We start from the raw sequence: 144179 nt of genomic DNA, 5'->3' as shown, positions 1-144179 counted from the left end.
GAATACTAGAGAATGTTTCCTAGGAGTATTATGGATGGCTCAAGATTGAATTGGTGAGACAAGCATCTCTCCTGAATTATATAATAAAAGTGATCCTGGTTTTGCCGCAGCAAGACAGACTAAATAGTTTGACATAGTGATCCAGACTTATTTTCCATAATCCAATGAAAAGCAAATGCTTTTAATGGTGCCGGGGCTTTGTTACTTTCTTTACTGTTCTACTGCATTTGATGTATGATAACATTTCATTAGGAAGGCAATTTGTAGAAAGATTTTTTTAAATGAATGATGCTGGAGAAGGTAGATGTAGACTAACATATTTCGGAAAATCATTGAACACATATAGGGCAACAAATGAACTACTGTTAGTGATGACTCACCACTGCAACCAAAGCAGAGATCTGCAAAACTTGTTTGCTTAGACTAACATTTTAATATAACTGTTTTATTTTTGTGCAATTTTGTGATGTTATATCTGAAATATATAATTAAATAAATATTTATGTACTGGAAAATTGCCTGCAGTTATTGAATCTGTATAAAAATAATTATTTTCTTGAATACATTATCACATAGAATAAGGCAAGCTGATTAATATCTCAAAAAGGAAAAAAATAAACCAGGATGAAATTCAGGAATGTCTCACTTTTCACAGACTCCTGAATCAAACACTTTAATTTCTATTCAAAACAGCCAAAATATATACTTTTCTGCAAATTTTGTGGAAATACTTGTGATAAACAAGAAACATTAGCATCTCTTTATTGCAAAATGTGTGAAAAATCTTAAATCTAGTGTGGTTTTGACATTTCTCTGCTAAAGACTTGTAATCTAAGCCCTGAAAACTTCTAAGATCACATCCTTCATATACTAAAAAGGAAAATAAAAAAAAAGAAGCTTAAAGAGCTTAAAATCCTTAGTAACTATATCAGAACAGAAATTCAGAGCATAATTGCTGCTAAATTTAATTATGTGGAGTATGCAGAGTGAAGAGGATCAGTGCAAGCAAAGAATGAGTATGGGAGATTAAGCTAAGGTCACCAGGGAAGCTGCAAGGGCAATGAGGAAAAAAATGACAGAAAAATGTGTCTGAAGAATATAAATGGTGGAGTGGTTGTGTTTGTCTCCACAAAATCTCCAAGACATGTAAAAAGGCAAAGGTATTTGCTGAAGCTGGTATATCAATATGATATCAGCATCTTATATTTGAATTAATCAGAAGTGATCACAGGTCTAACTGATCCTGGTGTTTACAATTTCAAACAGAGTCTGAAAAGAGCTAACACAGTTTCCCAACAGTGCAGCTGGGTGAAGGTAGGTTTAACAAGTCAGAAGTCCCAAATCTAATAACTACCAGCACTTTAAGTTTCCATTGGCAAAATAGATAAATGGTAGAAAAATGCCTTATTATCAGTTATGTTAATAAACTACAGAAAAATGTTATATTCATTATGCAGGTTTCCCATTTAAATCAGTTCACTTGTATTTCTTGGAGGAGAAGAGAGTTTTACATACTCTGGCAGTTTTCAGGAAATTGGGGAACATTAGAATAGATGAATATCACAAGATAAACTTTTAATAGAGTATAGTGGTGGAAAACTGCAGCAAAAGAACCAGTGTTGAAGATAAATGCACTAAACTGTGAAGAAAGCTCCTTGAATATCTGAGAAGGGCTGAGACAGAGCCAGATATGCAAAGGACAGACAATAGAATTACATTTAGAATTTAATTTAGGACCCAAATAATAGCCTGAACTGATGAGTCTTGATGAAGTCCATGAGGTAACGGCTTGTAGTTTACAGAGTTGAATGCATGTTACTTCATTTCTGCAAAGGGCTCCATCCAAATACAACTGCTGCAGTCCAGCTGACATGAGGTGGAAACACTGACACAGCAATGCACTGCACCACCTTCATTACAAATACCTTCTCCAGGTGTTATGCTTAAAGACTTCTTAGTTGCCTTTGCAACTAATTAATGTTATTTTTTGTTTCCGTATTGTGAGATCTCTCCCATGTTGCATATGTGGAAATTCAGGTAATATTTCAGTATTGGTGCTAAAGTACCCTCAAAGTATGTAGCAAAAAGTTATTTAAGGAAACCCTTTTCAGCCTTGAAAACAAGAGTGTTTCAGTATTTCTGAAAAACAGAATGGTGTAACTACTTTGAAAGCAAACAAGGTGCTGTTGGTACAAAACCAAAGCACAACGTGGGAACTAAAGCTAGGACTGAAGGTCAGGAAATTTCATCCCTTGTTTTTGTTATGGCAGAGCCCTACTGGTGAACAGCTGCCTTTCTCCCGCTATTTCCCATTCATCAGTCATTCACATCCTGAAGACCTGTGAGGTTAGTTCCACCAGACTTTCAAATTTCCAAGGAGTCCATTAGCTAGGGTGAACACCATACAATCATACCTAAAACATTGTCTCATATAATCTTACTACTCTGGTACTGAAAACAGAGCATGAAGTAATGCTGCAAAGCAAAATTTATGAAAAGAATAATCATTAGAGATTTTTGGCACAGCTTGCCCATGTAAATAAGCAAATCTCATTCCACTGGTATTGCAGAAGTGGCCTACACATATACAAACACTAGAGCAGAGTCTAGCTTTTCATTTAAGCCAAGAGTTTTTACTATGCTACTAGGAATGCTGTAGAACAGCCAAGGTTTACAATTCAGGGAAAGAGCAGAGGATGCCTGCATCACCTGAAGGGCTGAAGGAAACAGGATTAATTTCTTCTCTCACACACACATGCACATGCTCAGTTTAGTCTGTAACAAAATCATCTTGGGTTAGAAAATGGGTCAAAATAGATGCTCTTAAAGGTTATCTACATAATGCTTCTGTTCCTGGTTCTTAGGGTTTCTGGCAGGAATCAAAATCAGGAATTATCTTCCTGCTGCTCAGGTGGAGCCAATGTTCAAACCCAGTGTGGAGAACTAATCCCTCCTGCTGACCTGGTGACCAAAGACAGTGGCTATACTTGTTTCATTACTTAATATTACTTTCCTTCTTGGCAACAAGTATTCTTAATGAGCTGCTTCTCTAAATGACCTCCCTTTGTTTCTTCTGAATCTGAATGTTGTTATTACAGTTATAAACGCCAGTTTACATTAAGGTACATGAGTTCTAGCATGAAGATGCATGAAAAGCACCTTCCTAGTGCTCTCTGGGATAATTTTCAAGGGTTTGATTCAAATGTACTTCAATGAAAATACTGAATATATTTTCTTAAAATTTTTTCTCTGCTTTTAAAAAGAGAAAGTGTGAAAGAAGCGACACGATACCTCTTTCATTGTCACAGAGCTTGCACACTATGCAGGATCAATTGTTCAACATAACATCACAAAGCCATTAATATGTGTCTGCCCAAACGGACTTTGAAGCACAACCATCAACTCTGAAAGGCAAAAAAAAGCCCACATACAGTGTTATGAAAGCCTCATCTGTGTAAAAATCTCTTAATAGAGGCTAATCAATTGACAGCCTCCCCAGATCTAGAGATATTTTCATCTTTGTAGTCTTTTACATTTGTATGGATGAAACAAACTTGTTTACAGTGTAAACATTAAAACAGGAGAGCATCTATACTTCTATCATGCACTCTGAGTAGACCATTCCAGTCAATAGGTGCTTATAAGGTGCCAAAATGAACCTTTGCAGTAGAGGTGCATGAACTAATCAGACTTTAGTTGCAACTCTTTACAATGCTTTACTGATTTCAGTGTATATTGGCTAGGATAAAAAGCTCAACTCACCTCTTAAAAAATAATAAATAAATCGCCGTTTGGGCTTTGGAGAAATAAAAGGCAACTAAACTGTTGTTTCTCAAGTTTCTTAATGAATGTTAATGAAACATTACACATTTGACACTTCTATGTCATGAACTGGGAGGACTGAAGGAAGCATAAGAAATTATAATATTCTGCATGTTCCTTTTTTACCCTGCTACCAACATGTTGTGTCCTGTGATCATTTTAAAAGTGATCTGTGCAATCCTTATCTGTCATGGAAACAAATTAATTCGCTGGGTAGCTGAACAATGTGAGGTGAAATAAATTTCTTAGAAGCCTATCCCCGGAAGGCTGCTATCCATTACTGTTACAACTTTGAAAAGGAAATGGTTTTACTGCCACACAGAGAGCATGATAAAATTTAAAGCCCTGTGAAAGATACATTAGAACAATAAATATAATTCAAATAATATATTAGTGACAAAATATTGCTGGATGTGATATGTTTATTTATTCTGACTTTTTTTGATTTTATACAAGAAATATAGAACTACTTAAATCTGAAAGTTAACCCAAGGAGTAATAAAAGTGAAAAATGATGCACAAATTGATGTATTCACATAGCATGGGGATTAGCACTCTCTCATTTTACCTATATAATGTACCTAGGTTTGCAGACTCTCTGGCAGACGTGATCATCAAAAATCAAAAGATTCATCATAGTCAGCTACCTGTTTCCATCTTAACTCTTCTAGATGGTCACTGTCTATTCTTTAAAAGCACACTATGTATCATCATCCTCTTTTCGACCAGGAGTATCAAAGCCTGTATGTCTGGTGCAATTATAATTAAAGCCTTACCTCACAAAGCCCTGAGTAGCCTCAGCACATAGGTTTGTTTAAAACAAAGCACTTCATTATATACCTGACTTTGAAGATGTGTGATAAATACTGTTGCTTTAAGTGAGACTTAAGTCCAAGCTTAAACACAGGCATTGGCTTTTAAACCTGTAATGAGTTGTGGGTTGGTGGCAGTTATATTTCAAGTCTGTGGTTATTCTCCTCCTAGGTAATTCCAGCTTTATAATATTTGTCACTGACATATTACTTTCAAACAGAGTGATTGAAAACCAAATATATGATACAATATATTCTCCATTGAAACAATTTTCTCTTTTAAAATTTTGCCAGAATATTTAAAATTCAGTTCATCATCGATTTCTAAATAGGAAATAAGGAAAAATGTCACTTGTCTGAATAAGTAAAGATATTAATATTTCATCCATAAAAAAGTCTTTGATCTTTCACATTTTCAGCAAAAAAGATATGAGAAGGTATTTAGATAAAGATTTAATGTTAAATAAAATTTCTCCTTAAGAAACAGGTTCTTGCAAGGTAACTGTTGTGGATATCAGTCTGTGTCTGAACAGTGGATTGCAATCCATCACACATCCTCAGGCTTTCTACTTTGCATTGTTTTATTCCTACTTGGCAAAGATCCTCACTGCATGATCCACCTCCACCTGGCAAGAAAGCCAGATATTAGAGAAAAGATGTTGCTAGCATAATGAGGTCCACATGGTGTATTTCTGTGCTCTTGGGTGTGTTCCTGAGGTTCAGCCCAGCTGGGGAGTACTCGGTATATGCATGCTGCCATCCAGCGGCTCTGCCTCAATGAGATCAATATCTGAAACTGACTGACACAGTCACTTCCACATTACACGCCAGACAAACCTGTCAAGTAATTGATCCTCCAGTTTAAAATTTCTAGTGACTATGTTCTGGGGAAAAGATGTAAAACCTAGCAAAGAACTTTCTCACAATCATCATTTTGTGGGTTTAAGTCCTCAGAAATTGACATCACTACCAAATATCATACTTACAATGTTGCATTCCTTGCCCATTTTCATCTCACCTTTTGTGAGTTTGAGGACCCTCAACACAGACTGGAGAGCTCATCTTGCCTTCATCCCTTTTGCATGATTGTCTTCTATGTTTGCTCCCATTTCTCAGGCTAATAACATCCATTCAAAACTGATTCCCACCTTCTCATCCACTTCTTTTCTATAGCAGGTTTTCTCCTTTCTCTACAAAGTCTCCTTGAACCAAAGTATTCCATGGAAATATGCCAGTAGCTAAAAGACAAACACTCAGTCCTTGACTGTAGCATTGACCATTTCTCAACAACAATCTTCACTGAAGTTTTAAACGCTTTTCTTGATCAGAGTAGCTGTCTGAAGTGCAATTCAATAAAGTATCCAGTGCAAGTTAGATAGGTGTTAGCAAATAATATGAATTGGTGTTCCTACTATAGATACATCTTACAGTTTTAAAAAATGGCCTGTAGTCCTGTTTAACATTATAGGACACCAGCAGCATTTATTGTGAATGAGAGCCATGTCCACAGAGAGTTCTGATTCTTTTTTTAATGCCCTAGTAATGAAATAGTGAAAGAAGATGAGCCTGTACTTGTATCTGTTGCAAAGCTTGTGAAATGCTGTCTCCTTGACTTTATCAAGCTGTGTGTGTATCATATCCTTCAGCTTAACTCTGTGTGAACTTTGGAATAAAATATGTAGTTGCATGAGTGTTTATAAAGATAGGATATTGTTTTCTGACTGGCTTATATTCATGTGTTACTAGAAGAATGGCAGGGAATGACACTTTCACAGGGAAGTATCTAGTTCCAACTCTCCTACTGTGGGCAGGGACACCTCCCACTAGATTAGGCAGCTCAAGGCCCCATCCAGCCTGGCTTTGAACATTTCCAGGGAAGGGACATCCACAACTTCCCTGGTCAACCTGTTCCACTGTCTCACCACTCTCATTGTGAAGAATTTCTTCCGAATGTCTAGTTTAATTTTTCCCACCTCCAATTTAAAACCATCCCCCCTTGTCCTATGACTAGATGCCCTCATAAACAGTCCCTTTCCAGCTTTCTTGTAGACCTTCTTCAGCTACTGGAATAAAGTATTCTTTGTAGCTACTGTTATAAAGTCTTTCTGGAGCCTTCTCTTCTTCAGGCTGAACAACAGCTATCTCAGTCTGTCCTCATGGAAGAGGTGCTTCATTCCTCTGATCATCTTTGTATCCCTCCTCTGGACCTGTTCCAACAGTTCCCTATCCTTCTTCTATTGAGGACTCCAGAACAAGACAGAATTCTCTGGGTTGGGGCCTCACAAGAGTGGAGCAGAGGGAGAAACTCACCTCCTTCAACCTGCTGATCACCCTTCTTTTAACATAGTCCATGTTACAGTCGGCCTTCTGGGCTGCAAGTTCATATTGCCAGTTAATGTTACACTTCTCATCAATCAGCATCCCAAATACTTCACCACAGGGCTACTTTCATTCATGTCATCCCCAACCTGTATTGAAACCATGGATTGCCTCAACCCAGGTGTAAGACCTTGCACTTGGCCTTGTTGAACCTCATGACTTTCACATATGTCCGTGTCTCCAGCTTTTCCAGGTCTCTCTGGATGACATCTCGTCCTTCTGATGTGGCAACTGAAGTACTCGGCTTGTTGTCATCTGTAAACTTCCTGAGCGTGCACTTGATCTTGCTGCCTATATCATTGATGAAGATACTAAACAGCACCAGTCCCAAAATGGACCCCTGAGGGACTCCACTTGTCACAGATAACAGAATATGAAATAATAAATATCAACCTTTTTTTCCTCACATTTATTAGACAAAATTGTCCAAGTTCATGCTTATTAGTTAATTGTGGTTTTACAAGTAGCATTTACTTGTGAAATACTGCATGCAGGAAAAAGAGGAAATGCTGTAAAAATCACTGAGAAATTGATGTAAAAATTAAGTCTGGCAAATACCGCAGAATTACATTGATGCTAGTGAGACAGACTTCTAACACTGAAATAACCCCTCCAATATAATTTCTATGCTCATTTGATATTATAATATTGTCTTATAACTCCCTCAATAATTTTTATTTAGAACTCTGAGTGATAAACTCTGATGCAGTTTGCCAGGTATCTATGAAAACTGAGAAAACCAAAACTTTCATGGATTCTAGATGAAAAGAAGACAAAAAATCCTTTAAAAAACTCTTGCCATATTTGTCTTCTTTCATCTCAGTAATGACTCATCTGTAGAACAAGTACTTCTTACTTTCAAATATCCCCGAAAAACATAATTTTCAACAATGTGATGAAACAAGCAAAATGTAATAAATTCCTATGTGTCACTTGTGCCATGCAAGCTCATTGCAAATTTGAGCTAAAGTATGTTTTTATTAATTTCTGTCACTAATTAGTCCTGTTACCTTTGCTGTGGACTAAAAAATGCCTATCTAGTCAGTCAGAAGGGCACACCTCGTGCTACTTGGACTATTAAACTTGTCTCAGCATTCACACACTGCCCACAAGAAACAGAGTAACTCGTAGATAGGTTAGTAATTGTTATTGCTGATTGTCATTCTGCAGCGCAGTCATCCCCCTTTTTTAAAAAGAAGTATGAGTGTGAGCCTGTTTTTTACTCCATTAAGTCTATTCACTAGCAAAGGAAAAGATGATTTTAAATTAAAAACTCATTAGAAATACCCAGCTAAATATTCATGTAAACCCTACCCAGGTGTCTCCTCCTCTGATTTTATGATTCAGCGCAAGAAGTTTGGTCTAGACATAAAGCCACAGACTATTTCAAACCTCTTATGGCTACTTGGATTAAAGAAGAGTCACGTTTGTATATAAACCTCTCCATTAGCTTGGTACGGCTTAGATACTATCACTTGACCTTACACTTTATCTTTGGTGTCCTAAAGACAGCTGCCTTTCTGCAGGGTGGCATTTAAATATTTTGTAACCCATACAGAGTGCCTGTTGTTTCATTGGCAGTGAGTACACAAGTTCTGGCATAGGTTTGAGATGTTGGTATAAAATATGAAGAAAGGTTATGTTGATATATATCTCAGCTTCAGCCTGCTGGCGCTAATGGATGTTTAAAGATGCTGACATTGCTTGAAGCATCTTTTTCTGCTGCAGAAAGCCATTTGACAAAGCTTGGGTCCTGGCAATTGTGCAACTGTTCACCTCTCCCTAGTAAATTGCCCATCCTAAATCAACCACACAGCTTTAAACACTCTACTACACTCCCTCAGTCATCAGAATCTAATCTGTATCTGCTTTCAGTTGTACTTTCCATTCCTCTCCTAGATTATGAGATGTTTCCAGAAGTGATCACCATTTACTACATATTTCTGCCGAGTTAAGCAGAGTGAGGCACAGAAAGGTCAAGTACTAGCTGACAAAATGTTAAAAAAAACTATTGGTAATTTCAGAATGCTCATTTTGATCAAAACTGTACCGAGGTATAACATAAACATTATTCAGAATAAATACAGAATAAAAAGACCACAGATACCTTTTCACTTTCTCTTCTTGTCTTGATTTTAGATATCTATATTGTGCTCAGAGAGTTCTCCAATAATTTGGATACATTTTCTTGAAATGTAGCTCTCCTAGGTCAGACTGTCAATTGACACACACATATAAATGATTTTAAAAGATTCTTTTTCATCCTGTGTGATCTCTTTTTCCCTCCCCCACGTATGACAAGGGCTGGTAAAGGCCTTCAAAATGCTTTCAAAATATGTCAAATTCAGTACTTCCTCAGCCTACATATGTCTTGCCTAGCTCATCACTCATTCATTCTAGCAGCTACCCTTCTTTTCAAATGAAGTAGGATGCACAAATGTTTGACCTGAGTAAGCTGACTCTCTTGTATTATGAGGTCCTAGGAAAAATTGCCTGGAAAGCTAGAAGTATTTCCTGTAGAAGAACGCTGTAACTCAAGGTCTGACTGAGGTCAAAGAGTCAAAGACCTCTTTCTCATCAGCTACTACTGTTATTCTAGGCCTAGCAGTGAAAGCAGTGGTCACTTACTGTCAGACACCCTCCAGGACTGCACAGCAACAGTTCACTGGTGAATACTAACTTCACAGCTGTCACTGTAACCCATTGCCTTCAAAATTCTCCTTATTCTTTCTTTCCTTTCTACCAGTGTAAAGATGAAGAAGACTTTGGTATCATTTTAAAACTCTTTGTATTTTCCATGCATTACCTTTATATTGGGGCCAGAAGACTTCAACAATCACTGTAGGAACAGGCATTAATGAAGGCATTATTTGAACAGCTTGTCCAGAGGAGTGTTGGAATTTGCTTTCTGGAAATATTCAAGATGTAGCTTGACAGGGCCCCAGAAGACCAAATTTCATACCCTGCTTTCAGCAGAAGATTGGACTATGTGATCTCCAGAGTTCTCTTCCAAACTGGACTGTCCTTTGACTCAAGGATTCAAGGAACTAAACAGGCAAGAAGAATCAATTTTATGCACCTAAGCCCTCTTATATTTCCATGTTTGACTCTACATGTATATAATCACAGATTTCGTCCTGATTCTGACCTTTTTTATAATAAAACAGCTCATCTTTACAATTAATGTCAGATTGTGTACTACTTCACAAGACCTCCCACCTACTCATGTGCAGTGAACACATTTGTTCAGCTCTCAGTTGCTGAAAGAGGCCCTAGGGAGTGCTATCTGTGTCCCAGAAAGAACATCCAATAAAAGGTGACTACAAGACGTTTGTACGTGAAAGGCTCTGTTGAAGAACAAGGCTAATAGTGAGTATTTTTCCTTACCATTTGGTCATGGGTCCAGGTTGTGACACCATTTTAATCTAGCACAGGAAAAAATCATTAGTGTGTATAACCAAAGCAGCAGCCCTTGGGAATGGCCATTCTCCTTCTCTGCCAAAACCAAGGAATTAACTGTTTCCCAGCTGAAACCAGGTCAAAGAGTTGTTAGGTTCTTGATATACCTTTCATGTTCGAATAGCCTCTGCTATTGAGGCAGCAAAAGCAGACAGTTATTGTTGTAGTTTATGTGCTGGTTTGCATTTCTCCCCTCAGATGTCTTGACTCCATATAGGGAAGCTACGAAAATGTATTAGCTGTGTGTGGGTTTTTGCTTTTAAATCAGTTCATGGACTAAAACACAGAGAAAAAAATCATTCTTAGATAAAAAGAAAACCTAAATGTTTCATAATCATTGAAATTTTAATAGAGAATTAAGGAGCACATCTATTTAGTCCATTTCACCTTATTGCTTAAATACTCTTTGGGAAGTGAGAGGACTCTTACTGAAAAAGGCCTTTGACCTTCAAAATTGCTTTCAGGTTTGGTTGAAAATACACAAAGAATGTAAGAATAATGTAGATAGATTAAGAGTTAGAAAAAGACTGATTTTGGGATACCGATTAGTTTTCCTAACTAGCTAAAGGAAAACTTCACATTAATTCAGAAGCTTTTATTTTTTCAGCCTGCTGATTATAAAATAGAGACTCTTTCCAGCATATCCAGTGCACAACCTATAAAGAGACCTGTAGCCAAAACCAAAGGTGTGTGTAGTCCAGTGTTCTGTCTTCAACAGTATTTGACAGTGGATACCTAATGAAGAAGAGAGATACTATAGTATATCCATTGTCCTAGCCTCTAGCAATTTGCAATACAGAGACTTTCTGATTCAGACGTAGTTTCTTTACATTTAATAATCTTCAGTACATCCTTTTGCATTGAACCATCAAAGTTCCTCTTTAATTTATTAGAAGTTTTGTAATCCAGAATATTGTAAGGACCTCCATGGTGTAGCCATGCACCATGTGAACAGTCACTTCTCTTTGCTCTCTTTGAATCCAGGTCTTCCCCTTTCTGGGTGGTTCCTGTTATGCGAAAGAGCTCCTCATTCTCCTCCTCTAAAAGAAAAAGTGGCTGTAGCTGTTGTGTGTTGCTTTGAATGCAGTGTTGCCAGATTTTATCAGGTAAGCCCTTTGATATAGGCTAAACCACAGAAAGGTCCGAGCATCTAGACTGCTGGAGGAAGGTTCAATTTGTCCTAAACTAGGCACAGTTTAGGTGATGCAGAGGCTGTGTAAGGTTATCAACTCTACAGCCTTCTATACCAACAATGGAGCTTTTAATTTAAATCACATGGGATGCTCCATTAGGATATTCTACCCTAAAACTGAGGTGCTGGTGACCAGACAGGTTTCTTCAAACCATGGAGTTTCATTGAAGAATTTTCTTTTCAAAAATAGAAAATCTATCTGCAAGCTGACGGATTCTGACAGTATCTATTTATACAATACACTATGACATGTATGTCAAAGTGATGATAGAATTTGTCAAAAGTTTCTGTGAGGACTGAAACGTTTTGTCATTTATTGTAATCTCCATTTCTAATGGCAAAGGGTTTTGTCTGGCCTTCTGTTCCTCTTGCTGAGGAATTGAGAATGCTTTGATAATAGCATTTAGCTTTTGCAGCATTTTTCCTGTGAAGCTTTAACAGGAGTGGGTACTGTTATCGTGATTTTTATAGGCAGAGGACGGGATTCAGTTACACAGTAAATACGCAGAAAAATTATGAGTAGAGATCTGATTTCTTGATCTTTAGATGAGTGTACTAAATGCCAGCCAAATTTGTCCTCTAGGAAAACAGTGGGAGGTGGGAAGGATCTAATAAAGTGGGGACACAATTTTTGAAGTTATCTTTCCACTGGTAGAAGTCCTCCTGTTGCGATGCAAAGACAAACTATAGGCAAATAATAACTGATCTATTTTTTAGCAAAGATCAGTGCAAATGAAAGTTCAGCATGATGCATTGAATACTTCCTGCTCTAATGAGGAGTTGTACACCACTGTTCCTAATGATGAGCAAGATAGAAGCTTGGCAAATCTTGAAAGGATTGGTTACCCTTTCCAGTTACAGAAGGGAGATAGGCTTCAAAGAGCACAAAGCAGAACTTGAACAAAGCAAGAACAGCACTCGCAAACTCAAATTAGTTCAGCATTTACAGCACTCAATGAAGCAGAAACTTTTTATTGTTAGGTTTAGTCAGAGCAGATACTTATATCTAACAGGTGGAAGAAGAGCAATGAACTGATCAAGTGTATTTGCCTGCATAGGATCAGGAGTGATGAAAAACTACAAGTTCTGCTATATGATGTTCAGTAGCTGCACAAATGAAATTACAGGATGTTATAACCAAATAGTTTATGTTTTGCCCTGAGGAAAACAAACACTATCCATGTTTTTAATAGTAAAATGATACTATGCACATTAATTCTTGATGGCAAATGACAAATGCTATCATTAAATATATTTTCGTTCTTTTTACTACTCATTTTCCATATCTTTTTGCACCTCTGATCTAGTAACTGACTTTCATTTAATGTTTATTTATCTTTCCTTAGAATCACTACTTTTCAATCAAAGGCATTTCCTTTCAAACAAGCAGACAGCATGAAATGGGGTGCATTTTCCATTATATGTATTTTCCTAAAGGAGTCATCAACAGCCACAATAACAAGGAGTAAAATTTGTGTCTTAGAGATTCTGTCTCCACTATGAAATATACAGATTAAAAAGGAATTTGAAAAGACACTACTTGTTTCAAACCCAAGAAGAAGATGCTGTTCTCAGGTTAAAAACATATTAAACCAGAAAGCAAAACATTCTATTTTATCCCCAAGAATACTGAGATCGTATTCAGACTATATTTGTATTATACTATATACATGATCATAAGGGGGATTTGCATGTCAAATTGAGTAAAATAGAAAAGAATGTAAACTGTGGCAAGTTAAATGTAAAATGATTATAAACCAATCAGGAATATTTTCAATATAACTTGCTACAGACATTAAAACCAACAATAAGCCTTTTTGAGTGCGACAGAAGCAGAAGCAAGATGGAGAGTATGCAGGGTTCATAACTGACTTGGATGCTCCTAAAGAAGCATTCAGAAAGCTAAAAATCCATTCACCCCAGAGAATCATCAGAACTTTTCCACTTTAGAGCATTTCTTTTTCTAGGAAATGTTAGAGTAACAGTCTCAAATAAAAGTATCAAAAGCAAACATTTATGAGCAAGTCAATAGAATCATAGAATCATAGAATAACCAGCAGAATAGAAGCAGGTTATAACAATGACTGAAGCCAGGTGGTATTTACACAGGATTTCCAAGAACTCAAATGGGAAATTAATGAAGTATTAACTGAGATATGTAACTTATTGTTTAATTTGCTGAAGGAATAGGAGGCGGTAAGTGTTCCTGTATCTTTTCCCTAACCCTCCACTTCTGGAAGTTTTCAGAGATTAGGTATTGGGCTATGTAGTGCTTTGATATTTCTAGTATTCTTACACAATGCTAGTTATTTAGGAACTAGTGTATGAAACCAAAATGACAGAAATGCTTGTTTTCTGTTCTTTATGCATGACTTTCAAATATTAACGGCAATAAATGAGTTAGTCTTCCTCTTAATAAGGCAGGGAACTCTAGGATCTTGAAGAAAATTCCCAGTGGCAAAATTATTAAATTAAATTAAATATTATTAAATATTAAATATTATTAAATTAAAATAATTGTACTTCTGGTCACTAAACCATGATTGAGATCATCAGTTATTTTCACTTCACTTTCACATTCTCGCAACCACAAATGTTTGTCATTTAAGTCCTTCTGCAATGCTACATTCTTGAGGAATCATGAAGTATTTTTCAAACTAAAGGTAATTTCTTAACAGGGAAATGCAGATTAATATTGTGAATTGGTTTGGTTTGATTTAGGAGAAATGTTTAATGTTAGTTGATTACATATATTTTTGAGTTTTAGAAAATTAAACAAAACAAAAAATGCCTAGCAAGAGCTAGACTTAGTGATTAAAAATTTTCAGCTTTAACAGCAGAAACTAGACAAAACTAGCCAGAAGATAATTAAGTAGAATTGCAGAGCATCTGTTCTTAGGGCAGGCTTGTGAGACTAAAATTTAAATTAATAGCTCTATACTGCAAGAATTTCTTTGCTTGTCTAGATACAGAGGTTGTATGCATCTGACCAGCTGTAGCTCTTTCATTTGGCCAAATGAATCTTGTCCTGTAAACACTAGTTCCTCTCCATTAACAGTAAGCTGTTACTTCCCCCAAGGAGTTATTTTTTAGCACAAGGATCTTTATATCAGAAACATACCATGTAGTTCAAAACATATTCTGTGCCTGGACGCATTTGCTTCTACAACTTAAGGTGAAAACAAGCCTCTAGCAACTTGGCACAGCTAGTATTGAACTGATAAAGCATAGGTTCATATTTTATGTGAAAGTAATGAAAAATTAAGATTAAGTTAGAGATATCCAGGGATTTTCCCTTCTGTTTTCAGTTCAAATAAACAGGTTTGTGGGATTTTATCCAATGATAAGTAATGAATATTTTCATAGGAGTTTTGAAAGTTCGCATCTCGTGGTCCACAGTCATTACACATAGCTCACTTATGGTGTGGTATAGAACACAGGCTTATTCTCCCATCATTTCAAGCACTGAGTAGTCTGATGTCAAGTGGTATAGAAAATGCCAAATAAACAACTGGTTTTGTTTTAGGTTGATTTGCAAGATAACATTAGAAAACACAGAAGTCATCGCATCTGGTGTTTTAAACCTGTTGTTCATAAAGACTCTGTTATTACAGAATAATTAAAGGCTGAAATACACTGAGCTGGCAGTAAAAAAAAGTCTTGTCAGCTGGAAATTACTACATCCAGACTGCAGACTGAATCTGAGAATGGAATGAATTGCAATTGTTAACCTATTCAAGAGGCTCTTGCTAATTTCATTTGTGCCTCGCTTGTTTTTTTTTTTTTTTGGCAGCTAATATAATGTTTGACTATTTAGAAAGTCTAGTTTTTTTGACTGAGGATGTATTACAGAGAAAGCAAAGGGTTAGTTGAGGAAAGTGTAGTGTTAGAGTTAGTGTAGAGGATCTTCAGCGTTGCCCCTAAAATATACAGATCATCAGTAAAGAAAAAAACTGATTGCAATCAGAGATTAAGAAAAACACTCCTTGAGGAAGTACAGTGTTACAATCACAATGTCCTAGTGATCAATGGGTCAGTTCTGTCTAATCCATTCTAAATGGTCCAGGTCTGTCTGTCCAGTGTTTTGAAATTTCAGAGTTAGTGGATCCTGCAGTGAGAACAGGATAAAACTGTGGTAGAGCAAGGGAAGGAAGCATGGCTTTCCGTATTTTCTACTCATGTACACATATCCTCTCCCAGCACACCCTAATATTTTCAAATGACCAAAGATTGTGCCATACCAAATTCTGATACCCGTAATATTTCTACCAGCAATTTTTTAACCATAGTGTTTAGAACATAATAGAGAAAAATACAATAGATTTCAGCTAGTCCAGATACACCACCCCCCCCCCCCCCGAATGAAATAAGTATATGCACAGGAGACAAAAATAAAAATAATAGTGCTCTTTTTTTCTCTTTTCTTGTTCTCTTCAGATATATCCTGATATTTCTCTTACAGTATTCTTCCTGCTCTTTTGAATCGCCAATGTACTTTGGTGGTTTAATACATCTGTATTATTAAAAACTGAATCACTGCACATTTCAGCTTCTGTTTCTCTATAATTTTTTTAGTTCTCATTTTTTATGATAATTTCAGCATATTTTTTCAACATTATGCAATTTATATTTGCATCTCTTATTTCTACCTCTTAGAATACATTGAGTCATTAGGATACACATCAATGTAGTATTAATTTACTTTAAGTAAAACAGGTCACTAAATATTACTCTAAGCAATAATTCGTGTGTTCAGGTTAATATTTCCACATTGCAAAACCATGAAAATATGAAGTCAGATTAGTATTATAAACTAATACAATGAGAATGTAGAGAGCATATTTTCAATTATATGCAGGAATGTCATCTGCATTTATAGAATCATAGAATCATAGAATAACCAAGTTGGAAGAGACCCACCAGATCATCGAGTCCAACCATTCCTATCAAACACTAAACCATGTCTCTTAGCACCTCGTCCACCCGTGCCTTAAACACCTCCAGGGAAGGTGAATCAACCACCTCCCTGGGCAGCCTGTTCCAGTGCCCAATGACCCTTTCTGTAAAGAATTTTTTCCTAAAGTCCAGCCTAAACCTCCCCTGGCGGAGCTTGAGGCCATTCCCTCTTGTCCTGTCCCCTGTCACTTGGGAGAAGAGGCCAGCACCCTCCTCTCTACAACGTCCTTTCAGGTAGTTGTAGACAGCAATGAGGTCTCCCCTCAGCCTCCTCTTCTCCAGGCTAAACAACCCCAGCTCTCTCAGCCGCTCCTCATAAGGCCTGCTCTCCAGCCCCCTCACCAGCTTTGTTGCTCTTCTCTGGACTCTCTCCAGAGCCTCAACATCCTTCTTGTGGTGAGGGGCCCAGAACTGAACACAGTATTCGAGGAGCGGTCTCACCAATGCTGAGTACAGAGGGAGAATAACCTCCCTGGACCTGTTGGTCACGCCGTTTCTCATACAAGCCAAGATGCCATTGGCCTTCTTGGCCACCTGGGCACACTGCTGGCTCATGTTCAGTCGCTGTCAACCAACACCCCCAGGTCCCTCTCCTCCAGGCAGCTTTCTAGACAGACTTCTCCTAGTCTGTAGCACTGCACAGGGTTGTTGTGCCCCAAGTGCAGGACCCGGCATTTGGCCTTGTTAAACCTCATGCCATTGGACTCAGCCCAGCGGTCCAGCCTGTTCAGATCCCTTTGCAGAGCCTCCCTATCCTCCAGCAGATCAACTCTTCCACCCAGCTTAGTGTCGTCTGCAAAGTTGCTAAGGGGTTGTAGAAAACAATAGCTGTTGACTTGATTGGCAATTTGTAGTGATATACAAGCCTAATTTTCTCAAACCACAGTTAGAGGAGCATTACCTTATCTCAAACTGTAACCATGCAAACTTGTGAAATAATATTGGAAACCCAGTAAGACATGATATTAATAGGCCAAGAAAAGTAGATTCATTAATGAGAATTGTTAGTGTCAAAACATGTGAAATATTTCTCTTCACACTGTTGAATTTTTATTAGCTTTTGTCATTGTTCTTGTTGTACCAAGATGACGTAGACATAAAATCTTAAAATTAAGAATTTTATGGATTTTTTAGAAACTAAATTTCTAATCAGTCCAATTTTTTTGCTTTCTGAAACAAGATGACAGTGGACTGAGCGAGTTTTCAACTTTATTTAGCCTTGTTCATTGCAGCTACAATGCTGCAATGAACTGTCTGAGAGGTAAAAAGAAATCCCTGATCCCATTCCCTTTTTGAACTTGGAGGTATGATGTAGAAAGCTTGTTCCATTTGGAAGGGAAAAAAAAATAAAAGAATTCTTACTCCCTTTCTGCTTTTGTATTTGGATCTTCTATAAGAGCCTATACAGTACAATGTCCATGTTTCACAGCTCTTCTGTGACCTCTTTCCTACACTAGGTCTAGCAAAAGGATTATAAACCATGGTGACAAGATGCTGTGCTTTTGTAATTCTCACCTTGCTCTGTAATAGCAGATCTATACTACCAGGTGGAAAGGATTATTCTGAAGCTTTTCCAGGCATGGGAAATATTTTAAATAATTGATTCTGGTTGTATAATAGATAAAGGACTGAAATAATAAGTGTGAAATATTTTGCTATCAGTTCTTGAACATAAGTAGTATTATGACAGAGAGCTGCAAATATACATTTTTTTTTTTAGTATGGGTCTGGGCATATGATTAGGAAAACCTCTCAGACTTAAACTCACCTTCATCAGCCTGATAGCCAACCACGAAAGATTTCTACACACATTATAAAGATGGCATGTGATGGTCTGAATTCACTCATTGCTATAGACAGACAATAGTATGTGTCACCCCATTCTTTTTACAAAGTTAATTCCAGATGGTAATAATCTATCCATATTTAACTGGTATGAGCAAATACCTATAGGTAAATGGCTAAACTGATCTTTTTTCTCATTGGTCAGCTATCCTCCTCTGCTGTTGCCTTCTTTCTGCTGCTCTTGGAGTCTACTGTTTTCAAGAAAATGTTTTTAAGTAAGGTTCCTAGAAGCCAGTCATACTAGGAGACAACTGCACAGTGAGTGAAATCAAATTAATCTTAAAAGATTTGTGCGTCCTTGATCTGGCTATTTCTTATTTGTGTTATTAAGCTCTTCTCTGAGCTGCTCAGCCATGAAGAAAGCAGGAGGTTTGGCCTTGTAGCTCCTTACAGACCTGATTATCCAAACACAGCCTTGATTTGAAGCCTGTTGTGACTTATAAAGGATTGTTTGTATGTAAACAATATCAGTGCTTTGGACCCATGCATTTCTTTTGGTACAAAGTGCAGTTAAAATTGAGTTTCATGACAGAAGGTATATGTTCCATTTGTTTGTTAGTTTGCACATCTCCTTCCTGGATCAGCTGGAGAATGTGGGGGCTTCCTTTACCTGGGAAATGGACCCAGCCTAAAGGAAAGATCCCAGGCATATGAAGTAGAAAAGGCAAGAGGAAAGAGAGAACAAGAGCAATGACATGGGAGCCTACAGAAAAGTCTTTCCCTGTTAGACTGTGAAAAGGGGCAAAAAGTAGAGAACCTGCCCTTCAGTGGCCAAAGAAATCTTTCCAGGAACTGCAAGTCATGTGCATTGTTAGTGGTGACTCAGAAAGCCACTAAACTACCTTGAACAAATCCTGTCATCAAGCATCTTTCTGCAAAGAGAGAAAGCTGAAGAAGAAGTATTAATATATCCTTCTTGTTGTCAATATGTTTTACCTAATTACTTTGAGATTTCTTTATTTAAAATATTTCATTGTGTATGCCTGTGACCTTTTAAGAGATATTCTTAGAAGAAAAAGCCTAGGCATGTTGATGTCAAAGTTCTGGCCACCTGCTGCAGTGTATAGCCCACAATCTAGTTAGAGTGAAAGCCTTTGGTTCATCTCTGAGTGTTCAACATCAGGCTTGAGGAACTTCTGTAGTCTGTGTGTTGGTACAATAGAACAAATGCATGGTTGGCTGTTACCTATGTGCATCCATGCTCTAATTCCTGGGTGACCAAGAAGTTGCCATTCTAGATCTATGGACTAGCTTTCCTGAATACTTACTGGAGAGGCTTTTGTTGCAGATAATGCCCAATTAAATGTTAAAGCTGGCATGAATGTCAGGGCACTGAATGACAGAATGATAAATCAATCACTCTGTCAGAATGACAATACGAACTGTAGAAAGGTTATAAGAGCGGCAGGTGGTGTTGGCATCTAATTTAACAGCAAATCTTCTTGCAAGTTTTCAGAGTCTCCAAAACAAAAATGTAGCCTAAAATCAGGAATGTCCTTGCTCACCTTGACTTACACTTCTTCATGTCTGGATTAGGGACAGATCACTTGGTGCTTGTGAGTATGTAGACAATATAGTGGGAATGAATGACAGAGATTTCTTTGCAAAGAAAATAATATTGTCCTTTAAGCTCTCTCATTCTTATTTGTTATATTTTTGTTATCATTGGTATTAGAAAAACCTTTATAGCTAAGCTTCTCAGAACTTTTAGGCTCATTTAACTGGAAAGGATAATGTTTGTTTGGACAGAATGTTCATCTTCAGAATATGAAATATGTCAATTGAAACATTACAAACAATCTGCGAAAAAATCTCCTATGACATAAGAGGAAAATGCATTACTATTCCAGGAAAATTGTTGCATAAAAGGCCTTTAACACAGGGTCACCTTCATTAATGGAAAAATGTTCAGTACTTAGGGGGAAATGGAGTATGACGTATAGCAAAAATTAATATAGTAGTCGTTTGTCAGCATGAGCCTGAATCGGTGTTCGATCTATATTTAAAATGTGCCTATGTGTGCTATATATATACACATATAACTACCTGTATACATACATATAATGTATAGCTATATAAAATGTGAATTACTTGCCAAAGCTAGCATTATCTGATTGGAAGGAGCTAAACTCAGCGACAGTATTTTTGGTTTCTTAATTCTGAAAAGAAAGTTACTTGCTTCAGTTTAGGTTTTTTTCCCATTAAAATTCTCATCTTCTCAGCTTTTATATCTCATTAATTGTTAAAGGAAATTCTTATATTAATGTCCTATATTATGTGCTTTTTTAGTGTACCCCCACTTCAGAACCTTCTGTTCTGTCTGTAACATGGTTTTGACTGTGATGGAAAATATTAATTTCAGATTTTCACAGTGACAGCTGAGTTACGTCCTTTGCAGAGTTCTCAATTTGAATACAGACTGTATGATTTAAAAGAATAAGCACGAGTCAGATGAGTCTATTTCAGCAATATTATAAGTATCATTCTCTGCTATGTAGTCAATTGCAATTTGTATCACATTCATAGTTCTAGCTTTTTTTATTGCTACATATGTAATGAGTAAGCCTTTGTGTAAAAATATAGGAAATCTATCCTGGACTTCTGTTGAGTGTTGTTTCATTAAGGCAAGCAGAGTGCACTTAAGTTTCATATGGAAATTTGAGTAACTGCAGTTCATATTGACACTAACTCCAACATCTAAGTACAACTAATACTAGTGTTAGCAAAGAAGTAGAGAATTTTAAGTAGCCTGAGTAGTGCTCAACTTCTTGATGTCAAGGGTCGATTATCATAGAATCACAGAATCATAGAATAACCAGGTTGGAAGAGACCCACCAGATCATCGAGTCCAACCATTCCTATCAAACACTAAACCATGCCCCTTAGCACCTCGTCCACCCGCGCCTTAAACACCTCCAGGGAAGGTGAATCAACCACCTCACTGGGCAGCCTGTTCCAGTTCCCAATGACCCTTTCTGTGAAGAATTTTTTCCTAATGTCCAGCCTAAACCTCCCCTGGCGGAGCTTGAGGACATACCCTGTCGTGTCCCCTGTCACTTGGGAGAAGAGGCCAGCTTCCTCCTCTCTACAACCTCCTTTCAGGTAGTTGTAGAGAGCAATGAGGTCTCCCCTCAGCCTCCTCTTCTCCAGGCTAAACAACCCCAGCTCTCTCAGCTGCTCCTCACAAGACCTGTTCTCCAGCCCCTTCACCAGCTTTGTTGCTCTTCTCTGGACTCTTTCCAGAGCCTCAACATCCTTCTTGTGGTGAGGGGCCCAGAACTGAACAGAGTTGAATGAACACATTATCTGGTCAGTAATGCCGTAACTGTTTTCAAAAAATTTCCCAAAAGCATAAGTTGAAACAATTACTTTTATGAGCCTCTTCACTGGTTGTTTCTTCTCTGATCATTAATTTTCATGTTTTCCTAGCAGGTAAAATGTGCCTCAAATTTTGCAGTACCCATTCTCTCTGATTCTCTTCTTGACAGATTTTGTTTGACTAGTCTTCAGGCTGTGATAAGAAAGCTATCCAAAGCCATGATACACAGTAACCTCCAACAGCAGGTTATTTCCCGTATTTTTTAAGAATTTTCTTTAGTATTTCATGAACTCTGAATAAAAATTATATAAAATAATTTAGAGCTGGAAATTTGCTGTGGGATGCAAGAAGGCAAAGTGCAGTTAGTGCAGAGTGGTTCTTTTTCTAAGGTGCTTTTAATTAACTGAAGATGCTGAAGGCATAAATAAATGTGCCATCCTGCAGCACTTGCATATCAATTTTTGAGACGTCGCATCCAACTGACTTGCTGTCCATCTATTCTAATATCCTGTATCTGGTGGTGACCAGTTCTGGACACATTTGACAAAGATGCAAGAAACAGATGAAAGAACACACCAGGATAATTTGGGTACAGGAGTAATACCTAAATATGTACTAGTTAGTTATGAATTGACAGCATTAAAAAAAATTACCTGAAATAGAGATATCATTATAGATATCTAACCTATTTTGGATCTCGTTAGGCTCTAGACATTAAATCTATCAAAAAGTAGAGATGTTTTATGAGCTGCTCTGACAACTACTGAACAGTTTTTCCAGACATGATGTGGTTCTAGATTTATGTTACAGTGTAGTTATGGATTGGTAAATATCTCCATGTGAGTCTCAGAAGTCAAAAGCAGTGTTCCACATGCCTTATCCTTAAAACTCCAGTCAGTAATGCAGGTATTGGCAGGGAGAGTACCCAATGTAAGGTTTATTAAGAAAGAAAAAGCTGAGGAGGGAAAGGAGAGTAGAAGTACGTCTTGGCTAATAAAGGGCAGACAAAATAATAAAGCATACCATTACTAAGACTATAGAATTCATCAAACTGGCATCAGACAAAGTAACTATAGGAGGACTTCTAAAAGATAGTTCTAAGCTGTTTGGGGAACTAGAACATTTTGGAGAAGAAAGACAGTATTACTGGCATATATGAGGTTTGTGGAGCACTCGAAGGAAAACTGCAGGGCCAGCCTACTAAATTGACTTTCTAGTTACTAGCACTACAGTCATGTACACAGTGAAGTACATTCTTCAGCTGCAGGGATTAATTTTTGGTTCTTTTACGCTCTTTCTGAAATACATGGTATATACATTCTGTCACATTTGGTTAAAATTTGACAACAATTTGAGGAAACTGGTATATCAGACACACATTAATAATGCCATCAGTGAAGTAATAGAGAAAATAAAATACACTGTCAAACCAAAACTGATTTTCTGAGATATCTGCTGTGAGGAAAAACAACAGACACAGGAATTAGAAGGAGAATTGGGTCATGGATTGCCAAGAACTTAATTCACAAAAGTCCATAGGCCCAGCTAGTCTGTATCCAAGTGTTTTGAGGGAAAGGATGTCTGTGCAAGGATGCTTTCTCTCATCTTTTAAGTGTCATGGAGATCAGGGGAGATCCCTCATGACTAGTGGAAAACAGATGTTGCATCAGAAGCGTGCAGGAAAGTCCTGAAGAACTAACTAGGGAACTACGGTGTGTTCAGTCTTGCTTCAGTCCCTGAGGAAGTAACGGAACAAGTCCTCTTGCAAAACATTTTTGAGGACATGAGAAGGTGATAGGGATTAGTCAGCATGAACTTATAAAGTGTAAATCATGCATTACAAACATGACTATCTTCTATGATAAAATTAACAGGATTTTAGAAGAAGCAAGAACAGCTGATGTCATCTACCTTGACTTCCAACACTAACTGCCATAATATTACTGCATTGCATTCTGATGTTACAGTCTGAATGTGTAGACAGCCAAATGGATGAAAAAATTTTAGGGTGTTTGGGCTTAGAGGGTAGTAATTAATGGGTTATAGTCTATCTAGAAAACAGTAATATCTTTGTCAGCGACATGGAAGAGAATAAACCATGTGCTCTCATGAGGTTTACAGATGACAGCAAATTGGGAGGAGCCAGTGATATGCTTGACAGCAGGCTGGAGGAATGCATAACATGAATTTAATTAAATTAATCAAGGACAAATACAAAGTCTGGCACCTGGGATGGACTAAACTCTTACATTGTGCAAACTAAAAGCTGTCTGTTGGAGAGCAGGCAAAAGAAAGCAATTGGTTGTAGCAAACCTGGAAACAGGTGTTCTAGAACTGAAGACTGAGTCATGCTTTTCAAAGGGAGCCCATTGTTACAGCTGAATATATGTGTCAGATAGATAGAGATTGCTGCAATGGGAGTGTTTAGAAAACCCATAAACAAGGTCAGTTTTAAATTTCAAAACTAAATTTTACAAAATTAATTCATTAATGACATAGTTCATTCTCCTTTTCAGGTAATCCAACATGATTTCATAATCACTAATTATACAAAACTGTTGGTCTTTAAGAGTTATATCCTGAATTAGCCATGGACGTGATGCATACAGCTAGCACTGATGTTTACTGTCCTTCATGGACTTAGCCAGGGGTGATCAGGAGTGAGGCAGCTTTGCCTGTCTCTTAAAAGAGGTCTCCTGCTCCCAATACTGTTAATCATGTTATTTGTCTTTAGGATTTTCTTTTTGGATTTGCTTTTATTTTTTTTTGTCTTGTCAGTCATCCCTGTGCATCCAGCAGAATGTCTTGGCTGTCTGGAGTTGGTCATGCTTATCTTTCTCTTGGCTTGGCAGCTTTCTCTTTCTTTGCCCTTTTGTTGGTCACACTGCTCAAATACTTAACTAAAATAATATATTACATTTAACAGGCTGCCCAGGGAGGTGGTTGAGTCACCTTCCCTGGAAGTGTTTAAAGGACGGGTGGACGAGGTGCTAAACTAAACTATGTACTAAACTATGTACTAAACTATGGTTTAGTATTTGATAGGAATGGTTGGACTCGATGATCTGATGGATCTTTTCCAACCTGGTGATTCTATGATTCTATGATTTCACAATTTTTTGTGTTCTTATATTTGGATTCAAGACAAGTTAATACTGATTATACTCTGACTAGTGCACTTCTAATTTATGCATGTCATAGGCCTTTACATTGGATATATCAATATATTACAGATTTACTTCTGAATTTAGGCAATATCTGCTTGATTATCATGTACATATATAACTAAAAGTCTACCACAGTAATCAAAATTTTAATGAAATCAGTTTAATCTAACTGCTTTGTCTCATCTACTGCTGACAATGGAAGCATGTGAGGAGTAGGACAGAAGAACCTTATGCGACACCAGCTGCTCTTTAAAGAAACCTTAATGCACTTTTATGGTTCCCTGTGTTCTTGCCAGGGATTTCTTGCACAGAGAGCTTTCTGTGTTTACAGTAGCAGTTGTGGTGTTTGCATCAATCTGGATAGTTTTCTGCGAGTTCTTCTCATATGAAAAACTGGAAATGGGCTGCTCAAATTGGAAAGCTAAAATACCTCTGGCTTTCTTCCTTTCGGCTCCTCTCTTCTTTACAAATTAGAATTACTGAATTTATTCTGGTTTACACATGGCATTGTGGATTGATTTTAGAAATACATGATTGACTTATTATTGAGAGTACAAATATTCTCAAATGGAAATTTTCATGGCAATATTTTCAGCTTTTTTCATCTACCTTACATTCTCATTTCTTGTATCCCCAAAAGTGTCTCCATAAACATATCTTGATGTAAGTGTCCCTGCTATTCCTGCTTCCCCATTCCTCTCTACTTTTTGTTGCATATTTTCTTCCTTTCTTTATCCTTGTCTTTATTCAGTACAATCACAACATGCTGAATTAACTTTCTTCTACAATTTTTCTGCTTCCTCCCCCATGACTTTTCTATTTCTTTCCAAATTAATTTGCCCTGCCACCTGGTCTCCTTGGAATTTAGCAATTATTCAGTATATAAAGCCTGGCTCCTAACAGATGGAGCTTCTAGAATACACACATCAACAGTGTACAACCTAGGGCCAGAAGATTGTGTGTTAGCTGCAGTTTCATTATGACTTCAATTTTCTAATGGTTTTGAACATTGTCAAAGAACATTAACGTCGTTTGTGATACCGTGTCTTCTAAATAGTGGAGTTTAGACCAAGTGCTGTTTCTTTGATTTAGAACATAAGTTTGTTTTCCAATTTCATGCTACTAAAGGCACATTTTTATAGCTACAGGGATGAGAAAACAAAATTTAGTAATTACCTATGTTTACTTTCACCTGTATTTTGCAGAAACCATTTTAGTGTTTGCATCCAATTAACTAGATCAGCATTTGTAGTTTTCTAAAACTTTCTATGTCGTCATAGTTAACCTCTGCACTAGTATTTCTATATTTTAAAATAAAAGAGAGATGGAGGCATGTTTTTTTAGTTATATAAGATGATATAAGGAATTTGTAAAGAAAATTTTTCTGAGATGGAATTTTTTTTAGATGTGTGATCTACATTTGCACTGATCAGAAACTTCTAAGGCAGCTATATAACTTTGGGAGAAGAAAGAAGATGAACCAGGGAGGAGGGGGGAATAACAGTCAGAGAGATAGAGTAGAGAAATTAAAAATATCCAGGATTTTTCAAGTGCTCTTGTTTCAGCTGTTCCATGCTGTTCCTCAGCATCTATTCATAAAAGCTTGTGGTGATAGGACAAGGGGGAATGGGTATAAACTAGAGAAGGGCAGATTTGGCCTAGATGTTAGGAAGAATTTCTTCACTGTGAGAGTGGTGAGACATTGGAACAGGTTGCGAAGGGAAGTTGTGTCTGCCCCATCCCTGGAGGTGTTTAAGGACAGGTTGGATGGGGCCTTGGGTAACTTGATCTAGTGGGATGCATCCCTGCTCATGGCAGGGTGTTGGAACTAGATGATCTTTAAGGTCCCTTCTAACTCTAAATATTCTGTGATTCTATTATTTTTTTATGAATAATTGCTGTCCTGAGACAGAGGCTTGTTCTCTCTTGTCCTAGATGTGGGCAGTATCCACAAGATTTGGTTCAATATTTGTTGCCTTCTTGACTTCTCCTGCTTGAATTTTTCTGGACTGTATCAATAAAAAATAACTCCAAGTAAGCAGGCACTCACTCTGTATCTAGAGGTAGTTTTGTAGAATGTAGGTATGTGAGATACAGCAGGCGTGATTTGACAATGGGCTTTCTATGCGTCGCAGGGCATTATGACAAGTACTATAAAAGACAAACTGTTCTGGGGTCTGGAGATTTGAGCTGGAATTTGAACAGAAATTTGTCCAGAGAAGTCTCTACTCCTATTCTTGGAATAGGGATTTCCTATTCTTGGAATCCTGTCTCTTGCTAACATTCTGTTTCCCAGAGATGATCATAGTTTTAAAAGCCAAAGCACTAACTACAGCAACAGTTATGCAGCCAGCTATTAACTTGCAGAGCACATCAGCTCGTACCAAAACTCTCCCAGCTACCTGTGCAGCTGAGGAGGAGACCTAGACTCCCTTTTTTAGAGCCTCTGTCCAGAGAAATCTGCAGTCCCTCATTGTTTTGTTCCAGGTTTCCCTTTACAGTGCCATTGGTGACCACATGGATGAATAATGTGAAGAAGCACTGTACTGAGTCTGCAAATTCAGATCTGAGGGTAGAGAAGGACTCTTCTTCTTGATTCGGGAAATGTCAACCTTCTAGCATTTTGAGAGCCTCCACACATCACTAGACTGTTATTATCCCTCCTTCATTGCACTGTGTAGCTCTGCAGTGTTGTTATGAAGACCCTATTCTCACTTTTTCACCCTTTCCAGTATTATTCAGTTTGCTTATCTCCTCAAACAGGTCCTGTATCTGGCCACTTACTGACTCAGCATCAGCATAGCTCCTACGGGCCAGGCCACCAGCAGCTCCAGCACCAGGGAGTGGCACTAGGCACTTCCTTTGGCCCAAGTCCTGTTTGGCAGCCTCCCTCCTCTGGAGTGCACCAGGGCCAAGGACTTTGATTTCCAGCCAGTCATGGTAATATAGTCCTGTATCATGTCGCCACTGCAGTTGTCCAGTTCCTAACTGCGTGGAACTGAGTTTCTGGGTCTCTTTCACACTCCTAGCTGAGCTAACTGTCCTTCTAACTACCAAAGTACCTCCTAGCTGCCTCTGCTGTATGCCTCCTTGCCAGGTAAATAGATGTTCACTGCTGCAGGTGAACAGCAGTTTATTCCCTAACTGGCAGATGGTTGCTAAACATTTTCCAGACAGCTTTGGTGATAAATACTTTCTTGGGTCTGTATGTGGTAAGCTGACTTTTGGCATCATGTGTGTGTTGTAAAAGCTTGGTTATATTCCCATGATACCTTTTTAAAAATAACTGTGAGAGAGTGAGCTGTCTGCCAAGACTGCGCTAATTGCCCTACATAACCAAGAAGAGATAAAAATGAACCAATGTTCTTTTTGTGATCAGAAGCTATCCTAAAGGATCAATTTTTAAAAGTGTTATCAAGCATTTAACTAGTCAGGAGGCTTAGAAACAACAAAGAGATTATTCTGGAAAATGGCCTTTTTCAGTGTATGAACGTTATCAGTTTTCAGGGCTTAGAACACTAACATTATTTGGATGTGATCCATGAGGAAGATTGGCTGCTGAAAGCTCTGTTATAAAGGTACCGTAATTTAAGTACTGATTTAAACCCTATTGTAATTCTACCTTTTTCAAATTGTGCATTTTTCTTTGTGCTAGAGAATGAATTGTTAATGGAAGCTGGGGCAGGGGGGGAGTATAGTTTAAATGGTCAAGCCTGTGCACTTATGGTATCAGAAGATTTTGAAATTTTATACTAATGTGAATGGTATGTGAGTTTACAGTATTACAATAGAGCAACTTCAGCTATTGTATTTGCATAGTCATGTGGTAGATAAATGATGAGAGGCAAAGTTCAGTAGCACTGTTAGTTCTTCTGCCTGAATAGGGAGGTCTGTAACCTTTCAGCAGCAGCTGTGGAGAAAAAGAAGGTGAAAATTATTTAAGATAATAGCTGTGCCAAACTAGAATTTTTGTTTCAATTCAGACATCCCAGAGGCATTGATGAGGTCACAGTTGTACACCTGTGACTGTAAAAGATTTTATTCAGTTTCTGATATCTAAAATGATAAATTGCAAACCTCAAAGGATGTAAATGCTGCTGGGGATATGTTCACATTAACAATTCCCTGTGTTTTTCATAAGGCTAAAATTGAATTTGCTGCCTTCGATTTTTGCCTTTACATTGAAAATAAGTAACTACTGTAAGACTGTTCTTCTCCATTTTGTATTATGTTAGTCTAGAGCCTTTCCTTCAACACTTTCCAGTCAGCACCCTTCCTATCCAGTATAAATAAATGTGATGAAGGTTAAGGGATGAGTTAATTGCTATTGAGTGCAAGTGAAAGTTTCCAAATTCTTTGGGGAGGCATGATCACAAGTCTCAGGGACCTGTAGTGCTCATTGTCTTTTGTGAATAAGGTCTTTTATATTCTACATGAATGAGTGGAAGTTCAGTTGAAATCATCCATGCTGTAAGTGTCTGCTCATTCAGTCCATGCCTAGGTGTTTTTTATGCTCCATGCATTCTGTAATGTGGAATCAAGTGAGTGTATTTTTAAAATTGCATTCTACCCTAAACAAAGGTAATTCTTCTTATGGAGTGTGTCATCATGGAAGTCAGTTACAGTTACTTGTTTCTGTCACCATTCTGAGGCATTCACTCTTTATAGGCCTCAGATTGGAATGAAAGTCACACTTTCATGATAATGTTACTGACCTGTAAGTTGCAGACACACTATGTGAATTAGCTGTAAATTCAAAGACTTTAAACAAGATCTTCAAACCTGAGTCTAGCTTTGCTATGTTGATTGTTTTGGCTCTTAAAGGTAGCATGTACAGACAAGCAGCTGCTCCTCAGCACACTCATATAGAAGCTTAACTTTCAGATCCTGTTTTGAAAAGGTTGATCTTTGATGGGTAAGAGTATGTATTTTGCTTTGTTTTTTGTTTCTCTACATGTCATGCCAGTTTAAATGATAACGCTGTCTGGTAATAAGTTTTTCAGTCATGGTAGAAATTAAGCTGGATTACAATTTTTTCAATTTAAGACTGTCCCTAGATTCCTGCTAACATTTTTGTGGTTTTGTAGGAATGAAAGAGAAATATAAACAAATCTTTATTAATTGATTATATTATAAAATATTTATATTAAATAATTCTTAAAAATCTTTAAAATCTATTCCAGATTTGTGTTAATAAAACTACAAATGTAAATCTTTCAGGAGACTTTGAGAAATGTAAAGGCTAAGGTGATAGAATACCTTAAAGTAGTAGTTCAATTATTCCACTCAGGATGGTGTTGTTATTAAATTTTAACTTATACCCAAAGCAAGCAAATTGTGTAACTGAAGTCTGGAAAGGATTATTAAGCATGAATACACCATCTCTTACTTATCAATGAATTTCATATTACTGAAGGCTGGGAGAGTGTTAGGGAATTAATATGTATTGCATGATTGGTTCTTACACAATCTCTAAACATCTGCACAGAGATTTTTCAGAGATTGGACAGAGGCGTAAACGAACCTTTGGTTTAATTTAGTATCAAATATGTTCTTATGAATTATATCAGTCTGGCAGACAGATATTTTCTGACCGAACCTAAGAAAACATTGATATTTGAACACGCATCCACTTGTACTGACTGAAGCAATCAAGTTGAGCTTTTTCTCACTGTGAAAGATTAGAACGCATTCTATAGCCATCTCTTTGTCTCTTTCCTCCCCCTCTTGGTTCCCAGGCTATAAGGTTAGACTCCACTTTTCACAGCAAACCTTGCATTTTTATAAACTGAAGATTGACTTCTGCTGGGATTTCTGTTTGACAATTGAAAATCTAAGTCTAGTGTAAGGTCTATTCAGTGAGAATATTGGGAAGGAATAGACTTTTAGTAATGTAGCCTTTACATATAGTAAAAAGACAGAGTTGGTATTGTTTCCTTTTTGGAGACTTTTAAGTATGCAGTTCACTTCCTTATGTGAGAGTTATTTCCATTGTTTAATGGAGGTATCACCATTGAAAAAAATAAAGTGAAAGCAACCTATAATTGCTGACTATCCTTTGAGGATATTTTTTACTATCTTTTTTTACAGTGACTTATCTTTGAAAATCAATGATATCTGCTAAATAAGAAGGGCAAACTGAGACTGTTTCAAGACAACTCTACATAGTGCTCTGCAGAACCGGAACTTTATTTTTCTTGATGAAAGTATGGAAAAGCAGATTTTTACCTTTTATAGAAAGATGTAATTCTATGAAAGATGTTATGAAGATCTGAAGAATTAAATACCTTGTGCGTGTCACTAAGCCTATCAAATACTAGGTAATCGAATAAGAGCAGAGTTGATCTTAGAAGCTGGTAGAATCCAGAATCTCTGTTGGTAAAAAATACTGTTTTCTTTCTATAGAATATTTTCAGCATCAATCCTCAGAATAATGTGGTAGAAATGAATTAATAAAAGTTTTCAACCGGATTCTGAACTTTGTAGCCATTTTAGGGGAGGTAAACTAAAGTAATAAAACAATTTTGTGATTTTGCCCCCATTTCTGGTTGGATTTTTTTGTTGTTGTTTTTGTTGGTTGAGTTTTGGGGTATTTTTTGTCTTTGTATAATATCCTGTTTTAACTGTCAGCTCTCAGCCTAGAAAGCTCCTGCAAGCTTAACTGTGGTGGGGTTTTTTTCTGTAATGTCTCTAACCATCACACATGTCATCAACACACATCAACACACATAGCCTCATCAAAACAGCATTAAGTAAAACGTTTTTACTTCCAAGGGCAGCTGACAGGCTGTTCTTTGTAGTTTTGGAAAAGTTTCCTGTGGTTTCAGTTATTTCTTCCCAAAAGCAGAATAGTCACAATTCTGCAGGGTGAAAATGGCCGGTATGCCCAGCTTTGGTGGAGTATTATCATTCTGCAGTGTGAAAAAGAAAAGTACAAAACATTTTAAAGTGCTAATACGCATCACTAAACAGTGAAAAGCCTGATTCTATTGAGGAGCAAAAATAGCTTAGGAAATTACAGCTAGAGTTTAATTTATTCAAAGAAATTAGTAGCCCCACATTAAAAGTTTTGATGTAAAATAGTTTTAAGCAAGGGAAGAGTGGGAAGACTGTTACTGTGACTCTGCAAACTGTAATTAGAAATTGCTTTACCAATTCTGCTGGTCTCCTGAAAGCACAGAGAAAAATCTACACTAGCCCAATCCACCTTGCTTATTCTTTTTTTTCTTTTTTCTGAGAGAAATACATGATCCTCTGTATTACTCACTTGTCCATCCTGATTACAAAAACCAGCTGATATATTCTATGTGCATATGACTAATAAATTACCTGTGCTGATCCACTAGACCATCAGTTTCTTTCCGTATAATGAGATTGGGGATCCCATTTGAAAAAAGTCACCTCCAATGCAAACTACTCTGTTATGTCTCCATTGCTCTAAATGCCTTGTAGGTTACATGGCTACATGACTGGAAAAAGGGGTTAGAAATTGAGGTGGAAGATCTTGCCATATATTTTGTTTATGACCTCCAAGTGACTGAATGATTCAGGTTTAACTTTCCAAAAAAGACATTCTAAGATAGGGACCTATGGGATTACACTTACTGATAGAAACAATTTTGTTACTGCTAGATGGTAAGTGTTCTCTTGAATAAAATCTTAAGATCCTTTACTTGTGTTTTAACTCTGAGTCCAAATTAAGGAATGTTATGTTTGGTTTTGGTTTCTGTTTTCTTTTATGATGAAAAAAATTGTATTTGTTTCTTTTGTCCCTCTTTGATTTTGGTATACATAATATCAAACATTGCTCATAGTTTTATTTTCAGGTTACTTAAGCAGCAATCTCATCTCTGGTGCTGTGCTGAGATAATCAGGCTATCGGATTGTCAGTACAAATTTTACTACACGCTTCAATTACTTGAGTGTTCAGATATAAGTAGTGTTTACTGTGATGTGATTCCACTCTGTGAATATGCTACTTCCCTCTTGTACTGTCACCTGCTATTTCATTACTGAAGGCAGCAAAGAAGAATCAAACAGAAACTTTAATAAACTGATGGTTTAAGCTATCTGATATCAACATGAACTTTATTCCCCTCACCAATGATAAGACCAAAGTGTTATATCCAGACAGGTACTTAGAGGTTTCAAAGCAGAGCATTTCTACAGTGCAGTATCAGGTACATGAACAAGGGAGGGACACTGAAAAGCAATGTTATGTGTCTAAGATCCTCACCAGAGCATGGAGAGGCATGATGCAGTGGGTTTCAAAGTGAAACTGAGATGACTTACAGAATTGGTTGGTAGGCAACACAAGGCACAGGACGAATAGTGACCCACTCTGCAACCTCTCCACTGAAGCTATCTTATTACATCTTAAAATTCATTAGTATCTTGGGTGAGATGTAAAAGTAAATGTGAGCAAAATGTTCATATCATTGTTAGGATATCCTGGGTTCATCTCTCCTCTGAGACAGTTGCGACACTTCCGCAGGTAATTGAGAAATGTGTCTGAATTTCCTTGGGCTAAGAAGCTTTCAGGCAGGTTTCATGTACTAAAAGAGAGGCAAGCAGAGTCTGTGCTTACTGGGGTGGGAAATGGAGACTCCATTTGCATTTCAGACTGGAAGCTTGTGAGTTCTGGCAACAGCAGGAAATCTCCTCCTCCTATACCTGCAGATTTGCAAGTACAGAATATAGTCAATGCCCCAGTAGAAGACGAGGGTCTGGGATGTACACTCAGTGAAGGATCAAAGCTGGCTGAATCTGAACTGTGCAGTAGCAACAAGGTGAAGGGGTGAGTGACAGCAGTCGGGCATCTGCTGACATGGGGTATGGAGGCTCCCATCTGCTCACATGAGGATCAAAGACTGCTAGGTAGAGATAGGATCCATCTGACCAAGTGAGACAAACCCCTCATTGCCAGCAGGCTTGCTAAACCGGTTAAGAGTTTTAAACTAGAAACAGTAAGGCAGGAGCAACAAGAAGCAAGGAAATGGTGGACTGGATTGGTAAGAAAAAGGAACATCAAGAGAGGTATTTATTACCTGTATTCAGATATCTACAGACTGAAATTTCTGCAAGCGATGCTCAAACTTTCCTAGAGGAAACATCTCTTAAATATGGTCTTACAGCTGAGAATACCTTTTCATTCCTTAGCAGGGACTTCAGCTCTGGAAATAGTTCACTAGTGGAAGATGACATCTATCACACCAGAAACAGCTTTGGCCTTTAAAGGGCCACTTCAAATAAAATTTATTTGATATTTAAAACACAAATAAATCCCAGAGTACCCCAGTTGTTTTTAAATATACATAGAAGGATTGTAACTATTTGCCAAAGACAGTTTAGTCAGTGACAAAGTACTGTATTCTTCATTCCTGTCCTAATTTTTTATGTACTTTGGAGTGTTTTGGTAATTCTATGAGCAGCAGAAAACTTGGAGTACGACTGAAATACCCTACTAATGAACAGTTAGTAGAATTATTCCTGACCTAGAACTTTTTGGATTGTCTTGGGAGAATTCTAATAAGGCAACAGTGAATTATTGGAATGACGGTTATGGATCACTATTCTATGGTCAATTTTGGAGGTATGGCTGGATAAAGATGATAATTATATGTTCCACTATCATAAGAAACTTAAAAAGCATTGGTTGTCTTGATGATAACTATAGACCATGAGCAGAAGCCACGATTATGATAAGAACTGCTGCACCTGTCTCTGCTTCATGCTCTCTTCCTTGTGAATCAGTTCAGCCTTGTCATTTTGACTCTGAAGATGATTAGCATTCCCAGACATCTGTAAAGAGAGGCAATATTTGCATCTGAGTTTGAGAGAATGAAATGCTGTGTGTCATGATAAAGAGAGGAGTCCTACACTTTGAATATGCATCTGCAGAGATGACTTATACTGCATAAAGACAGGCTGCAACCAGGTCCAGCAGCTTTCTGCCCAGCTTTCAGGGTCACAAGCAGATCTGAGCTTAAGCCTACATGTAATTCCAACTTTCATAATTTTTATTGCAAGCTGAGAAAAGGGATCTGACTGTAACTGGTTATAGTTACTGTGATAATTGTTGTTATCCTGAATCCTGTTGGTATTGACACTGAGCCTAGAAATTAATCACAATCAATGAAGGCATTCAGCACTCTAGCTAAGCATTTTGTGAGGAGGAACCTGCCTGATGAATTTACGTATTTTAAGATGGAGTTTATCTGACTTCTGTTCATCTTCAGCATGGGAAGTCACCCAATACCTGTTGCAGTTCTCCCAGCAATTCTCCCAGGTTTCCTACACCCTGATCTTCTGATAGTACATGCTCTTCGGAACAATGTACACTGATACCTCTGTGATCTGCTGAATTAAATGTATCTAGTTTAAATAATTCTTCTAAAGGGCAAATGAGTCATCACTTGATTTTCAGAGTTAAGCATTTGCCATGAAAAAAAAATTCACAAATTTTAACTTATTAATTATCTGCTACAAAATATTATTCCTACTCTATGTATTGTTCTTTCACAAGGCCATTTCACCTGTCACAAGGCAATGATGCCATCAGTGAAAACACTGCTTTTGGAGGGTTTTTCAACAATCAATATCTTAGCAGCAGGTTCCAAGCCCAAAAGGGAGAGAGTGGTTGGCAAGATTTAGATAATTTGAGGGCAAACCTCAGGATCCAGCCCTTTTTGTCATCTACAACTGCTGATATCTGCTCTACATAACTACTAGAGAGAAGAGTGATTTCTGCTGGAATCAGGAAAGAAGCTATCTGATCCAAACGTGGCTTTAAAGAAGATCAGGCAACTGATGCTTAGAAGGAAGGCAATTATATTTTGTGGTCTCAGGAATAATCACATCACTGCTATTCTTGTAGTGTAAGAAACTGAAGGCCACTTTTTTGCAATTAACAATTCATGACTCATTCTTCATGATGCCTTAATATGCTTCCTCATGCTGTTGGTGTCAAATGATCTGTTTATTCATTCTGTTGAAGTTTTTATCTATGCAAAGATTAAGTGAATGCAAATCAGAATGAACAAACTCAAAACCAGAATTTGAGGCATGTTTTGTTATGGAATGAACATGAAAAATTAGCTCTTCATCACTATGCCATCCTTACCACACCACTGAGCACACACTGCTGACCTAAACATCCAATGCCTGAGAAGTAAATAAAAGACACATTGCCTAATTATTATTAATGACTGTCAGTGGTAAAATTATGACCTGATTGTGAATAGATAAAAGTGTATTAGGAATAGGCTTTAAAAACACAGAAAGTGAGTGCATGTTCAGCAGGGGAAAAAGGTAGGAATATAACGAGAAAATAATCTTCTAACATAACTTGATAAAGGAACTTACATAGTAATTACCTTTAGCTGAAAGAAAACCCACAAGTAATTTGACATGGAAATACCAGATTCCAAATGTTACTGAAGAACCAGTTCTCGATGTTTGACATCTACCTGGAATCAGTTGGAGTTGTGCATGAAGAAATTTTATTGCTGTGTCAGATCCAAAGATTAGTACTTGCTTCATAGGCTGCCTGTACTTATACCACTATGGGTAATGATTAGAGGCAAAATAAAGGAAAAGAGCAGAATTTTCCCTAAAGTGTCAGGATCCTGAGATTATTCAGAGGTGTTTCTAGCTGTGCCTTTCCTGAAGCGATGTTGGCTGCCTCAAATCACTTCCTTGCCCTCCATGTGCCTTCGCAAAGATTCTAGGAGGATCTATTCCATGATCTTCCCAGTCACAGAGGGGAACATGTTACAGAATGTAATCTGGTTTTGGTGTAGACAATGTATTATATGAGTAAAGTGATCACTTATGTAAGATTTCACCTGCCGACTATATTAGCTAGGGAGGTACAAATCACTAAGGTAAAGCAATAGCAACGTCCACAACTCCTTAGAAATATGTAGAATTGGGTAAATTGATTTTCCAAGTACAAGACATCTTTCTTTTTTAATTATGTATATTTCATCACGGTAAGAACAGAATTTCAAGGAATTCTGAGTAACTATGGATGATCTACCCGGAGTCTAAATCAGTTACACACAGAAAGAGAAGTGAGAACATCATTCTTAAGCAGTACTGATTTATTCAGAATTCAAATTAAATAGGTTATGAAGGTCAGAAATACATTAATGAAAATTAACAATAGAACCCTAAGTATCCAGAATAACTGAACTGGAAGTAGGAGAATGATTGTTGCAGCAATAGTTACAAAAGCTCTTCTAAGAAAACAAAACTCCTAGTATTATTATGGAGAATGAGAAGGACAGTGAAACACAAATAAAACCTCAGAGCCTCCAGGTCACTTTTTAGGAAGCTGTTGGAGGCAGCTAATTCTACACAAAGGCAAGAGGCAAGTCTCTTGGCTGACGTTCTGTAATAGTGACTTGGATACAATACCTTTTTTTCAAAAGCTTTCAAGAAATTGATTTTCATAGTTTCAGAATTTTATTTTTCATTAATAACATAAGTTCAAGCAAGTAAAAGCAAAGAATTAACTAAAAAAAGCTCTGTGTTTCCCTTTTGTGCAAAATGGTCATAAACTCTCTTGTTTATAATTTTTATGTTTATAAAAAGCTGGCTTAATCCCTACACTGATGCCTTCCTTTTCTGAAAAGTTAGAAAATGTATATCTGCAGAGTACCACACACTTGATAAGTTGCTTACAACTGCTGTTGAGGTATTCCTATTGAGCTACTAAAGTAAACTAGATTTACACAGCACTTCATTAGCAACATTATGTACAGAAATGATCCCTTTTTTTGTTTGCTTTGAACCACTGTCACAGAACACCTTACATTATGAGACAGCCTGAAGGAGAATGTATTTCTTCTGATTTTAAAGGCCATCAAGGTTTATTCCTTCTCTAGAAGTTATTTCTTTGATTCTATTATGATAGATATTACTATATTCAGAAAGTACTTATGTTTACTGTTTAAAAGGTATTTTAAATCATTTGAATACCTTTGGGAGTGATTGTAGGAGAAACAGCATTTTCTGAATGCTTGAGATATTAAGAAGCACCTCTCATACAAGGACGGGCTGAGAGAGTTGGACTTGTTTAGATATCCTAAAGAAGAGAATTCTCCAGGGATACCTTATAGCAGCCTTCCAGTACTTAAAGGTGGCATAGAGGAAAGATGGGCAGGGCCTCTTTGTCCGACAGTGTAGTGATAGGATGAGGGATAATGGTTTTAAGCTGAAAGAGAGGAGATGTAGATTAGACATCAGGAAGAACATTTTTACTGTGAGGCTGGTGAGGCACTGGAACAGGTTGCCTGGAGAAGCTGTGGATGCCTCATCCCTGGGGGTGTTCAACGCCATGTTGGACAACACTTTGAGCAACCTGATTTAGTGGAAGGGGTTTGGAACTAAATGATCTTTCCAATTCAAGCCATTCTATGGTTCTATGATTTCTAATTACTCTGATGGATATTGAACTCTTCAGACATATGTAACAGAGGCTCATAGGCATAGATGGAGGGGAAATATTAGCTCCAAATAACATTAAATCTGTTAAGCTTACTGTATTTTATTGAAACTGTATGATGTATATGCAACCTACTTAATTTTTCATTTCACACTTGAGCCCACTTTCAAGCATATTGGTATCAGACAAATACCAGGTCAAAAAATAGTTTGAAGCAGCATCAGTATTTTCCCCTTATTTTGAATTTAATTTCCATTTTGTTTTTATTAAATTCTATTATACCATTTATATAAATTATAACAAATATTCTTGTAAAATAATATGTTTCTTCAGCATTTATTATTACAGTAGGTGATGGCCATGCAGCCATGTGGTTCTGTTCGACAAATATTCACTTGATTTACTCTGTGAGTTTATAACTTTTTGTACTACTGTAGAAATGTATAATCACTTCACTGCTTTATGCTACCATGTAGATATCTTATGTTCATCTATCTCACTAACAGTTGTTATTCTGGTTCCTTTATCCTTAGACCTGCCTCATCACTACTGATTTTTTTGTGTCAGAACGTGTCTGTTTTATTTTTGCCTTGCGTATATTTTATAATTTTCTTCACTGGTTTCTACAACTCTTTAGTCGCCTCTTGCAAGGGGACTAGGTTTCACTGTAGAATTTTTCTTTAAAAAAGCAACAACAAAACTCCCAGTTTCCATACTTATCTGACTCTGTGTTCATGATGACTCCTAAATTCTCCCTAAGTAGAGAAACACACACCTCTCACACTCTTTACTGACCGGCAGAGGACTCATGCCACTCTCATTAGAACTCCAGTAAATAATTAAGTATATATTCCTCGTTTGTGAAACAATTCTGTGGTCATCCCCCTTCTCTGTGTACCTGTACACCAGAAAATGTTGTCAGCTACTGGAGTTTCAGCTGCAAGGCTTGTGTTTCTAGTCTTTCTAGTCCTAAAAAAATTGAAGGAAAGGCATGAAAAGGAAATAACCATGAACATGAGCAATGCTTGATGTATGACCTATTCAGGGCAGTTAAGCAGCTGAAGGCAAGGTATGCCAATGGAGAAAGACGGAACAGAAAATTGAGGGGTGTCTGGCTGAACTACAGAGTTTTCAACAGGGAAAAAACTGAAGGCAGTGAAGAAAGTGTGTAACTGAAGCTGATTTTTTCAGCCTGCAAGCTCTGTTTTCATCGCATTAACAAACAAAAATATTAGATCATGATTTAGAAAACTGTACAATGTTACAGAATATGGTGTTGAAACTTGAGTGAGAAAGAGAGGATTCTAAAAAGCTTCTGTTGCTAAGAGGGAATAGTTTGAAGCATAGCTAATATAGATAAATTACTTTATGCACTTTGGGCACCTGCGAAGTGGATCAAGCCCACATTGCTGCGTGACAACTGTTAAGCCCCAGCCACGAAAACAGTCAACAAGAATGAGGAGGACGTTAACATTATGGATACTCTTAATCTTATGGGTGGTAGTTAAAGGATGTCCCTGGGTGATCGATTCTCAAAAGAATGGGTGGATAACAAGATGGGTATGAGAACTGTTGGTCAAAGGAGGAATGTTATTTTTATTGGTATTAATTGTTTTGGCAATTATCCTGTGTGTTACAGTGTATACAACGTCAAGTCAATCATATGTTTCACCTGAACGCTTTAGTCGAAAACCAAAAAGTGAGCTTAAAGAATTTGATGCTTCCTGTGTAGATGAAATACTGTTTTGGTCTACTTCAGCTTTTACTGCTTTAGCTTTGTTTATTCCTGCCCAGTCAACCAAAGACAAGTATCCAACCGCGACTTGTGGCTGTCGGAGAAGTAATCAGAAAGGGACGATCACGAACACTGGCATTAAGTGGGAATGAGCCCGATAGCATCCATATTCCAATGACAGTGGCCGATTGGGAATGGTGCATGCGACATTCTATACCTTTACAGCTTGCGTTACTGGGATACAGTGGACACGTATCCACGGACATGCCGGTGGAAAAGGTTGGGCACCTTCTAAGGAATTATCAATGGATTTCTATTCCTCATTGTAAGGAAAGACCCATACAAGGGGCATTGATTGTCTTTACTGATGCTGGTAAATGATCTCACCAAGCAGCAATCACTTGGGAACATAATGGACATTGGTCTCACCAGATACTCAACGCAGAAACAGGACCCTTATGGGTACCCAGCAAATGGACCCGTGTTAGTACAGCGGAACAGACCAGCTCTACTATGAATCAGGAAGAACAGGAAGAGAATGAGCGTGATTAGAGGAGTTTTGATATTAACTGTTATCTATGGTATAGCTGTGTGGATCCCATCGCACCTGAAGACCAACGTCTGGGTGACATTGGCCAACCTGACCGGACAAGAAGCTATTTGTCTGGCCTTGTCATCTCCCAGAAACCCATTTTCTACTTGTTTGGTGGGTGTTCCGGTGGATACCTGTCCATGTCTGAGCAACATCCCCACTTGCAGTGCAACTAATGTTAATAGCACAGTTGACAGCTGGGACCAATGGGTACTGCATTTTCCAATTGCTTCGACAGAACCTCAGGAAATAGAATTGTTAGGGTCTGTACGAATGGATGCATGCGTGATGTTTAATTGGACAAGCAAAAGCAATACTCAACCACCTATCAATGTAAACTCAACCTTACTGGTTTACAGGAATGCCACCGTTTGGTGTCAGTACATCACCAGCAATCCTTCAATATCGTCTAATTACCCAATACAGTTACCGCCAGGTATCTTCTTGATTTGTGGAGATCGAGCCTGGCCAGGTATTCCAACCCATTTAAGGGGAGGTCCCTGCAGTCTAGGGAGGTTAACTTTATTAACACCAAACACAAGCATGATTTTGAATGTGTCATGACATCATTATAAACAGGCAAGGACAAAAAGAATGACCCATGCGTTTTCTAGTAGCTGCAAAGATACAGTCAAGTTTTGAAACCCAGAAACAATCATAGCAGCCTCATTTTTAGCTCTGAGAGTAGCAGCCGCTGGAGCCTTGGCCCAACTGAATCAACTGGGATGTTGGCTCTCCAAGCAAACAAGTGCTACATCCAAAGCACTGTCTGAATTGTTGCTTGACATGAACTCCATACAACATGCCACATTACAGAACTGGGCAGCTATAGATTTTTTATTGTTAGCGCAAGGTCATGGTTGTGAAGAATTTGAAGGCATGTGTTGTATGAATTTGTCTGATCATTCGAAGTCAATATATCATCAATTAAGCGAATTGCAAGAGCTAGTCGGAAAATTACAAGTTAGTGATAACCTGGGATTGGATAAGTGGCTTAAAGGCCTGGGACTTTTTGGATTGTTAAAAGATACAGTTAAGAGAATAGCTTTGATTGTGATAGTTGCTATCGTAACATTGTTAATTGTACCTTGCTTGTTACAATGTTGTCAAAGGGTAACAGGAAAGTGGTTAAACCAAGTGTTGATAGTGCAGAAACAAAAAGGGGGAATTGTAGAGGATTGGTTAAGAAGGAAAGGGCATCAGGACGCTGGCTCTTTAAGGCTAGACATTGCGGCAGCGCCTCAACCCCGGAACAACTTTGACATTTAGAGGAAGTTGGCTTGTAGCAAGGCGAAGTGGGTAATGTAGTAAGCAGCACAGCTAACCGCAAGGCAGGAACAAGAACAGAGCATGCTTAGCAGCTGCTAACCAATTAGTGCGTGAATAGTGGACACAGACCAATAGGTACCTTACGCGTAGACTGTAACACAGTGTATGAAAATTGGTGAAGCACACGCAATAAACGGAGCAAGATTCTAAACTCATATTGGGTGTGGTCTTGACTCTGGCCGCTTCTCTCGCTACACTTCTTATTTAATTTTTATTCGTAATCTGTGTATTTTGACAACCTGTAAGAGAGCTTATTTCTGCTCTACTGAAGAGAGTTCTGGAGAAACTGAGAACAAAGATGACCTTCATCTTCCCTCTGTATATCCAGCAGTCAGCGGTCTAGAAGGTGAGGCTTTGAGAACCAAGGTAGAGTATGTAGAATTAATTGTCCGAATTAAAATAGCTGCTCTAAGATTAGGTTTAATGATAAAAATAATTAAACCAATACAGTAATTAGGTTAAAATATTAACATAATATCGTTTAGCAATCATAATACATTTAAGAATAAAAAAATATTACCTCTTTTTCCTCCTAACTTACTACCTCATCTCATGCACATAGTCAGAGAACCAAGTGCTTCATAAGATTATGCAGCATCTCTCACCTGGCCATTGGCTGAAAACAAGTGTATTGTACATTCAAGAGTACAAGATTTGGGGGGCATTGACCAAAGAATTTTTGCTGCCCAAAGTGGAGCTCTGGAATTTTTCATAACTTATGAAGTATCCTCTAAAAATGAAGACAAAATACTCTGTCTATTGATAATTTAAAAGTGAAGCCAGAAAACAATACATTTTAGAGCTGCACAATTACCTGCCTTGATCTTATTAGGCTATCCTATGCTAAAAGTGCCATATTTGATCTTAAATCAGAGAAAGTAATTAATATCTTAATTTCATCAGTTGATCATGCGTCTATCCAGTATAAAGACATAATTATACTCCAGAGAGAGAGAGAAATAAAATGAACATGGCCTGTGAAATGATTAATATTGTGTTCTGGAGTCAATTAAGCATAGGATAGCTGCAGTTCTCTGAAATTATGTTTAATGCCATAATGCACTGTAAGAAATGAGCTTGTGGGAGTACAAAAACAGTGTTGAACAAAAAAAATGGTAACAGTTTTACTTCACCATAAAAGAGCTTAAACAGAGCATTGAATAACCTTTGACTTTATAATTAATAACAGTGCCTAGATGGTGCCATTTCTATGCTCATTTCAGAGTAAAATACAAAGTAAAGGTAAATGATTCAAGGTGAAACATGTCAAATACATAATAGAAGTGAGAAACCTGGACTTCTATATTCTCTCTTTAAAGTTCTGTGAACTAAATCACAGGAGTTCCATTGCACAGCAAAGGAATTTGGTGGCACTTCTGATTTGTAACTTCTTACCAAAAATAGATCAAGTGGGTCGAGACATACATAATATCTTCTTCAGTGCCTACACTTGCCTCAAAATATGTTTCTAAAAGGGTAGTATCAAGTCTGACTATGTTAGGCAGGTGCTGAACTGCTGTTGTGGCAGAGTTAATGCCAATGACAATAGTGAGTATATGCTGTATCTAAATATTCACTAGATGTCTCCAGAAGCCTGAGCATACTGACTGTGCTGAGTGCCCTATAATTAATATAATTAATGATCAGCCCTTCCTCCCTCTATAAAACTGTCTCCCAAGGTCTTATTCAACATAACACATTGAATGAACACACAGAGAAATAATTTACTTGAGACAAGTAAGTGGGAGAATAGAAATGGGGAAGAATAAAAATAAGAATAGAAGTATGAGAATAATAATGATGAAAAATTGTATAAACTAGATTGTCACAATGCAGTTTTCCAGTGTGCTTGATTTTGGGCCTCTAATGCAGCTCCAAGTACAGCTAGAATCAATTGAAGAACAGATAAATAACAAGACAGCTCTTACTGCACTCACTTAGAAGTATGGGCTTGGGTTATGGGGTTCTTTTGCCCCAGGATAAAAAACAGTAGAACTGGCAGGAAAAATGCGCATTTAGAGAATGCTTGATTGTCTGTATGAAATTTTCTTGGAAATTTGCCGCTTTGTGATGGAAGAAGTTTTGTGAATTCAACAGACTTTTATCTAGCCTTGGAAAAGCAGGGGCTGGTTAGTGTACTGCCATTGAAATCTTGTATAGAATTTACCTGTCAATATTCATGATGCTCATGGCTAAGATTTGCTGACCACCGAACTCTGACTTTGAACACTATTAATGATGTTACTAACAAGGAGGCTGATTAAAATGAAGTCTCAAGGTTTAGAAAAGACAGCTGATGTTTACTGCCAGTAACTGAACTTTAGTTTGAGAAATAACATTGCAACAATTTGCAGTACATTGAAGAATGCCCAGGGGAAAGCGGAGTGATGCACTAATGAGCTCCCTTTATTGGCCAGGTCACACCTATTGAACTAACCAAAGAAAATCCTGCTAAGACATGTAACTAGAAAGCCAGAGACTTTGAGTGAGGCACCCAGATTTGTAGTACTTTCAAGTAAAGGAGAGAAAACAAGAGAGTTCACAATGGCAGAGGTTTTGGGTTTTTTTTTTAAAGAATCGGGTATAAGCATAGGAAAGGCAAATGTACCATAAATACACTATTTGTTGATTTTGATTTTGAGCTCATTCCAAATTGCCACCTTTAAGTTGATACACAATAATCTAGATACATTCTTAATAGCTAAAACTTTGGAGCAGACACAGTACATACCTATCATTAAAAATCATACAAAGCTTTTATTCTCTGCAGAAAGTCCACCAGGTTATCCATACTTGTTTTATGGAAGCTATATTTTTTAGAACTCATGTGAATAGGCTTGCACATTATGATTTGCTAGCTATACCTAATTTTGTGGTATCATATTCTATAAAATATACTTTTAAAATTTTCAGCTTTCAATATCAATTGCCTACGTTAGATGTATTTGTATAAGCTCAGGATCAGATAACAAATATGTATATACAACATGCAATGAATATTTTAGCTTCTATAAATTCTCCTATTGCTCTTGTTGAAAGATATAACATAAGAAATACAACCTCTCTTTAATAGTAAAAAGAGCTTCTACCAAGGGACCCCAAAATGCCCAAGATTCATAACCACTTCTGCTGACTATTTCCCAGCTGGTGTGATTTATGGCAAGAATTCTACACGAGAAATGGTTCATTGCTTACTTCCTCCCTTCACATGTTACCAGTCAGCAAGATTCTTGCTCATTCTTTATTGGGCCTGATTGAGTTATTTGATGCACATTAGTCAAGTATCAGTTCTTCATAGCTATTCCAGCTTTTTTAAGCCGTTAATGGATTTTATAAAAGAGGGTTTGAGGAAAGTTCCATCACCATGCTAAAAAGCTAGCAAACAAATAAACCTGAGTGGTACCGACTGCAAATCAGTATATAAAAATGTTAAGCAAATTATCATGTACTGTCATGTAAATGAGAGACAGAAAAGGCATAGAGGTATAGTTTGGCTGGTGACCCAGGCACTGAGTGAAAAAATAAATAGAGAAGAATGTTTCATTACAAGTTTTCAGGAACTTCACTTGCTTAAACCTTGGTTTCTTGTCTCCTTAGAAGTGATTACAAATATTGCAACAATATTTATTGCAAATATTAATTGTGATTTTTTTTCCTTTCATTTCTTTGGTTGGGAAATAAAATTGGAGCAATCCAGACTACAATATTATGGAACCAGAAAGCCCTGAATATTTCAGGTAGTTTTACCACCAAATGAAATATTACTACTTTACTAAAATAATTTTTAATCAACTTATATTAAAATAAAACCAGTTCTTGTAACTTATTTAATGGAAAGAATCACTTGTAGAACTGGTAATAATATGAAAATATTTTCTTTATAGTCACATCTGAAACCATTCTTTTTATTACTTTATAAAAGAGAATATTCTGTACCATTTCTCTAGGGATACGTGTTATTTTTGAGACCAAGAGTAGAATATGTAGTCTGGCTAAGACTCTAGCATTCCTACTGATTATTTTTTAGATATTTTTGTGCCTTTGCTCTGCATTTCTTTTTATATGGAGGAATTTTGTATTTCAGTATTCTCAGTAATGTGTGCATTAAGTATGGAGGATCCATCTTGCAGAGTTATGAAAACATGCTTCAAACTGATATGCTATTAGGAGAGGGAAGGTGGGAAGTATTATTGCCCAGAAATTAAGTTTTAGTAGATATTTAGTTGCAAAAAAGTCTTGGGTCACCAGAGTATATAGTTTGAAATTTCAAAAGTGAAGCATACTAGGTCCACCTTCAAGATAAAGTCTGAGTATAAAGTAGATGAAACAGCTTCTGGGTTGTTAGTGTTAAAATCATGTTTAATGTGATGAAGAAGGTTTGTTTAGTCTTTTTCCAGGAATAAAAGGGTTAACTGATATTTCAGTTAAAACATTTTTTTTCTGAGATATCACTGTTCATTACAATTTTGGCTGGTATTTTTTAAAAATTCACAATTGTAAATAAATTAAACAATTCTCACTATGCATAGGACACTACTCCTGCTAGCTTTTTTCATAGTCTTTGTTAATGGAATTATTCCCAAGCCTTTGACAAATTCAGATAAAATGCTGTTCCTGCTGGCAAAGACATAGTTACAAATAAAAGACTACGCATGTTGCCTGTAAACTGGTGGATAGGCCAATTTTCTGACTACTCTAATTAGCTTTGCATAATTTGGCACATTGCTTCATGAAATAATGATTTAATCTAATTAAGATTCTCTAGCAAGATATCTTTTAAATGAATTAATTAAGGACTTTATCTCCAAAGCCCAGAAATTAATATCACCAAGAATAATATTGGCATGTTATGGTAGAGTGTCATTGTAGTTCCCTTATAAACTGACTCCACTTCTAACTTATGCATAGTCAAATGACTACATGAAAAATGTGCATTGATTTCCCACCTTTCTTCCTGGTAATTTCCCCTAGGCAAGGTTTTGCAGTGCGACAACTTGTGTAGCTCTCTGGTGTGAAAATGTGGTGTAGCCTCCCCTGCCTCATAAAGTACCATGAACACTAAGAACATCTATGTGCAAATGAGGTATAAATTATTATTTGATATTGCTGAAGAAATGTAGCTCTTTCTGGGAAACAAAAAAAGAAAAGTTGCTATAGCTGATCTATAGTTATATGGTACTGCCTTGGCTAGATTGTGCATTTTTGTTGTTGCTTTGTTGAATTATTTGTTTCCTAGTAGATCTTTTAGGTGGCTTGCAATGAAAGAATATTTCATAACTTGGATGTATTCTCTATCAATCACAAATTTTTCTGCTTGTTAAAGGGAAGCTCACCAGCAGAATGAAGAATGATACCTTGCTGAAGTTGTTGGACAGAGTGCATTCAGTAATTGCTACTTGTTTTTGAAAAAAACCTTCACTGATGTGTTAAGGTGAAATTTATCTGACTGGATGAAGAACTGAGGAAGAGTTCATGGCTTTTAAAAATGATTATGCTGGGTGCAAAGATTCTCTTACTTACGACTTCAGTCTCAGGTGAGAGTTCAATGTACCTGCCCATATAAAAAGACTCTACTCCAGATTCAGAGGTCAGTGGATTCAATGGAGAAAAAATTAATTTCAACAAACTTTGAAATAATAGAAGGAGAATGATGTTTAGAAGTTCAGACCATATTATTTTAGTAAGGGAATTGTATAGGTTGCCTCCTGAGTAAAATGCCGTGTTCTGCAAATGAAAGAAAATACACTCTGTTTCAAAAATTAGTTTTGAGGTCTAACTGACTATTATGGAATCCTTGAATTGAAGACATTTTACAAAGAAGAAGCATTATGAATGTTACTTATAGAAATGATTATAGTTTCCAACTGTAATGCAGAGGTTCTCTCTCTGGAGGAGACCTAAACCGAGTGATTGTCAAAAAGTGTAGAACTACAGAACACTTACAGGATTTGTAAAGTCAGACTTCCAGTACCTACACTGGTGACACTAAAATGTTTGTATCAGAACAGATGACTGCGGTCTTTGGCATCCCTTGAGATGCAAATGAAATTCAAGGCACCTTTTTTATTTGTGATTTAATTCGTCTTTCCAGTACCTGAAGGAGGCCTACAAGAAAGCCAGGGAGGGACTTTTTACAAGGGCACGTAGCAATAGGATGAGGGGGAATAGCTTTAAATTGGAATGGGGAAGATTTGCACTAGACATAAGGAAGAGATTCTTCCAAATGAGAGTGGTGAGACACTGAAACCTGTTGCTCAGAGAAGGTGTGGATGTCCCATCCCTGGCGGTTTGCAAGCCCAGGTTGGATGTGGCCTTATGTAGCCTGATCTGGTGAGAGGAGTTGCTGCCAATTGCAGGGAGGTAGGAACTAGATGATCTTTAATGTCCCTTCCATCCTAAACCATTCTATAATTCTATGTTTATTCTGTTCATTTTGACCAGAACTGTCAGAAGGACCAATTACAACTGCACAGTCTGCAATACTGTACCATTTTACAAGAATGCCATATTCGATGAAGTAAATATTACACCAAGCTCTAATAATGTCAAAACCTATGATAACTTATTAATTTGAATGGTGGAATAATCTTTGAGTTAGACAATAAGCCTGAATGTATTGTGTCTATGCTGATGTAAGGACTGGGATTTTTGTGGAAAATTATTGTGTAATTGTTTCTTCAAATCATACTCCAAGTTGTATTTTTCAGTGATTTTCAGTCAGCACTCTGAAAAGGATCATCTGCATTTATCTGTCTTCTGAGTATATTTCTAAATATTCACTATAAACATTATTTTTAAAATGGATGTTATTACATATGAGATTACTGACTCTGGACAATTATTAGGCTTATACAAGATGCAAAGATAAAATAATTGAAAAATAACTATATTAATTAACATAACACAGCTATACAAACACAAACAATTTTTCAGATTCTACCCTGATGATAGTAGGACATAATCCACTCACGGCCTATATTAATTAATTTTTTTGGGGGGAGCTAATTTGCACCAACAAATGATGAACTGGTTCCTGCAAAAGTGTTGACACCTAAAGCATCTCGTTAAGTATGGTGGAACAAAACTGAGTGAGAATCTGTAGTAGCTACATTACTCTAATGAATATACAGCTGCACGAGAATAAGACCAGAGAAAAGATTCTTTAATGAAGCAGAAAATTGAAAAGTTGCCTTTACACACTGAATCACACTGCTGGTTCATCCTTGGTGACATGCCGTGCTGAGTGTTCACTCACGGTGTTTTTTTGTTACTGCACTTTGAACTAAAGATGAATTAGTTAGTGACAGCGAACCCCATTCATAACTATAAATTCCTTTACTGTTGTTACTTATTTTATATTGTAATCTTACTTTTCTGGTAAACAAGAGTAACCTTAATGACACATCTGTACAGAAAACAGTATCTGGTATCTAGCTGTCATAAATAAAATAATACACATTGCCCCCCACTGAAAAACATTGCCACTGAAACTGAATTTTCATCAAGCTGAAATTTTCAGCATCAGTCACAGAGCACTTGCTGTGTGAGAAGTACTAACCAGAGGACAGAAAAGACTGAATTTTGCCTCTCATACCTCATGAACTTTAATTTCCTGGGTGTAATTATACATTCACTCCACTACCCTCTATCCGATGTAAGAAAATCTGTAAATTCATGGATCATTCCCAGCAGCATATTTCTTGTCTCAGTCAAATCCATTTTCATGAAAGTATCCAAAGGGAAATTTCATTTCAACCTGGAAGAGTTTCAGAGATGCCACAGTGAGACCAGCCTGATCTAAAGGGTAAGAACTGAGAGCACAGTCTTGTGCCTTTGTAGAACTCCACTAAGACCAGCGCAGTAGAAGGTGCTTGTCTGCTTGCAGTCCTATAGGTCTGACTAGGGACTCAGAGGATTTGGAGGTTTACTTCTGTATATTACACAGTGGTTTTAATTACTGAAAGATAATCTGAAATCTTGCAGCATAATACCTAATAGCTACTTCTGCTAAGAGACAAACAGTAACCAAATTATTCTCACCAAAAATCTACTGTTGAAAAGCTTATATTGATTTTATCCTTTTTATCACAAAATCTGCCCACATATTTGAATAAATTGATCTTTCTAATCTTGGCTCTGCTAAAGATTTATCCTAGTTTCTAGTCAGTGGAAGTAATTGTTTTAAATTAACTTTGTTTTTTTTTTTCAAATCAGTAAACAGAGAAAATTAATCAGCAGAAAACTTATACCTCTGCTATAGATCAGTTAAGTCTGCCTCATTTACGCTCCTTGATTTAAAGATTTAATCCTTTTCATCAGGCAAAATATACCATCATACCAGTCAGTTCTGCCATAGGCTGGAGCTGTCTGAAAACTCATATCTTCCTAACGTGCTAATCAGATCAATAAAACTGAAAGCATTGAATTCTCACTTGAAAAAAGAAAAATAATCCTATTCATTGTATCACAAAGATCAGTAAGCAAAGTGAGAAATTCAAAGCTATAGTCAAGCCAATAAACAGATTTTCCTTTTCTACCTGGGGACTAAGCCTTCAGGAAGTATGCTTCTCTTGCATGTGAGGTTTGGTGTAAGGAGTTTGCTATTCTGGCCACCAGTGTTTGATATCAATGTAAAATGATAGCTAACGGAGGATTGTTGATGCTTTTGCAAATATATCAAAGTTGTTAGAGGAATGTAGACTTAAAGGTCTTTAGGACAGTGGACAAGCCAGAAGAATAAATTTTTAGAGGAACTAATATGTACATAAGAAGTCTGACACAATCTCTCCCCGGCCCAAGACTAACCCTGTTGTTCAGGAAACAAAAGTGGTAGGGGATAGACAAAGAGATAGTTACAGAACATGTTCTAACCTGTCACACTGAGACAAGGCTCAGCTCGATCACTTCACTCAATATGAGTGGACGTGTGCTCAGATCCAGGAGTTTTCTTACCTTCAGTCCAAAAATGTCAGTGTGCAAGAGTGCACAGCAAGTAAAGAATGCTTTGTCTGTGAAGCAGTCTTGAGCTATTAACAACATCACTGTGCTTGAGCACCCACCCTATTTCCCACACCTGGCTCCCTGTGATTTCTACCTCTTCCCAAAGATCAAGTCAGTGCTCAAAGGAATTTATTTTTTTTTTTATGAATAGAAGATATGAAAGCAGAAACAATGGAGGTCCTCAGCAGCCTTCCAGAAAATTATCTGCAGATTTGCTTTGAACATTGACAGCTTCATATGCATCTGTTTGTCAACATAGAAGGGGACTATGTTGAAGGTGATCATAGCTGATATTCCTTAATTTTTTAATAAAAAGAGTTACAGGCACAGCCTCATTTCCTTTTGTGTTGGACCTCACATGCCTATGAGTATACATACGCTTGTATGTATATAATTTTTCAATGAAGTAAAAGCTTGAAATATTTGTGTTTCATTCCACTGTCTTGAAATGCTAAAGAGGCAGGACATTTTCCTTAACATTATACTACTTTGCAATCAGTACTGCACTGTCAGTATCATGTATTTATTCACTGTGTCCACGCATTAATTTTAGGAGCAAAAAAAGATGGTTACAATGTGATTTCAATTTACGCTTGTGAATTAAAATTTTATTGGTGTTAGAAAATAACATCTATGGCAAAACTTTTTTTCATTTATCAGATTTTATTCCACAAGTAACAGAAAACTGAAGCTACTTTTGTCCCTGTATTGCTTTACAGATTTAATGCTTGCCTATAATGAGGATCTATCATGATGTTGTATCAATCAATATATATAAATCACTTTCAGAACCTTTAAATCAAATAAGCTATGTTAGTGCAAAGCGTTATTAATTATTGTGTCTATTCAGAGTCTGTGAGTGATGCAAACAAATCCAACAGCTGTTTTACCAGGCAGTGTCTCCTCCTTCCTCCTAGATGTATTGTTCTGGATAAACTAGTAAGCTGAGATGACCTAAACATTGGCCAGGGTAGAAACCAAACTTCAGTAAAGGGACATTTAGGAAGTAAAAGAAAATTTTCAAACAGTAGAACTGCCTTCACTTGCCAGATGTACCCTTGCCAATGTTGCTAGGGGTGCAGCTGTCTCTGCTGGGATCCAGAGACTATTTCCAGAAGTCCTCATTGCTATAATCAGGCTCTGGAATGAGATCTGTATCTAGAACATAAAGGATTTGTGTCAAATCCCCATCCAGGATTGTTAAAAATATAGCTATATACAGATATATAGTTATATTTTATATTGGTAATGATAGAGTTGCAGTGTTTACCTAGGATATTGTGGTTTTGTAATAATTTCAGGTCTACCCACTTTTTCAAGCAATACTGTTTGTATGTCTCCAGCCTTGTGGTGGGGTCAAGAAACAAGAAGTCACATTAAGCCTTAGGTTCCTTTTTCCTGCATCTGTTCAGGCAATTCATCCTTCATCCTAGGATAATTCTGTTTACATTTTATGTTATAAACTTTCAGATCGTATGCATGGTATTCATAATTTTTACAGGAGTTATAGGAAATAAAGTACAATGGTAGCAATTTTGTTGAATATAATTTCTGTAGAGATAATATAAAATATTTCCAGGGATGATCTAGGTCCTCCTTCAAAGGTGTTATCCAAGCATGTTGAAAGAAATATGTTTCTGCCACAGATAGTTAGAAAATAAATGGTAGTAAGTAAATTTGTACCTTATAATTGTCAAGACTTTTAATGTTTTTCTAATACAAAATAAACACCATATGGAGGTATAACTATAGAACAACTGACAGCCAGCTAACCATTTCACAACTACAGGTAGGTTGTTTTAAAGCTGTCATGGTTTTCAGGACTAGTACTCACAGTCTCCGTGACACTTACATTGAGAAACACTCCTAATTCATGGTTGTGAGGCTTGATCTTCCCTTGAAAAAATCACTCCTCTTGAATAATAATGCCTGCACTGGAAACCATGTAACTACAATGCCCTTTCCCTATTTTATAGTTCGTTAAGTGGTTAGTCTATATAAGTAATCAATCACAACTTCAAGCCACTGTTCACATGGACAATTAAAACTTAAAGAAAATGAAGAGAACTAAAAGTTTAATTTTAAATCACTTATGATAAATCTATTGTAAATTGATTTAAATTCTAGTAGCAGTCTCTGAGGGTGAATTTTTGTGCTTCAATTAATACACCTACTTCCATATAAACCAGAGCAAATTTTTCATATAAAGTGGATAATAGTTAATGGAAATGGATACATAAGTACATGTTCCTTTCCACACACAGACATCTACTTTTCTTTACAAGATGTATGCTATGGGCACAAAAAAAAAAAAGATACATCAGTTAGTATGCATTCATTTGTATTACTGTAAGTATTGATAACTTCAGCCATACAGCTTTCCAAATGACAGATCAATAAAATTATTTATTAAAAAGGAAAATTTTACATACAAGAATAACAGAGTTTAAAGTGTGCACCAAACTGTATTGCAAAATGGATATAGTTCTATTCAACTGAAGAGTACAAAAGCTGGGCTTTATGTAACTTCAGACATTTTAAAGACTTCAGGAAGCTTATATTAAACTTTATAATTTCATCTTACCCTTATTGTCAATAGAAAATGGAGCTTTAGGATTTCATCTCATCCTGATATAGACTTTAGACTAAATCAATAGACTCATTCTTTTGAAGTAATTATGCTTCTTCATCAACTAGAAAGGAAGGCTAAGGATGTTTGCTCTGATGTTGATAGTTATGATGCTGTGATGAATCTCACTTTAGGATTCAATGGTGGAAATGTGGGATGATTAAGGCAAATGACAGTATGCAACAGAACAAACATTGACTCAAAAGACATGTTTTGTTTTTTTAAGTCATTAAATCAAACACCACCTCACTACTCTGCATTTGTTTGTCTGACATCTTGCAGTGTATCATCACTTCTCCCACCCATTTACTTCTCTGTCATCACAAGAATTTGTCTCATACATATTTCTTTTCAGAAATCATCCTGTTCAATAACAAACATGAAACAAAAGAGAAAAAATAAAACCCAAAATAATTAGCTTAAAAGGCTAGTCTTAAAAGTTTGCTTAAAAGGCTATATTCCTTTTCCTTATGTGTGCTATGTCTTTAGGATTGACTCTTCATGCTTTATGTATACTTTTCTTGGTTTCAGATGTTTTTGAATAGCCACATATATTTTTTTAATAAAGAAATAATCTCCAGTGTGCTGCTGTAATGGCAGAGTCATTGTTCTTGTTCCTTTATCCCATGGGTAATATAGCTCCTTTTGAGTGTCTTTCAGCAAGATGTCTCTGTTGCTGTTCTTGCTGAGAAGGATCTGTAGTCTTCATTGTATCTTTAAACTGTAAGATTGTCTATGGCATATATTCTGTCCATTTCCTCGTGATGTCTTTCCTTCAAAGAACAGAGAATAGCCTGTTCTTTGTGATCTACATTGTAGCTTGTTTTATTTGTTCTTATCACTGCTATAACTTTGGCTTAATAACTTGGCCCAATAACAGTCAAAACTATTTTGACAGTTATCAGGATGCTTACAGGAGCATCTTGAAACTGGTGCAATTCACATGCAGTATTGTATATACTAGCTTCTTAACTTTGTGCCTTTATTGACTAAGGAGAGATAAGGAGGATTTTCTAACTGATTTTTCTTTGAAGTACATCTGATATTCAAGACTCACTTCATAGTTTATGCTTGTGTCAGTTTTCAGACCTGGCCCACCTTCTTCCCACTACTGAGTCATCCTTTTCGCAGCCAATCTCTTCCCTGATGGATTTTCATGCTAAGGCTGAGTGCTTTTCACACTTCTGACACACTTGTTTCACATGCTTCAGATGGACTATACTGATATCTTTACACCTTTACTTATGTTTCCTTCCTTCTCTCTAAGCTCTGTGTAAGTTCTCTGCATTTGTTACAGGTTCAGACATGAGGCTGATCACTGCTGAATGGTTTCTCTATTTTATTGTCAATTCCAGCAAAAGTAGTAAGCTTACTCAGGTCCAGCTGTTCTAACAGGATCAGAATGTAACTCCAGGCAAGAGAAGGGTATAGCTTTTCCTACAGATTAGGAAAAAGAAATGTATAGAGAAAGATCTTTTTAAATAACATGGGAGAAGTTGAGTTTGGTATTTAGGATGTTTGGGGCTTTTTTGTTTCCAGAATTAATATTCTGGTGTTGTGTGCTGCAAAATGAGTAAAATTCAGTGCTGAGACAATTCACTCGTGAGTAAATAACGTTAGGATATCTAAATTTAAATGGCATAAGCAGAATAAGAGATGTTTTCCAAAGAGCAGTCTGAGGCAAGGTGGGGTGATGTGAAAACATAAAACGTAACGATTTGAATGGCTTACCTTCCATCACTGAACTTGTGAAAATGTGTCATCAGAGATCTCCTTTGTAACACTGATTATGTATGTTATCAGTTGATGCACAATTATATGTATCTTAATTTATCAAGATTTGGGATTTCTACCAATACTGGAGCTCTTAAAGAAGGAGAATAAAGTGCCCAATTCATTTGAATTTCAGTGGAACTTGTTCTCTTGACTTCCCTTATATATCAATTATTGTTTAAAATTGCAGACTTCTAAAAAAGGCATTAAACCCTGGGGAAGAATGCTTCTTTTGTTTCTGAATATTTCAACACCATTGAAATATTATGGGAGAGGAAGGAATGGAGGAGGGAATAAAGAAGGAAATAATGATCTGAGGAAAAATGGCAGTGGGAATAAGTATGTAAGAACAAACTTAAATAAAAGATATTTGCCCACTATTAATGTTATTCTAATTAAAATAAACACTGTGGAGGTCAATGATCTAGCACTAGAAGTAACCTTGGTAACATCAAATTGTATGTGGGGGAATAGTAATGAACAGTTTCTTTTATTCTAATGTAAAATATGAGCAGAACATCAGGGGCCTGGACCAACTTGAACTTTAACCATGAAGAAGGATATAGAATCACACTAAAATTAACAAGTTAACATGTTTAATAATTGTCTTTTAAAATGTGATTGAATTAGTGAATTCTATTAAGATAGTTACATGCTTTATAAATAAAATGTTCAATTGAACATGAAAGTCTGTTAAAATCTAAAAAATTAGAAATTGCTGAAGTTGCTGAACTGAATTACATATGACACCAGCCATTTTGATGTGGAATGCAGAAAGATTCTGCACAGTTTTCCATCTGACCTTATTTTCAGTTCTTCTGGTACTTCAGCCTCCTAAGAAACCTTCTAGTAAAACTTCTGCTCCTGCAATCTAAATGATTCTTTCTATCTTTTCATCTCTTATTCCTACTTTGACCCTGAAGAGACTGATGGGGTGAAGAAAAAACTTTTATTCCTTAAGGATTGCAGATACTCATGTAAAAACTTAGTTTTGTTCCCAGAACAGTCTCTCAATAACATCCACCCGTGCTCAATCTTAATATTGCCTTCTTTAGCATCTCAGACTTAATCTTAAAATAAAAACAAATGACAATGAAAAAATACTTTTCATAAAGTTGCATTTATAAAATGTTTATAGTTTCAAGAAGCTTAATTCTGGATGAATGTATTCCATTTTTGTGCCAAAATGGAGAATAAGAAAAGAATTTTTTCCAGTAAACATAAAGTACATATTAGTTTGAAGCCATACTGAGATGTTTTATAGAAATAAAATATGCATTTCATGGTTTTAGTAATTTTTAAGAAAATCTCTTTTCCTTTAAATGATAACCGTTAGGAAGTAAAAATCACTGTTCAAAAATTTAAATATTCCAGTAAATGGAACATTAATTTAAAAAATACTAAACCAATTATTTTAAAAATGTTTCTTTAAATTTTTCATAGCCAAACCCGAGTTTAGCAAATGTGATTTGATTAAGTGATTTAGTTCACTATAAAAGACTATTTGGAGGACTTTGCTGTTTGTTGAAGACCTTCACTCATCTTTCTTCGAAGTGTCAGCTACATGAAAATCTGTGTTTACCCAATCATTCAAAGATTCTGTACAATGAAAATCACTTTAATCTCTGCACTTTCTCATTCTCTCTTGTACTATTTTGCCTCTTGATGTGAAGAAAAAATAAAGAAGACATAAATGGTTTAATTTCCTAAATAAAACTTAATTTGGAAAATATTATGAAAGGTGAAGGGAAGGTGTAAGGATGAAGAAGGTTACAAGTGTTCTCACTACAACATTACTAAATCTGCTTCAAAAAATTTCTCATGAAAATTTACCTCTAGCACCTCATTTTCCAGAAAGAAGGAGGAGGTGATGACAGAATGTCATTACTTATATAAGACCTGCATTCATTTATTGTGAGGTATGTTGGTGTTGTGTGTCTGGTCTTGTATACACCATTACTTTATGTTAAGAAATGTCAGACTCATCTCCACGCTTAACATGCACTCACAGAATCATAGAATAGTTTGGGTTTGAAGGGACCTTAAAGATCATCTAGTTCCACCCCCACTGCAATGGGTATAGACATGTATACACACACACAAACAACAAAAATAAACCCCAAACCTCCCAACAAACAAAACAAATTAAACTAAGATTAAAAGAGAAAGAGCGTGAAGGTATTGAGATGAATATGCAGTGTTAGACACTAAAATGTAAGGAAAAAACCCAAATGTTAAGAATACATAGTTGAAGTTTCTGACCTTTCTTAGCTGACAAAGATGATATATTTCAGTTAGGCTTTAAACAGCCAATATTTACTCCTGCTTTCTATGATCGCTTCTTCTTTTATAATAAGAGCTTAAAATGTATAATTGCTATGTGAGATATGCTGCCTTAGATTTCTCTGGTGCAGTTTGTAATATTTTATTAAAATATGCCTAACAGCAATACAGTCAATTTAAAAAATGATATTTTTCATTTTTATCTTTAACAAAATTGCATTTGATATTAAAAAATAAAACTAATGTGAGTAAACCAGAAAAAATCTCATAAAAGGTTTTTTTCTTCTGATGGTTCTCAGATAAGGCATGCATTGGAGAGAGGAGTTCATGGTGTTTGAGGAAAAAAACCCATAATGTCATCAAGACTGCATTTTAATAGATGAGTAGGAACTGTATGAACAACTTGATTCCTCACAAGTCACAGAGATTTGTTTCAGTAATTGCCCATTGTCTTCAAAAGCCTCTCCAGAAATATCCAAAGGTCATTTTTAAATGCATTTGTGTTGTTTTGGAAGGTTGCCAGTACTCAGGCATGCTGAAACTCAGCCTTTTACTGTCCCAGCAACCAGACAGTGGTCTGGTACACAGATGTCATGGCAAAGAGGGAAGCGTTTGAATTTAAATAAACTGGCTTAGATTCTGCAGAGGCAAAGAAGAAAGGAGGAGTACTTGAAAAATGTTCAGGTTAGCAATGTCTTGATGAAATGTTAGTAAAGTTAAGGCGATACTGGTTTGGTGGACACAGGCTAGTACATATGTGGCATCTAGAGACCTTCCTTGAATGCAGAACATAAGGCAGAAGGACTATTAGAATGAAGAAAGGAAAGGATGCGTAACAATATAATAGATGTAAGGAAAAAGATGGGACCAAATGAAAGGATACCATTGCAATATCCAGTTATGTGATCCTTTTGGCATCAAAGATTGCAGCTTTCATTGGTCCCAAAGGCACATGCTTCAGGTCCTAGCCACTGTTAAGTTGTATGTGAAAGGGGAAGACATCTAAAATATTAATCATTATTAGAAACAGTATGATGGGCCATTTTTTTTTTGTTTGACACTGCTACTAATTCCTAGACTTGATAATGGCTTTTTTCCCCCTATGACACAGAATACTTTTAAAATGATTGACGTTAAATGTTATTATACTGTTAGGAGACTCAGAATTAATTTTAATCAAATGCTGTAGTGATGTTTTAGTTGCATTTCTAATATATTGTTACAGATTTCAGTGATATACCAAACTGGCAATTTTTCATTTACTGCACATGCAAATTGACATGTTAATATTCAATATCTTTATAGAAAAGGTACAAATAAATATCAGATCTGAAACAATACTTATTACAAATATTAAAAAGGGATTTAAGGACTAAAAATAGTAGGAAATGCTTTGTAAGTGAAAAAGTTACCTGCCTCAGAGAGTAAAAAAATGATTATTTATTTCTTTTCTGGACTCTCTGGGATGGATTTTGCATTCTAGTTAAATGATGTTCAGTACAGAGTCAGTTGGCAAAAAAAGTTAGTGCTTTGCTTTTTCTTTTGTTTGGAATCAGCTGGTATATGGACCAACCTATCATGAAGCTGTTCCAGTGGTGGAGGATCAGCAGAATGATTTCACAAGTGGCTTATTTTGACTACATTTATTGTACAGATTCAGCAGAGAATACCACAAATTATTTCCGTATGCTATCTTCATACATCAGTTATCCTTACAAGAACCCTGTAGGCAAGGTAATTATTCTCTTCATTAGCAGTTTCTTTCTTTTCCTTTTCTTCTCTATATTTGATTCAGATCTGTGATCTGGGGATTAAAAATTATCTACTCATTCCTTCAATTTAATTTGTCTGCCTTTGCTCTATATGAGGTGTGTTAATGATACAGGGAGAGGCAGTGAGACATTGTTTCGTACATGTGCTTAGTGAAACTACTGAAATATCTGGGAGAAGATCTCTTAACTGATGTAGAATCTCTGTTGTCTAAACAGATGGGAACTTGCCCTACAGCCTTTGTTTATGCTACAGAGGGCTATATTTTACCAAAAATGGTGAAACTTTAGGAAAACAACGTTTTTTGAAACCTCTTTTAAGTGAGACTGAGGCCAGCAAAGTTTCTAAAGAAATCAAGGGGGAAATGCAGGTGGAAAGACAGAACTTGGTCATTTAAACAGCTTGTCCCTGAAGAAATGGGCTGAAAAACAACTACTTGTCACTAATTTCTGGCATGGTTTAGGGCTTACAAATATTAATTAAATTCCTCTCTTACTCTCAAATACTTGCTGCATTTCAAGGGTGTATTTGGGAATTTTCTAAGTTCTCAGGTGGGAGTAGAGTTTCCCGTAGTATGAAAAATCACTCAGGATTTTGAGTATTTGGGACAACCTTGACTTACTTCTGTGTGTCTGTGACATAGTACTGGCTGGAAATATTAGGGATACTTCTGTGAAATTGTTACTAAAATAAATGCCATATAGATAGTTTAAATTATATGATATTATTTTCCTACAGCCTGAATTTTGACTTGCACGATCCTAAAAGCTTTCATGGTGTAGTTAAGAGTCATCCAGAGGGGCACAAGTTGACTTAAATCTTACTATAAAGATATAATAAGTCTCCAAAAGGTGTACACATATTTTCTGTATTTCTGTGTGTACACGTTTGCATCCTACCATGCAAACTCTCAGCAGACTGCCAATAGGCCTTTGGGACTTACTGTGGAATTTGTGGAAGCCATAATTCAAAAGAAAATTTTGGCAACAGAAAGTAGCTCTTAACTACCAGCCTGGGATGGTGTACATTGTGTGCAAAAGGGCTCTGTATTTCAGAACAAGGCCAGATAGAGGCAATTTTCATTCACTACTCATGACTTGTAGATGCTGATCCTTAAAGACAGGCATGTTGTTCCATCTCTCATGGCCTTCTATTTTTAAGATGTTCATTAAGAATTCACTAGAAATCATAGTGAGGGGTAAATTTTGCCTGAAAGGAGGATAAGACTCTCAAAATATTTATCTTTGGCCATTGAGTTTGGAATTGCTTGATTGATCAGTGTCTGATGAGCATCTGACTTCATAACAGTAATGCCTGTTCAGAAATGTAGCCTATAATTTAAGAGGCCGGGTTTTTAAAACAAAATTTAAAAACTATTTGTTTGTCATCATGATGATTCTTTACACTGTTCAATAACAGAGATAGACTATGTAGAGGTAAGCTCTTTAGTGGTTTGCTACCTTCCACGGATGCTACCCAGCAAAGAGAAGCGTGAGAATAAAGAGCAAATGGTTTACTGCCACCAGAATGCTGCTGGACTGCAGGAATCCTAAGTTCTTGAATGTATTTGAAGAAAAGTACTAATAGGCTAAACTCTCACAGGCTGTCTAACTGGTGCTCACTTGTCCCTCTACATCACGTTAGACTTTCCTCGGTTTTTCTGCTCCGGCTTCCTTTGCATGATGGCAGAAAGGAGCCAGTCCTGCATGATATCTTGAAGTCATTCATGTGTCTGATACAGCAGGGAACTGCTGGAAAGCTCTTGATCTCTAATCTTATGCTTTGTAGTGCAAAGAGAGTTAAAAGTTTACTTCAATTTGTACAGGCAAGGGTTTATTAATAATTCTCTGCTCTTATCTGATTTAATCTGTGTAAATGACACATTTTAGAGCTCATGTCCCCCAAATTGACTGATATGACTCTTCTAAATCAAGCAATGTAGAAGAATCTTGAGTCTCCAAAGGGTAGACGTTAGAAAAGTATCTCTAGAGCCACAGAAGCTGCGGTAAATCTCTTCTTTTCAGTGTTTCCACAGATCAGAATTTGCCAATAGTTATACTAAATGACTACATACATGCTCAACTTTTCCTAAAGGTGTAGAGATTTAAATACACATTCAAATTTCTTTTTTTTTTTTTGAATGTGAAATTTTTAAGGAGGCATAATACCATATGATTAGACTAAAAAGCCATTTGTAATTTTACCTGTTAAGAATTATCTGACAATTATTTTCTCAAAGTGCTCTGTCCTGCTATATATAGTAATATCCTCTTCATTCCTATTCACAGCCACTTACTCTGCCCTTTATAGTGTATTTGAAAATTAGTCATATTAACTATGATTAAAATAAAGTTTGCAATATAATGCTGTTGGATTATTTTTATTTGGTCCCTGGATTCTGTCTCCAATAATATTTCTTTTTTAAGAGAAATCGCAGTAGACATTTTGAAACAGAATTGAAGGATAAAGATAACATGTTTGTTCATTTTATTTAAATAAAATATTTTCTGATGGGAAAGTATCTAAGCAAGAAGCCTGAAAATTAATCAGGCAATCCAGTGGCAAAACATTTGGAGAATTTTTAAAAAAAATCCCTCTCTGGCATTTAGAAGACTGAATAAGAGCAGAGGGAATTAGTGGATTGTTGTCAAACTTTCAAAGCAGCGTATTAGAACATTTAAAAGTCTTCTGACATTTGAAACTTTTAAGACATATCCGCTAGGGTTACTTGCTGTGGTAAGGAATACATTAACCAGAATAATCCTTAAAATAAATTATGATGGTCAATTGAATTTGATTACAGCTACTGAGCTAAAATAATTAATTCAAAGAAAATTTGCACTCCAGAATACCAAGAGGAAGCTCAGAATCACTGTCTTTCATGCAACAAAACTTAGTTTGCATAAATATAACCCAATGTTACATAAGAAGAATGTGAGGGAGAATGCAGGGAGAAAAACTATGGTTTACAATACATTTTCAAATTCTTGCTCAGTTGATGGATCAAAGAACTGATGATGTTTAGGTCATGTGAGAGGCTGTGGGCTTATTTATCATTACCTAGATACTGAAATGCTAAACATGAGGACATTTGTATGAATCACACAGCCAAATAAACTGAATATTTGTCTAGATTCCAACAAAAATATTAGCAAAAAAGTATGCTATCCTGATCACTTTCAGCCATTTTGTCCTGCATTGCATGGGCCTACATTTTAGATTGTAATCATCTAAGGAAGGGAACTGCTGAAATGGAATTGAATTTCATTTCTGACTATGAAACAGGATAGATCTGAAACTCAGTGAGTGAGTGATTCATCAAAGAGTAGAGTATTATTAAGGAAACATCAGAAATAATGTGTTAGGACTAAACCATATTTTCATATCCAGAATCGATCCTTCATGTAGCCTCACCCCTTTTACAAGTAGTGGTCCAATAAATATTCTCAAATACCCACACAGAGTGAAAAAGTGCCCATTGCCATTAGCTTTGCTTGTGCTGCAGAGAGACAAGAGACTCTGCTTTGTGCCAGAACTCTGCTTTATTTTGGGGAAAACACTCTGTTCAATAAAATCTGCCTTGTATTACCCACCTATACATATAACCTTCATACAGTTGAAATCGATCTTTTTGGCAGATAACCTGTAGGTTAGTCGTATGAAAATATGGTATCATAGAATCATGGAAACATAGAATCACCAGGTTGGAAGAGATCCACCGGATCGTCGAGTCCAACCATTCCTATCAAACACTAACCCATGCCCCTTAGCACCTCGTCCACCCGTGCCTTAAACACCTCCAGGGAAGGTGAATCAACCATCTCCCTGGGCAGCCTCTGCCAGTGTCCAATGACCCTTTCTGTGAAAATTTTTTTCCTAAGGTCCAGCCTAAACCTCCCCTGGCGGAGCTTGAGGCCATTCCCTCTTGTCCTGTCCCCTGTCCCTTGGGAGAAGAGGCTAGGTCCCTCCTCTCCATAACCTCCTTTCAGGTAGTTGTAGACAGCAATGAGGTCTCCCCTCAGCCTCCTCTTCTCCAGGCTGAACAACCCCAGCTTTCTCAGCCGTTCCTCATAAGGCCTGTATTTACAAGAGTTACTCATTTTGGAAATATAAAACTTCTTAATAAAATCCATTTACAGCTGTGACTTTTTAATACTCTGCAAGTTCATGCAGTGACACTTAGCTCTTGGGAGCCTAGGCAAAAAAACCTACAAAACTTTAATATTGCAATGTCATCTTATGACATTAATATCCCATGAATTTTGGTGCATGGTCTGCTTCAGATGGGCTGGAAACTCACAGACACTTCAACCATAACTGCTATTTCTAGTCTTGGCTTGAGGCATATGGACATGCATTAATTAAAATGCAGGGACAAAAAGGCATTGTGTGTGTCTTTCAACTACAAGATTTTTGTCAAGTAACTTACTGTCACATCTAAAGTAAACTCCAGGACATTAGTAGTTCAGAAGTCTTAAAATATTTGTGGAGGCAAAATTTCTAGGTTCATATAGATCCAGATTAAGTTCATCTTTAAGACTGAATTTACTGCCTGGTTTTCTTACATAACTTCAGTACTCAGATGAAGTAATTCAAAAAGGTAGTTCCTGTTTTGTTGTTATAAATCAAGGAATGGCACAGTCCATGCCTGGTGGGTGGCCCGGTAAGATTTTGTAAAAGTGAATAGCAAAATCTTTTTTTAAAAAATCTTGTAATATTTAATGATAGGGCGCAAAGTTAAGGTAGCAAGCTGAGGGTTGTAAAGATCCTGTTCTGAGGGTCATAGCTTGTGTACTTGCCTGTGTAAAACTGGTCAGAATTCCTGCAGTAGTCAAACATCAAGAGAGGTTGTTCATACTCAGATTCCTCTCACATGAAAATTCTCATGGGAAAAACAACCCCTCTTGATAGTTCTCCCCTCATGACCAGTTGCAGAGTTGAGTGGAGCCTTAGCTGCTTCTTTGGTCATACCAGAGGAACATTCATCATGTTCGGGTTGTATGTGGTTTCATAAGCAATCCCATGGAAAGGGTGATCTGGTTTGAATGGTAATGTAGTCTGACAGCGCATTATAATTCAAACTTTATTAAGGCAGTAAGAAAGATGAGCAGCAATGCACCGACACAGTGACTCACTCAATCACTGGCAGCAAACACAGAATTATCAGTGATGCCATGGGTCCAGTGGACCGTCAGGGACACTTAATGTCTAGGTCATCTGACAGCCATAGCAAGTTGTGAAAATGCCTTTTGAATGCACAGTGAAGTTGCACCCCACTTTGGCTTCACCAGTGATTGTGTGATTTGAGACAGACACAATTTCCATGGCAGTAGCATGCTCTACACATCATTTTGGATGATAAGGGCAGCATCCTGCCTACAGGTTTATACTGGTCAAGGGGCACGATGTCAATGTTTTAAATGTGTATATATATATAATATAATTTCAGGTAGTGTTTGCATACAGCTACCACACCAGAGGTACAGAACTCCCTACATCCTGCTCCTAGCTGTCATCCCCTTGTAGGTGTTCTGCATGTAGCCAGTGTCTCTAGTCTTTTGGAGGAAGAGGCAGAGATCTCAGGGGGACTACAGGGATGAAGAAAGATCATTCAGAGGAAAAATCAGGACAGATAAAACCCAACTAGAACTCAGATTGGCCAATTCTGTGAAAGATAATAAAAAAATCTTTCTATAAATACGTCAACAGTAAAAGGAGGACCAGGAAGAACATCTAGTCTTTATTCGGTGCAAATGGAACAACTGTGGCAAAGGATGAGGATGAGGTACTTAGTGCCTTCGTTGCTTCAGCCTTTAATAGTAAAGAAAGTTGCTTCCTGTGTGTACATCCCCAGGAGCCAGAGGAGTAGAACAAAGCTCCCATGATCCAAGAGAAAATGGTTAGAGACTTGCTTAACCAATTAGACCTGCACAAGTCTATGGGGCCAGATGGGGTCCACCCAAGAGTATTGAGGGAGCTGGTGGATGTGCTTGCCAAATGCCTTTCCATCATCTTCCAGCAGACCTGCCTGACTGGGAAAGTTCCACTGGACTGGAGGCTGAGTGAAGTTGTACCCATTTACAAGGGTCGGAGGGAGGATCCAGGGAACTAGAGACCTGTCAGTCTGACACCAGTGCTGGGGCAAGTCATCGAACAGGTGATCCTGAGTGCTATAATACAACACATGCAAGAGAACCGGGTGATCAGGCCCAGTCAACACGAGTTCATGAAAGGCAGTTCTTGCCAAACTAACCTGATTGCCTTCTATGACAGTGACTCGCCTACTGGATGAGGGAAAGGCTGCGGATATAGTCTTCTTGGACTTCAGTAAAGCCTTTGACACAGTTTCTCACAGCATTCTGCTTAGGAAACTGTCAGCCTCTGGCCTGGACAGGCGCACACTCTCCTGGGTGGAAAACTGGTTGGCTGGCCGAGCCCAGAGAGTGGTGGTAAATGGTGTGAAATCCAGCTGGAGGCCAGTGACAAGTGGGGTTCCCCAGGGCTCAGTGCTGTGTCCGGTCCTGTTCAACATCTTTATCTATGACCTGGATGAAGGCATCGAGTGCACCCTTAGCAAGTTTGCAGACGACACTAGGCTGGGAGGAAGTGTCGATCTGCTGGAGGGTAGGGAGGCTCTGCAAAGGGATCTGAACAGGCTGGACCGCTGGGCTGAGTCCAATGGCATGAGGTTTAACAAGGCCAAATGCCGGGTCCTGCACTTGGGGCACAACAACCCTATGCAGTGCTAAAGGGTTGGGGAGGTCTGGCTGGAGAGCTGCCTGGAGGAGAAGGACCTGGGGGTGTTCAGCCGACTGAATATGAGCCAGCAGTGTGCCCAGGTGGCCAAGAAGGCCAATGGCACCTTGTTTTGTACCAGAAACAGCATGGCCAGCAGGTCGAAGGAGGTTATTCTCCCTCTGTACTCGGCACTGGTGAGACTGCTCCTCAAATACTGTGTTCAGTTCTGGGCCCCTCACCACAAGAAGGATGTTGAGGCTCTGAGGTGAGTCCAGAGGAGGGCAACAAAGCTGGTGAGGGGGTTGGAGAACAGGTCTTATTAGGAGTGGCTGAGGGAGCCTGTGGGTGGTTGAGTCACCATCCCTGGAGGTCTTTTAAAAACAGGTAGACGAGGTGCTCAGGGACATGGTTTAGTGGCAGATAGGAATGGTGGGACTCGATGATCCTGGAGGTCTCTTCCAACCTGGTGATTCTGTGATTCTGTGGTGGTAAATGCTAGTGAATAGGAGATGCTGAGGGATAGCAGAGAGGCAATAGGGAATAGAGGGGTTGGGGGCACCTGACCCACCAGTTTCTCTTTACAAATATTTGTTTTCTGTGCATATCTCCAGAGTTTCTTTCAGAAAGAATTCAGGTCTTTGACCTTAAACTTGGCACTATGTGGATTTTCTCTGAGGCTCATAGTCTCAGTTTGGGCATGTGATAGGGGAATGTACCCTCTTACTCTTTGCTGAGAGGTGGAGAACAACATTATAAATGTCTTCACTTTTCTATTTGAAGTATTGTTAAGGGCTCCTCAGAGAGACAGGAATGTCAACAAGGTCTCCCTGTACTTTAAACTATTATTTAAATAAAGTCAAGTGGATCTGCCCTACTGTTCCCTTTCAGACACTGTTCCATAGTCAGACATGTGTTGCTATTGTGACACCAAGGAGGCTCTCAAAGCTTTGAACCTTTGCAGTAGCACTTTGTGAGAAAAATCTGATGTCTTTCAGCAAGAAATATATTGTGTGCAAATTCAGACACACTTAGCTGTACAAGATACAGCTGGGTTGAATTTTTATACTTTGTTTCAAAATCTGTAAAGCAATAATTTTTCTTTTCAACTAAAAAATTGAGCTTTTAATATACTGTAATATACCAGGAGCCATAGGTAATGACATATTAGGAAAAAATTTTTCACAGAAAGGGTCGTTGGGCACTGGAACAGGCTGCCCAGGGAGGTGGTTGAGTCACCTTCCCTGTGTCGAGTCACCTTCCCTGCAGATGTTGAGTCACCTTCCCTGCAGATGTTTAAGGCACAGGTGGACGAGGTGCTAAGGGGCATGGTTTAGTGTTTGATAGGAATGGTTGGACTCGATGATCCAGTGGGTCTCTTCCAACCTGGTTATTCTATGATTCTATGATTCTATATCTTGCCTATACCTTTATTTTGTGCCTTTTGAGTGGGCTTTTCCTTCAACTGGAAAGGAATTGTGACATCAAAATTAATGGTGAAATACCAGAGTACTCTGGGGCTGCAAGATGCTGCAAGCCTATCAGTTGCCAAAAATGCTCACAGAACACCAAGTACTTCATATCCTGCTCCTAAAACTCTGTCACTCTGTAGCTGAAAACAGCATCAAAATATCTGCCAAGTGTTTGTATATGCCTTATCCTCTTTTAAGACTGTCAAGCACAGTCCACCCACAAGTAGTATAATCTGCTCCAGCATCTTCACACTACTAGATTTTCTTCAAGTATTTTACAACTAATAAATTTCTAAATCCATCTAGGATAATTGTTTATACAGAAACCATCTTAAAATATATACATAAAGTTGATCTGTCAGCATATATTTTGTTACAGAATGAAACATATTATTTACCATTTCCCAGTTCTTCTTCTCATAATACTGTTTCTTGCTGGTTTTCAAATAGTTTTTACATCCTTGCAATTGTCACCTGGAAACTGAAAACATATGCACATTGATATTACAGAAGTAAGATTACAGTTGCATTAAAATCTAAGCTAATTTTATTATCTCTTATTTTGTTCTCCTGATGCATTTCTTTAAAAGACATATTTATGTTTTAGACATATTCAGGCATAAATAAATGTATTTATACATGTGCAAACAGATATATCTTCTTCCAATAGTTATAAGTTACAAGACCACAAACTCTGCAAAATGAAGGAATCTTAGCAAGGAATTATGCATAAAAAGCACTTCTTTTTGTTTTTGAGAAATTCACGCAGTCTTGCAAAAGGAACTGAATAAATAATGTACTTTGTTTTCCAATTTTTTGATAGTGTTAGCACAGTTTTTCATTGAGTGAAAAAATGGGTCACATTCATTATCTGGTGATTGCATAAAAATCCCTAGTGTTTTTCTTCTCCACTGAATTAGTGACTGAGGCATATTATGAAACTGACAGAAACACCACTTGAAACATAATGGTAATGAAAGCAAAATAAAGCATTATTACAGCCTTTTCTTTTATTCTTTTTCTCTTGTCAGAAGAAAAGAATGTTATTTAGAGTACTGGTGAGCTGTTTGTCACTGGTCCAGAAAAATCTTCTGACTTGCATGACAAACCTTAGGTTTCTTACGTTTCAATCACCTCTTCATAACTAATGTTGTTTGTTTGTCATGTCGTAATAAATCTAGTCCCAATCCAATGTTAAGCTCAGGTTTCCAGTCTCACAACTTACAAAAAGTGCTCACTTTTTTTGATGGATGATTCTGAAGCTAAGGAAGAATTATTGGATTGCGGTGTTAGCCTCATTCCTGTGCCTAATATCTAACATTGTCAGTCCTCCTTTAGAGCAACTTCTAAATAAAGTAAAAGTCTGCTTGCTGAATATCCATATTCAAAAAATCTATATATTGCCTCTAACTCAATACGTATCTGTCCTAAAACTGCATAGAATGGTAAGACTAAATATGGATAAATGAGGTTAATTTATCCTGTGTAGTAGCCACTAGTAGGGATTTATCAAGTGTTCTGGATGGAATCAAAGTTGTTGTTTTCTAAAATAATACTTTAATGAGACTGGAGATAGAACACTGCCAAGGTTCCATCTGTCAAGGATTTTTTTCATGTGGACTTTTTTGGCAAAGATAAAAATTTTTCTTCTTAAATTAAGATACCTTAAACCACAAAATTAATTTCACATCCAGGGACTGCCTCAGAGCCAGTTTAAGCAGTTCTGTAATGGCACTGTTAACTGCATCATCTTCAGAGCAATCTGATTCATATATTCCTTTTCTGGCCATTTATTACAGCATTCATGTATTTTACATTTCTGTATGTTCTGTTCAGACCATACTATTTTCTTTCTAGTCTTTCGAAGGGCATTTTAGACCTGTCTTGCAGTTCTGTTTTATATTGTTGCTTCGATCCCTTAAAATTATGTGCTTCTCTTGTGTTTTGAATAGGTTATTACAAATACAGACTGTAAAATGCAAACCTCAAACTCTGTAAGAGTGAACTAGTTTTAATACTTAACTCTTTTCCTCCATAAATAACTGTTTTGTTGACCATAAAAAAATTTCATTCTTACTTGTTCTGTTTAAGTTCTTAAATTAAATTATTTGGAAGGCAGGTATTCTAATACATGAAAGAAATGACGCTTTTCTAACTCATGTAGTGGAAGAAGTTATTTAGTGTTCAAATACGTCTAAAGGTAGAAATTTCATGCCTACATTTAAATCATACTACTGGATCTGATGGGATGAAACACTGCACTCTTTTTCATCAGAAATCTTTAACAACTAGGTTGAAGACTTAATGTTGGTTGTAAATGCTTAGTAAACATTAATTGTTTTACCTGCTTTGGAACATGCTTAGTACCTCATTTACATTTTTGCCATTTTAGACATTTCTTTTTGTCCTCTTCCTCTCTCTCCTAATGCAATTTACATTAAGGTGTTTGTCAAGGGTACAGTCTTAAGGACACTTTCTGCCAAAGAGGCCTCATTAACAGCTTTTGAAATATCCAATACTAATAAAACCCTTTTGTGGCAAGACATTTTGTTAAGGACTCGTGCAATTTAGGGTGTCTCAGTTTATGTTATTACTGCTAATGATGCAGACAGTCTCACTTAAGGAAGTATCAGTTCTGAAGAACCCAGTTAAAGCCATAAAGATAAGAATCAACCAAATCACACTTTCACAGGAAAAAAATCCTTAAAATAACCCAACATCTCTTCTTTATTTTTTTTTTTCCCAAGAAATGAATTACAGAGAAAATAAAGCAATAGCATCAATACACTGGGAAAGTATGCAAGTTTACTGTACCTGGTTAGAATTCCTGTTTACTCTACTTTAAAGTAACTGCAAATCAGTTTAATAGAGCAAAATGTTGTGGTCATAAAACTAGTCTTGTTAGGACTGCCTGTAACATTTCAAGCCTAAATGGCCCATACTTCCTCATGACAGAGCAGAGCCTCAGTGGGACACATGTGCTATGTGTTTCTGGAAACCGTATTCTTGATACAGTCCTATGGTTTTATATCTATAACTGATCACTAGAATCACTGTATACCTGTGGGGTTAAGCAAAAGGATACTGGTGCTGCATAAATAGAAGATGGCTGTGCCTAAGTGCCAGCTAAGGTATTTCAGCCTTCCTTTTCATATCCTGGCCAGCTCTCCAGTGCCTCTCTGACCCTGTCACTGTATGAAATCCCATGTCAGTGCATATTTATCCTGTCTTTAACCTACCTCTTCACTCTCAGAGGTAGGGTACTATAAGAGGCAGGAAAATAGAACAGATAGGTCCTTCGTCTGAGAGCATGGCTATCTCGTGTTATCTTCTTATCCAGTACCTTTTCTCCTTATGCAACTCTTGCTGTTACAGTGATAGGTTCTTTTTATATAATTACTTCTGTTAAAGAGGCAGTGACTACAGATATTTACCTGAGATGGAGTCATTCCTCAAACACAGAGGATGAATGGACAGTATTAAGTACCATTTTGTTGTATCTATTACTTAATGCTGATCAGTGGTGAGCTTAAACACCATTTTTTTTGAACATTTATTTGCTTTATATAACACCTGAAAAACATTACTCATTATATCTTAAAGTTCTTTCACTTTATCAACCAAACCAGTATCTAGGTCCTGGCCAAATGATTCAGAGTTTTAAAAAAATATACACACCCTGCTTAAAATGGAAACACTTCCCATAGACTGAAATAAAAGAGAGTCTGAGCAGAATGTTTTACTCTGGCATCATTAATAGACAGGAAGTACTTTGTAAAAAGCAGCAGTTTCTGAGAAGCTTTCCTAAACATATAACTCATCATGGTACCTAATGATGTTATTCATTTTTACAAGTATTTTTTTAACATTTTTTTTCTGCTGTCAGATAACAAGCATCAAATTTCCATAGCATATTTAAGATATTTTTCTCTTTTCTAATAAGGCCAAAGCCAGGTCTGTTCTGTAGTATCAGAAAATCAAGCCCGTATTTAAATATACTTTCTTCAATGACAAAGGGTTTTCACCAGTGATGAAACACCCTGTAATATTTTGATGCTGTTTCTTTGTATCCTGCCTCATCTGGCCTGTGGTCTGCCCTTGGCCTCTCTCAAGTTCTTCTCATTCCAAGTTAAAATGAATTCTAGTCAAAGAATGTTTAAGCAGTTGAGGGAAAGAGAGTAGAGGAGACCTGAGAGATGGGTGTTCACTGAAAGTGCATGTACAGCTGTTAATGCTTGCATGATTTTCTTTCTAAAGTATAGCAGTCCCTCTTTACATAGTTCTGACTCTGTAACATATAGTAATTTGCAGAGGCAGGAGTTCTCTGCTATTCTTGATCAGCCAGCAGGGGTCAAATTGAAGCTAACAAATGCTGGGATTGAACAGTCATGCCTCAATAGTATCTCTCACTTTTTTTCTCGAAGAGCAGAAAGTTCAAGAGAAGTCAGAGATGTTAATGCTCCTTGCTGCCCCAAAGCAGCCAAAATACAGTGTCCTCTTGCTCATTAGCAGAAAATTCAGACAGTTTCCCAGACTAACTCTGGGCAATAAACACGCAAATCCAATACTTAGATCTATGGGAGATTTAAAAAATAGGTTTGGCTTCTAGCCCTGGAAACAGACCTCTGAAAAATTTGGGGTTCTGTCATCCCCAATGTTCATAGAGAATTTGTGAATTAGACATGTTTATAATTGTTTAGTTGTGATATTATGTACAAGGCAGTTGTATTCAATTTTACAAATTTGGCCATTGAGAGCCAAATATGTTAGTCTATTTTATCATGTTAATAAACACAGAAACCCATTGTCTACTGATTTATAATGATGCTCAGACTTGTTCTATAGTTTGTGACAATTTACTTACCAAATAAAACATGCATATGTTTTTCAGTTTCTTGGTGTTCCCAGGAGAGTGGTAAAACTGTTTTAGGCAGCAGGCTGGGATCAATAAGAGAGTTAAAGATGGAGGTTTTCTGGAGTTTCTGTAGACATGTATTTCAGCTTGATTCACAACAATCACCTGTAGCATAAATGTACTAATAGGACATTTAAACACTGTGTGGGTCATTTAAAAATTCTCCAAATGAACAAAGTATTGATTTTTTAATTAAGTAACAAAAAACACACAAAAAGATACAAAGCTTTGCACTTAAACATCAATTTTTCTGAATGATTAATTTACTAGTTTAATTACTATCTATCTGTAGAGACCTTTTAATCAGTGCTTTCCCCTTCATTTTGAAAAGTGTGTGTCTGTAGCACCATCCTTTCCATGTTTACTGAACAGCCAGACCACTGGTTGTAACAACGCTTTCCTACAAGCAACAGAGTCTCACTCTATCTTAAGCCAAGCTATATGCTTTGGGGAAGGGTTATGAAGGGATTTATTTGTCTAAATTTACCTTTCTTTCCTCAGCTCTCTGACTGTGTTATTTTGTGTTGGCAAAGGGGATCTCTTCTCACATCATACACCAACTCCTTTCCTATAGCAGGCAGCTTTAGTCTGATCTGCTCACTTTCCTCAGAGACTCATGCTCTATTGGCTGAAACTCTTTCCTTAACTGGACCAAAGACACTGCCTGTTCTCACCTGCAGATGTCCACAAGGCATAGGAAGAGATCTGCTTAACATAACAAACTACTCAGGGAGTTTCATCTCCCATTCTGGCTACATTGCAGGTGGGCACAATCTGAAAGGCACAAAAATAAATGGTGCTGCTTTGCAGCAGCTCTTTGATGTTTTTATGTGAGTGCTTCTGGCTGTATTGAAATTCACTGGATCTTGCAAACACAACCAAGTCTTATTTCTCTGGACAATGCTGTTGTGCAGCAATTGTATGCTGTATCACATCACTCATTTGTCACTGACTCGCATGTTACTGAATGTTAATGTCTATGGAGCAGTAGATCCACTTGGTCTTTTGCAGAAGGATATACCTAGATACCCAGGTATGAGTCAACTATGTAGTTATGCAGGACCTCAGCTGTCTCCTCCAACCAGACCTAGTGGAAAAACAAGTGAAGTCTTAGTCTGAAAAGTACCAAATGAAGGAAACCCACAGGCATATAGGGATATTATAAAGACTTGTATTGTGTATAATGCTGCACCTCAAATATTGTGTTCAGTTTTGGGCCCCTCACCACAAGAAGGATGTTGTGGCTCTGGAGCGAGTCCAGAGAAGACCAACGAAGCTGGTGAAGGGACTGGAGAACGAGTCTTACGAGGAGCTGCTAAGGGAACTGGCGTTGTTTAACCTAGAGAAGTGAAGGCTAAGGGGAAACCTTATTGCGCTCTACAAGTACCTGAAAGGAGGTTGTGGAGACGAGGGAGCTGGCCTCTTCTCCCAAGTGACAGGACAAGAGGGAATGGCCTCAAGCTCCGCCAGGGGAGGTTCAGGCTTGACATGAGAAAAAAAATTTTCACGGAAAGGGTCACTGGGAACTGGAACCGGGTGCCCAGGGAGGTGGTTGAGTCACCTTCCTTGGAGGTGTTTAAAGGAGTGGTGGATGAGGTGCTGAGGGGCATGGTTTAGTGATTGATAGGATGGTTGGACTTGATGATCCTGTGGGTCTTTTCCAACCTAATGATTCTGTGATTCTCTATATATCTAGTAGGAACAAGTGAAAAATGCCTATTACGGAGATCTTGAGGTTCCGGAGCTAAGCACTCTTGATAACTGAAGCCAGAAATAGTTGGATAAGAGGCAACCTGTAGCAAGGGGCTCCTTACAGAAAAGAAATACATTCAGTTTATTTTCCAGATCATTCTTTGTCTTCTTTACTCTGCTACTAATATTTTCTCGTTATTTGCATGGACAAAGTGTTTTGTATCTAGTGCATTTTTTTTTCTATTCACAAAAAAAATTTTACAGTTCACAAAAAACAATTTGAAAAATCAATGGCAATGTTGTGTTTTTTATGGAAGAATGTAGTCTCACATTGATGCTTCCCACAGCCAATGATGGCTCCCACAGCCTAGAATCCTTCCCTAGGCAGCACCATCCTCAGAAAAAGATAAAAACATCCTCCATTAAGAAGAAAAGGAGGGTGATTGTTGTAGGGGACTCCCTCCTAAAAGGAACAGAGGGACCCATTTGCAGACCGGACCCACTCCACAGAGAGGTCTGCTGCTTACCGGGGGCATCAGTGAAGGAGGTAGCTAGAAAACTTCCTTCCCTGGTCCACGAGACAGACTACTATCCTCTGATAGCAGTCCAAACTGGTAACGATGATCTAGTAAACAAAAAAACCAAAACCATCAAGAATGGCTTCAGGGCCATTGGGAAAATGATGGAGGGCTCTGGGGCACAAATAGTATTCTGCTCCATCCCAAGGCTAAATAGAGAGGAGCGGGAAGTCAGGAAGAAGAATTCAATTAATGCCTGGCTCCAAGCCTGGTGTGAGGAGAGGGGCTTTGGCTTCTTTGATCATGGGGTGGCTGACACACCCCCAGGCTTTCTTGCTAAGGATGGGACATGTATGTCTCCTAGGGGGGCTAAAGCCCTTGCTAAAAACCTAGCTAAGCTCATAAATAGAGCTTTAAACTAGATGTGAAGGGGGAGGGGGTTGAGCCCAGGCTAGACAGGAACGAGCCTGGATGTGGGGCAATGGTGATTTGGAGAGGGCCTGCTGGTGTGGACCACCAGTACCTCACCACACAGAAAGTGGGGGAGAACACACCTGAGGGTGCTAAGGGAGATACAGGCACTCTGGAGCTAGCTACTCCAGTTACCAGGCAACTGGGAATGAACTCTGTTCCCTCTAAGAGGGCTGAAGGCTCGGCAGCTCAGCTGAAGCGCATTTACACAAATGCATGCAGCATGGGGAATAAGAAGGAAGAGCTGGAAGCTGTTGTAGGGCAAAGGGCCTATGATGTTGTTGCCATCACAGAAATGTGGTGGGATGACTCGTATAACTGGAGTGCAGCTATGGTGGGGTACGAACTCTTCAGGCGGGATAGGAAGGGTAGGAGAGGAGGCGGGGTAGCCCTCTTTGTAAGGGAGGACTTGGACACCGTTGAGATGGATTGTAGCGATGAGAAGGTTGAGTGCCTGTGGGTTAAAATCAGAGGAGCCCACCAGAAGGTAGATTTTGTGATGGAAGTCTGTTACAGACCACCCAGCCAAGGAGAAGCAGCTGATGAACTCTTCTATAAACAGCTGGGGTTAATCTCTAGATCAATGCCTCTTGTTCTTGTGGGAGACTTCAATCTTCCTGTTATCTGCTGGAAGTACAATAGAGCAGAAATTAAGAAGTCTAGGAGGTTCCTGGAGTGTGTGGAAGACAACTTCCTTGCACAGCTGGTGAATGAACCAACAAGGGAGGGTGCCCTCCTGGACCTGCTGTTTGTGAACAGAGAAGACCTTGTGGGGGATGTGGCAGTAGGTGGACGCCTAGGACCAAGTGACCATGAGATGATGGGGTTTTCTGTTCTAGGTGAAGTGAAGAGGGTGGTTAGTAGGACAGTAGCATTAAATTTCCAGAGGGCAGACTTTGAACTCTTCAGAAGACTGGTTGGCAAAGTCTCATGGGAGACAGTACTTAAGAGCAAGGGAGCCCATGAGGGCTGGGAGCTCTTCAAAAAGGAAATCCTAGCAGCTCAGGAGAAAGCCATCCCCATGTTCCGGAAAAAAAGCCGGCAAGGGAGAAAGCCAGCTTGGTTGAACAGAGAGATCTTGAGTGATATCAAGAAGAAGAGAAACGTTTATGGGCTCTGGAAGAGGGGACAGGCCTCTTGGGTGGACTACAGCAGGGAAGTGACATTGTATAGAGAAAAAATCAGAAGGGCTAAGGCTCAACTAGAAATCAGATTGGCAAAGTCTGTGAAAGATAACAAAAAATCCTTCTATAAATATATAAATAATAAAAGGTGGACTAGGGAGACCATACAGTCCCTATTGGACGCAGAAGGAACAACAGTGACAGGGGATGAGGAAAAGGCTGAGGTACTTAATTGTAAAGAAAGTCGTTCCGTCTGTGTACAAATCCAGGAGCTAGAGGAGCAAAATGAGGCTCCCATGATCCAAGAGGAGGTGGTCAGAGCCTTGCTAGCCCGACTAGACACCCACAAGTCTATGGGGCCGGATGGGATTCATCCAAGGGTATTGAAGGAGCTGGCGGATATGCTGGCCAAACTCCTTTCCATCATCTTCCAACAGTCCTGGAAGACTGGGGAAGTCCCACTGGACTGGAGGCTGGCTGATGTTGTGCCCAACTACAAGAAGGGTCGCAGGGAGGATCCAGGGAACTACAGGCCTCTCAGCCGGACCTCAGTGCCAGGGAAAGTCATGGAGCAGGTGATCTTGAGTGCTATCATGAAGCACATGCAAGAGAACTGGGTGATCAGGCCCAGTCAACATGGGTTCACAAAAGGCAGGTCTTGCCAAACTAACCTGATTGCCTTCTATGACAAGGTGACCCACCTACTGCATGAGGGAAAGGCTGTGGATGTGGTCTTCCTGGACTTCAGTAAAGCCTTTGACACAGTTTCTCACAGCAATCTGCTTGAGAAACTGTCAGCCTCTGGCCTGGACAGGCGCACACTCTCCTGGGTGGAAAACTGGTTGGATGGCCGGGCCCAGAGAGTGGTGGGAAATGGTGTGAAATCCAGCTGGAGGCCAGTGACAAGTGGCGTTCCCCAGGGCTCAGTGCTGGGTCCAGCCCTGTTCAATGTCTTTATCAATGACCTGGATGAAGGCATCGAGTGCACCCTTAGCAAGTTTGCAGATGACACTAAGCTGGGTGGAAGTGTTGATCTGCTGGAGGGTAGGGAGGCTCTGCAAAGGGATCTGAACAGGCTGGACAACTGGGCTGTGACCAATGGCATGAGGTTTAACAAGGCCAAATGCCGGGTCCTGCACTTGGGGCACAACAACCCTGTGCAGTGCTACAGACTAGGAGAAGTCTGTCTAGAAAGCTGCCAGGAGGAGAGGGACCTGGGGGTGTTGGTTGACAGCCGACTGAACATGAGCCAGCAGTGTGCCCAGGTGGCCAAGAAGGCCAATGGCATCTTGGCTTGTATCAGAAACGGTGTGACCAGCAGGTCCAGGGAGGTTATTCTCCCTCTGTACTCGGCACTGGAGAGACCGCTCCTCGAATACTGTGTTCAGTTCTGGGCCCCTCACCACAAGAAGGATGTTGAGGCTCTGGAACAAGTCCAGAGAAGAGCAACAAAGCTGGTGAAGGGGCTGGAGAACAAATCTTATATGGAGCAGCTGAGGGAACTGGGGTTGTTTAGCCTGGAGGAGGCTGAGGGGAGACCTCATTGCTCTCTACAACTACCTGGAAGGAGGTTGTAGAGAGGAGGGTGCTGGCCTCTTCTCCCAAGTGACGGGGGACAGGGCAAGAGGGAATGGCCTCAAGCTCTGCCAGGGGAGGTTCAGGCTGGACATCAGAAAGAAAATTTTCATGGAAAGGGTCACTGGGCACTGGACCAGGCTGCCCAGGGAGGTGGTTGATTCACCTTCCCTGGAGGTGTTTAAGGCACAGGTGGACAAGGTGCTAAGAGGCATGGTTTAGTGTTTGATAGGAATGGTTGGACTCGATGATCTGGTGGGTCTCTTCCAACCTGGTTATTCTATGATTCTATGATTCACTGGTTGCTATTAGTCTGCTGGTTCCGACATCACATACTGATGGCATAAATATATGAGTTTTCCAATCGCCATAAATATTTGCATTTATCCCCATTCAATAACAAATATGGTTCTAGGTTATCTAAATTAGAATTAGCTTAGAAAAATTCAGAAGCAAGAATAAATTAAATTTATTGTTTATGTCTTTAATTTTCTTTTTTTTTTTCTTATTCTTGATAATTAATTTCTATTTCTTATGAACAGAAACAGAACTTATACCTGTATTGCTGGGCAGTGAGGTTATACTTTGCTGTTTATATCAAAACAACAACTTTAGTCAAATTTCCCTTCAAAAAATCATGACTATGACTTTATTGTATTAAAGTAGAATTTGAAAAGTAGAAACTTAGAGCCTGTATATAATCTTGTAGTCAAAGCTATAATAATGTCTGGTTAAAAGTGAGTGAATCACAGAAGCAGAGAATTGTTGAGACTGGAAGTCACCTCTGGAGATCATCTAATCCAACTCCTCTGCTCACAGTAGGTCTAATTAGAACAAATTGCTAAGGGAAGTGTCTTGTGAGGTTTTTAATATGTCCAAGGCTGGATACTCCACAACCTCTCCGCACAATCCGTGCCAGTGTTTGACCACCACTATCATTGAAACAAAAAAAAATAATGTTACCTTCTGACACTTAAGCAGAATTTCCTCTGTTTCAGTTTGTGCCTGCTGCCTCACAGGGCACGACTTAGAATAGTCTGTCTCCATCCTCTTTCATCCCCCACCATGTATTTATATATATGGTTAAGATCTTCCTGAGCATTCACTTCTCCAGGCTGAACAAAACAAGCTCTCTCAGCTGTTCCTTGTATGTCAGCTGCTCTAAGCGCTAATTGTTGCTGAACTTGTTCCACGATGTCCATAACTCTTGCACTGTGTTCCTCAGAGTTGGACCCAGCAATGCAAATATGCATTACTGGTGCTGAGCAGAGGGGAAGGGTAACCTGCCTCAGCCTGCTTGTGACCATTCTTCCTAATACATCCCAGGAGGCCTTCTTTTCTGCGAGCACACATTACTGGCTTCTGGACAGATTTTTATTCACAAGGACTCCCATAGCCCTTTTCTGTCAAGCTGTTTTCCATCTGGTTGTCCTCTACCGTGTGTACTGATGCATAAGGCTATTCCTACTCTGGTGTAGGACTTGGTCTTTTGCTTTTTTGACCTTCATCAGATTCCTGTCAGCCCATCTCTCCAGGCCATTGAAGTCCCTTTGAATGGCAGCACAACCATCTGGTCTGTCAGTGACTCCTCACAAGTCTGTATCATCACACTTGCTGAAAGTGCAGTCTGTCCCATTGTCCAGGTCATTAACAAAATTAAACAGGTTCATGCCCTGATGTGACCCCCGGCATACACCAGCTGGGATTGACCTATCAGGTTGGTAAGGCTTGGATTCCCAGTCAGTTGATATTGACTATTCTTAAGTCATCTTCTTGGTGACTTGGTAACCAAATTCTCTTAATAGGTTTGGAAATGGCTTCCAGGTTTGTTTGCCCCATCACCTTCCAAGGGACAGAGGTGAGACTGACCAGATTGCACTTGCCTGGATCCTCTTTCTTGCCATTCTTGAAGACTGAAGTCTTTGAGTCCTCAGGAGACTTCTTTTACTTCCATGAACTTCCAATAATAATCAGGAGTGAACTAGCAATGACATTGGCTAGCTCCCTTGGCACTTGTCATGGATGCATCCTATCAAGAGAAAAGACTCATTTAGACTCTAAAGAAGGAACAACTTCTGCAACTATATAAAGCAGTCTCTGTCAGAAAAAAAAAATCTGGAGATTGAAGCAAAATGTTTTAAAGGAGAATTTTAACTCAATCACAGCTGTTAAGGCTAAAATAAGAGTTACTATGGCAGAATGCATCATGAAAATCCTGTTTTGCCTTAAATTTAAGCATTTATTCAAGCCTTATGCAGAAACAACTTGTGTTTATACCACAAAGGCTGAAATCAGAATTTCAGGTTAGTGTAAAGTGAATCTGGATTCATCATGAGAGGTCTCTGACACTGATAGCACTGATACTGGAAGAAGCGTGTGAACTTCTGATAACCTTTCCAATAGAATATAATACTTGGCTTTTGACCCAGAAGTGCCAAAGTGAGTTTTGTTTCCTAAAAGGCTTTCTTTCTTCATGGAATGCACCATTGTAATTCAGACCATTAGCAGTTTTCAAGTAGGAGCACTTGAAAAGAAGTGACTGGGGAAGAGAAGAGAGAAAAACGGTAGTTGGTACTGGTTTGTTCCACTCAAGTGGAGTAACAACATGCTTCTGAACTCCATATCTGTATCTCTGTCTGCTGCAGGTGTCCTGAACTTCCTGCTACTACACATAAATTCCAAATTCTTTGATTCCCTGCATGAAGTTCTACCCAGAATCTGCACCTAAGATAGAACAAACCACCTTGACATTGATAGATTGATTCTAACATTCATCTAGTCAATCTTTTGTCATTCACTATCATTGATCATTGTCAATTTTTCCTAGTAAAATAAGAGTCTTAATATATTGAGTCACAATGGACTGAAATATATCATAACCATAATTTATACACTTTTGTCATCTTACAATCACAGTGCATGCAAAGCTTTATGCTACCCAGGATGATGGGAATCAGTAATCTAGTGCATAGGATGTTTTGTGAATCTTGGAGAGAACAGTTTTTGTTCAGTGATACATAAAGGACTTCATGGTCTCTTTAGCACCTGTTCATGGTAAATAGAATCTAATGTAGAAAATCAGAAAAAGAAAAGTATTGTCCTTGATTTACCTTAGTAGTTTAAAACATTTAAAATAATGACTGTCTCAAATACTGTTCTAAATCTTTTAACTTAGCTGGGAGTAAATGTCTTCTTCCTTGCAGCACCACACTCTTAAGTCAGAATTACTGCCACTAAATTTGGCAATTTTGTGCTAAAGTGTAAGTGACATAATAAAAAAAAAGAATTCCCAGAATTATACTAGTCTTGACTCGGTCCAATGAAAACACTGTTGGGTTCCTAAAAGAAATATGCGGATCATCTATAGGTTCAGCATCTTAGATGTTTCCTAATGAATGAATTTCTGTGGAATCAAATGGTGTCAGTTATCATAAGACTGAAATGGCCTTGAGAAAGCCTTAATATATGAATAGTTGTACACTGGCATTATGGCATCCAAGAAAAGAAAAAAAAATCTTCTTAGTATATGGCATCTGTTCTTCTTACTGCTAGGGAAAGATAACTTTCACCACATGACTCTACTCACCTCTCCTTTTAATTTGATCAAAGTGTGTCTGTTGGTTGCTTTTGTTTCTTTCTACCATGTGGTCAGACAATAAACTGTACTTCCTTCATTTTCTTTCTGCTTAGTATCTCAAGCCCTCAGCCTATCTATGAATCATTCTCCTCCAGCATTCCAGGGAAGAATTAAATCTGCTTGCTGCCAGGTTCTGTTTAAGTGATATACACCTTTTGAAAACAATAGAAATGTTTCCCAAAATGATTGCTTCTAAGAATATGACAATAACCAGCTTGGTAATATTTGCTTGAGGGGAAGAATGACACAGTAACACCCACAGCATTGGCAATTCAGTGACTGACCTCTCAGCAATTCATAGATAGTGGAAAAACACTAGCCTAGCTGAGAAAACAGTGCTATGCAGTTCCATATATTAATTTGAAATATGACATTGCCTCTACACACAATATGTTGTGGTTTGTTTACAGAATAATTATTCTGATCTCATAAATTACATGTGACTGTCATTTATTAATATAAAATCACCTTATATTCCATGACAATTGCTTCTGAGTTATCATCTAGCTCCCTGCTGAATGCCATCTCTTTTAATGACACAGTATCACCTTATTAGAATGCACCTAGGAAAGTGTTACTGTGGCCAGGGTGCTTCTAAAACGGTTGAGACAAATTAATATTGTCAAACCCAAGAGAGAGATTGTAAATTCCTCTTTAAGCTGCCTTTGTATTTTTCAAGGACAATTTACCCCCTGCAGATTCAGCTGATGCTTTAAGTACCTCATACTGTCATTCTGAGAAGCATCGTAAAATACTTTTTAAACTCAGATTTTTTTTTGGCATACTATTTCTTTATATATAAAAGAAAATCAAGTGTAACTGCAAGGTTTAGGTTGTAGTAGATAATAAATGTGGATGTAAAGAGCATTGTCAAGGGAAGAAAATAATTTTAAGCAATTTTGAATTATAATAGTTAAATTTAGCTGATACATCTGGAAAAGAGATCAATTGAATTAGTGACCATTTAGGTTCAATTTCATTGTCAATAATTTGTTTTGACAGTATCAGACCAATAATTTAAAATATTTATTTCATTTCTGATGGAAGTATTTTCAAATTCAGAATATAAAATGTTATAGGAATCCTCATGTCAAGTTCAAGGCAACTTCAAGTATTCCTGCATAAGAAATTCGTCATGGCTATGAACTACAGTGTTTAAAAACATCTCCTGCAGTGACACAATTCACAAAATTTCACCTTCTTTACCTCAGGTATGTGCAAATTCAAATGACCTTACACATTTTCACAACTCATCTTCCCTCTTACATCTCCACAACATGAGGGCTCTACAGATAAGGCGAAAGGACATCTTTCACATACTGCGCCTCACTGATTGAACTTAACAAGAAGTGTTTGTTGCTCTTTTCTCTCAGCTGAACTCCACCTGTGTCTTCCCATAAAGCTTAAAGTGAGAGTGTCCCTGTTTGTAGATGGAATACCTGCTCAGTGTACCTTGCTGTTGCTTGAGATAGTTTTCTTGAGCACTATTTCTGCACCCTCTAAAAAACTATGTTTAAAAACAGATGAGTCCTAAAAAGGCCTAAATCATGAGACCATTGAATTTGTCTTCTGGATTTTTAGCCTTCAGTATGAAGTTTGATCACGCTACTAAAATTCATCTCAGTAGAAATTCTACTGAGAAAAAGGCACAACAACCCTATGCAGTGCTACAGACTAGGAGAAGTCTGTCTAGAAAGCTGCCTGGAGGAGAAGGACCTGGGGGTGTTGGTTGACAGCGACTGAATATGAGCCAGCAGTGTGCCCAGGTGGCCAAGAAGGCCAATGGCATCTTGGCTTGTATCAGAAACGGCGTGACCAGCAGGTCCAGGGAGGTTATTCTCCCTCTGTACTCGGCACTGGTGAGACCGCTCCTCGAATACTGTGTTCAGTTCTGGGCCCCTCACCACAAGAAGGATGTTGAGGCTCTGGAACAAGTCCAGAGAAGAGCAACAAAGCTGGTGAAGGGGCTGGAGAGCAGGTCTTACGAGGAGTGGCTGTGGGAACTGGGGTTGTTTAGCCTGGAGAAGAGGAGGCTGAGGGGAGACCTCATTGCTCTCTACAACTACCTGAAAGGAGGTTGTAGAGAGGAGGGTGTTGGCCTCTTCTCCCAAGTGACAGGGGACAGGAAAAGAGGGAATGGCCTCAAGCTCCACCAGGAGAGGTTCAGGCTGGACATTAGGAAAAAAATTTTCATGGAAAGGGTCACTGGGCACTGGAACAGGCTGCCCAGGGAGGTGGTTGATTCACCTTCCCTGGAGGTGTTTAAGGCACGGGTGGACGAGGTGCTAAGGGGCATGGTTTAGTGTTTGATAGGAATGGTTGGACTCGATGATCTGGTGGGTCTCTTCCAACCTGGTTATTCTATGATTCTATGAAATGTTTTTTCTTCAAAACAACTAAAACAACTATTCCTCTCTATATTTAATATATCATTACTGAAAATTTTATATTTGAAACCAAATGCTTCTGTTGATCTAAATGACTTCTAGTAAGTCATTTGAAGTCATTTGGATCCAAACGACTTCTAGTAAGTCATTTGGAGAATGAGAGAAATTTCAAATATTTAGAAATGGCTAATTAGGGCCATCGGTATATTTCAAAATACCAATAGAACAAAACATTGGATTTTGACAGAAGTATACCCTCACAGTATTTGGCAACACTTCTTTTCTTCTTCTGAAACAAATTTAACACTGGCTAAAAGGCGTAAAACAAGATTCAAGAATGTAAATCGGCAAAAACCCTTATCTGAGGTAAATAGTCAAACTTACAAGGATTACAGTTGGTACAGTTACTATATTTCATTTCCCCTAATACTTGCCTTTACCCAATATCTCATTTCTCTTACACCAGCACTTAATTTCAGTATATGCTCAAAGGTTCAGAAGCTGACCAGAAAAATGCTCTGAATTATAATACACAATAAAAAATTATACAGAGAAAGATCACAAGACCTAACTACAGTGTACCTTCTTCTTTCACCTATATTTTTTTTGTATTTCAAATAACATTGATTTGTTGAGGTCATAAGTTCACTAACATTCATGTGTGCTGGTCTTCATTGTGGTGCCATCTTACTGATGGTCATACTCTCATTTACATCTTTGATTTTTTACTTTTGAAAACATCTTCCTCCTTTGTTACTTGACCAGTGAAATAGTCAAACTTAAAAATGTGCACTATTACCATTAAGACTATTTCAAAATATTTCTGATTAGTATTTACCTTTGCCCCAAAGGAGACTTTCAACTAAATTTAGTTTCAGCCTAATCTTGAAGAACAGCAGCTCTAATGTACTTTGCATTAATGTGTTTCAATTCAAAATTAAAACAAACTGACAAGCTCTGTCAAAAAGAAAACTATCTTTAGCTTCCAGAATATTTCTTCTGTAGAGGAGAATTCTGTATTATTTAGACGTAAATCCTATCAAAGTCAATATTTGTTTAAAAAAATGTCATTATGGTAACTGGTGTTAAAAGTGATAGGTATAAGGGAACACAGATAAAATACCCAAAGGATCCTGTTTGGGCTGTTCAAGAGTTTTCTACTTTTCAAAAGTTACTTGCCAACAGATACATTTTGCATTATTTAATGTAATTCTAGCTGAGGAAACAATGGGCTTGTAGATGGAGATGAGGGTGGAAGTAAAAGCAATGGGTAAGAATACTTTGAAAATGTATGTTCCTTGCTTTTTTTTCTTCATTCACAGATTATGATTTACAACAAATCTATCTATTATTTTCTATAATTTCATGATCAGTAAGTTTTCTGATAAAAGTAACTTTTGTACCTAATGATTCAAGATCATATCCAATCTCAGACTAAGCAACCCAGGACTAGTTATTTCACAATAATATGTGTATTTAGTCTAATCTTGTCAGGATATTTGTGAAGTCCAGAATTAATTAAGCAAAGCAAGGAAAGATAACTTAATATCCTTCATCTTAAACTCAAGGCTCTTCAAACTAATGAAGGACACTTCTTCAGTGACTGCAGATATATGTCCTAGGCAAGTAAAAGAGATATCTTTTAGACAGAGGAATACTAGTTTGTATATAAAAGACAAATAAAAAGACTACTTGCATTACACCTGAATACCCAAATGAAACACTCCATCATCTTGTCAAACCAACGAGGGATATGTAGGAAATAAAAGTTTCTTAACACTTTATTTACAAGACACAGTAGTTTCTTTTCTAGATGAAAGAACTCAATCATACAATAAATTGAACTGTTCATTCTTAGAGAAATATTCTTTACATTCTCTTATCCTCATTCATTTATTCAGCACCAGTAAAGATAATTTTAAGTGGATTTCAGTTTCATATTGTTGCAAATGTATTAACGCATGCTGTGTGAGAGTAGATTTCCTTTGTATTATTCAGAATCAAATAATAATGCATCATGAATTCAACCTTTTTCTTAAATTTCCAGAAGTTTTCTACTTAGACTGTCATATCTGTGTTACTTCTATCCTTTTTCTCACAGAGGGCAAAAATTAGCCATGGCATAGGGACAGTAACCTAAGAGTCATCAGAGTGGACCAAAAGTACCTGATCTTTTCATGCGTGTGTGAACTTGGGTAAATCTTTTATGACCAAGACTAAAATCAAATTTTGATTTGAACATATTAGCAACCAAGAAAGGAAAGAAGGGATTCAAAGCTTTATATTAAGTTTACAAGATCAAGCATAATGCCTGAAGGATCCTTTACAATGCTGAGGACAGGGGAATAAATCTTTCACTTCCACACTGCTAAAGTACCAACCCACCTTCAAGACTCTATCATGGGAGTTCTGCTCTTGGTTTTAACTGTACCAGAAAGCTGAATCTTTGTTTGCTCATCTTTACAAGTGAGCCGTAGTCATAGCTCACAGAAGAGGCCTTGACCAGATCAAGGATGTCCACCTTAACTGCTCTCAGTGTTCATGTCTTGCACCACTACACACACTCAGTGTTCATGTCTTGCACCACTACACACACTGGCAATAGCTGATAAGGAAAATGACTAGTAGGTGACTGTTGAAACAAAATGAACTCGTTACCTGCACTTTGCCATCTTCATTAGAGAAGATTTATGCTAACTATAGAGAAAACTTCGCTAGATTTATAGACCTAAAGAAATAAAAGGTGAAGTTTCTTTTTACTGAATGAAACCACTATCATGAAGATTTATATCAGAAAACCACTTCATCAGCTTCTGATTAATAATTTATTAACAACATGGACTCATTCAGCTATTTCTAGTATTTTCACACATTTCTTTCTCCAGTAAAAATAAAATTCATTATAAAATGCTGTCAAAGGTGACCAATGTAATTGAAGACTAACCTCTTCAAAAGAAATATAAAAGTCTTGTTCAGAAAAAGACACCAACTTTCATACCTACAAGCTAATGACTAATAATGACCCACAAAATGACTGATAATTATCATCTTAAACCAATATTTGACCATCCACTATTAGTTCCTGAACAAAAATAGCAGTTTTTAAAGGGATGAAATATTTTATTATCCGTACTATAATCTGTAGATATAGAACTTTAACACCTCATAGGATTAACAGGACAGAACTAAGGATAAGAATTTTTTTTTCTGAATATTGAAACAAACATCTTAACAGTGAAATCTATTATACTGTGCAGTCATTTATAGGAGCACATTGTTCTCATCTTTATTTCACCCTCAGTGCCCTATAAGATATGATGATTTCAACCGAAGCACTTCATGGAGTTCAACTTTAAACACAGATGATTGAAAAAGAAAACCGCACACATTCCAAGCTAACCTTTCTGTGATTGCTTCTATTTTCTTCTTTTTTCAACACTTGCTTACCAAGAATTCTAAAGCTTTGAATAAGAAGTATGTCTGCCTGCTGTGCTAAAAAATTGCTCATATTTTTAGCTCCACTTATGAAACATTCTTTCAGATGTTGTAGTATTGTCAAATATAAGATAACATGCCATTCTAACTGTCTTTTTTTCAAAACAGATTTTGACATAAGAAAGGGATTTCTCTACATACTCTACATTCTGCCATTTTGTTTATTTTTTTAAAAAAAGTCTTAAACACACTTGGGAAGGAAGGAGAGAATAATACTGTAACACTAGTTGCTCACAAATTTTTTTTCCTTCATTGTCTGTAACTGGTGAGACAGTTAACTTAAGTCGTTCACAATCTTGGGGATCATCTTTTTTGAAACAATTAAGAAGATATAAAAAAAACATTTGGGGAGGGAAGTTTCATCAATGAGGATCAGTGGTGATTTCCTGGATTTGTTACCTACATGAGGCAATATATATGTATATTATATGTACTTATAAGAAAATCTGAACTAAATTTCTTACTTTTTTTCTCTGAAATCATCAACCCTCAGCCTCGCAGATGATGATGAGCAAGCAACCCAGAAGCATTTCTAGTCATTATGAGCAATATCAATCTTGGTAGTTAATTTCACATAAAGCTAAATGTGACCAGTAATAATTCTTTACATTTGTCTGTTTATGCTGGATGTGAGCAGATTATTTTGGGATGGACTGTCTCTATGATATAGACAATATTTATTTCATCCAGTCACCATGAGAGAGATGGGTATGAACAGGACATAATTAATGATGAATTTGTTGTAAACAATGTTAGGTGTGTATTTTTCAGATATTCATCAGAGGAAAACTAGACATTTTTAAATTCATAGAAGTATTTGTTATAAAGGGGTTTGTGCATAAAATGTTAAGAGGGACCTGAGGATAACAGTAAAAAAAAAGTTTGTTGGAGAATTTGCTACACATGCAGGAACAGAGTTAGAATTACGGAATCATAGAATCAACAGGTTGGAAGAGACCCACCGGGTCATCGAGTGATACATTGCCTCTCTTCCTATGTTATTCCTCCATAGCTGAGGTTCATAACCTAGAGGTTATATTCATGTTGTGATTTTTAATACACTATATACTGGTGCTTTCATTTCTTTAAATAAGCATCTGTAAGTGAGTGCACATATGGGTCAGATGGTCAACCTCAGCCTGCAATCTGGCCAGCAGGAAACATTCTGAGAATCTCATGTGTCAAAGTGATTTTTTTCCCCCTGAATTTTCTCTGGGACTTCTATATGTGTGGCTTAGAAAGTTCCTGGGCCAGAAACAAAAGGGAAAGTGATTCTATTGATCTCTATCATATGTCCTTTCCATCACCTTCATCCTAGGCTGAACAATGCTACTCATTCTTTCTACAGAGGTGACCCACCTATAAATAAAATGTGGAATTCCTATTAGTATATTTTGGCTTGTGTGGTTGCTTCATCCTTTTATGTCTTTGCTGTTTTGCTTTCAGGTTCCTTATCTGCTTTTGGTTAAATGAGAAAGAGAGCTCTCAAGCCATGATATTTAGTAGTATATACTATGTTTAATTTATATTATCTTCTGTTTTAGACATAAATCCTGCAAAGTCCTTGGATTATAATTACTTAGGCAGGTACCAGCAATCAGGAACAACCTCTAGAATACTTTTTGATGTCTAAGTCCTTAGACAATCACAGAATACTACATACTACTTTATCATGCTAATTACAAATGCAAAACCAAATTCTAGCATATATATTAGTGCTATTTTTCTCTATTAGAAACACAGAAGTGATATATATTGGAAAATCATTAAGACTGATTTATCTTCAAAGCTAACTTGTTATTATATGATAATGGTTTTGCTGTTTGCAAGCCTATTAAGGGATGTGATATAATTTATCAAGCTAAACATTCTTAAAGCACTACTGGAGAAAGCAGCTGTGAGTCGTATATTTTCTGATTATTTTGAACAACAAAATGATCTTAACCAATAATACATTAAAAATCTGTAATTATGATTTTTTCCTGTACTCTTAGGAGACATATTGTTTAATGTTGATGGCTTATTACCTAAAGACTGAGAAGCTTAAAATACTGAATCTCCAACGTGTGCTTTCTAAAAAACTAGTTGCACATTGGGTATGCCAGTAAAAGGCTTCAGCTTAAACTAATGCCTACGTTAACTCTGGTGTAAAAACCTAAATCATGATTATTTTTATTCATTAAGTAAGTAACTACACCATGAAATCTTGTGTAAGGTGCTAAGGAATCCCCTTGTGCCTTCAATTTTGTGAGAATGGTAATCATTCACCATCGTACTCTTCTCCTTATGCAAATCCACATACATTTTAAGAAAAGTTTGCTAAAATATGAGCCACCTTTTTCATACAGACATTTTTGCTAGCTCAGGATTTCTGCTTACCATTTTACTAGCTTCTCTGGATTTTCAGACTCCTACCGAGAGTAAAAAAGTACCTTCTGATGACCATTTGGAAAAGTTATTTACAAAAAAAGCTGTATCTAGAAAAATGACTGAAGTTTAATACAGGTTATAGCCTGTTGGCGGAATGGACTCTGGGAAAAGAGATGTTTACAAGTGAGGTGTCATATTCTGCAAAGTTTTGTTGGTCTCCATATGTGAAGGAAGAGGATCATATGTATGCAGAATTAGATGCCAGTCAGTTCAGGTCAAACATTTTTTCTCTCTCTCTCTCTCTTTTTTTTTTTTTTTTAATAGTTGGAATATAATTCCATCTAACTGTGAATTCTCTCTTTGTATTGTATCTTGTGCCTTGGGTCATATCCTCCATAAAAATAAATTTTTAGTATGATCTCTGCTGTGGATTATGCTAGAGAGATAAGTAATATCCTGGATAATAAGATATTGATTACATTAAAAATCACACCGGACAAAAATTTTGATTGTTCTACTTCAAAATCACTGAAATCTGCAAGATACTTTTCATATGCAATGAATTTAGTATACATGAAACTATTGTTAATAGTATTAAAACCAAACATTCCTGAGAACAGTGGAAATTCGGAGGTATCTTAACTTTCCAAATGCCCGTGAAGCTGAAAATACAATATTATCTGGAACCTAAGCCCAGACCTGAGTGGAGAAGTGAAAGAAATTGCACAAAAGGATTCTGGTGATCATCCATTTTTAAATTGTGTTAGGATTAAGCAATACATCAAACAAAGAGTGGGAATACTATTCTATTCAATGAAGAAAGTAATGTTTTGAAGGTCAGAGATCATTCAAATAATGTAAGGGTTGCCAAAAGTCAGGCAAAGCTAGATCCATGACGGTAAATTATTGAAGAACAGATTCGAGTGCATGCAGTGGTTAAGCTTTACACTTTCCATACTTTTAAAAAGTAGATGTTTGCAGCAAATAACTGACCTTTACAGTTTTATACAATACAAAATATACAGGGAAGATTTAGTTTTGTTTGGGTGGTTGAAGTGTTTTTTCGAGTTTCTTGATGATATGTCCCTCTTCTACTTTCGGGGTTAAAAATGCTTGGGTAGAGATGGCATGTAAGAATTAAAAATAAATTGCTCAGCTTCCATAAGCAAGGTTTTGAGGGTAGGAGTTTTATATTTGTGAAGTAATATGTGTATAAACAATGCTTTAAAAGGCACATCAGCCTATCCTAAGGCATATATTCTGCCTGCTGATATCCTTTCTCCTCAGTTCTTATCTCCTACACAGAAAACTGATATGACTATGGATGTTAGTACATCCTCCAAGACTAGGCTTTTCTTTCTAATGCTTTGGAGATTCAAGCGTGGCACGCCAATGTAGGGGCTGCCAGGACCCAGGTGGCAATTGTCTGCACCATGTCAGAGAGCGCAGTCCCTTATATATCTGAAGATTTTTGATTGAAATTCTCCCTGTTACTTCCTGTTCAACCATTTCTATTATGTAATTTGGAAAGTAACATAACATGACATAAAAAATGAAATTGGGAGTTACAGATTACCGTAAAATGTTATGTGAACACCAAGAAATGAAATGGTCTTCTGCGAAATCAACATTATGGAAACAATGGCTTTCAGGATAGAAAGGAGTGTTTTTTAAGAGCTATAAAATATTAAACTTTCACATTCTGTCCAACTTCAGAAAGTCTAGGGTTGGTTCAAAGCTCCATTTAGCTGCCATGTATTTTTCCCTTTATTTCCTTTTCCATTATTTTTGATTACCAAGATTTGATGAATTGTTATCAAAAAAACATAAGTACTGGCCACTTGAATCAACTTGCTTTTCTGTCAAGAATGTCTCAGCAGCAGCTTTCATTCTTTCTCTGAAAAATTCTCTTCAAGTCAGATGGAAAGCATTATTTTATAAAGTACCTTACTGCTTTATAGCTCAATTTCCCAATGCTTCTGGAGAGAGGCAGAAAGACTTGGGAGCTGAAGGCACTTGGCACCCTCCAGGAGGCACTTCGCACAGCAGAGGATCAAATCATTAGATACGGTACTTTTTATAGTGCATATACAGAAAATATTGGCTTTGAGTTCTGTTTTGTGCATCTGTACAATGTTGCACTTTCTGATAATACATTTACAAGTGCTGTATTTGCTATATTGTAATCAAGGATGGTTGGGTTGATTTTTAACCTGCTTCTGAAAATATTATAGAAGACCTATCATTGCAAAATGCAATATTAAATATGACTTCTTTAAGTGGTTTCACAAGGATAGAATTTATTCCTTAATCAGTTGAGTACCCTTTATTTGAAGTAGAGTGAATATTGATTATTTGCTTGTATGTTTTCCAATATATCTGTAAAGTGTTTTACATTATTATTATTAGGATGTGGATCAGAAGAAAAAGGAGCAAAGGAGTGCAAAACTGCTGTGCATTCAGATCAGCTTCAAGAATCCTGGCATATAGGTAAAGTAACATGACAAAGTGAGGTGAAATTTAAGAGGATGGTGAATGGTGTGTGAACGATGCGTGAACGATGTGTGAACAAGTGGAAAATTTACATCAAGACCAACTGAGGTGCTAGGAATGGAAATTAGTGAAAAGATAGTTACAAAGGCTAAGAACAAAGAAGAAAGAAATTTGCTTCCTTCTAAGGAAGCAAATTACAGAAACCCTGTTGGGTGCATTACACAGTTGTAGGTAGATGGCAATAGACAATGCCTGAAGATGAAAGGAGAGAAATGAAAGGTGTGGAATAGTGGAACAGAAAGCTCACAAATGGGAGTAGAGAGAACCTGGGCAGAGAAAAATGGTGTAGAGTGGAGGGAAAGGTGACACAGGTAGGGAAATCCCCAGAGAGGCTGAGGTACTTTTCCAGCAAGGCTTACTTGCTACCAGACTGCCTACATATGCTTCATCTTCAGGAACTTGGTGTCCATAAGCATCACAGGATTGCTTGCAGCAGACTTTGCATGATAATTTATATTTCCCAGATACATGCAACATTAGTGCTCATGGGCTACTGGTAGTTTTATTCTCTGATGTGGAATCTAAATTTGTCATGTTGGGAAGCTTAATTTTTAGTATTGTGATATCATTGGACAGAAAGGGAAGAGGTATTGTCACAAATGAGAACATGATCAGGTAAATATTAAATGTGTGGAAGAGAAGACATAGAGAACATTGCACTGAAAGAAACTGAAAGAAAAGAAACAACTAGTAGCAAAGTAAGAGAGTATAAAATCTAGCAATTAAACCCATGAATTAAGTTATGCAGCCAAAATACTACTAAAAGGACCACGTGGATTTATGTATCAGATAAGTTAGTTCAAATTTAGAAGTTTTCTTCAATTAAAGATGTTAGAGCATAATTTTCATTTGATTTTGTGATGAAAAAATAGAAATTCTGAGCTATCATATAGGAGAGATATTTAAGAATGCATTTTGGGGGGCAAAATATAAATGTTTCTAATAGAGAATTGAAACACTCAATGTTGGTTTATGGAAATCTTTAAAAATATATTATGAAATGACTGCATTTAAAACCTCTGCATCTTCATTTTAATATCTTCAAAATAATATTTTAAAAATAACATTATCTTAATAGAGTTTTGTTTCCATTTCAAGTTTATCTTGTTACAAAAACGTTCTGTTTGCATTGTTTCTATTTCAGTTTTCAGTTGTTAAAACTGTTTTTAATTCTAGACATCAGCTTTGTTTTTGTTAGTGTGTCTGTGAAAGTGTCTCTTGTTTGACATTACAATGAAATACATAAAAGAAGAAAACTAGACAAGTACTTAAGATATTTGTAAAAAGTTACAAAGCTTATATTAATCTTAAATTATTGAAATAAAGTGAGACAGGCAGGGAGCTTAGGCTTCTTTTTTGTTACTTTTCTTTAGTTCCCCATTTCCTAGGAGAACATGTGAAGGTACCACACAATGAATTAGACAAACTGCGTACGGCTGAGAAATTGAGATATTCAAGAATAAATAATCCAAGACCAGCTATTTTAGCACCAATAGCAGCCTAAATTTAGAGGATAAAGGTAATTGCTTCACCTTGCTTGGAGTAAGAGTGTGCAGATACACCTCTATGTGAGCCTAGAAGTTGTTGAATATGTCATACTTGGTAATATATTTTAGGAAATCAGAAGACATCCAGTCAAAAAGGCTATGCTGCAGTCTGTTTTACTGTGTTCTTTTACTGATGACTGCTGAACAAATGTATTCAAAACTCTTTTTTTTTTTTCTCTTTGGTTATATCATGCAGTGTTTTCACGAAGATTTCATGGGCTGGAAGCCATAGAAATCATGGAATCATAGAATAGTTAGAGTTGGAAGGGACCTTAAAGATCACCTAGTTCCAACCCCCCTGCCATGGGCAGGGACATCCCACTAGAACAGGTTACCTGAGGCTCCATCCAACCTGCCCTAGAACACCTTCAGGGAAATCCAATTGTTCTTCAATAAATTTCATAAATAATATTGAGTCAGAATACCACACTATAAATCCAGAGAGATTTCCTAAGCTGAAAATAGTATAAAGGGCTTTACATTTTTACAATCTCAGATATTTCATCATTTATTCATATTACATGAAGTTACAGCTGCAATTGCACATTATGTAAAAGCAGTAGGACCATTTGGGAGAACAAAAATAAACACAAAATACAATTGGAATAGACCTGCTGAATAGCTTCACTTTAGGTGAGCAAAAATCAGAAAGTTACGTTTCCATACTTCTGCAATAATTTTTCATTTTCAGCTCTTACATTAGGACTCTAGAGAAAAAATCTTGTGAATTTAATTCAGTTTCTGTTCCCTCTTTGATGATTTTTTCTACTTTTACTCTGCCGCAATTCATGACTAAAGGATTCAGTGTAATAAATTAAACAGAAGACCATATTCAAACATAAAAACTCTTCTTAAAACAAATGAGGTAATTCAATTGGGTTAATTTGTTTCACAAATTCAATTTTTTGGCAATATAACAAAATATATGAAATACTGCATTCAGTCGGATTATGCTCCATTAAAACAATTAAGTGAATATAACTCAATAATAGCATGACAGAATAAAGACAAATATTGAAAAGTAATGAGTTTTTACTTTGCCAATTGCATGAGAAGGTGAAAATTCATACGATGAAAAACATAGTTTGTATTAGGCAAAATTGTATTTTTTAAATTGTCAGTTCAATATAGTGAGGCAAAGACTTTTAAATATATCTTTTTTATGAGTCTTACCAGATTGTTTTGATCTGTAGAGGGCAATAAAAAGGAATGTCTCGATATATGATGTCCTACAGGCACATGCATATAGTACTGTAATCTCATTATATGTGTTAAGAGTTAAAATCATAACGGTATTAATGTGAATATTGTCCATTTCTTAAATAATTCATTTTAGCAGCATAATTGCTTCTCTCTGTTGTCTTGTATCTATAGTTTCAGGAGCTCTGTTTTGACAAATACTTGCTTTGCTTACTTGCAAATACTTGCTCTCCTGGCTTTATACTGGAACATCACAGAGATTACAGGACCCTTGAAACTTTAGCAATGATCAGCAGGAAATGTCAGCATGCTCACAGCACTGCTTTGGCTTTTGAGACCTTCCTGATTTTCAACAGTCACTTCACCATTCAGAATCTTTATTCCATAATAATATAGTGAAAATCTCTCAGAAATAGATTTGTTGTTTTTTTCTATTTCTATTCTGCTACTATCTCTTCTTCTCACAGATAATGTTGAAGCATGTTTTTCAAAACTACTTTTAGCATTTCTCATTTCTGGAAATTAAGCTGAAAAAGGTGGAGTGAGATATTTCTGAACTTCTACAAAAGATTGGAGTTTTTACTTCAGTATCAGAAATGTTTAAATGTTTGATGATGTTTTTTCCTATGTACACATGAAATTACTGTTTCTTAAAGGCTCTTATGAAAAATAACTGCTAATAGAGACTACTCGCATCTCTACAAACAAAACAGGGTTGCTAGATACAACTTTGCATAAATTACTTGGTGCAAGTTATGTAACCCTCTAATCAATGACAAGTTATGTACAGAACTTTAATTGTACATCATACCTCACCAAATGGGGAAAATATTTTTTCAGAAATTTTTTTTGCTGTTAAGCTGGTGAAGGAAATATGAATTCCAGATTAACCACACAACAAAACACCAGAGTTCACACATCACAATAACAAGTGAATGGAAATGCCTACATTATTTTGTTTCTGTTCCATCATCTTAAATGCTTGTTTTCTTATTCTTTTTAACTCAATGCATCAGAATATCAAAGACTGAAATTTTCAAACTTGCATTTGACATTTCCCACCAGGCGGAGTTTATTCCTGCTATTTACTGATGTCGACCAGGTTTCAGTCTCATGCAGGGCAGATGCTTTACTAATGCTTTCCACAGTGGTTAATCAAATATTTATGCAGCACATGAAGGAAATATACTTACATTTCACTGCAGACGATTGAATAACTTCTATAACATTTCCCCAGTGAACAGAGTCACTTCCAAACATTTTCAATTATTCATGCCCTAATTTGCAAATATTGCAAGGATTTCTTATCTAGCAATGCATGATAGTCCTGTAGTTGAGGAGAAAGAATGAAATAATTCCTTCCATGTATAGCAAATATATGACAATGAATGATTATGTTCTCTCGATATTGCATATTTAGCAGAAGCTCCTGACTAATTTAGAAATCAATGCTAATCCATAAACATATATAATTTTTCTTTCCTTCATATCTGGAACATTCTGATACTTTGCATGCTCTTGTGTTTTGAAATGGGTGGGTGGTTTAATCCTGAATAAGATGGAAAAATCCTCAGAATGTAATATATATAAAAAGTAATGTCTGCAATATCTTGCCTCTGCTGTCTAAAATGTGGATAAAATCATTTTGAGGAATTTGAAATTGTCAGAAAGGAAAACCAAAGTCCTGATTTGGCAGACTCCTAGTTTAGATAGTCCTTACTCATGCAATCAGTTTGATTTAAATTTTGCTGTAATAGGCACTAATACATGATGTACACTTCATTAGTTTTCAGTTGAGTTCTTTTTCTTGTGACAGGAGGAATGCTTGATTTAAATCATAGATAATGTATTCAACATTAATTGGAATTCTATATGTAATTCAGATGAATGTACAGTTAACTGATACACCTATAAGATGGACTGAAGAAGTTGTAATTTAGGGAGTAGAGCCTGACTCCAGTTTCAAATGTGTAAAGGAGTTGTGTGTGGACAAAGAAAATCCAGCCATGAAACTAAAGAGTTTCACCATAGTAACTGAGGTTTACAGCAGACACCAGGAAAACTTTCTAAAACAGAATGTTGCAAAAGCTAGGAAATGTGGAAAAGGAAATTTTTAGGAACAACTTTGGTTAATTCATGTCAGAAATAGCTTATGGAGTGCTGATCCCACTTTTGGCTAGCAGATGAACCAGATCTGCCCAGGGGTTGTCCCAGCCCCTTGCTCTGTGATTGTATTCAATAGTTGTACCCTACCTTACTAAGCGTTTTTTTTGTTTATTTTATTCTCTTTTCCTTCTTTCAGTCTGTATTTCTAAATCTGGTGGTGTCCTAGGCATGAAGATGAACAGTCAAGACTCCTAAAGCTTTGATTTTCAGAAAACAATATGCAGAACTGTCAGCCCCATTAAGTGGTTTATAATTCAACACTTTTTTTTCAGTTAAAATATAGGCTTTTAGATAGCTTAAAGATGAAAATACTTAATACCTTAGAAGCTGAAGGAATGGGGGAACAGTATGCCTGACATGGGAAGGAAAGTAAAGGCAAAAATCACAAAAATTAAGAATGCTGGATGAAAAGAAGCTTAAGAACTATGTTGAATATGAAATATAGCATATAAAATGTTCTTGAAAGCAGATATAAAACCTGTCTGTGGCAGTAAACTATATCTACTGCCAAAAGAGCCTTCAGATTATAATTCAGAATTAGGAAATAATTTTAGTACATACTAAGCTACTGTATCACTAACATTTCTGTTAAAAAGTCACATTTCATAGAATGGGTGACTTTAGTCATCCACCCAAAGGACAATAAGTGTTAGACTAAGGCTAGAGTACAGTTTGCAATAAATGGGTAAATTATTTCCCTGCTTTATATATTTGTATTCATTAAACATACATCATTATACAGAGAGGTTTAAATTATGTCTTTTACATTTTTTTTAAAAGGCTGATTTTCTGCAAACATAACTAGTTCTAGAACTAAAGAAAAGAATAACATTTATTATTAATCAAATTTTATATGAACATTTTATTTATTCCGATTGGGATGACTTAATATTCAGCAATTATAGTTTTCTATAAGCTTCTGAGACAAATATTTTTTACTCCTTTCTGGTGGGAGGAATTTATTTCATGCAAGACCACCATCAGTTTTTACAGTTTTCTTTGACAATATCATGAAGAATTTTACTAAGACCTGCAAAAGACATTCTACATCTTCAGTTTAATCCAACAACTGCATTTGCTCAGAGCAGAACAAATGTTAAGGTCCTTCTTCAGAGTGCAATGTGTTACAATGACCTGAGCAGCCAAGAGGCTCCTATACGCTCTGTTGTTTTCATTTTGACTGGTGCACTTTCTTGTTCTTTGTGATGGCTCTTCTTTTCCTATCACTGTGTGAAATTTTGGTTCAAATGAAGTTCACTGTATAACTCTTGTTATTCTCAATAGAGAAGAAGCTTTTCTAACTCAAAATGTGTTCTGTCCTCTTGCTTTCACTTTTCTTTTCCATTTGGTTATTGGTGTTTTTCTCTGTTGCCTTACTGAGGATACTGCTATTAACTAACTGCAGGTTTCACTGATCCCCTGAGTGCCGTGTTCCACTACACACTGATGCTTGAATTCTCTATATACCTACTCTACAAATTATTTTAGCATAGGCTTGGTAGTTCCTGAAAAAGGTAAAGTTGAGGCCTTATTTCCATAGCAAATTCTTCCTAACTTCCTCTTAATCTTTATGTTATTTAATCTTTAACATGAGGTTGAATTGTCCACAGAATATAGGATAATTACTTTGAAACCTAGAGCTAGAACAAGTTAACTACTCTACATTTATCTTACATATTCTCACTAGGCAATTTAGCTTGTTGGTTTAGTAAATAGCATAAACCCAGATAAAGAAACAGGTATGAACATTAAGCTTGCGATAATACTGATAATTTCAAAGAGACTTTGTTCTCTTTCCTCACTAGCCCAGCAGTGAAGAATTCAAGATCTATGGACATCCTGCTGCAGTACAAAAATATGGCAAGTCAAATACTTCAGCTTCTAGGGATTTCCAGCTATAGGAATGGCTTTAAAAAAGCCAGGGCTATGTCCTTGAGAAGTTTCTTTCCCTAAATCAGCATTCCTTGAGAAAGCTCTACTTGTTTAGAAAGACTAAAAAGTAGATGCACTAGTTAGATGAACTTACTTTAGTCAAGTGGGCCAGATTCTTATGGAGCTTTGAAGTACCATAAAATAGTGAGCTGCAAGGTGATAAGGTTACAGAATAAGCATGATGCTGAACCACATAAAGTGAATCTAACTACTTTTCCTACTTCACATTCCATGAAGAACTCTTTAAGAATTTCCTTTGAGTGAGTGTTAGGGATTTATGGCTGGTGGGAGGAAAACATTGATCTTGGGACCTTTTATACTCAGTATTCAATGAGAAGGATGCTTTCTGGCACTTGGATCATTACATGTTTTCTTGGAAACACATATTCCTTTACTATCTCAGTTCTTCAGCCTAGTGTCGTACACACCACAGGAGGCTGTAGCATATACAGTTGCCTCCTAGTGTACAACTAAATGATCAGAGCTTTGTTTATTCTGCTGTTAAAGCATTTTGGTGAGTAGATTGTTTAAACTTTGTTCTGATTTTTGAACCTAACCATTTAAACCTGATGAATATACACAAGCATTCTTTTTTTTTTTTTTAACTAATATATATATATATGCATGCATTTAAGAAAATCATTTCAGGAATCAGCCCAGCATCACAAGATTAACATATTTTATTTCTATATACTGATTGAAGTGTCGCTGTGTAAGAACATGGAGGTTTGTGAGTCTGTCCCTGACCACTATCATTATAGACATAGGAATCAAGGTTTGCTTTGTGGTTCCGCTTCTGCATGTTCCAGCTCTGTTCTGGCTTCAGTCTTAGAATCACAGAATCATAGAATCACCAGGTTGGAAAACACCTCTTAGATCATTGAGTCCAACCATTCTTATCTGCCACTAAACTATGTCCCTAAACACCTTGTCTACTCATCTTTTAAACACCTCCAGGAATGGTGACTCAACCACCTCCCTAAGCAGCCTGTTCCAGTGCCTGATGACCCTTTCTGTGAAATATTTTTACCTGATGTCCAGTCTGAACCTCCCTGGTGAAGCTTGAGGCCATTCCCCTGTGTCCTATCACCTGTCACTTTGGAGAGGAGGCCACCTCCTTTCAGGTGGTTGTAGAGAGCAATAAGGTCTCTCCTCAGCCTCCTCTTCCCAAGGCTAAACAACCCCAGTTCCCAGTGCCAAGGACAGAGGGAGAATAACCTCCCTGGACCTGCTGGTCACACCATTTCTGATACAAGCCAAGATGCCATTGGCCTTCTTGGCCACCTGGGCACACTGCTGGCTCATATTCAGTCGCTGTCAACCAACACGCCCAGGTCCTTCTCCTCCATGCAGCTTTCTAGACAGACTTCTCCTAGTCTGTAGCACTGCACAGGGTTGTTGTGCCCCAAGTGCATGACCCGGCATTTGGCCTTGTTAAACCTCATGCCATTAGTCTCAGCCCAGTGGTCCAGCCTGTTCAGATCCCTTTGCAGAGCCTCCCTGCCCTCCAGCAGATCGACACTTCCTCCCAGCTTAGTGTCATCCTCAAACTTGCTAAAGATGCACTCGATGCCTTCATCCAGGTCATTGATAAAGACATTGAACAGGGCTGGACCCAGCACTGAGCCCTGGGGAACCCCACTTGTCACTGGCCTCCAGCTGGATTTCACACCATTTCCCACCACTCTCTGGGCCCGGCCAGCCAACCAGTTTTCCACCCAGGAGAGTGTGCGCCTGTCCAGGCCAGAGGCTGACAGTTTCCGAAGCAGAATGCTGTGAGAAACTGTGTCAAAGGCTTTACTGAAGTCCAGGAAGACCGCATCCACAGCCTTTCCCTCATGCAGTAGGTGGGTCACCTTGTCATAGAAGGCAATCAGGTTAGGCTGGCAAGACCTGCCTTTGTGAACCCATGTTGACTGGGCCTGATCACCCAGTTTTCTTGCACATGCTGTATGATAGCATTCTAGATGACCTGTTGCATGACCTTCCCTGGCACTGAGGTCAGACTGACAGGCCTGTAGTTTCCTGGGTCCTCCCTGCGACCCTTCTTGTAGTCTTGGGACAAGACTGAGCAGTGTACCAGTTCAGCCACTCCACTTCCCAGTAAACTTGCCACTCAGTAAATATGTGGCCATTGAGATTAAATCTGGCTTGAGGGACAGCTGTTTTTCTGGGGTTTGGTTTGTTTGTTTGTTTTCTTTTTTCAAAAAGTACCAATTTAACATAAAAAAGTCATTGTGTGTTTAGTTCAGCAGCTAAGAAGAAGTTGTGCAGCACTTAACGTGTTAATGAATAGCAATTCATCACAACATTGAAGTATTTATTTGGAGTTAATGTAGCCTTTACCTGACTTCCTACTGTGCATTCACTTCTCTAAATATCCAATTTCTTCCTGGCTAGTACTAGTGACAGCACTTGCACTGAAACAGGTAATGAAAATGGACTTCTCTCTGATGTGAATTTTTTTATAATTGTATTTTTTCTGATCTTGCACAGTAGTAGAAATTCTTCTGCAACTACTTCTCACAATTTTGCAGTTTTCTCAGCAGTCCAAGTTCAAGCTACATAACTAGACCGTATCAATTTAGGCTTTGGACCCTTGGACCCAGACAGCTAAACCTCTGTGGAGACAGAAAGGTTACAAGAAGGGGTTGCTTCTGGCCTCTCACATAACAAAATAAGATAATTTCTGAATTCGGAATCAAAACCCACTAAAGATGGTTCCATCTTGGTCTGTGAAATAATAAACAGCAGTATGATGAATGAGATATGCTTATCTCTTTTAGACTTCTTTTTCCCTGGGGGAAGACCTGGCTTATTAACACTGGTAAAATCACACTGGCAAACTCACACTGGCCTTCTAAATAGTCTCTTAGTTATTTAATGTATTTTACAACAAAGGAGTGAAGTTGTCTGGAACACCAGCTATCTGAAATGTGAATAACTGATACCTAGGAAAATAGAAATGCTTGTTCAGTACTTTGGAAGTCAGCCTGGCTTCTTACAACAATAGAGTTCTCCTATGTAACTGCCCACATAAAAGCAAATAGATCTTGTGATTCTTGTTTGATTCTGCAATCAAATGACCTCAAAATTTTCTGGAGAAAGATTAAAATCCAAATTACTGACCCTTGTCTGCCTGCACCTCTGACTGAGGTTACAGGGATTTCTGGTCCTCCTGTGTGCCAGTTCCTTTCAACCTGGTTCACCTTTAGATTAAATACCTCTCCCAGGAGTGGACAAGAGAAGATGGCCTCTATCAGAGGGGCTGGGGGTGGCCGGAGTCCCGCCCTTCAGTTTTAAATTGCCTCCACAAATCTCTCAAAGGACTGATTTAAATACTTAATCCCATACCCTTCCAACCTCTTTTGCCACAAAGAATTAACGTGATAGGCCTCCAAAAGCTATTTGTTAATGACTGAAAAGTCTCTAGAGGTCAGAAGTTGAGAGGCTGAATTTTTTATGTGTATAGTGAAGAAGGCAATGTAAATAATACACATTTTTAGAGACTACAGTACATTTACCATTAGATTTTATTCAATTTGGAGAGGAAATGCTTTTCTTCTAAGTAAATAAAAAATTAGAGTAGGGAAATATTAGTCATTATTCTTTTTGAACTTTAAGGTATGGTTTCTTTTTTTGCCTGAAAAATATTGTTCATTTTCTTGCAAAATATTTTTCAAACATCAAAAGCTTTTTACGAAACAAAATTATGAATGTTTGAATGACGAAGAGCAGAGAGATGTAATCTGTAGCACAATGCAGCACAGATCTAATTCTCTGAATGCTGGCAATGCATCATTACTCTGTGTGTGTGCACGCACACTTGCATAAATCATTTGCTCAGGTGAAAAGCTTATATTAGCAGCAGTTGTGCTGACTCACATGGCCAGGAAAATCAGAGGCTGACACAAAATGGCAAATATATTACAGCATAAAAGGTCACTTCAAAAATTTCTGACAGTCGGGAACATCAGAAGGTCAAAAATCAACAGCACATTGTCCTGTTTGGTTAGACGGTGCTATTACACCTCTCTATGGAGTCTTATTATCTAAAATAATTGCATGTTCTTTTGAAATCAGACAGCCATTCAAAGGCCGTATTTCCCATTTTAGTAAAAGATGAATCAAGTGTAGTGAACAGCTTGTTTTATTCCTGTAGTCCTTTTAACATGCAAATAGAAGCATCTTTCAATGAATACATTTCTGTTTATGTCATTAAAGTTAATGTAGGAATAATCGATAATTCTTCGCAAAGTTGATGAAATTCACATAAAACTACAATGCATTTTGAGTAAATCAGTCTGTAAAATCAAAACAAACATGTCTTTATTGCATGACCAGAAACAATACTTATTTACATTTTTTCATTTACTGGAATGAGGGTCCTAGAATACAAAAACCAAAATGAAACAGGGATGTTCTACTACTGCAACTAGGAACACAATTACATCTCGTTCTCACTGATTATCAAATGGTCATTAAACTACAGAGACATTTAAATACAAGCATGAAAACAGGTGACTGGACTTCAGTAAAGCCTTTGACAGTTTCTTACAGCATTCTGGTTAGGAAACTGTCAGCCTCTGGCCTGGACAGGCACACACTCTCCTGGGTGGAAAACTGGTTAGATGGCCGGGCCCAGAGAGTGGTGGGAAATGGTGTGAAATCCAGCTGGAGGCCAGTGACAAGTGGGGTACCCAGGGCTCAGTGCTGGGTCCAGCCCTGTTCAATGTCTTTATCAATGACATGGATGAAGGCATCGAGTGCACCCTTAGCAAGTTTGCAGACGACACTAAGCTGGGTGGAAGTGTCGATCTGCTGGAGGGTAGGGAGGCTCTGCAAAGGGATCTGAACAGGCTGGACCGCTGGGCTGAGTCCAATGGCATGAGGTTTAACAAGGCCAAATGCCGGGTCCTGCACTTGGGGCACAACAACCCTGTGCAGTGCTACAGACTAGGAGAAGTCTGTCTAGAAAGCTGCCTGGAGGAGAAGGACCTGGGGGTGTTGGTTGACAGCGACTGAATATGAGCCAGCAGTGTGCCCAGGTGGCCAAGAAGGCCAATGGCATCTTGGCTTGTATCAGAAACGGTGTGACCAGCAGGTCCAGGGAGGTTATTCTCCCTCTGTACTCGGCACTGGTGAGACCGCTTCTCGAATCCTGTGTTCAGTTCTGGGCCCCTCACCACAAGAAGGATGTTGAGGCTCTGGAGCGAGTCCAGAGAAGAGCAACAAAGCTGGTGAAGGGGCTGGAGAACGGGTCTTACGAGGAGCGGCTGTGAGAGCTGGGGTTCTTTAGCCTGGAGAAGAGGAGGCTGAGGGGAGACCTCATTGCTCTCTATAACTACCTGAAAGGAGGTTGTAGGGAAGAGGGTGCTGGCCTCTTCTCCCAAGTGACAGGGGACAGGACAAGAGGGAATGGCCTCAAGCTCCACCAGGGGAGATTTAGGCTGGACATTAGGAAAAAATTCTTCACAGAAAGGGTCATTGGGCACTGGAACAGGCTGCCCAGGGAGGTGGTTGATTCACGTTCCCTGGAGGTGTTTAAGGCACGGGTGGACGAGGTGCTAAGGGGCATGGTTTAGTGTTTGATAGGAATGGTTGGACTCGATGATCTGGTGGGTCTCTTCCAACCTGGTTATTCTATGATTCTATGATTCTATGATAGTTAACAAGGATTGGCTGTCAGCAGAGACAAAGTTGTACATCAGACTTTTGTCTGACTGGATATTCAGCTGCATTGTGATTGTTAATATTTTAGTTGTCATGCTTTTGTAGTCCACTCCATAAAACCTTTAAAATAATTTACAGAAAAATGTGATACTTAAAACAGAACGGAAAGCAAATTTTTCCTCTGTTGTGCTAGCACAATATTGTGGTTGTTTTAAGAGAGAAATGAGATAACAGCTTCAGGGAGAAATTATATACTTTTCCAGAGAACAATATACAGAAATTAGAGTTAAATGACTACAAGAAATCCTGACATGCTTAAATATGAATAAACCAGAAAAAAAAAAATTGATCAGCACAAAATAAGAGACTTGAACATTGTAAGTTTTTATGACAGCTTGTCGCTGGCAGTTCAAAATAACTGGTAAAAAAAGATATATTTTCCAGTTTAGGAACTGTATGCCTAAAGCTCACCTGCATTTTCACCTATGTAATACTAAAAGATCTAATCAAAGAAGTTTTTTTCTAATTTTCCTTGTCTTTCTTCCCTATATCTAAAATAGTAACAGAACCTCTGCTGATTACTGATGTATCAATTTCACTATTTTTCATTTATCAATCTCAGCCACATAAACCTGTGGGTTTTTTCCTATCCTATCATGTTTTGGAAAGCCTTAGAATATTTTATTAGAAAACACAGTGAAGAACACATAGATTGGGAAAAGTCTTGTGGATTGTTGCTGAAAAATATATAAAATGTCTTTCCACAGCTCACCCCAATACTTAATGAACAAAATAAAAGCTCTTCTACAAAATCTAGAGATTTCTAGAAAGCCCTATCATTTTCAAAAGCTCTTTCAACTGACTATTCTATCTCCTACTGCTAATCTGTAACAATGCCATCTAAAAAGTCATCTGCTGGGATGGAAAACCTTCAGTGGTCTGAATATTGTTTCAAGCCTCCCAGTCTTGTTTGTTTGTAGCAAAAGATGAGGATGTGGTCCCTGAGTCTAAAGTTAGACTTGATGTAGTAGTAGGAAGTTGTCTCAGATTCAGGACATTGTTATACACAGATTTTGAATGCAATGAACAGATTCTTGTTTTTAGAAAAGAAGATTTTATTCCTGCAGAATAAGCCAGAGTACTCATCTGTTTTGCTTTGTGTTTTGTTCTTTTTAGGGAAAGTTAATTAAAATATTGAAATAAATAAATCTTAGGTCTTCTCTTGAGGCTTTCTCTTTTTGGCATTTGAGTTGCTAACCCCTCTGTTGTTACAGACTTAAAATAAACCCCAACACTTCTGAAGAGAAAGTTTATGCAGGAGTCTAATTCTAACCTTCTATTCTGACTCCTGTGACAATAGTCTCATCTCTATGCAAGCAGAACTGTCTGGCAGGAAACTTCTCAGATGTTAAAAGTCAAAATATAAACATTCGTGAATGTAAGTTTTTTGCAGACAAGAGAGATCAGAATAATTTTGTGACCTTTCAATTAAGTCATGCATAATATGTTTGCTTGCTGTTATCCTCAGGGTTTTTTTTCTGGCTTCCGTGTGTAGGCCAAAAACTTGTCATGCATCTGGCTGAGGAAAAGAAAATATAAAGGATAGTGTAAGAATTGTTTTTATGCTACTTTATAGAGTTAATTAGTGTAACTTATGGCTAGGGCTTGTATCCGTAATAAGGTTCTCACCTGTTTGAATATACTAGCTAGCATCTGCTAGGCATTTTTAAAGGCTTTTGCTCTTTGCTGCTGATGGAAAAAGATCTATAGTGTTCTTTTGTTAAAAGTAATGACAGACTTTCTCTCTGCTAGGAAGTATACCTAAAATATTTACAGTAAAAAAAATATTTTCCTTAGATAATATGATGTAATATTCAGTAGTATTACCATTTCCCATAAATATACAGTGTTAATAAATTGGACACCAGAGGTAGGATACATTGCACTTAACTTTAGAGGTATACAACACAGATTTTTCTAACCAAGCTGAGGTAGTTTCATAGATGGTGGAGAGGACTGAGCATTTTTGAACAGTGATTCATCAAATCTCAGGCATTCACCTTAGGGTGAGAGTCATTGTGCCCTGGCTATTTCTCTCTAGCTGTCAAGGAAGTGTAGGATGGCTTTTCTGGTGTAGATGATTACCAAAAATAGAGATCTGCATTTCTCACATGAATCCCATAGACAACAGTATGGGATAACATACATCCATTTACTGAAAAGATTTGTCTAAGGTCACAGTGCACAAGGCTTCCCAGCATATGAGACCACATAGAGGTAGCTGCAGCTTATTACCAAGAAACCACGCACCTCAGAATATTTAAATCTCTGACTACAAAGATGCCAAACAGTAAGGCACTGGAGCTGGATTACATCCAGAATGCTTCTTAAGCCTGGTCTACACATGTACATTTTGTACTGTAAGATGGATGTGGCAGTAGTCCAGATCATCAGTCAGCCAGATGAAATCTGGTTGCCTACAATTCAAATTACCTTAGCAACACAATTATAAGGACAGGTGGAGTAACTGTGTGACATTGCTGTAAAGGCAGCTGATCCCAGGAGTTAGCTGAGTCAGGAATAGTTGGCTCCTCATCTAAAAAGGGCAGGGTTTGTCCTGATTGAGAGTCATCCATGCCCAGTTCTTCTCTAAATGTCATCTCAGGCTAGAGCCTTAATGTTGACTTACATCCACACGGTGTGCACGCAAGCAAAGTATTTACAATGAAGTACATACTAAAGTCTGTCATCAAAATGATGATGTTTTCAATCTACTTGGTCTAGAGTCAAAAGTGACAAGAATTTTCCACTTTTCATCCCTTTAACTGCTGTTATTCTTCCATAATCTAGAGACACTGGAAACTATTCATTATATTTCAAAATATCTTCTTAGCAGTCCTTTTAATAGCTTTAAGATTAATTCAATTTCCTCTCAAAACCTCACATATTGCCTGTATGAGAACAAACCTGTAACTTAGCTCAGGTCACTTCAGTAAAAGTAATAACTTTTTGTATGCTAAATGTGTAATTCCTTTTTCACCTCCATTGATTTTCAGTTAATACTGCCCATTAGGATTTTAAAATGCTAATCATGAAGAACTTATGTTCTTCTATTACTCAGAAAAATCTTGGATTAAATTACTGAAACTTTTTTCTAAAAATGTACCCCTAGACTGAGGCAAAGTTGAGGAAGTTTCAGATTCAAAGACAGTTTTATAAGCTTAACAGAACGCAAAACCAAATGTTATAATGAAAATATTAACCACAATGTTACTGCTAAGAAAAAAAAGAGAAAATTAAGATACATGCAGGTAACTGTACTTGTTACATTACTTGTCAAAGAAATAAGTTAGTGCTCAGATGCCAGAAAAAAGGTATTCAAGAATCACTATATCACAGGAGTTCGATTAATTATACTTATTGACCATTCTTTACACAGAGATCTACTAGTATTTGCCTGTTGTTCTAAATGCTATAATTAAAAAAAACCCTCTATATGCTACTAAAGATGGGTTAATTTTGTCCACTGAAAAGAATCTTAGTCTTTGATAAACATGAAAAAATCCTGTTGGCTTCAATGAGAGTTGGACAAACTTGTAGGATTTAGTCTTTTTGCTCATTTTAGAAAAGAAGAACAGAGCAAACGTTTTCCCAATGCTAGCATTTTAAAGGTACTTTCTATTTAATCATGAGATTCTGCTAGGGCTACATTGCCATCTCTACCTTCAAATTAATCTCTTCCAAACAGTATGCATTCTGAATATCCGTCTTCCCACTATGCTTGATGTATCACACAACAACTGTTATCTCTACAAGATTAGAGGGACATCTTGCACATTCCCTACCACTTTTCTATTATCCTTAGCAAAATTTTTTTTCTGGAAGCAGTTATTCATTCAATTGGAATTAGAAAAATTTATTATGTGTTTTTCCCTGTGAGACTGGTGTTCTAGTTCCTGGCAGACTCAGCACTTTTTACATTAAGAGGTGCTAAGGCCCCTTGTGCAGGATCAGGGAAGTGTTTAAAGAATTAATAGAACATCATTAGTGTTATATAAAGATGGAAAACAAGGTATTCCAGCATAACTGCGTGAAATAACACTGGGAGGTTGTTGGCCAGAAGAACAGCAAATGAACTGCAATAACCTTTAACTTTTCTACTACATTAATGGGAAGATGCCTGAAGCTACTTGATCTTGCCTCAGCTTCCAAATATTTTGTTTTAATGACACATTTCATTCCATGATGCCAGCAAAAGGAGTCCATGTTTTTAAATGTTTTTATTTAACTAGGCACTAGGCACATTAAGCTCAATCATTCAGCCAAAGTTTTCAGGTTTACAAAACTGGCCAGAAGAAAAAAAATAGCGTAAGACAGAAGAGAACCAAGAGAGTATCTATGACACAGATACTTCCTGTTCTAGAAACTTTTTCACTAGAGTAGCTGTGTAGAGAAATGAGACAGTGTGCTTTCACGTATCTTTTACACGCTGAGATCCACTGCCACAGCATCCTAGAGTTCCAAATGAACTGGAACAGATCCAGTAAAAAGTAGTTTTCATAAATTTGCCATGCAAACTAACTGAAGAAGACTTATTTTTTTAATATCTACACGTAAGAAAAGATACTCACTTGTGTTTTGCATCAGGAAGTGCTGGTTCATTACAGTCCTGGTAAAAATGGCAATCAGACTCTGCAAAGTATAATTTAAAATACTCTCATGTTGTGTAGAAATTCAAATCACTTTAGGTAGTTTGCAAGAATTGCTACAGAATAAAAGTCCCTTTCAGGTACCAAGGTAGAAACTAACTCAGAATTTGGGGAGATCAAGGGAAATTCTTGAATTATATACTGAAATAAGAAACCTGTAAGTTGCTAAAGTGAGTGTGCCTTACCAATCATTCTTTCTTCCACCTATAGGATGCAGTCACATAGCTTCACAGCATCACCAGATTTGGAAGATAAAAGAAAAAAGAATAGTGTGGAGTCAGGATCACAGGATAAGAGGAAATGTTCTCAAGTTGTGCCAGAGGTAGTTTAGGTTAAATACTAGGAAATATTACTCCAGTGAAAAGGTTTGGAACAGGCTGCACAGGTAAGTGGTTGAGTACCCTGGAGACATTTAAAAGACGTGGCACTTCAGGACGTGGTTTAGTGGTGGACTTGGCAGTGTTGGATTTATGGTTGGACTCGATGATCTTTCTAACCTAAATGATTCTGCAATTCTCTGATTCTTTGATCCATAAAAAAGTGTGTATTTCCTAAGTGTTACAGAGCAGAGGGAGAGAAGTGAAGAGAGCTGCAAGTCACAATTGCCTTTCTTCCTAGAACAAAATGAGAAAAGAAAGCACATTAACTTCTTAGTTGCTTCCTGTTACCATAGCATAGGTATACTCCCATTCTTATCCAGGTTTATTAGGATTTTGTTTAATTAAATGATCTGAGACAGGTTCTTCCCTGTAATTTGACAGTAATTCCATCTTTCTGTAGTTGCTTGGCTAATTTCATTCAACATATAAGCTATTCACAATTGGCATATAAGCCACAGAATAGTACTTATGTAACATATTTTTTCTGATTAACAAGTGCCTTTGATTTCCTGTTGCCATTACCTTTAACAGCTAAGGAGAAAATGCTCTGAATATTGAACCCAACAATCATATTGTAAGTGTTTGCAGATTTCACTACCAGATGAGAAAATTGTTTGTCACCAGAATTCTTGAGACTCCTTTGACATAATGAAATCATTGATTTAATTTGAGAATTCAAACATTTGGAGATACTAAGTAAACACATGTTTTTGGGAGAGCAAATAAAGAAAATTACTATTTATTCATATTAATGTGCAAAAACATGTCCTTCTTTATCTCTGAATTACATATCTTGCCCATCAGACTATTTCCTCCTGTTTTCAGCAGTATTTATAAATCCAGTCATAGAGTGGCTCCGAAAGTAAATTAGATTCTCAAATGCTTTTACATGTAGATACGTATTCATACATGCATAGCTCTTTCTAAGTATTTTTTGAGGAGCAGCCTTCTGATACAACATGAACCTGAACACTTTGAGAGGAAAACCTAGAGCTCTGATGCAACACAACAGGTTGTCATTGCAGGACTGAAAAACTTTCACCTGCCCATTCTCTGTGTGTAATTCAAGGTGATGTTCCTTCTGTTCCTGATGGACCAACGCACGATAACTCTGTTAGTGATGTTGACTGTTACAATGTCAACTTTTTGAATAGTCTGTGGGGAATAACGAAAGGAGATAAAGCTTCCAAAAGAATTTCTGAAAATCTCTTCCTGTCAGATTTAGTCGATACGTACACTAACTGAAACCAGAGTTTTACCACTTGCCTGAATGATGTCAGGGATTTCATGCCGGGGGGGTCTTTCCCTATGCATTACAGTACAATCAGAGTATATGTGACAGAATCAGATTAAAATCAACTATTAGTTTCAACTGTTCCACACTCAGTCCTTCAACATCTTGTCTATATAGCCAGAAATTCTCAAGAGATGTGGATTCAGCATGAGGTATTTCTGAAGATGTTGTGAGATAATGAAATCCTGCAGGGATTTTCTGGTAAGTCAGTGTAACATTTTGAAAATCTCTGACGGAAGCACAAAATGGGATTAAAGAGAGAAAACAAAAATAGAGAAAGTCAAGGACAGAAAAAGAAAGCTACAGGAATGTAGGACATGAACAAAAGAGTGGATTGTCAAAACATCAGTTAACAGCAGAATTAAGCTATAAAAACACAGAAAAAGAGAAGTATACATTTATATATAGAAACATACGTGTGTGTGTGTGCGTGTGTGTGTGTGTGTGTCTCTTAGTTTAACTCTTAGCCTAAACAATAGGCAGACACCCTCTCACCTCCCCCAGGCAGGAGGAAAGAATCAAAATAGGAAGATCCATATGTTGAAATAATAATAGTTTTAATAAAATGACAAAACCCCAAGATTAATGATAATATTAATACTAAAATATGCACTGGTACTTAGTCATTCCCCAAACAGTAGTAATGAAACGCATGCTTCCAACAGAGGAAGCTATATGAACACTGTGAGTACAGCCATTAAGGCGGATTGGAGGTCACAGACCACACCTTGAAATCTCTGAACACGGAAAACAAACTCAGAGCACATGGGAACCAGACACTGGGAGCAGGAGTGCCAAAAATGAGGGACCCCTAAGAGTGGGACCAACAGAGAAGACAGCCGTCCCGGGAAAACTTCCCATTTTATACTGAGCAGGATATTTATGTCATGGTATACCTTCTTTGGCCAATTTGGACCAGCTATCCTGGTTCTGTTCCTCCCAGCTTAATACACTTGCTTTCTTGTAAAACAGGAGAAACTGAAAAAGTTCCTTGGTTTCCCCAGCAATAACTATAAACATCAGTATTTTCAGCATTCTTCTCACAATAAATTTTAAAGAAAACAGCAGCTACTGAAAAGCAAATCAATTCTATCACAGCCAAGCTTAAACATTGCCTAACCACAATTAAAACCAATGTATTATCAACCTTATTCTCATACTAAACCTAAAATACTGCAGCTACTGACAATTGCAGCTAATATAAAAATTAACTCTACCTCAGATGAAACCAGGACAATATGTTAAACATACACTTGCATAGACATATATATGTATATATTCACATGTGGCTGGGAAACCTGGAAAAAAGTTACATTTATTCTATACATAATTATTGCCATGGATTTCCCTTGGTCTGAACATTGATTTGCTTAATTTTCAGTTTGAATAAAGTTTTACTTGTTTTTGCCTGAAGATTTAACCAAATGAAGGTAAAAAGCACAGTAAATTTTCTGTCAAGAGTTGCTGTATCTACTGCAAAGTGGAGATTATTTTGGACAGAAAAAAATGTTTGTAGGAAACCTGTTTCAGAGGATATGTTGAGAAGTATGCAAGTTCTTCTTAATGAGATGAGAGGGATTTGTCTGTCAGTTTGATTGTCTGGCAAACAGATTATCATAAACTGAGCTCTGCCGTATTCCTGGTGTGTTATCTTGCAGAGCTTGACTGTGGGAGGCTGTCAGGCACTTTTGCAGGACTTTCAGCCTTTGCTCACCTCATGGGTGCCAAGGCAGCCTCCTTCTGCAGCCTTCCGCTCAGCTCTGCTCACCCATGCTTTGTCTGCAGGGCAAATAATTTGCCTGTGGAGGGATATGCAGTCTTTCTAAGAATATCTCTTAAAAAGAAATGACTCCACATTACACTTAACAGTGAAATAAAAAATCCTCTCAGGCAGGATTCAATTTAGTTAGAACAGCCTCTACAGGCAATTTCTCCCCTGGGATATAGTTCTGCTAGAAAATTTTGCACTGTACTGTACATGATGAGGCATTTGTTCAGAGATGTTTCATATTTAAAAGATATCAGGAGAGAGCTCTGGTCAGCACTGTCATATCATTGCAATGAAAGAGTTGTACAAGGAATGAAAAAGAAATGTTATTCTGGCATCACAAACAATTACTTCAGTGTGTTTTGCAGCAAGTCATTCAGGTATAACAGTTTTTGTGATACATAAAAAAATTACCTTATACAAACATTGACACACAGAATTTCCTGAAAAGGAATAATTGCAAACAAAATCAAACCAACCAAACAAAAAAACACCCCAAAATAAAAACAAAACAAAAAATAAAAAAAAAGCCAAAAGCAAACCAATTTGATCTAGTCACACAAGCTATTGCAGACTGTTGATTTTGTTTTCCTTTATTGTGGTTCCCAATGTTTTCTGTCTTGCTGAGATGGCTGTTGTGTGTGTACACTTCAGAGAGAAATGATAAAAGTATTTTTTTTTTCCTGTTTGAGAAGTAAAGCCTTGGGATTTTTTTTTGTGTGTTGCATTACCAGGTAGCAGCGGAAACAGACAGCAAAACAAATGTATCCTATGTATAGCCAGACTGAAATGTACTGCAGCAGGATCATGTCTAGACCAATACACTTTACCCTCTGAAAGGGAAAAGAAGAGCACTGAAGACATCAGACTATGTTTCTAAAAAATAAATTTTAAAAGTTACAACGTCCTGCAGTTTCCATTTACTCCTTCTCCTTTATATTCCTGCTATTTGAACTTCACCTGACATAACTTTAACAACTGCGTAACATCCTTGGGTTTTGTACGTAAAATATGGTTTTATTGCACACAATGCACACAACGCACACAGCATACCCTTACATGAAGGTTCAATTTTGTGATAAGTGAGTAAAAAAGTGAAGGAAAGTAAATAAAAGTAGAATACAAAGTAATTAAAACAGCTTCAAAAGATTGGTCACACTAACAATTCAGGTACTTGAGCTCTTTATTTCTAGCAATTTAACCAATGAAATATTTTCTTCTGATTGCAAACAGTTCACAATTGCAACATGATTTTTAAAAATGTGATGTTCTAGTGTCAGTTGCAGAGAGTGCTCCTGAAGTTCCAGGGCTTAGAGATACTCTGGGAGGACAGAACTTTCTGCTGCTGCTAACCTTTATTAGGCATTTTTTCATCAAGTAATACTTTTTGTGCTTGGTTCATCTTTCTGATCTTCACAATGATAAAATCCATGACAATGTCTGAATAAAATTAAATGGAGGAATTGCCATCTCATGTTTACTTTGGATGCTGTGATGAGCACACATTCTTTCTGCCTGTGCTGTTGTGGAGCTTGTCATTCTCTGCCTCTTATCTGTGGAGCTGATTAGTCCTCCTTGCTTTACACTAGTCCTCTTTAAATTGTGTTATCTTGTTTTTATTAGTCTTAAAAAAATTAAAAAATTAGTCTTAAAAAATTAAAGGGTATAAACTATTCTATCTTCTTACAGCCTATTAAGAGAAAATAAGGAAATACTGGTAGATAACTAACATGTCAGATAACATACAAACACTTCTTCTAAATGAGCTATTTCACAAGTTCTTAAATCCTTATGGCTATTTTCTATCTGATTTTATATATTTAAAGGGCAGTGATGCTTTTCCAACAAAAACTGCATGACTAATTCATAAATGCCATGCAGTAATTAGTTTAAGAGATTTGTTTAAGTCACAGTGGTAGAAGTTTATCCAAATTAACATGTCCCCTCCAACCCAAACTTGAAACAAATATTTGTGACAAATATATCTGAACCTCAGCAACATACTATGCAAAGTCTGAGTATGTTTAGCAAAACACATTACTCCAAAACATCATCTATTCTTGACACATTTTGGCTTTGAAATGAACAATCATAATCTGAGCATGAAGCAGAAGTTGGTTGTACAATTAAGGCTTTTCTAAATAAAAATCCATAATTAAATTGCAATGATGAATGCCCATTTTGTTGAGAAATCACTTATTTTTCTTTTCCAGTCTGTGTTATTACTATGGATCCAGTTCCTCACATAATCCATTTCTGCTTTCTAGAACTATGCAACACCACTGTTATAGTTAACCCACCCAATAAAGGCGCATTATTTTTAAAATAGGAGACCAGAACGAAATGCAATGGTGACTACTAGCCCAAAATAAATATTTTACTACTAGGTATATAGAAATCTGACATTTATTAGGGCCTTTTGGCCCAGATTCTCACAGTACTTTACAAATACAATTCAGCTTAGCCAGTGTGACACCACTGAAGCACAACCACCCTGGAGTAGAGTGCAGCAGCTATTTTGCTTGTGCTTGACAGCTGTTGGTTGTTACGACCTGCTTCTTTTCTACACTTATTTTTCTGGAAAGTGTATTAGGGAGAAATCTACCCACTAGGACACAGGCAGAGACTATCTGCCATGACTAATTTCACATTTATTCCCGGCATCAGTTGTACCAAAATCCCAGAAATGAAAACCCAGGTGCTGTTATAACTTGAGCCAGCTGAAGCAAAATGAAGCAATAAGTTCAGTATCTTTCCATGATAATATTGATGAATACAGATATCCATTAAGATCATATTGATATGTAATACCTTTTCTGATTCAAGATGAGGTCCTTAGAAACGTTTAGAGTTTTAATTACATAACTCAGGGTCCTACTTCCTGTGCAAGTTAAGTGTACTTAGGCTTGCAAATCTGATTAAAGAGATCTATGTAGTAGCTTGACATAGACAAAGGGAAATGGGAACATGTGATCTGCAGTCAGAACATATAGATTATTCTAACTTTACACATTTAACTGAAGTACCTATTTTATATTAACAAAATAGTTACTTTTCCTTTCTGCTGTAGTCAATGGAAAGAGATAGATACCCTACAGGAAAAAACATGAATTATTCTCTGAAGACATGTTTGTCTCTCTCTTTCTTACTTTACTGATTACAGAGGAAGCATAGCGTGAATATGTTCTTAAATTACGTTTTAGCTTACATGCGTGCCTATGATATTAACCTGTGGAAAGCCAGGCTGCTTAGCTCAATCCTCTGCATTGACTGAAATGGATTTACATGGTCCTGCCTATCAGAATGAAGATCCTGTGACCCTTTGGGTGAAATCTTGCTCTTTGAAAGAGATTGGGACTTCTCCGACTAACATTTCTAGCCTCAGAATTTTATGGTTTTTTCTATAAAAACAGATGGTGAATAGTTCTTGGATACACTTAAAATAATTGTTCCTCTCAGAAATGTGCTTTTGCTGCTGCATATTGCATAAAGTCTTCATTTCCTTCTTACTCATGCTAGTTAACCCATTCCCACTTGCCATCCAGCTGTAAGAGAAATTTAAATAATGCCTATGTTGATCTCATTAATTTCCTTGTTGATCTCATTATTGTTTTAAAGTTTCTCTGCTTTTAGGTAATACATGTCTTTGTATATGTAAGATAAAGTCTTTTGGAGATGTGAACTGAATCTTACACAGCAAACTTAAAATTGATCAGTTTCTTATCCAACACATTTTACATGAAGCAAATCAATTAGAGCTAAACCATAAGCCACTCTAAATGCAGTAACACAGCAGCTCAGATAATACATGACCAAATAAATAAGAACAAGTCAAAAATTTAAATCAAGTTGAAAGGTTCAGAAAAAATGGATAAGGGAAAGATCATTTAGGTAAAGAATGACAGAACATAACTACCTTTACTATACTTTTTCCAACTACAGACCTATTTCAGTAAAAATAAGGATGGCAACCTGCCCCCCCCCCCCCCCAACTTTTCTGAGCTACATCTAACCTTCAGGATTTGATTTCCATTACCTTAATGCTGATCCCCAAACCACAAAATTAACTCAGCAATGAGAATGTGACAGGAACCAAGGGGAAACTATACAGAGAGTGGATTATGATCAAGTAGGTCTACATTCACATTCCTTAAGCTAGTCTTTAAATCATTCACTCATGTATTATACAGGTCTTAAAGATAAGAAGTCAGCAGCATGTGTCACAACATTTTGGCTTCCTGCCCTTCTACAGCCAATGTTGATGTAGTCCTGTAGTTAGGAGTTGAGCCTGGAAGGTACAAGATTGATAACTACTTGATAAAGCAGCAGCAAGTTTTAGGTACAAATTCTGAGTTAAGGTACTTCTGGGAAAGAACTTTTCAAGTGATTTGAGAAGAGTGATCTTATGATCATCTGGGTTACCAGTGTAGATAGAAAGCACTGAGTATCTTGAATCCCGCAGTCAGTAGACAGTATGCTGGAAGAAAGTAATCTTGAAGTTTGTACATATTTTGTGTCTTCGGTTTCCTTTGCTGTTGAGTGGAAAGAAACCTGACTCACATGCTAACTCTTTAATTTATCTGCCTTTAAAGTGGCCTTTGAATTTCTTCCAGAGCACAACTTCTTAAGAATATTCTATGATAATTTTTTTCCAAAAGAAAATTAGCAACACCTCATCAAAAAGCTACTTGATTTAAATATTGAGAATATGTTAGTGAAAACTAATGGAAGTGAAATTAAACAATATTGCCTTTTATGAATTAATAGTGTTAAATTTTTATGTCCAATATCTCAAGTATTTTAAACAATTATTACTAATAAACTTTAGAAATTAATAATGATAGCAACAAAAAACCAACAACAACCTAAACCAGGTTCTTGTTTGGCATAAACTGAGAAAAAAATCTATTAATTGCATTGAAGCAAAAAATTTTCAAGAGGTTACTAAGCTGAGGTCCTGACCATGACATTTTAACACCTCTAAGAACAAGGTATTTTTTTCTGCCTAGGCCTTTCAAACTGCTGGTAGCTTACCTCAGTTTTAATGGGAGCATTAACAGGTCTTATTATCCATGGCCGTGTTTACTTTTTCTGACAGAACAGTGGGAAACATCTCTATATAAAATTAGTCTCCTTGATAGCAGCAGTTCTCTTGAAATCCAGACAAAGAATTTGAAATGAGCAAACTTACTTATGAGGTGATATGTATGTTGACTTTAGAACTTGAGAGGTGCAGAAAGAGGAAGTTTATATCAAGCTTTATACAACATCTGACAGTGCATCTCTATACACGTGAAAAGTGCCTGGGTTCTAAAATGATTTTATTAACATTAGCCCTCAATGTCTGTTGACATAATAATAGAAGGAAGCAGTCTCATGGACTTCATAAGCATGAGATAGAAGATATTGTTGACAGAGGAGGTACCACTTTAGCTAAAGCAAATTGCAGCTACCGAGGACACATTAAACCAAGGTCATTAGATCTAAGAATATTCCTTAATCATCCATTAACTTCCACATTCTTCTTCTCTGTAATAAGAAAGTACTGAGCTGACTAATTGTGCATGCAAGGTGAGCAACAGCACTAAGAGGTGTTCCAAACAATTTCTGGAGGCATAATGAAAAAAAAGGAAAAATTCCCACATAAAATACAGAGAAAGAATTTACCTGAGTCTGAGTTCAACTGCAGCGCAAAGGTCACAAGTTTGAACGTGTAATGAATGTGGAAAACAAGGAGATGAATCACAAATCATTTTTAATAATACTAATATGCATCTAACAGTACTAATAAATTCCAGCATGGAAAGGCTTTATCTTCCTGGCCATCATACACCCATTTATTCAAAAGCTTCTTCCCTACTCTTTGATTCTTTTTTTCCTTCTTCTTCTAATTACATCCTTTGGACTTTGGTTAGTTTAATGCAGGAAAACTTTTTAGATCTTCACTCAACACTTCTTTATTACCTGCATTATCTGCCTGTTTTATTTTGCAGATCTTTCAGTTTCAGTTCATATTTATCTTTTTTTAACACAGGTGATCAAGACAGTATAAGACTGCAAAACTGGAAGAAAAACTGTCTAAACAATGTTTTGTCCAATAGCACAGTTTCCCACATAACGCTCCTTACATCATATCTACTTTTTCATACAGCTGTCATATTGTCAGTTTTTAGTAACACAGGAAACTGCTACTAAGCCAGACACTTCTATTTTTAACTCATTGCCAATCGACAAATTTCTAGTTAATTGTGGAAAATCTTATTATTAGTTCCTCTTCACAGGTCTTCATGCTTCAGTTAAATTCCATCCCATTTCTATTGCTATAGTCCTCAAGATCATCATATATTTCTGCATGATATGCCAATTCTCCTTTATATTTACTTGCCTTTTAACTTTGTGTCATAAACAATTTTCATCAAGGCTTTATTTTTTGTGCCAAATTCATTAATGAAAACATTAAAGATCCATTGCTGGACTAGTCCTCGAGGAACACTGCTACTAATCTCCCACTAGTCTGATAGCTTCCATTTTAATACTATTTCACTGATTTTTCTTCCTCTCTGCATGTCTTCTACTAAGTCCCATGTGCCCTATCCTAACAAATCATTTCTCACAAAGAATCAGGTCACATATTCATTTTAAATCCTGAATTTTTTTTTTTAATTTAAATTTTTCATTTAACAAATAAAACTGTAAGATCAGTGTAGTATGACGTATCATAACTAATCTATTGTTGGACTATATTTTAATTTACCTGAATGCACTTAATTAGGGTTTCCTTTGAAATATTCTTTTAAAACTTTAATTCTGTTGGTGGAACATAGGTAAGTTTGATAGTTGCCTGGACCCCTTTCCCTCTTGTTTCATAGAGGTACTCTGTTAAGCGTTGCTCAATATAATAACATTGTAGTTTAAAAAGAAAAATATGCATTCCAGACTTTCAGGTTTAATTAATTCAGAGACTGGAGTTACCTGGTATTTAGCTAGAGTATATCAAGTACCTGACGTTTTAATTTCACTTAGGCTTGAGCAATATAACAGCTGCTGTCATGTAGTTACCTGCAACCTTCTTTAACAGAGACAAAGGATTTATCCAGCATTAGTCACTTTTAGATTATCTTCAGTTGTAATCATTTATTCACTATATCAATGTTATCTTCCTTCCTTTCTCTCTTTACTTTTCTGAGTGAAGAAATGTTGAGACTTCATTTTCTCAAATGGTCTACTATAGATTTATAGCTAGCATTTCTGATCTATTTTACATGCTATCTGAGATAGATGTCTTTTTTTCAATAACAGGTTCATTAAAATACTCTTTGCCTCCTACAGCTTTTACAAGTAATTTTTTATTTCTCAAGGGGTTTATAGATTCATCTTTCTGTAGCCTTCAATGGATTTTCTTCCCTTACACACATCTTTTACAAACACAAAAGTCAGAAAATAGTTCTCTGTCTGGGCTCTAAACTAAAGTCCAGTTGACTTTAATTACTAAGTCCCTTAATTTTCCTAAGTAAGTTTCAAACGCAAATTCTTAATTTCAGAAAGAGTTTTTGGTTATAGTTCCAAGTTAAAACATGTTGGTTGGGTGCAAATTTGGCTTTCTATAACTGTATCATAAATATTCCTTACTATTTACCAAATAAAACAGAGGAAATATTGTTGCATCTTGCAGGTACCAGAAGTATGTGGGGCACATCTTTATCCATTCATATTTTGTCTTCAAAGTATATGCAGTAAATTAATCTATCTAATTATTTCACTATACTGTGTTATTACTGTTATATTCAGAATCTTGTTTATGGTCAATGAGCAACAGGACCTGTTGTCAGTATTATTGAAATCTTCACTGTTTAATTGAAGAAGTGTTACTTAGCTAAAGAGGAAGAATACATTTATACAGAACAGTTTAAAATAATAATAATAATCAAAACATGGTTAAAATTTCTATGCACACTTAGTTTTTACCCCTTTTTCTGACTGTATGCACACTTTTCCCCTGCTCACCTCAGTCCTATGGTCACTAGATTTTATTGGAATCTTAAAACTATGGTGGTATTATATGTAGGAAAAGGAAAAGTAAACAACTACAGCCATCTGTCAACTAGAAAAGTAGCTGCCAAAGTTAAATCAAGAGAAATAAATCTTAAGCAGGTCAAGAGCAGTTCAAAGGGCACAAACTCAACAAGCCTTGGTCTTGAGTGATTCCAGTATTTAGTCTGTGGCCTGTTACTAGTCATGGTAATACTGCACTAAGGGGCGAGAAGGTTACATTGTGTTTATGACAACTACAGTTGTCACAGAGTTGTCACAGAGTGTAAAAAATTACTAGGCCTCCTCACTTCCTTGTCTTGATTTAAAGCATATGGAAAGAATCTAGGTCTTTATGTTAATTTGCATTTCTTAAAGAGCTGGTCAATCACCTTCTGTTTGATTTCTTTTTCCACCGCCCTAGGTACATTGCAAGTACAAATGAATAAAAAATAGACAAAATTTGCCAGACTATGATATGGTTGGCATCCTGAATTCCCCAAATAAAGCTTGTTTAGGATACAATTTTGTATCTTAAACTGAAGGCTGTGATTTGATTTTAATTTTCTTCTACAAGGTTGGAAAGAGAAAGGGCAATTTGAAACTCTTCTTTCAATCTGGGATATTAAGTTACTGTATTTTATTAAAGGCTACTTTGTTGCATGTAAGTTAATTTAATCTATTAATCATGTCTAAAGATACCCAACTTAGTAAAATACTTTCAAGAGAGTTATGATCTATTTAAACAGCATAATCTAAATTTCATTAAAATTTTAACCCTCATTAATTTCTAATTTTTAGGTTTCAGTTGCTTTTTCACGGAGTCGACATTTTAGAATTGTAATTATTATCACATGCTTCCTATAGAGGCACACAATACAAAACTAAATCTATCTCTGTTATCATGTTGTGCAATGCAGAATTAGTTGAAAAAATCTGAAAAGTTTTCTTCCTTCCCTTTAATCTGATTTACTGCTTTGTTGAGATAATTTTTAGGGGGAGATACTGAATTTTTTTCATATTCATTTTCAATGTTTTATTACACACAAACATCCAGATATTCAAATATTTGAGCATAATAAAAATTACAGGAAAATACAATTTTTCAGAAAGAGTCAAAGTATTAAGTGTTAAAATGAGTTTTCCTGAAAACTGAAGTATATGTGTTAACACATATTTTAGTATCTCCACATCTTCCAGCTTCTTAAGCGGCCTAGTCCTGTAGTAGCTGACAAATCTTTAAAAGATACAACATACTGGTGGAAAAAAATGTGGGAGCAGACAAACTTGGAATGGATAAGAGGCAGTTTCAATGTGATTTATTCCCATAAATCTTTTATATATGCTGCAGGACTCAGTGTGGAAAAGTTATGCATTTCTTGTGATTCTTACAGGGGTTTTTTTGCTTTTTCAGTTGTTTTAGATTTAGTTATTATGTATTTTATATATGTTTGGGGTTCTTTTCAGAATTTGTGAAAAAAAGTAGTATATTAATGCTCTTATATTCAAAGTCTGTTTTTTAGGGGCAAAGAGGAATCACACCTCAAGTAAAAGTAAAAGCAAGATTTTTTTTGTTAATATGACTGAAATCTTAATATCTACTGATTATTAGTTCAGATCTAATTATTACAGAAAAAAAAAAGAATGCAGTTAAAAATCTTTTACTCATACATAGTGGCTAGCTCTTTTCCTAAAGTGGTGTGGTGACAAGAGTGTCAACAGCTAGCATATCTCTCTGGGAGGAATGTGACATTGATGTTGGTTCTTCCTCACTCTATGGTCCATTTGGTGTCATTTTTTTGTTGGCACCCTTTTGCACTTTTGCTCTTTCTTCACAGGTCTGCAGCTCCAGGTAATATCCTAATTTGCTGTCTAAGTTACCTTTTAGTTGTGTGAGATAGTATTTCTCTCCTTTCTTTGCTACCCCTAAAATCAGTTTTGTCTAGCTGTTGTCATTTATGTAATTGATTGTCACTGTATGTGATTGATGTTTATCTGTGGGGTCTGCAGTGCAAAGCTGAGACCTCATCACTTGTCATTGTACTCCTCTGCAAAGCATCCTATGTCTCTGCTTCTCCAGGTCTCTATTGTCCTACCAGGACTGTATTTCTTTATACTTTCATTGTGTAAAGAGTCATAAATATCTCATTCTGCCTATAATAACTGCTAGTTCCTGTTAAATATCTGAAACTAACATTTCACCACTCAGAAGTGAACAGACGTAAAACAAATTAGCCATAAATACCTGACCAGTTAGAGGAGTTACTGTCGCAGCTAAACCAAGTTACAGGTCAAGAAATTTGCAGACAGAGAGAGCAATCCTGACAAATCTCAGTCCTGAGGTTTTTCCAACTTGCTACAGAGCTAATGGCCTCTTACTAGCACTGTCTTTCAGGATAAACAGTCACACCATATTTTGATAAGATATTCATTAATGGTACTTAGTATCTTGATTTAACATCCTCAGAAAGCTAAATCTAATTATGCCCATTTTCCCCTTCCATTTCATTACGAAACTATTTAAATCAACATTAAGTCATTTTAGATGCAGATCTTAGAATGTTGGCACAAAATAGTCAAAGTATTAAAAAATAATTCTAATCTCATTGACAGATGGCAACACTTCCCATGCACCTTAGTGGATGGAAGTGAAACAGGAAAAATTTATTTGGCACCCAGACCTTATGTATTACCTATTTAACATATTGCTTTTAACATTTTCTGCTGCATTTCCTCTCTCTAATCTGGTATCTGGTAGAGCAGACATCTGTGAAGTTCCTATCCAACTCATGAGTGGACCTGGCTCCCTAGAAATATGATTCTCTCTGACCTGTATCTGTACTTCTTGGCTTTTCAGCTGCACTTCATCTCCAAATCGTTTCACTTCATGGATGAAGGTGATACTCCGCACTTGCTGCAGATGGGCTGGGACATATCTGGGTCCACTGGTAGGTAGATCGCTCTCGTATATTAAGAGCAATTCCTGTTTTACCTTCCTAAGGAAAAATTCTTGTTTCAGACTCCTGTTGAAAACTGTTCGGGGTTTTGGTTTTTTTTCCAAAAGCATTTAACTGAAGGCTAAAAAAATTCTACTTTAACCATATGAGTTCAGAGAATTAAATATTGCTTAAACACATCTCACATAATCAAACCAACATTTGGATGCCAGTAGTAGAAATAAAAATGTGAGCAATAAGCATGTGTATATTCATCTCTCAAGTGCCAAATATTCCCACTCTTCCTCTGCCTGTCTTTTGTTATCATCTGTTTGGTGTTTCACGTTCAGTTTGGTTGCATTGGAATACAGCCCATTGTTCAAGGCTCCACAAGAGGACTTTACAAAATGTTATGGGAGTTAGGAGCATCTGGCTGGTTTGGCTGAAACTCCCTAACATGCTTAGTTACTGTGGGAGCTAAAATAAAATAAGAAGCTGAAGGGAAAGATGATCTTAATGAAGAAAGTTCTTGGCTTTTGCACAAGCAAAACAAAAACATAGCCCATTTCAGAACTTTGCAGTTTTACCGAACAAGATGCTAGAATGTCTCAGTAAATAAGAAATACCCACTGTATGTATCACCAAAGTCACTGAGTACTACGAACCAAAACTTTTGGTTTTATCTGTAAGTTTTGCTTCCAATAATGCAAAGCTATCCTGGGTTTGTTCTTTCATTACCTAAAATATAAAATTTTCTATGTCACGTGTATATTTACCTTATTTTTATGGTTTCAGATTCTGAAGTTTTAAGTGAGAAACCCATAAATAAATACCTATGGTTATAGTAGGTATTAGTAGGTGGCTCAGTTTTAAACCTCAAAACAGACTTTTTTGCTGCACTGTAGAGATTCCTCTGTATATTTAAATATTAATATTATCAGTCTGACTGAGGGGAGGTGGATAAGGGTGCCAGAAACTTTCCACTGTTTTAACACTCCAGGCAGTATGTGTCCCTTCAGCTGCGTCCTGAAGTGCAGTCCTGTGAGTTTAAAGCAGGACAAGGGAACATGGGTACCAGAGAGAAAAGAGATAGAGCTTTGTTAAAGAAATGCAAGAACTGATGCTCCTGAACTAACTAGTCCATGTTTTATTATAGTATTTTTACAGTATTGTCCTGGAATAGAGTTCATTCCTGTCCTAGTAAATGGTATGGTGCTGTGTTTTGGATTTAGGTTGAGAATGAAGTTGATTACACACTCATGTTTTAGTTGTTGCTAAACATTGCTTAATAAGTCAAGTACTTTTCAGCTTCTCATACTGACCTGTCAGCAAGAAGGCTAGAGGTACACAAGAAGCTGGAAGAGCACACAGATAGGACAGCTGACTTGCTATAACCACTCATAGGAAGGTTGTTCCATGGCATTGCCACCCTTCTGAGAACCATTTATTTCATAGATATATTTCTGATGCACAGTGCACAGTTGCAATGACAATGAGGCACTGCTGTTGATTTTTGATAGAATTATAATAATTCATTCTTAACACAACTTTATTTGCATTTTTCCTACCAATTGCACATTGAGCAGAAGCAAGATTTCTGCATTTTCCCAGATCCCTTCTGAAAAGTGCCAGATAATATCACTTTCTAAAGCATACAAGCCCTTTATTTTTTCCCTTGTGGCAAGAGCAACTTAGCATTCATACTAAATTACATTGTTATCCTCTTATCTTTGCACATCTCTTATGTAGTACTCAAAAATTCCCTAGTTGGCTCTGCTTCCAGACTGATCCAAGTCACATTCATTGCTCTGCAAGTGTCTCTGCTTCTGTAATCACTTCTGTATTAAAGATATGTAATAAGTATACAGAAAAACAAATCCCTTATTGAAGAACTCAGTAACATGTTTCTGGTAACTTTTTGCCTTGATGAAAATCAAACATTGACCCAACCATTTGTTTTCTAACCCTTAGGCAAGTTTGCTCCCTGCTTTATTACATTTGACAGGGTTCAAGGGTAGTTCAGTACCTTAGAAGCTTGCAAAACTATCAACTGGTTCTCCATTCTTCTGAACTTTTTAGTGCAAGAAATTTGTATGAGATTTTTTCCCTACAAAGCTGCAAACAGTCTACATTTTGCTATAGAAATATTGAGATCTGGAAGTACCAGTGGATGAGCCTCAATTGGGTCTCTCAGGGAGTAGAGGGACCAATTCCGTAAATGGCTGCCTTCCATGTGAATACAGATAAGGACCGCTGATGTAGGTCACACACAGAAGGCAGAACTTAATCCCTGCTCTGCCTTGTAAACAGAGTTTAACTCTCAGCAGTGACTTTATGGAGAGTTAAAACAATCTCTAAGAAGAAATGTCAAACACTATACATAGTGTTTTCTTCACCCAGACTATAACCTCCTTAGATCTTTGCTCTTTTCTAGCTTTTCTCAGACTTCACATGCTTTTCTGAAAGAAGCGAACCTGGAACTCGACCAGAACACAACAATGTTAACCCTGGGCTGTTGCTTACAGCAAAAGACTTTTGCCATGATTTCCATAGCTAAAACTTGTGGCAGATGGAGATGAATCCAGCTTCTGTTCAAGCAGAAGTTCCTGTGGTGACAAAGGGATGTGAAAGGCCTCTATGAATGTTTAGTAATAAACAATAAAAATGGCTTTAAGCATGGAGAAATCTTAACAAATTATTTCACCTTTAGATTAATTTCGTGGAACAGTGCTATAAGAAGCAATAATACAAGCTTAGTCTAGTCAAAACTTAAACTGATGCAACTTATATTTACAGCCCTTCTGACAGAGCAAATAAAGAGAAGGGAAAACTCAGAACTGAGGAATGCTTTATGAAGTCTTTTCTGAGTGCTCTGTACATCCAAGAATCAGTCCTCTAATCTCACCAGCTGAAATGGGACAGCCTGAATATGATAACAAACCATTGAAAAATTCCTGTTGTCACATATCACAATGAAATCAAATGGTATGTTTCCTGGTGATTTTTTAAGTAAAGGAAAATGTTCGTTTACTGTCATTTGGATGGAGACTGTATTCCTACAAGGCATACTTAAAATGTCATGCATTCTACTCCCGGCCACCCACATCCTCTACGTGTCTGGGCACATTTGGGTTTTGCATTGGTGCTTTTCAGCTATCTTCTTGGATGAGAAAACTCACATGTCATGAAGAGACTGATAACACTCCCATCCTACACCAGTGCGGACAATATGTAGGTGTAGTAAAAAATTGTTTAAAGGTTGGTAATATGGATAGCTCCTCTAGAACTCATTCTATTTTATTTGCCTTCAGTCTTTCAAAGCTATCTAGCAAATTATGCCCTTTCTTCAGCAGTCATGTGATGCTCAGTACAGGCAGGTTACTGTGAAAAGCCACAGCTAGTGATCTGTGAAACAGCCCTCTCATTGTCTGTTAAATCCACATATGTTATATCTGTTTTTTTAGATGCTTTTACATATATAGTAACCCTTAATAGCGAATCTGAGATAATTCATGTCCTTTTGAACATTTGCAAATAACATGAAAATTGTCATTTAGCATTCAGGAAACTTTCTGTGCATTCATTGTACAGGAAAATTACATAAGAGGTCCACATTCTAATTGTGGAATAGTATTGATTCAAATGAAAAAAGCTCAAGGTGACTTGTTACAGGCCTTGGATCAGGAATTACTTTTGCCACACTTCTCTTTGTTGCTGGGCTCTTAATGACAGTCAGTCTCTAAAAGTTGGCTGAGGGTAAGCTGGGCCCACTAAAGCCCTAACCACACAGTCACTAGTTGTCCGTATCTACTAGGCAGACATGTTTTCTCTGTCTCCTTGCAGGCTCTAGAGGCAACATTGAGATTTTCTACCCAGATATTATCTATAGCACATAAATGGGGGCTGTGTGAATGGTTATCTAACAGACCAGCAAATGGATACTCATATTGCTGTAAGCAGTAAAGGGAAAGACAAAGAGGTCAAACGATGTGCATCTTCTAAACATATAAGCTGGTTTAAAACTTGCCTAGAAGATTGGACAGTCTCTGCCATCTTACAAAGGTCAAGAATGACAAGGATACTCCAGAAACAAGTCTTATCCTGCCCCTACTTCCAACATAGTCATCCACTCTATCTTTGTCAGAATGAAGCAACTGCCAGGCTTCTGAATACGACAAACATACGCTTTGTTTGATAAACAACACTTATCCAGCCAAGCATTTCTTGCAGGACAATAAGGGACTGAAAAAATCAAATCACTACTAGAACTATCATAAAGTTGTAACATCTACCATAACCTCACTGCACAATACTTTTCATGTGACTTAGACATCCACAACCTTCCACGGCTGACTCACGGTCCCCACTTAGAGAAGGTGATGCAATAGCAGCATTTAGACATGCTCTGAATTCGTGTGAGCTATGGTCTTCTATGAAAAACAATTTTGGGAGAACTGCAGTCACTGTGCTTATGTGGTCTGATCCTAATGAGACAAGCCTGCTTTTATTTTCCACAAGAAGAATCCTCTCTGCTGATTCTTCTTATCCTCAGATCCTCAAGCCATAGGCTCACAAGGGCCTACGGCAGCATTGTAGTCACCCATTTCCAGGAAATCTGTTCAACAGTTCTGACCACTTTCTAACAAGTCCCAACCAGGAACAGAATAATGAAACAAAACCTAATTATTTCTTTGTGCAAAGCAGGCTTCAGTTACTGAACAAGGCAGAGAATAGCAGCAAAGAAGTGCGGGTTATTGATATGTTAGAAACAATGGAAGCACCAGACCATGGTCACGTAGGAATTAGGGCTTTTCAACTCAAAAAGACTGAGAGATCAGTAGCCCGACTGAAGCGCATCTACACCAACGCACACAGCATGTGTAACAAACAGTAGTTGGAAGCCATTGTGCAGCAGGAAAACTGTGATATAATTGCCATAAAGGAAACATGGTGAGATGAGTCACATAGAGTGCTGCAATGGATGGTTGCAAACACTTCAGAACGAATTGGCAAGGAAGAAGAAATGCTTGGGAACCTATGTATGTTATGGAGTGTTCGGATTGTCTAGAGCTTAATGATGGTGACAATAGGGTTGGCTGTTTATGGGTAAGAGCCAAGAGGAAGGCCAGCAAGGCAAATAAAATGATGGAAGTCTGTCATAGAGCACTCAACCAAGATGAAGAGAAGGATGAAGAGTCGGATGAAGAGTCAGGTGAAGTATTCTATAATCAGCCTGGAGAAATCTCACAATCACTAGTCTTTTTTCTCATGGGGGACCACTTTACCAGATGTCTGCTGGAGCTACAATACAACAGAGAGGAAACAGTCTAGAAGGTTTCTGTAGTGTGTGGAAGGTGACTTCCTGACACAACTGGAGAGTTTGGACCTATTGTTTGAGAACAGAAAAAGACTTGTGGGTGATGTGAAAGGAAGTAGCAGCCTCAAGTTGCATCAGAGAAAGTTTAGATTGGGTATTAGAAACAATTTCTTCACTGATAAGATTATTAAGCATTGGAACAGTCTGTCCAGGGTAGCAGTTGAGTCACCATCCCTAGAGGTATTTATAAGGCATGTTGATGTGGTTCTTAAGGTTTAGTGATGGACTTGGAAGTGCTATGTGCATTGTCGGATCTGATGATCTTGAAGGTCTTTTTTAACTTAATTGATTCTGTGTTTCTATGAAAACATCTTGCATTTACCCTCCAGCACTGAACATCTTTCTCTCTCACATGGACCAGTTCTTTCCCTCTCCTAGATGACTCCAACCACTTGATTTTCCCTCCACCTTTTCCAGCAACATGCCCCTCCACTCAACATCAACATTATACATTCCCAACTCTAATATATTCACATGGTCTAATTCACATCTCATTTTTCACTAGAGTGGGAAACATGACCTTGAGAGGACAACTTTGGGACCCAAAAGAGCAGTGAAAGTGTTAGATTTGCATCTATCCATTTTAAACATCCTAGGGAATGATTTTTAATAACTGAATAATTTGAATTCTGAGTGTCATTATCAGTGAAACTAGGCTAATAATAATTCATTGATTAGACCATCAAGACCTTACCTGGACAACCTTTAAACTCTTGGTTTCGTATATTCAATGTTTTCCTGTAGTTCAGCTAAATTGTATGCTATATATGCTCTGGATCCTACTCCTGCGGACTGGCTGTTAAAATACAGATTCAACAACTTGCGGAGAATACAGGTAGTCTAGGCTGTAATTTGCAGTGCAACAACTAGCTCCTTGCCATCTGCAGATTGTCCCAAAGATATCTACACTGTTTAAGACAGATTATTCTGAAATCCATTCCCTTGTTGAGGTCCTTCTAGGACATCCTTGTGCATTATTCATACCCATTGCAGCACTCCAGTATCTAACACAGAAGCTTCCATTAAACTGTTACATTCAGTACTCAGACTGAACTTGTTGCACCAGCAATTGAGACAGAGTGAGTGCAGCAAGAGGCTGAAAGAACAGAAGGCAGAGTAGACACAGACTCTCCATATCATCAGACAGGTATGGCTTTGAAAAGAGTGATTTGCAGTAATCCAGCTAAACACATTCCCCTAGTCCAAACATAAAGCACAATAAACAATTAATTTCAAAGGATTTAAAGTTTCAAAAGTGAAAGGAGAAAGAGGCTACATCATCTACTAGTAACTATTGTTACATATTTTGCTTTACATATTCAGACAATTGCCAGATGGATAGCATTATAGAGCTCTTAAAATTCTATAGGGGATTGCAACAGAGGGCTATTTCTTAGAATAGCAGTTTATTGTGGAGAAGAAGTCCTGAAAATGGAGACAAAAGGGAGACTTTTAATCAGAGCACTAATGGGGGCTGTCTGTGATGAAGCTCTTATCATTCCACCACAAGCAGTGTATGGCACTCAAAGACAGATTCTATGAAACGGTAATAGAGGGTTTTAAATCATTATTTGCACTTTAAACATGGGGGATATTCGATTGCTTCATAAATCTTTATTCAAAAGGGAAAATAACTGTGAAGATGAGTTATGACCTTTTTTATTTTTTTTCCTGGACACTGGAGCCTGTGGTTATTTCTTACTAAAAGCAAATCCAGTAGTTCAGGTACAGTTAATTTAAGTTCTGTCTGCAAGAAGCCTTCTAATTAGTGACAGTTTCATTGTTCCAATTACATGGATTTATTTCTATAATGGAAAATAATAAAATAAAAGGAAAGTGACTGATCTGGTAGGTGGGCTAGTCCCAGAATGGAGTTTGAATATCAAGGCAAAAAAACTGCAGATAAGCAGGGGTCAGATATAACTGCCTATGGTGATACTCAAATGTGAAGAAATACTTAATATCTCTGCAAGAAGCATAGGGCTAGAAGGTTTTCACTGACATATTCTGAATTAGATTCATTATATTAAGAAAGAGAATATTGTACTTTTAATGCTGAAGGAAATAATCTGTAGCTATTAAAACAAGATGTCAGAAAAATGAGTTTTGCCATACTCCAGTTGCAACCTTCTGGTCACTTTCAGATGGAGGAAAGACTTTTATTATCATGGTCTTTTTGATACTCCAAAACAAAACTGAAGTCCAAGGGATTCCATCCTTGGGTTCATGTAATCTGGTCGTTAGTGACCTTCACTGGAAGTCATATTACAAAGTAAGTGTTTAACCTGCCTCTTCATTTGTCATTATTATCACAGCAGGGCTTTGAGCTATTTTACACACAGGTGCTGATTTTGGCTAGATAGAAGAAAACCTGAATGATGTTTGGGGTTTATTTATTTATTTATTCATTAATTTGTTCATTCATTTTATTTCAGTTGAATAGAAAATAAATACAGTATTTGTGATTAACTCAAGAATTCTGCTTATATTGTTCTGAAACCTTGCAAAACTATTTTGTACAGCCCTTGAATCATACAGAGGTATGCTGAATCCAGTTGAACTGCAAGGGTGACAATGGCAATTCTGTGCAAAACTGAGAAGTGTCCAAGTACTTTGCCTGTAGCAACATGCCAGTCAGAATTGTAATTTCCTGCAAATGGAAGTGCACAGGGTCTATAAGAGTAACAGTTAATGTACTGATACTTAAACAATATTAATTAACCCCACAAAATATCCCAAACAATATAGACTTACACACAGTAAGGCAAAGCATAGTTAAATAGGCTTATTTATCTTGCAATTAGAAAGATGTTATTTTTATTAACAGTGCTTAATTTCTTCCAAAAAGCAAAAGACATGAAAATGAGGATCTAGTTGCCTAACTGCAAGCTTCTATATTACTTAAAAGCAGAATATATCACTGTAAAACTATGATTTTGTCCATGCTAAAAAATGCAGAAGATAACATTGGGGAATCTGAGTTTGAATTATTTTCATAATGAATTATATTCTTTAAAGAATGATAAACAAAATTGTTTTGTATGAAATTACAAAACAATTAGTTTCTCCTGCTGGCATTTTGAGAAGTATTGCAGATAATAAATACTTTGAAACACATCAAAGATGCTGTAAGTGTTCAGAAAGGCGGGGCTTTTACAAAACATTCATTTCCTCTGTACTTGCTGTCATACCAATGAAAATGAAACTGCTTGAAAACATTCCCACAATCTAAGAAATATTCAAATGTCTACAGAGAATGTTTCCATTCAGTCTAAACTTGTTTTTAATATTATTCAATTTCAAGAACCAGAGGAAGTTGTTTGAATTTTAATGCAAACAGAACCAATCTATGAGTGTATCCAAACTCTCTTTGTCTTCAGTTTTTATTTCAGATTTTTCACTTTCAGTGATTACTTTGTCTTACACGCGTAGTGGAAATTTCAATTATTTTTTTTCTGTTTAAATGTTACTTTTAGTGTCATTTCATCCTGCTAAGATAATAAATTGTGAGAGAAGGTAAAAGGCATAATTACAATAGTTCTGCATCATCATATAAATATTCCAAGCAGTGCTGCAAATCTATATCAGTATTTAGTAACAAGGTCATATGACAAGGTTGTGCTCACTAGAAAACAAAGTAGAACAGAGAAGTATAAAATAATTCATATACAAAACACATACATTGAATAGTGCTAGTTTGAAGCTTATAGTGTAACAGATCTGGTTTATCACCTTTTCTAGTTATACATAATTATGAGACTTCTGTTTCTGAGGATTGCTTCCTTCTTTGGTATTTCCAGAAATAAGAAAAACCCTGAAAAATTATCTTTTGAACATGATGGACAACATAATAATTTTGTTGGGTAAAAGATAAAGACTGAACACAGGCAAAAATTGAATGCTGATACCAAAACATACTGTAATTCTCCCCCCTGATCTTTTAAGTACCCTATTCACCATCCCCCTGCACTATCATCTTTCTTTCCCATGTCTGATCATTTCCACCTCTTTGTTTATGACCATCCAAAATACACCACTTCCCTTTCAATTTCATCATTCATTCTTTTTCACAGAATCTCAGAACTGTTTTAGTTGGAAAAGATATTTACAATCATTTAGTCCAACCATAAAACTAACACTGCCAAGTCTACAACTAAACCATGTCCCTAAGGGCCACGTTTACATATTTTTTTAACACCTCTAGGACTGGTGACTCCACCACTTCTCTGAGCAGCCTCTTGAAATTCTTGACAAACCTTTTGATGAAATAATATTTCCTAGTATCTATTTTAAACCTCCCCTGGTGTAATTTGAGGCCACTTCCATTTTTCTGGTTTCTTGTTACTTGGGAGAAGAGACCAACTCCTGCCTTGTCACAACCTCCTTTCAGGTAGTTGTAAAGAGTAATAAGTCTCCCCTCAGGCTCCTTTTCTCCAGATTGAACAATCCTCAGCTGCACCTCAGAAGACTTGTGTTCTGGACCCTTCACCAGGTTCATTGCCCTTTTCACACACTCTAGCAGCTCAGTGTCAGTCTTGTAGTGAAGGGCCCAAAAATGAACATGGTATTTGAGATGCTATCTCACCAGCATCTCATTGTACAAGGAGACAATCACTTCCATGACATGTCAACCAACATCCCCAGGACCGTTTCTGCCAGGCAGCTTTCCAGCCATTTTCCCACAAGCCTGTAGCATTGCATAGAGTTGTTGTGACCGAAAAGCAGGACCCAACACTCAGCCTTGTTGAACCCCATCCTACTGGCATTAGACCACTGATCCTGCCTGTCCAAATCCCACTGTAGAGACTTGTTCCCTCAAGCAGATCAACAGTCCTGCATGACTTGGTGTCCTGCAAACTTACTGAGGGTGCACTTGATCCCCTCGTTCAGACCATTGGTAAAAATATTAAACAGAACCAACCCCGACGCTGAGCCCTGGAGAACACCATATGTGACTGGATGCCAACTGGATTTAATTCTATTCCCTACAACTCTTTGGGCCTGATCATCTGGCCAGTTTTTTACCCAGCAAAGTGTATGCCCACCCAAGCCATAGACAGCTAGTTTTTCCAGGACAATACTGTGAAAAATCAGTGTCAAAGGCTCTACTAAAGTCTAGGTAAATGACATCCACAGGCATTCTGTCATCCACTAAATAGGTCATGTTGTCATAGAAGGAGATTGGCTTCGTCAGGGAGGACCTGCCTTTCATAATCCCATGCTAACTGGGTCTGATCATCTGGTTATCTTTGATGTGCCACATAATGGTACCTAAGATGATCTGATCCATAAGCTTCCCTAGCACTGAGGTCAGGCTGACAGCCTAGTGGTGCCCCAGAGCCTCCCTCTGGCCTTTCTTGTTGATGGGAGTAACATTTGCTAGTTTCCAGTTTATGAGGATCTCCCCAGTTAGCAAGGACTGCTGGTAAATGTTGGCAAATGCCTTGGTGAACACTTCTGCCAGTTCCACCAATATATTTCATTCTCAGACTCCCTGATCTCTTCAACATTTCTACTTCCTCTTGTAGCTCTGTCACCACGCTGAGCAGATTTTTCCTAGTTGGGTTTTTATTTCTCTGCTCTGTATCAACAGCCTCAAAAAGCGCATTGAATTCCCTACAGGTATTCTCATCCATGCTACATTCAGACCTTAACCTACCTCCAAAAATGTTTTGAGACAGCTGAGAATTGGGTAAAAAGCTATGTTAGTTATCTTATTGGTTATACTGGATTATTGCATTGGAAGTGCAGGTCTGTTATTTTCCAGCATGCAACTCAGTATTACTTCAGACAGGTGCATTATATTCAGTGAAATTAATACAGGAAAATAATAAAGTCTACCTTATGCTGAGGCAATACATGAAAAAAATCCATTTGTTTTTTTTTTTCCCTGAAGAATTAGCAGTCTGTGAACACAAGAAGATACAATGCACCATTTTATCACTTTAAGACTTTGATTAAATAAAGAGGAAGAAAAGATAATTATGTCAAATGATGTATTTCTGATGGTGGTGAGGATAAAACTCAGAAGTAATGGGATAAAATTAAGTCAAAGTGGCCTATTAAGAATATGTTTCATTGTGCTCTTCCCAAGCAAACACTGCAAGCTCTTATTCAAGCCGTCTCCTGGGACAGGAGATGACTTAGTACAGCAATGTTTGACATGAACTGCAGAGATCTCCACCACCTTCCACCATAAAAGATAATTAAAAGATATTAAAAGATAATAATCTCTGCAAATGTACACTACCTAATAGCAACTACTTCACAAATATAAACAAAGGGTAACATTTCCAAATGCAATTTCACTAATTTATGCGGACACTAGTGTCCCTACATAAAAAGCAGGAGACACCTGACTTGAGTTGTTTAAATATAGATTGGACAAAGTCATGGTAAACATTGTCAGGACCAAATAGCAAGAGAAACAACTAAATATGTGTGTGTTTGTGTGTATTTATATATATGTATGTACATATACATGCATGACTGTGAATGTATATGTCCTGTTAGAATTATTTCTATCCATATATTTCCCAGACATAATTTCCATGTTATTTCTAAAGCTCTTCAAAGCAGACAAAGTCCCAGACCAATTTTTATTTTTTCTTGTAATGTAGTCAGAGGTAATAAAGTTTAATATAACCCTGCTGGCAGATAGAAAAATATCAGAACTTTGTGACTTCTGACATTTAGCCTTAGTAGAGGTCTTAATTACAGAATCTTTCAGAATAACAGGAAAAATAAAGATATGACAAAAGCCTGAGAGGTACTAAAGGAAATGAACGAGTTAAAAGTTCTAAAAATAAATTAATTATTATCAAAAATTCATTGCTTTTTTAATGTGTTTGTGTTATTTTTATAATCTAGAACTTAAAATGTATTATTTTTTGAGGGGAAGAGTTGCTTATTTTATTTGGTATTGCTGGGGGTTTTTTTAATTATCATTTATCACTATCTGCAACAGTGGATTATACATAAAGCATTTAGTACATTTTAAACTCTCTCCATGTGCTCTTGCATTTCTGAGTGCATAAGGCTGATGATTCTGTCACTGGGAAATGTTTTGTTTCATTTTTAAAAAAAAAGAATCAATTATAGTCTTATACTTAAGGGGAAACTTCTGTCACATCCTTTGACTTGGTTAAATCAGAGTGCAAAACACCCTCCAGGGTGTTACATGACACCTTGACTGGACTTTTATTTTATCATGTCTCACTAATAACTTAATTTATACTTAATCAGTATAAATAGTGAAATTTATTCTTTTATCATATTTGGCATCATGCAGGACAGCTATTGCATCGATTTTATGGAAGAGCAGACAGACAAATAGAAAAAGTTTTCAGTTTTAGGGACCTCTTTTAATATATTTGAGAGGGTAGTGGTCAATGGCTAATGTCCCAGTGGAGACCACCACCAAGTGGTGTCCCTCGGGGTCCATACTGGGGCCAGTACTGTTTAATATCTTCATCAATGACATAGTGGGATTTAGTACACCCGCAGCAAGTTTACAGATGGCACCAAGCCAGCTGACATGCCTGAGAGACAGGATGTCATTCAAAGGGACCTGGACAAACTTGAGAACTGGACTCACGTGAGCATCATGAGGTTCAACAAGGCCAAATAAAAGGTCCTGCACCTAGGTCAGGGCAATCTGTAGTATCAATAGAGTCCAGGCAATGAAGGGATTGAGAGCAGCCCCATGGAGGAGACAAGGGTGTATTGGTGGAGGAAAAGCTGTTCATGAGCTAGAAATGTGTGTTTGCAGCCCAGAAGGCCAGCCGTATTCTGGGTTGCATGAAAAGATGTGTGGCCAGCAATTCGAGGGAGGTGATTCTGCCCCTCTACTCTGCTTTGGTGAGACCCCACTGGGAATACTGTATACAGCTCTGGAGCCCTCAGTAAAGAAAAGACATAGGCCTGTTGGCGCTGTTTAGAGGAGAGTCACAAGAATGATCAGAGGGATGGAACAGCTCTCCTATGAAGAAAGACTAAAAGAGTTGGGGTTCTTCAGCCTAGAGATGAGAAAGCTTCATGAAGACCCTATTGCAACTTTCCAGTATTTGAAGGGAGCTTATAAGAAGGATGGGGAAAAATATTTTAGCAAGTCCTGTTGCAATAGGACAAGGGGCAATGGCTTAAAACTAAAACAGGGTAGATTCAGACTAGATATAAGGAAGAAATTTTTTACGATGAGAGTGGCGAAACATGGGAAGACGTTGCCCAGAGGTGGAGACAAATGTCCCATCCCTGGTAGCTTTCAAGGTCAGGTTGTACAGGGCTCTGAGCAACCTGATCTGGTTGAACCTGTCCCTGCTTACTGCTAGGGAATTGGACTAGATGACCTTTAGAGGTCCCTTTCAACACAAACTTTGCTATTATTCTATGGTTCTATGACCTCGTGCAGTTCTTGAAGGCCATTATTATAGATTTTTCATTAGCTGCTCTTCTCGTCTTTGGAAGACACTCAGAATACATACAATGTCAATGACCAGCTGGAGTGCATGGAGGGTGGTAATGAATGAGAAGCCAATTAATTGAGAACTTATGGGTCAATATTAAAAGGAGGGCAGGGACAGGTGATGTTATAGTCAGTTCTGTTACAGGCTAACCAACCAGGAAGAATGAGTGGATGAAGCCCTTTATAGGCCTCTATAGCACCCTCACGTTCACAGCCTCTGGTCCTCATGGAGAACTTAAACCTCCTAGACATCTGTTGGAGAGACAACACAGGCAGAGCATAAGCAATCCCGGAAATTCCTGGAATGTATTGATGATAAATTTCTCATCCAAGTGACAGAAGACCCAAAGAGGAGAGGTGCTGTGCTGGACCTTGTTCTTGGCAACAAGGAGGCTCTGGTGGGAACGTAAAGCTCAAGGGCAGCCTTGGCTGCAGTGACCAAGAAATCATGGAGTTCAAGATCCTTAGTGCAACAAGAAGGGCACACAGCAAGCTCACCACCCTGGCTGTCAGGAGAGCAGATTTTGGACTTTTCGGGGATCTGCTCAGTAGACCACTATGGGACAAGGTCCTGGAGGGAAGAGGGGCCCAAGAAAGCTGGTTAATATTCAAGGATTACCTCCTCCAAGCTCAGCAGCAATGCATCCCAACAAGGAGGAAGTCAAGCAAAAATGGCAGGAGGCCTGCGTGGCTGGACTTGGAGCTCCTGGATCAAATCAAACACAAAAAGGAAGCCTACGAAGTGTGGGAGCAAGGACAGATAGCCTGGTAGGTAAAAAGAGAAATTGTTCAAGCAGCCAGGGATCAGGTTAAGAAAGCTAAAGCTCCAGTAGAATTAAATCTGGCCAGATACATCAAGGGGAACATGAAAAGTTTCTATAAGTATGTCAGTGAGAAAAAAACGACTAGGGAAAATGAAGGCCCTCTCTCAAAGGAAACATGAGACCTAGCTAACCAGCATATGGAGAAGGCTGAGGTGCTCAGTGATTTCTTGCCTCAGCCTTCACCACCAAGTGCTCTAGCCACACTGCCCAATTCACAGAAGGCTAAGGCAGGAACTGGGAGATGAGGAACAACCCACTGTAGAAGAACAATTCTGAAACCATCTAAGTAATCTGAAGGTGCACAAGTCCCATGGGATCTGATGAGGTGCATCTGCGGGTCCTAAAAGAACCTGCAGATGAAGTTGCTAAGACACTGCCCACTGTATCTGAGAAATTGTAGCAGTCATCTGTTATCACTTGAGATGCCCTGTGGTTTCCTGCCTGGTATATACCTGATGTCTATGTTCAGGCAGCACAAACAGGTATGGAGAAAGGCAGGGCTAATATAATCTACTTTGAATGCTACCTTCAGGTTACACGGAACAAGGTAAAACTCTGAAAAAAGAGGAATAGAAAATATGGGACCATGTTCCTCCCATTGTTTGGAGCTTCTGGGATCTTCCCTACCTTTTGTTCAGATTAGGCTTACTTCTGCAATAACAAAAAAACAATTCTGGACAGAATGACTAAAATATAGTAACTGTATACACATATATATGTATATCAGCTTTTAAATTACACAAAATATAAATAATCGTATATCCTGTGCAATAAAATACGGTGGGAAGATCAGAAAAACATAAGCATGACTATGAGACTGTTGTAGACAGATCATGTTACAGGTAGGTGAATTGCACTGTGAAGATACTATTATACTGACTAGCATGAACTTTCTTCAAGATGTCTTCAGTTCAGGGAGCATTCATTATATGTGATATGGTCTTCATGAAGATTCCTCTGCCTCTCACTTTCCTCTTGTGGAAGGTATATCTTTAAATCATAAAATAGTATTTCACTATCACTGCTTCCTATCAACAGGCTTAGTATTTCTCATGGCACATCCACAAACAAACCCAGAAACTCATCGTGGGTTATTTTAATTCTACATTTGTACTGGTTTACGCAGGAAACAATCAAATGTAGCAGGTGTATAAGAAATAATTAAATGACAGAACCCTAGCTAGACTTCAGTCCCAAGGGCTTGGCCCATTGTCTGAAAATATTTTATTCCACTCCAAACAAGAACTAGTGTTAATCTCCCTGGAATGCAGCATTTATTACTTATCTAGCTGATGTGGAGTGTTGCATGCTAAACGGATTATCTCCCCCTCCTTCGCTCCACCTTCCTGCTTTGCTCAGGCAAAACAGAAGAGGAGAGGGAGGAGATAATCCTCTTCAAATGGAGCATTTATTACCTTAGAAGTGAGCATGAAGCACTGCTTTCCAAGGGGAGTTAGCACAGGAGAGTCTGCTTATACAAGTGTTAAACTCTATTGCAAACAAAATAAATCTTCATACCAGTCTGACCTCTGGTTTCTTGAGAAAGTTCAGACTTTTCACTGTCCTTTGCATCAGTTAGAATTCCCCATATTTAAGCCACATCCAAACTGGTTTATTACTGCTGGGACTTTTGGATTACAGAAATAATCAGTTACAGTTGTGTTAAAGCAAAGTTGTGCCTTTTTTTTTTATTTTATTTTTTTTGGTTTGTGTGGGTTTTTTTTTTGGTTGGGTTTGTTTTTTTCATTTCCTTACAAATGTGGGTTTTTCAGGTTTGGTGTTTTTAAGACTCAGTTTCAGATTGGCCAAAAAGATGTGTTGGTTGAGATTTAGACAGGATGGATTTGCTTATTCCAAGAGCATCTATTCTTCCTTATGTTTCACAGACATCTGCTTTTTGTAAGTGGTTCTCCATGATGTTTAAGTCCCTTTCTGTCACTTTCTCAACCCTCATCAAGCCCATCTGTTAGGAAGAGCAGGATGAAAAATAGATTTGGCTCTAAATATACAAAGAAAAACCTCAACAACAACAAGAAGAAGTGCTTTGTTTGTCTAAAAAAGTATTTTCTACAGAGGACTTATGTTTCAGAAGTTTTCTGACATGTTACATAGTCAGATAACAGCAGCACTCTAGGTATATAGAGTGAACCTCACACGTTTTGTTCTCAGAATGTAGCCAAGTTAGCGAATCATTGATTCAGACTGGTTTAATCAAATTCAGGACATGCCCTAACCAATAAAATTTTGTGGAATTCACAACTCTTTAGAAAATAACAGAATTTCCTAACTTGTTTTATTTTCTATAGTATATCAGAAGTCTCGCCTTATTCATCCAAAGCAGAGAGAAAATGAATGTGAGAATAAACCAGGAAATAAATACTGAAGCTGGAGTCTGTCAACAGATGTGCTCTTCTAGAAGAGCTTAACTCTGCAGCTGTTTTTCACTCTCCTGCTTTAGGTTATTTTAAATAATAGATGGCTACCCTTTTCTGGCTTCAGCTTCTGTAGCAGTTTATTACCCTCAACCCAGGTGCAGCTGTTTGCTCCAGATCTGCTGGAAGACCTTCTCCTGTGGATAGTCCCTCCTTCATTTCAGTCAAAAATCAGCTGGGCCAGTGCTGGGCCATGGCAGTCTGAGTCATTCTAAATCAACCTCACTTATGCCTCTACTCTAGATCCCTCACAGTTCTTTCTGCCCCGGTGTCAGCACCAGTATTATTCTGTGCTTGTTCTGAACAAGCTTGGTTTGACAAAGCTTAAAAATATAGGAAAAATGATATCACACAAGGATGAGTACCAACACAAAGGATAGAGAACACCTGTGTGGCAGTAGTGCAGAAAAGGGTTACAGTGGCTCCAATTTAGGTTGGTCTTTTGTATTTGACTTAAGCCCATTTTGCTGAAATGGAGCAACCAGTAGAGTCTGAATCAACAGACAAGCAGTTCAGCTATTTCCTGTAGGAACAGAGAACTAAAGCAGTGGAGGCAGGGGTTACTGGCTATAAACACCATAATCTCTGGAACTGGGAGAGAAATGCAGAAAGCCTGGCCTTTTCCTAGGAGCAGACAGAATAACAAGTATGATAACACCAAAGGCTGTGGTTTGCAATTATAATATTTATATCTAGACATGAGGGATATAGAGAAAAGTGATTGGTACAAGTGAATAAGAGAGTAGTCTGATAGAAATTGTTCCTTGAAGCAAAGAGGTTGATAATTCTGTGGAAGCAACTTTGGGGAACATAACTCTGGCTGTTTCTTTGTAGCCTCATGCAATTTTATTGAGTCCTAAAATTTCCTACAAGGTATTCGGTGTATCTACATTGCCAGAAGAATTCTTCAAGGAAAAATATATCATTCTGAATGTTCTCATGAAAACTGAGCTGCAGGAGCAGGTTTGCCAATTATGAACTCGGAACAGAGTCTGATGCATACTCAACCTTGACTTCATTACAGAAAGCTTTAAGGACAAAGTCTCAATATGTCTGCTCCTATTTTTAACTGTCATTCAGATGTATAAAATGCAAACAGCACTGTGGGAGTTTCCAAAGTAAGAGGAATTGCCACACAGACTGTATTTCCTTGTACTTTCGCCAGCTGCAATGTAGATGCTTGGTTAGATTGACATTGATTAAATCACTCTCTTGTGCAGAACCTCGGATGTTTTGTACTTTCCATCTCTCTCAACTGTGTGAAAACTTTTGTGTGTGACTTACTTCTATTATTCCTTCTTTTGAGAGAATTTCTAATTCATTTGCTGCACTACCAGCTTTTCAGGATTCATGCAGAGGTTCAGTAACTATGCTTGCCTTTATTTCCAGCTATTGATGATGCTCTACTGAAGAGAATTGAGGATAAATAGCATGCCTAGTACTGAACTGCCTAAAACATCTACTTTGTTCCAGGAATATTGTTACTCTCTGTCACTGCATGCTTTTTCTTCAATTCTGAGAAAAAAACACAACCTCCAAGCTGATTTAGTGTTTGCACCTATTTGTTTTATACAATAAAGAATGTTGCTGAGGAAAATATTTATCCAAAGTGTGCCTCTCTGAGGAACTAGAACATCCAAGAAGCTAGCATGGTTAATGCAAAAAATGGATTCGGATATATGCAATTGTGTTCATAATGTGAATAAATACACAAATTCAACTCTGTATTTTGCTGAGTCAGAGGATCTGCTTAAATGACAAGGGGATTCAGTGATGAGATGATACTGTTTGAATTCTGCTTTTCATTTTTTTCACTCAAAGGGCTAAATATTGTGCCTGTGAATACAGGGTAATTTAATAGCTAAGGCTCATTTTTCTTTCAGTAGATATTTTGTGAATCCAGATATTTCATTAGTGTATTATTTGCTATTTTTTCACTCACTGTTCTCCTGCTAGTAAATCTGCCAGGCAGTAAAGGAACAGAAATACCATAAGATCAGTAGAACTAAATTGCCAATGTAAACTGTCTGTCATTTCTGTGTAACACATCCAGGGCATTCAGAAAATGTTTATGAATTCTAAGTATGTTCACAGCCAATCTGCACACTTCATAAATGTTTTTTTTCAAATTAATGAAAAAACAACATTTGTCAAATTTTTCTTTGATGAATATTATTCAGTTTGTATTTGTTTCTTCTCCAGCCTGTAATTATTTTCTTGTCTGTCAGGAGAAAAAGAAATTGCAATAGGATCTGAAACCAATAATTGAGGATGCAAGAGGGACTTTGTTATATAACTGTATTTAACAACACTGTTGGTAGGTCATTTTGTATTCATTTGCAGGCAAAACATAATGTCTCTATGGGCCAAAAAAGCTTTTATTTGGTGTTTTAACAATTCAGTATACCAAGTACCTTCTAAAAAGCCGAGTGACTTACGCTGGTGTTATGCACACTTTACTGACCAGTAGGCATACAAGATTTTTTAAGTAATCAAACATAGTTATCAGATTGCTGGTGTGTAGTTTGCACTGAGCTCCCTTACTCCTTTAACATGCCTTTTGTGGGTTTTTTTGAAGCAAAATATTGCCTTACATAGCAACAAGTTAAGTAATCTCTGAGCCTTCTAACAAGATCACCGATACAGCTTTAGCACCCTGGACGCCATTACTCCTTTGTTGCAATTGGTTTTGAGTACTGTGGGACCTGCCACATTTTGTAGAAGATTCTGGTAAGGGAAAGGCTTAGCTGTGATTGACTGTATCATGTGGTTGGTATATGCAGTGGAAATCAGTGTGAAGGGGGATGATGAGGATGCAAAGATCTGAACCGAAGATAATTTTTTTTGTGTGTGGAGGTTTATTTTGCAAATTTCTACCTATTTTCCTGGCTTTTTGGTTCCTATTTTCTGTTGAAAAAGCAACATTTAAAGGAGAGAGATGGGAAAATCGCTTTAACCTATTACCAGAGTGAAGATACTTTCCTCCTGCTCAG

This window comes from Phaenicophaeus curvirostris, chromosome 1 (genome assembly GCF_032191515.1).
Source record: "Phaenicophaeus curvirostris isolate KB17595 chromosome 1, BPBGC_Pcur_1.0, whole genome shotgun sequence".
In the NCBI taxonomy this organism is placed as follows: domain Eukaryota; kingdom Metazoa; phylum Chordata; class Aves; order Cuculiformes; family Cuculidae; genus Phaenicophaeus; species Phaenicophaeus curvirostris.
Note: the sequence above shows the minus strand (reverse complement) of the source record.